At 42.8% G+C, this 144,179-nt stretch overlaps 3 long non-coding RNA genes across 5 annotated transcripts; 1 reads left to right on the top strand and 2 right to left on the bottom strand.

Moving 5' to 3' along the window:
• Positions 1-83,826: 83,826 nt before the first annotated feature.
• On the bottom strand, positions 83,827-86,332 carry LOC143657693 (uncharacterized). The gene is made up of 2 exons (XR_013162950.1): positions 86,227-86,332; positions 83,827-85,651 (listed from the first exon to the last, which is right to left on the bottom strand). It is a non-coding gene; the product is annotated as an uncharacterized LOC143657693 (long non-coding RNA).
• On the bottom strand, positions 86,328-117,346 carry LOC143657695 (uncharacterized). 3 transcript variants are annotated; one of them, XR_013162952.1, is made up of 4 exons: positions 113,094-114,266; positions 104,310-104,564; positions 87,620-87,722; positions 86,328-86,387 (listed from the first exon to the last, which is right to left on the bottom strand). It is a non-coding gene; the product is annotated as an uncharacterized LOC143657695 (long non-coding RNA). The 3 variants fall into 3 exon arrangements; XR_013162953.1 differs by lacking the exons at positions 104,310-104,564; positions 113,094-114,266 and adding an exon at positions 117,102-117,346; XR_013162954.1 differs by lacking the exon at positions 104,310-104,564.
• LOC143657694 (uncharacterized) lies at positions 113,595-136,401 on the top strand. The gene is made up of 3 exons (XR_013162951.1): positions 113,595-113,762; positions 135,948-136,082; positions 136,191-136,401. It is a non-coding gene; the product is annotated as an uncharacterized LOC143657694 (long non-coding RNA).
• Positions 136,402-144,179: the final 7,778 nt, after the last annotated feature.

The following is a 144,179-nucleotide window of genomic DNA, read 5'->3' as shown; positions in this document are numbered from 1 at the left end:
GTTCTGCTTGACGGTAATACTTCACAATTCAGATTTCTTCCCTGCGTGTAAAGAGGGTTGCAGTGTTGAACACAGCAATTCTTATAGCCTTCTACAGAATCAGTATATGAAACAACCGAATTGTAACAAAAAGCAACTCACTCACTGGCAAAGCATGGTTTTGAAAGAGTACAGACACTTTCTCTCCCTGTTTCTCAAGGATTTCATGGTGTGGACTGTAAATGAGCTTCCTGAAGAAATGCTCCCTGTTTCTTCAAGCCTTGTGGATTCCCATCTGCCTTTGCAAACTCAGTTTGCAATTTGCCAGCCAATGCCTTTGGACAGCAGAGACCTGCCCCGGACCACGCTAGGACCATCTGACCAGCCCGCATGCACAGGGCACCACGAGCCCGGCCTGCACACCTGTTTAATTAACACTTCTAAAGCACCTTTGCTTTCCACAGCCGCTTTGCACACTGGCTCCTGATGACCTCGTTTACGCTCAGGTGAATCTTCCAGGCCCTGTTAGCATGAATCACTGTTAAGCCAGTTAAATTTACTTTGATCTGCTTTAGGGAAACAAAGAGGTAGAAACTACCCATTGTCCGTCAGTGCTATCAGTGCTTTCAAAACCAGGCCACCCAGAGATCAAAGTGAGCAGGGAAGGCCCCAGTGTCGTCATCATGCGCGAATCGACTTGGGAGCTGCCGTGGCACTAGGCGTATGCCTGAGTGCCAATAATAAAATTAACTGTGATGCCGACAATAAACTGCTTTTAGAGAAGAAAGAACTTCCAAAGGAAGTTTCTGCCGCCTTTACACAGTGCACTACCTCAGGCACATAAATACACAGAGCACACAAAAGCCAAGATCTTTACCCTTTCTGCTTTTGTTCAGGAAAGTGATGGAAGGGAAAAGAAGAGAAGGGAGCCCTGGCATCTGAAGTGGAGGGGAAAAAGTCTGTTTTGTGTGTCAACACATTCAAAATTGAAAAAAAGGTAATAATTTCAAGATAACTATGTCACATTCACACAATGGAAGTGCCTTGATTTATCAGTGTGAATAGAAAGGGGCAAAGCATAAAATTTAAAGCACTGGAAAGAAGCAGGTAATCTGTATTCAACAGTCACATATTTAATTCACTCTGGATTTGGCTCATATCCTCTTAAGCTTTGTTTAGAAAAGTTGGGCAGAATTAAGTCTGGCCATATGCAATTATCAGTTATAATCTGGTGGTGAAAAAATTTAAGAGGACAAAATGTAATTGAGGCAAAGTAATTCAGATAAATCTTCTCTTTTCAATAAAAGAGAAAGTTATCTTTTCAATTACCAAGCCCAAATTAACAGTAATGATTTTCTGATGTGAATTTGAAATTGTGTTTGTTTTTATTTAATAGTCCATTTCTTCTTGCAAAGTAGATGAAAATCACTCAACTCAGCAAGTAAGGAGGCTATATTGCTTTGAAATGAAATATCTAGTATTTCATCTAGTCCCAAAGTTAAAGGACTTTCGTCATTTAAAGCTCTATGAATCTGTATCAAAGACACCTATATTCTGTATTATTTCTAAAGTTCTATAGCGCTAAGAATAAAATGGGCACAGCATTTTCTAATTAAAATTAGAATTAAATGAGAACAACAATGACAGAGTTAGGAAGCAAATCAAGCTCTCTTTACCTATGGAATTCAGTAAGCCACAAACCATTTGGTCAATAAATCTCATCTAATATTCTCTCGCAACACCTGGTGAAGCCCATTCTGATTAGTGTACTGGCAGCAACCTTCATGTACACACAGGCTCTGCTCCAAAGCCCAGTTATGCTTTAGGAACAATGTTGCAAATGGTTAGATTTCTTGGCTATCACACAAAACATGTTTACCAAATAGTTGCATTACTGCAGCTTTCAAATTTTGAAATAGGTTCACATACAGTTGCAGTGAAAAAAATCTGAGCAATACCAAACTAGACATGTCTAACAGTAATTTTCAAAATCTGTCTTCAAAGCTAGTACAGGCAGAGAGGTTTAATGAGACGAGGAGGTAAAAATGAGACATCTCCGGAGAGCCTAAACTGGCATCCAGAGACTTTTAAGGGTTTCAGAATATAATGATGCTGCTGTTTATTACACATAATTTCACTTCACATATTAAAATCCATCTCCAGTAATGTTGTTGCATTCTAAATATCATTAGGGCATTTTATTTTCAGTGATTTGGGAGAGAGTAGTCAAGGGGAAAAGGGGACTCAGCTAACAAATTCAGTGATCCAAAGAGAAACAATCCATAAAGGAAAAAAAAAACTTTAGTAAATGCAAAAAAAGAAAAAGAAGAGGAATGAAGAACACAATGAGGCAAATACCTGTACATAAATTTAACTGGTTCCTGAAGGACAGTGGCAGGTCCAGCTATCACAAATCGAACCCATTTTTGATCCTAAAGTTCCATGACATGAACTGAGGTTCAATTTGTGAAAACCACTGCATATCAAATACAAAGATACCCCAAATGATTACAAAACAAATGGAACAAAAATAAAAACAAATATTGTACAGTTATGCAATGTAATCACTTGGAACGTTGTAAAGCCTCTGTAGTGACTATTTTTTTCAATATGGACAGGACTACATGGGGCTTCTCAAAATATTTATTTGAGAGTTATTTAATTGGGCACTTGGGAAATAATAGGGAGCAAAAATGAGCTCTGTGCATAGATGCTCTTTTCCTCTTGGTGTACGAGCGGGTGCTGTTCCCTCTGATAAGGTACTCACTGCTAGGCTCACATTTACTCTCTAACCAGCATCCCTCTTTTACTTCCTGGGGAATGTGGTTTTTCCAGGTTACTGGCTTTCCCCAAAGTCCTGTTTTATCTACATTAAAAATAAATTGCAAATACTAGCCTTCCTCTTCAACGATATAAACACACTTTTCCGAACAAACTTTCCTCTAAATGCTGATTCTGGGCCAACAATTTTTCTTGTGGAAGTAGTCACATCATTCTCCCATAGTCTCAAACACCTTCCCTGAAACTCTCTGCATGACTTAGACACTGAACTTCAGATCGTGAGTGTTCTCTGGTCACGCGTCCGTGAGTGACCCGCTTCCAGCTCACTATTCAGCCGTCACATGTTCCTGCCACTGTTGACCGAATCATCTTGGCATTTTCTCTCCTTCAAACACTTTACCTTCTTCTAAAAAATTATACTCAGACCTAAACGACACAACCTGAACTCGGGAGTTAGCTCGTTCACTTTCATTCCCAACTCCTGTTGATTCAAAATGGAAAACTTCATTCTCCACTTTCCTGTTAATTTGACAGTCTGCACATCCCATTTCCTTTTCTATGCTGCAGAGTAGGAGTATCATATTTTTAAAATTAAAGCAAATGCAGAGGAAGTTCAGAACAGTAAAAAAGGGACAGATTCTAAGTGCCAGCAGCCAACTCACTGCGTCCCAGGGCTCACCGTGTCCCAGGGCTCCCACAAGGCATGGGCAGCCCAGCAGATCCAGGCCACTGGGGGTCACAGCCCGTGGGAGGGGTTGGGAGAGAAGCTGTTTAGAGGTTCTCTCATAATTCGAGGAGCACTTAAGTATAAAATGAAAGCGGGATTGCCTGCAGAGGAAACACACAGATGTGATAAACAGGGAGGTGGAGGTGGAGGTGACACGTGCAGTCTTGTGCCCCCCTGGCCTGAATGACTGACCGATTTCCTACACGTCTTTTTCAAGTAGGTGTAATTACCAGACACCATCAGTAGTAAGTCTCTAAAACATAAATGAGCCTAAAGTAATTATTAAGGGAGCAAGGCTGGAACCATGCCAGATTGGAATTGTCTAGACGTCCTACAGAACAAATGAAAGAGTGGTCACTGCAGACTCTGCAGACTCTTCTTGAAAGAGTTTGGAACTTCTTTAACTGCGGGTGATTCAAGTGTACAAAAGGGATGTATCAGTTAAAACATAACACTGTATTTTTTATTAGGATCAGGCATTGGATTTGCACTTAGAGATGGCATATTTAATGGTTTCCAAGTTACAGTAGTAAAGTCTGCTTCTTTCTTTCCACGCCCTATGTTTCTTCTTCTTTTATTTTTATTTCATTTCTTATACATGCCCTGATCTCTCAGAAGTGAGAGAATCATCAGCAATGCATACTGATGATTGGAGTTGCACAGGAATTTATATTTTTTGTTATTAAGTGTATTTTAACATACTAGCATTAGCTTGAAAATGGATGTCCAGATCTTTTCAAGATGATTGAAATGTGAACTTATCATCATTATCTCATCCCACACAAACCATTTATCTTACCTGGCAGGGGCCAGGGTATTAGAAATGTGCAAATTCTTAAGGAAAAAAGCTGACATGAGCTAAGTATTTCCAGGAATTCAATAAAAGATCAGGAAGCTTATACAGTTGAGAACATTCAGTAAAATCATTGCCCAAGATTAAAGAAACCTCTGTGTTATAATATAATGTTTCAAAGTGTAGAGTTATTTTCATCTGAAGTGTATAAAATCAGCTTGAATTGAAAAAAAATATTGTGTGGAAATGATTTTCCAGATTCCAGAAACTTGGGGACATTTGCATTATGTATAAATTACAAGTACTGGATCACTAATATTTTGCTCCACACACTTACGTCTGGCCGACCCACCTATTTTATCCCCTCTCCAAAAGTGACCCCAACAGACGAGTCTCAAATCTCACGTGGCACCGAAAGTGGCCACGTGAGGTCCCATCAACCATCTGCTTAGTGGCCACTTTAACCAGTTCTGGTTGCCTGGGTCCCAGTCTGGTGGGTTCCCACCCTGCAGTTGCCTCCACCTGCTTCTCCTTCCCTCCATCCGTAACTCCATCTGGCCTTGGGCGCTGTCGTGGCTCTCCCTAAGAACAGCGTCTGAAGTTACTACTTGAAACCATCCAAGCGGTGTAGCATCTGACCCAGGCGCCAGCCACCCTCCCAGGGCAGCCGCAGGCCCTGACACTGGTGCTTCCCGGCTCTGCCCCTCCATCCTGCCCCTTTGGGGGGCCCGACGGTCTCACCCCTGGCCTAGCGTCCACCGGTGACGGGCCAAGTCCCCCGGCGCTCTCAGACACGTGAACCTCGCGCCATGGCGAGGCCATCCCTGCCCCGACCAGCCTCGTTTGCTCCACAGCACAGAGAGGGGAGGTGGCGGCAGGGCCAGGAGACGAGGAGCCAAGGCCCAGACACGGTCTCCTTTGTTATCCGTCAGTCCTTTGCGGAAGCGGCTCCTGGACCGCGACTTTTCAATCTACAATCGCTTGTCACCCTCTGCCGTGTGGCTCTACGGTTTGCAATAAACGAAATGCCCAAAGCTGTCCTTGGTGGTTGAGGTGCCCAGTGGGACCCAGCGTGGGCAGCAAGCACGCACCCCAAAGCCCTCCTGTCGTTTTCTCCTGTTCTTTTCTGCAGCACAGATCTAATTCAAAATAATTTAGCATAATGCGTGTGATTGCTGATAAATCATGTATCAGAAACACATTCCATTTGGATTAAAGTAAAACTCAAACAAATAATTTATTCCATTAGCCATCGTGTTAAATTATTGAGAACGATTACATTTAGACTTAACAGAAAAGATAAATAAGGCCTTTCAACCTACTAGGAAGGAGAAAGGAAGAAAATTAACATTTGTTTAGTGAATTAGTTATGCCAGGAAGTAAAACAAGCAGCTAAATTATACATTGTCTCATTACATTTTCACACAAATGCTGCAGGTAGGTGTTGGGACTCCCTGGGTTTTATTCTGGGTTGCAGCCACAGGTTTCCTGCAGTGCAGTGTGCCACAAGCCAGAAAAATATCTGCTTTAGTTTAGATCTTTATTTTAGAGTTGAAAACACTGAGGTTCAGATTTGATAAACCTTAGTCAAGTTCTTTCAATCTGTAATTATTACTAATTTTATGGTATGTTTACTATATGCCAAGTACTTCACATGAACTGCCTCATTAATTTCCACATTATCAAGTAAGTTGATTACTCTAATTTTGTATGAAGGAATTGAGGCTCAGAGAGGGCAGGCAACGGCCCCAGTTTTGCACAGTGAGAAAACAGCAGAAGCCCAGACGGCACTGGTGCAGGCTAGGGGACGCGTGCACAACCTCTGGGCCATTCTCTTTCCCCAGCCAGGTGGGGAGAGGACACCAGGTGCGACCGGGCTTTGCTGTGACCCCACATCCAAGGTGAAGGTATCTCAACCTCTTAGTGGCCGCATCTCTGAAGCTGCCGTGCTTTGATTCACTAATCAGAATGCTCCATTTTCGAGGCAGAGGTAACATTTCTCAACCATCTTAGAAACAAATGAAGTAAACTTGAAATTTCCCCTCTCAAAAATTCACTTTAAAATTGATCTTCTTCATAAACATCTTTCTGCATATAGCTAAAAAAAAGTGAAAAGAGAGCAACAACTAAAACATGGAAATTTCATTTAAACAATGTGTTCAACGTCACGTAAATGATAATCAAACTTTATTTGACTCCTGAGTCGGACATGCCACCCAGTGGGCTCGACTCTTAGGTAGTAAGTGGGGTCGAAGCCGGGTACCTGCTGGGCCAGCGCTGCAGTGCCCAGGGCCCACGATGCCGTCCACAAAACATACTCTAATTCCTTTTAAGGTCAGAAGAACAAACGGACTTTCATAGGGTTGATGACTATATGCAGCGTTATATCAACAGATGCAACATAGAACTTTTAGTATTTCTCCCTATGGAGTAAGGGATCTACGAAGGTGTGCAGCAGCCGCGCTTCGAATGTGCGGGGTGAGGCTTCTGGGCAAAGGGACGGCACAGAGTGTTGCTGGCTTCCATCTGAGACTCTCCAGCAATACTGAGATTAAATGTGCCCTGAGGGCCTAAAGGCTGTGCTGGGTCCCCAGCTTGGCTGCTCTTCCAATAGCCAGAAACGTGCAAGGCATCTGTGCTCACCTGCAGTCATCTGCAGAGGAACTGTTCTAAGAGACCAGAAGAGCCTGTGTAAAATGCTTTCCAACCCTGCACTGTCCAGCGTGGGAGACACAGCCATGTGGCTATTTAATTTAAATTAGCTAATGTTAAATACGTTTTTAAAATGCAGTTCCTCATTGCACCAGCCATATTTCAAGTGCTTACTGGCTGCTCCATGAGCCTAGGGGTTCCTGTACTGGACACGGTAGATGAGTGACTATTTGCACCACTGTAGAACGTTCTACCAGACAGAGTTTCTCTAAAAGCTTTCACACCAGATTTTCTTCCCTCCCTCCTCCCAAAGCAGTACAATTAAGGCTCACCGATGTAAGAGAATACTGGGGATTCATTCTCTATGCAAATGATGTCGCTGAGATTCAAACCAGAGTTCCCGTATATATTTAATAATGTCTTTAAAGTCAGATCATAAAGGAAATCAGTGGTGCAGCCCGAGTATTATGGCCAATGATAACTGGGCCCATGAAGCCGGAAGAACCCAGGAGAACCACAGACAAAGGTCCATCAGGATGACCAGTGCATCATGCTGGGCCGCCTGCAGCGTCACTTCTCAGTGGGACTGGCAGGACACCCACCCTCGCTCCTCAGTCTCTTGGAAAATAGGGGCCACACTATGGCATCATCCCAGGAGTCCACCTTCTCCCCTCTCCAGATGGTGTGCCACCTTGTCTGGTCAAGCGACCCACTCATATTCCCTACATGTGGCCGGCGTGGACTTCCCTTCCACGTAGGAAGAGATTGCTCAGTCCTACCCAGCCTCAGGGTGAACCTTTTCAAGACAATCAGAATTCGCATTACCGATTTTGGCGGAGCATCAGTCCTCCTGTCTCCACGCTAAGGTTCTAGTCTGCCTCTTCCGTGCATTTTGATGCCCACTACACCAAGCCCCTCCTGTCTGACGGGTGTGGGGAGTGTTTGCCACGCCTACCTCTTCCTATTGAAAATGTGGTTTACTCATTTTTTCTGTAATACTCCGTAGAATTTTGATTCCCCAAAATAAAATTAAAACCTGTGAAGAAAATTTCAGTGTTGCCACTTCTTCTGTGTAATCTTGGTCAGATTGTTTATCCTCCCCAAACCCGTTTTTTCTCATGCACAAAATAACTAAAATTGCAGCTACTCCCAAAGGCTTTTGTATGTATTTTGGTCTGGGGATGCTACTTACAACTCCGCCTTTTATTTGTCTGACACTAGTCAGACAATGCTCGAAAGGATCTGTAGCCAATGATAAAGTGCAAGTACATATTCAAATTTATAATAGTAACGATTCAAATTCCTATAGATAAAAGACTGAAACAGGTCAAAACTATGTTTTAACATTATATAGATCATGAAACTAATGTAAATAAGATCACTATTTACATTAGCGTTAACTGTGTTGTAAAGTCATTAAAATAGGATCAATAATCTATAGTGATCTAATGTAAATAGTGATCCCAACAGCTATCTATTGACTTTCAGTTCTACTCTTGCCTCTGTACAAATGTCTGTATTTCGATGCTACTTAAATCATGGTCCATGGATTGGTACTGGTCAGAAAATGGTTCTGATTCTCCAATGAGGCAAGTTCAGTGATTGATAAGGAGGTTCTGTGTTGTGCCTGTAACAGTGACTTCCTTGCAATCCTTGGCTACCGAATAGAGAGGCCCTGCTTGGTTTTGAAGGTCAGTTCTCTCTGGCCTGCCTTGGGGATTCAAACATCACAGCTCTGGAGGAAGCTCTCGTCGTGAACAAGAAACATTTAACCTGCAGACAAGATCCAGATCCCATGACAACTTTAAGTCAAGAACAGGATCCAAAACACACCAAACTGGCTCAGCACAGCCGACTCCAGGAGGGGAGTCCTTTCAGCTCCAAGGTGCTGTGCTTAAAGGCAAGACTTCTGGTTCTGCAAATATCCAAAGAGCCCATTAAAGAAACAAAAAGAAATTTATTCCAACTATTAAAAATTGTTTTCTTTTTCTCTGAATTTTGCTACTTTATTAATGGGACCTTGGTTAACGCACTTAAGTTCTCCTCAAGTCAGTTTCCTCACCCTTATAAGTGCAGTTGAAGAAAAAAATCTATGCTTATTGCTGCTTCAAGAATTGATTATAAAAGTATACTCGTATAACTTTCTCAGGAAATGGTTTTTACTCATTATCACTAATTTTTGTACAAGATGGCATGACGTTCAAGAATTACTTTCAAGAATGGGAAGATAAGAGAAAACAGCGCTAAAACTGGATTATTTGAATAGTCTTCTCGGTGCACTGAAGAAGGCGCCATAGAATTGTCCATTTCTTCCCTCAACTCTCTCAGTTTTTGCTTCACATGTCTGGGGCTCTTCCGTTGGTTGCATTTATATCTATAATTGTTACATCTTCCTGACAGTCTTTGTCCCTTGTAACAGTGTTTGACTTAAAATCTATTTATCTGATATTAGTATAACTACCCCAACTCACTTTGGGTAGTACTTTCATGGTATATTTGCTTGCATCCTTTTATTTCCAACTTACCTATGACTGAATTTAAGATTAGTCTCTTACAAACAATATTTAATTGGGTCATCCTTTTTTTAAAGCCATTTTGCCAATCTCTGCCTTTTGGCTAGGAAGTTTAATCCATTTACGTTTAAGGTAGCTACTGCTATGGATGGTGGTGATGCTGGTATGACATTACTATGTCAATAATAGTAATAGTACTGAATTATATAATTTTTATAAAAAGGGAAACCTTAGGTGGCATATGTGTTACTAGAACAAATATTTGGAAAACAAAACATAGGACTTTACAGCACAATTAAAAATATTTACAGTTAGTAAATATTGATCCCTAAAGTAAATGATGGACCATAGTTAGTAGTGCAATTAAAACACGTTCATTAATGAATTGTAACAAATGTATCAAACTAATGCGAGGTGATAACAGATATTAAAAATACGGTATTATGGGTGGATAACGGTGGCTCAGTGGAAGAGTTCTCACCTGCCTTGCAGGAGACCCGGGTTCAATTCCTGGTGCCTGCCCATGAAAAAAACAATAGGGTATTATACAGTAACTCTATTTTATACACAAGCTTTCTGTAAACCTACAACTACTCTACTAACAGAAAACAAGGAAAGCATGGTAAAGCACGCTACTTATGAGAAGTAGCAGCATGAGCTCAATAAATGAGCTAATTAATACATATGGCTTCACCCTCATCATTTGTAAAATTAGGAAGCTGATTTCCCAAGTCTGTTTATCTCCAAAATCCAAGTTCAAAACTAGCTTCTGCAGCAAAGATAGTAATGGCAGCCAAATATTCCACATGCGCCCCCACATCTCTTTATCTTCTGCTTTAGGGGGAGCCACGGAAAAGTTCTGGTCCGCGTGCTGGGAGGGCCGTGTGCTGGGAGGGCGGGAGGGCCAAAGCACCGATGGTCAGGTGTGAGCTGCTTCTCAGTCACAGCAGCCGAGGAGACCAGTGTGAAGACAGCTGAGCCTTAAGGTTATAAAAGACTGGACTGGGGCGCAGGGGAAGGATGGACTGATGGCCTCTTCACAGGAGGAGTTGCTAAGCCCCTGTGATTCTGTGTGTGCCTGGTGCCAAGCATAACCTGTCTTAATCTGTCTGCTACATAAGGAAATCAAGAGTGAAACGGCTGTGAAATTCATAAGTCAAATGGGAAAACATACTTGGCCAAATGTAAAGCTTGCTAAAATGCCTAAGTTTTAGAGTTAACCAGATCTTTTGTTTTTTTTTCATTTTATTTATACATCACAAAACACAGCTTTATGTTCTTTGTAAAAGATTATAAATTCTCACCAAAAATTCTCTTGAGGTTTCCTGAACATCAGAAAGATCTTTAAACTGCATTTTGAAAAGTTAACTGCATATTAATTTTAAACACACTGCACTTAACTTCTTCTTTGAAAAGTGAGTTTAAACTTTAAATGAAAAAGTGCTGACAAAATGCATTTTAGAGGATTATAACAATATAAGTTAGAAACAATTGGAGGTTTTTAATGGGAACAATAAGATTCTGGGTGAAAATTGGCACACAAATGCATCTTTAAATGTATCATGTATTTTGTACTTCGAGAGTCTCTCTCCATTTTTCTTTTTTTTTTTTTTTTTAATTTGGACATGTCAATTCACCATCGAATATACTTGCGTATCAGAGATACATTAAAGGTGCTTTCTCTTATGTCAATTCCACTGAAGGCTGTACTGTTCATGTCTGTTGCGTCCTAATTTTTTTAATGTAAATATTCTTATTTTAGGAAAACCTGCTCTTTTTTAGTGAATTAAATATCATATTGCCAGTGTATTTTTCTCAGAAGTGGGCTACAAAGAACAGGCCTGTTTTAGTTCAGAGGTCATGACCCAGATGATGGAATGTCAGTTCTATCCCACGTGACATTTTGGAAAACAGAAAGCACCCTGAGCAAGGAGGAAAAATGGTATTTTAGAATAAAAACAAATAATACCTCATAATATTCAAGGTTGCCTAAACACATGTAATAATCTACTTTATGGACAAAACTTTATTGCTTATCTATACAAGAGCCAATTGGACCCTTTGTGTCTTCTCTTCCACACAGGACCTTAGTGGCCTCCATGGGAGATTAAAATTAAATTAAAACCTTCAAAGTTGAAGGTAAAAAGCTTAATACACACGTGCAGTTTCCTAGAGAGTAGAGCATAGCTTTAAATGGACTTTTTGTTCCAAGTTTGAGAGTCATGGAATTCAAATGGGGCGAGTTGTTACAGTGTGTCATCAGCTCCAGGAAGCTTGGGTGGATGAGGCCGGTAGGAGCCCCTCATCTGGAAGGGCTGGGGCCAGAGCCAGCAGGGTCCGGGGAGGGGCTCAGCGTGCTGCACCCCGGCCTCCCCAGATGGAGTCCCGCTGGCCTTCAGGCCCAAATCAAACAGCTCTATCTCTTCACCAAGTCCCTCTAAGGGTTCACAATTCAACAGGAGTAAGGCAAACAATAAAACAAAATAAAGTAGATATAACTATGAATTTTTCAGAAAAGGATGAGTTAACTCTATTTATGACCTGAAAGGGTATTCACGATGTATTATTGGGTAAAGCATGTCTATGGTTTAGTTTTTAAGGATATGCATTCTGTGCTTTGCAATTAAATTGTCCATCATTTTGCACATCATAATCTCATATTGCAAACAACCATCATGAGATGAATCGGGTATAATCATATACAAGAACCACACCAGATATCATTTTTAAAAGCATGTCCTCTTGACTTTTGCTCATTCTGGTTCTAAGAGAAGACTTTGAAAAAACTCCATATAAAAGCATTTATAATCCAGATGAAAACTATGGAATTTTTAGGAAAATATAAATTACTGTAATTGATCCCAAAAGATAAAAAAAGAGGGGGTCGATACTATGGAGGAAATTGAGAACCTTAACATAGTGCCCCCAAGTCAAGATGTGCTGTGAAGTCACAAAATTATCTAAAAAGGCAAGATAACATTCATGTAGAGAGATTCCAGCCACTAAGTATTTGAATGTTCCTTTTTTTAGTTGTGAGATGGTCATTGACGGGGAGAAAGGCGTTCATAAGCCTAAGAACATGTGGAGATGGAAAGGTAGCAGACACAGAGGAGCTGTAAACTTTAACCATCATGCCAGCTCTCCCAGCCGGGCTGGACAGAGTTACTGGCCAGCTGTCCACTGCACCCATGCTGCAAGATGAGCCCCAGACAGCCCCCCCCCATGTGTACTGAGATGTTTCCCTCCATGTGCTCTCCCATGACCTAGTGAACCAAGGAGAGATTGCTAGCCAAAGAACAGTCAGCATGTAATTTGGCTTATGGTCTATGAAATATTTTCGCCCAGTCACAAACTTTTTGGACATTGTACTAGGAGCGAATGGAAAGACAGTTGCTCGGTGGGTCACAGCTGCAGCGGCTGGTGAAAGTAGCTGAGTCATGTTAATGACTGTATCGTATCAATGGCATAGAGACACAAAGGGTTTACAAATTCAGTTTCTTGGGAGCAACAAGATAATCCATTCAGAGTGGCTTTGGATCTCAACCCCTTTCCGTAAGCATCTTCCAAACACTGGGTAGACTAGGACTCCTGATTTTCTGATGCAGCCCAGTGGATTGGGTTTCCTTACAAAGCCTCCTCGTTTCCACTTCGGCCCTGACAGTGAATTTCTCAACATTTAGCTGAGAAGTTTCTGTTCTGTGTTCCAGCCTAAGAGACAAGCCGTCCTCAGCAAACGTTTTCAATTTCCAGACTGGTAGCAAGAAGCAAGGCTTGACTTGGCACATGGGAAAGATGAAAGGAGATGCTCTTTCTCTAAGGTGGGAAGACTGGTGGAAATTTATCAACGGTGGTGAAGCACATGACGGATACCAACCCAGCTGGGTCTCGCCAGCTGCTCCCACTCTACCAAGAGTAGAGCAAAGGCAGTGGGTGGGGTTCAATTAAAAATTAGAGAGTTTGTTTTTTAATAAAGTAGCTGGTCCTCATCCTATTATCTCCCACTCTCTGTCCCAGTTGCAAACCTTTTCTGGCCAAGTTTTCATCAGTAGGCAGTTCATTTTCAATTCCGTTTATTCCTAAATAGGAAGGACCTCAGCAGCCCTGTTCTTTGATTTATGGAAATACAGTGTGCTGCAAAAGTCCTTCTCAAGTCTGCCTCAAGGGGTGAAGCATTGCTTGTCAGAGCACTATGCTGAGCTCAGAATGAGGACAAATGCTGACGCACTTTTCAATTCCGATCATCGTGAGCCTCTGATGCCAAACACTGAGCACACAATTTCTCGGCACTGCTTTGTCTATTTCCCTCCAAGCAGCATGGTCACAAAACACTTTGCTACTGCTTCTGGGGAGCCCTGGCAGCCCCGGATTTCGAGTATTGCAGAGAAGAATTTGATTCCAGGAGATGATGAACGTAATGAAAGCACACAGGCTTAGCAGAGTCAGGAGGTTGAGAAACAAACGGAGGAGAAACTGAGGGAATCTGACCATAGAAGATGGACAGTCTTAGCAGGGATGACAGTGTGGGTGAAAGGTAATTGACATTGACACCCTGGAAAATGCACTGAAGATTTAAACTCACCTCCCCAATAGCTGAGCCTCTAGATATCCAAAAAGCAGGTTTCTTTCAGGTTTGAGAGAGGTGTCTTCTGACATGCCCAAAGCAATCAAGCATGAAGAGCAGTGTTTTTCCACCCAATAGCAGAATGAGAATTTAAGAGCACACTAGAAACTTTTAAAAAAACAGGATGGGGTGGGGGCAGGGCTGAATGCAGAAAGAAAACTGCGTGACACATCCATTAACTGAAGACAAGGGGCACATCCTTACCCAGTGCATAATGACACCACACCACATCAAATTGCACAGAGACTCAGCTTCCACTCCCAGCAAACATTTGATTTTCTTAATTTGCTCCTGTGGGATAAATAAAACAGCTCCCAGTGAAGAGCCATCGCTCTTCCAGCGGCCCTAATGTGAGAGAGCCACCCACACATTGCTCAGAAGACAAAATGTTTGTGTCCCGTTACAAACACCACCAGCACCTCAGCACCACCCGCTGCATTTGGCTTTGAGTTGCCTTTTTCTCAGATTATTGAAAGCAAAGCATCCTATGGACTTGAGGCTGTGCAAGCTTCAGGATGAGAAGAAAACCATGAAAAAGGCAAGCTCATCTTTCTCTTGCTATTTATAATTATTTAATTAAGATTAAAAAGAGGAAACGACTGAAAATTTTTCTGTATTTAAACTCTAGTAGTCATTTCTTTGTGGTTATATGTAATACATAAAATATATATATTTGAAAAAGATCTTTGGTAGAGGATGGGGTGGAGCCCTGGTTTTAAAAGTTAAAATAAAAGCAGCAAAGTAATGGCTGATACCACAAAACAAACAGCTCATTCTTTCTCTTCCTAGGCATCATTTATTATCTGCTGTAGAAAATGGTAGTAGGAGAATAAAGGCATATGAAAGAGCTTCTTTGACCTCCAAGCTCTGAAATTCAGTTGGGAGACAGCTGGACCCACACCCAAGAATTCAACTCCAGTGCGTCCAGGCCAAGAGCTGCACACGGCATTTCTCACCTCGTCCTGAAACTGCTTCAGAGTCTTGGAGGAAAGTTCTCGTTAAGCTTGTCCATATTTTTAAATCACCCAAAAAATGTTTCAGGACTCATATAAGAAAACCCATGCTTTCTGGGCCATGCCACTGACATTGGCTTCAAGAGCTCATAAATTATTCCTCAGAGCCTCGAAGGGTGACAGGCTGTAAATTTGCTTACTTTGTCCTACACTCCCTCCAGCCTCATAGCAACTTTTTCAATTTGGCAAATCATCTTTTGCCAGCCTGAGAGCTGACAGATCAGCAAAGGGGGTGCAGAGCCCTGGTGGCCTAATTATCCCAGGGGCCGCGCTGCTGCCACTCTGGGGTCTGCTGAGAAAGGATGCGCATGCAAGCCGTTCTTGCTGATGCTGGGAAACGCCATTCTCCCCTCTAGAAGTGTACTTAATTAGATAGTTTCAAGACTTCGGAAAGAAAGGGGCTTGATTACTGCTACCGGTGACATAGTTAAAAGCTCATTTATTGTAGTTTTATGTATCCAAAATGCACTTTCCGTGCATAAAAATGGAAATATGCTGGCTGGTAAACTCTTTTAAAGGGAAGATTTTAGCATATACTTGAATCCATTTGAGGACACCAAAGTGCTCCATGTGATACCTATTATAATTACATGCATTTGTCAAGATGGTTTAAAACACTTTTACCAAGAAAAGCTTGTTAATATCAGTGGCTGATGCGGCTAGAAGCTCTCTCTGGTGATTGTGTAGAAAAGGCTTCCTGGTACATTTGTCAAATGGAAGGATGGTTTTTGTGTTAAAGGTTGAAAGTCCAAGAAAAGCTCCATTGTGATTCAGGCACCCCAGGGGGACAGGGGGCTTAGACCCGGGTTCTGAGGCCAGCCTGACCCCTCACTGCTGGGTCTCACAGGAGCCGTAACATGTCTGTGGCTTTGGAAAAGGAACCCGAGTTTGACCTGTTTCTGACTAGTGATGCACAAGTTTGGAGCCGTCTAGAGCAGCTCTACACATCTAGATGCTATTTCCATCATAATGTGGAGAATCAATCAGATGCTATAAATTATGTTTAAATAGCTTCACATTTATTTTCACCTTCAGTGACTCAGTAAACCAAATGAGTTTCTAGGTCAAGTTTCAAGTTCAATTGTTGCAATCACTCCGAGATCTTCCCTTATCTACTTGAATTCAGTTCCAAATCGCGATTGAAAACCCTTAAGAATCTATGGAAAGTTTCATGGAATGGGTGTGCTGGAAATATATTAAACAAGAGACCACTGCATTTGACTTCCAAATGCTTCCTAGGGTGAAAAAAGGAAAAGCAGCCAAACAATAGCAATGTATAGCTATTTGTTCATGTATTCAGGAACCCCAAAATAAAAAGCATAATGCTATTAGATATTCAAAGCAAATCTTTTGAAAGGAATAATGATTTTAACAGGCAAACACATGCTTTTAGGTGAAATGAAAGGACAGTTCTTTTTCTAAAAAGAATTGGAAGCTACTCAGAGAGCTCTAACTTATACTTTCAGAAGCAGAAGGGAGTAAACAATTGAAAGACTGAAGCATCATTTCAGGAAACACCCAAGCTCATCTAAATGAGCAGCTGCACCACCACCCCATGCCAACCTTCTCACCCAGAGGGGAAACGCTGCAGAGACAAGTCACTGCATTGCCATTCATTCTCTAGTCATCCATTAACTGATGAAATACGATTGAAGGTGCTTTATAACCCATTTTGCCTGGAAAAGTAATCATTACTGAAGAAACCAATGAGGAATTTTAAAGTTCAAATTCCAACGGAATTTGTAGGCATGAGGACCCCAGGAAATGGGGAAAAGGCCTCTTCCACGTTCATGGACAATGCTTGCTTTAAAAAACACCACCCAAACCATCTCTTCAGCACTTTTTTTGTGTTGTTACCTTATATTAGCTCATTACATCATTGCGTTATTACTGCCCATCATTATTGTTTTATTTATGTGTCTAATGTGTCCCCAAGGCTAATGATAGGCAAGGTTTCCACAAGCACCCGTGGAAAAGTACACACACCGCGGCTACCCTACAATCCTGCCACTTTTTCAGCCAGCGACCTGAGTGAACCTGGCCCCTTCCCTCTTCTGCCTGCACAACCAGCCACACACCAAACCCTGCCAGTTGTAATTGCCAACTTTCTCCCAGGATATCCATGTTTCTCATTTCCAGGGTCGTCAAACCACTTCAGGCTCCCATTATCCTCACTTAGACAATCCCCATAGTCTTCTAATCTCTGTCAAAGCAGCTGCTTCCCTTTCTCCATACGGTACCCTAAAAAAGCTTTCCAAAGTACAAATATGATCACAAACCTGCATTGATGGCTAATCAGTGTTCTCAGATTGGTGGTCCTGCCTGCTTTGGAACCTGCTGACATCTAAGCTGCCTCCTCTCTGTCCTCACTTATCTGCAGTCCTGCCAGTCTCTATTAGTTCCCCAAATGAGCCTTGCTGACTCCACCTCCAGACATCAATAAGCCCCTTTCACATTGACTGATCTACTCACCCACCCTTTCTAAACTTGTTAATTTCTAGTCACACTTTAAACTGCTATCAAAATAAAAAAATTAAGGGAAGTTTTGCAGACACTTATTACATTCCTAATGTGTCTCCTGCTGTGCCTTGGGCCCTGGGAGTACAAGAGTGGACATGATACATCGGGTGCCTATGCTCAGGTAGGACATTAGGCAAAGATTGCATTTGGCCACAAGGAACTAAAAGCCCTACTATAGTGACCGAAGCAAGTAATGAGTTCTTTTTCCTCAACTATAAGAAGTCCAGGAAAGGAAAGCTTTGGTCTGATATACAGCAGCCAAAACCTCTCACTGGTGGCTTACCCTTTTTCCATTTTATTTTTACTTTTTTACTTCCCAGTCTTCATTTAAGACTTTAGTGTATTCATCCCCATGGCTCTTGGTCATAAGAGGACTGTTCTTAATCTAGACCATAACGCAGGGCTGCAGGGAGGAAGGGCTGACATCACCAGGGAAACAGAATCTCTCTCAGACTTCTCCTGAGCACTCACTGGCCAGAAAAGTGCCACGTCACCCTCTGCATTGAAGCAGAAGCTGAGACATTGGATTCTCTAGCTGGGCCATTGGTGCACTGAATAAAACCAAGCTTTGATTTTAAGAATTCCACAGTCTCCCACATGGAATTTCCAGGCTCTGGAAGGACAATGGACACTGCAGTAGGATGGTGTCCACACGAGGCTGTCCACATCCCAGTCCATGAGGCTTGTGAATGCCTGTTATAGGCACATAACAAAGGAGAATTAAGGTAGAAGATGAAACTAAGGTTGCTAATCAGCTGACCTTAAAATACGGAGATTATCGTGGATTTTGCTACTGAGTCCAATGCCACATGCCACAAGCATCCTCAGATATAGAAGAGAGAAGGAAGAGTGAGAACTTAGCCCAACACTTGTGGCTTAGAAGATGGAGGGGGGAACGTGAGCCAAGGAAAGTGGGTGACTTACAGAATCTGGAAAGATCAAGGAAACCGATTTCACCCTGGAAATCCCATAATGGAACACAACCTCCTGACACCTTAATCTTAGCGACGGTAGATCCATGTTGGGCTTCTTTTTTTGTTTTTACATGGGCAGGCACCGGGAAACGAACCCGGGTCCTCTGGCATCGCAGGCAAGCATTCCTGCTTGCTGAGCCACCGTGACCCGCCGCATGTTGGGCTTCTTATGTACAGAACTATAAGATCATAATTTGGCTGGTTTTAAGCAACCAAGTTTGTGGCAGGTAGTCACAGCAGCAGTAGAAAACAAATACAGACCCCAAATAAAATAGCCACCCATTTACTAATTAGCTAAATTCTCATGAGTGTTGAGACTATGTAATTAGGTAAACCAAATCTGATTTGGGAATAAAGGTCCAAATGCCTACATTTAGCATTCCAGAGTCATAGATCCTGCTTTTTAGATCCCTTTTAGACAACCTGAGACATGGTAAGCTTTAAGGGATAGTTCCTAAATTAATTAATTTGTGAGCATCTAAATGGTTAATATTCAGATACATGAGTCTGAAGCATATGACACATGTCAGGGCTGGTGATGCAGATTTGTAAATTATAAAGGTTCAGGTGATTGGAAAAGGTGAGAAAGAAGAAGGATGCTATTTATAGTTTTTTTTTTTTTAAAGAAGATAGTCAAAGATAGAATTTTAGGAATCATCCACATTTAACAAGCAGGCAGAACAGATTATGCACATAGTGTTAATGGAAAGGTCTTAGGTATTAGGTGAAAAAATGAAGATTTAAAGATTTTAGATGATTTAATTGGTTTATTGCAAAGCATACCATCAAATTAAAAAACAAATCCAGACTTGGTAAGAAGAGACTTTATTCAAAAGGATTACTGCAAAGGGAGAAAAGGGGCTATTGCAATAGAAGGGAACTTTTGCAAATGGGAAAAATTCTCTTACCGTAAGATCTGCAAGTATTTCAAAACTTGGGCAAGCACAGCCCACCCCACTCGAGATGCTAGAATTAGACATTTCAGGCCTTCACCCTCCCAACCAAACACAGAACTTTTGAACAACCAGAAAAAAACAGGTGGAAACATTTTTCTCAAAGCTCAAGGAAACAGTTAAAGAGCTGCAGGGATAGGGTGACCACTGCAGAGATAAGGTGAGCACTGTGGGGATAGGGTGAGCACTGCGGTGGTGGGGTGAGCACTGCAGGCATAGGGTGAGCACTGCAGAGATAAGGTGAGCACTGTGGGATAGGGTGAGCACTGCAGAGATAGGGTGAGAACTGCAGGGATAGGTGAGCACTGCAGGCATAGGGTGAGCACTGCGGGGATAGGGTGAGCACTGCAGAGCCAGGGCGAGCGCTGCAGGCATAGGGTGAGCACTGCAGGGATAAGGTGAGCACTGCAGGGACAGGGTGAGCACTGCAGGCATAGGGTAAGCACTGCAGGGATAGGGTGAGCACTGCGGGGATAGGGTAAGCACTGCGGGGATAGGGTGAGCACTGCAGGGATAGGGTGAGCACTGCAGGCATAGGGTGAGCACTGCAGGGATAGGGTGAGAACTGCAGGCATAGGGTGAGCACTGCAGGGATAGGGTAAGCACTGCAGGCATAGGGTGAGCACTGCAGGCATAGGGTAAGCACTGCAGGGATAGGGTGAGCACTGCAGGGATAGGGTGAGCACTGCGGGGATAGGGTAAGCACTGAGGGGATAGGGTGAGCACTGCAGTGGTGGGGTGAGCACTGCAGGCATAGGGTGAGCACTGCGGGGATAGGGTAAGCACTGCGGGGATAGGGTGAACACTGCAGGCATAGGGTGAGCACTGCAGGGATAGGGTGAGAACTGCAGGGATAGGGTGAGCACTGTGGGATAGGGTGAGCACTGCAGAGATAGGGTGAGCACTGCAGAGCCAGGGTGAGCACTGCAGGCATAGGGTGAGCACTGCAGGGATAAGGTGAGCACTGCAGGGATAGGGTGAGCACTGCAGGCATAGGGTGAGCACTGCGGGGATAGGGTGAGCACTGCGGGGATAGGGTAAGCACTGAGGGGATAGGGTGAGCACTGCAGTGGTGGGGTGAGCACTGCAGGCATAGGGTGAGCACTGCAGCGATAGGGTAAGCACTGCAGGGATAGGGTGAACACTGCAGGCATAGGGTGAGCACTGCAGGCATAGGGTGAGCACTGCAGGGATAGGGTGAGCACTGCGGGGATAGGGTGAGCACTGCAGGCATAGGGTGAGCACTGTGGGGATAGGGTAAGCACTGCGGGGATAGGGTGAACACTGCAGGCATAGGGTGAGCACTGCAGGCATAGGGTGAGCACTGCAGGCATAGGGTGAGCACTGCAGGGATAGGGTGAGCACTGCAGGGATAGGGTGAGCACTGCAGGGATAGGGTGAGCACTGCAGGGATAGGGTGAGCACTGCAGGGATAGGGTGAGCACTGCAGGGATAGGGTGAGCACTGCGGGGATAGGGTAAGCACTGAGGGGATAGGGTGAGCACTGCAGAGATAGGGTGAGCACTGCAGAGCCAGGGTGAGCACTGCAGGCATAGGGTGAGCACTGCAGGGATAAGGTGAGCACTGCAGGGATAGGGTGAGCACTGCAGGCATAGGGTGAGCACTGCGGGGATAGGGTGAGCACTGCGGGGATAGGGTAAGCACTGAGGGGATAGGGTGAGCACTGCAGTGGTGGGGTGAGCACTGCAGGCATAGGGTGAGCACTGCAGCGATAGGGTAAGCACTGCAGGGATAGGGTGAACACTGCAGGCATAGGGTGAGCACTGCAGGCATAGGGTGAGCACTGCAGGGATAGGGTGAGCACTGCGGGGATAGGGTGAGCACTGCAGGCATAGGGTGAGCACTGTGGGGATAGGGTAAGCACTGCGGGGATAGGGTGAACACTGCAGGCATAGGGTGAGTACTGCAGGCATAGGGTGAGCACTGCAGGGATAGGGTGAGCACTGCAGGCATAGGGTGAGCACTGCAGGGATAGGGTGAGCACTGCAGGGATAGGGTGAGCACTGTGGGATAGGGTGAGCACTGCAGGGATAGGGTGAGCACTGCAGGGATAGGGTGAGCACTGCAGGGATAGGGTGAGCACTGCAGGGATAGGGTGAGCACTGCAGGCATAGGGTGAACACTGCAGGCATAGGGTGAGCACTGCAGGCATAGGGTGAGCACTGCAGGCATAGGGTGAGCACTGCGGGGATAGGGTGAGCACTGCAGGCATAGGGTGAGCACTGCCGGGATAGGGTGAGCACTGCGGGGATAGGGTGAGCACTGTGGGGATAGGGTGAGCACTGCAGGGATAGGGTGAACACTGCAGGCATAGGGTGAGCACTGCAGTGGTGGGGTGAGCACTGAATTGAGCAAAAGGCCACTTAACAACCATAGGATCCTGCAGCCCACTGGCCTCCCATCCCCACTGGCTCTGCCCAGCTCACCCATTTCCCTACTGCAAGACCCCTGGCCCCAGTTCTAGAAAGAAGAGAATAAACTTCATCAACCTGTAGGATGCCATGGAGCATAATGACACATGCGTCGTAAAGGTCCCAGAGGGAGAAGGAAGTGAGGAAAGGTCAGAGAGAATATTCAAAGAAATAGAGTCTGAAAACCTCCCAAATGCAATAAAAGGCCTGAATATAATCATCTAAGACACTTAATGAGCTCCAAACATGAAAACTCAAATAGACTAACTCACGACATATTATAAACAAACTGTCAAACACCAAAATAGAGAATTTCGAAAGCTGCAAGAGAAAAGCAGCTTTCTCTCCCGTGCCACATGCAAGGGAGCCGAGATAAGACTCAGGGTGGGCTTCTTATCAGAAAGCATGGAGGCAAGACGGAGGGATGACGAACTCAGTGTTGACAGCAAAAAAAAAAATGTCAACCAAGAATTCTGTACCTGGCAAAACTGTCTTTCAAAAATGAAGGAACGATGAAGACATTCCCAGATAAACGAAAACTGAGAGGTTCCTCACCACCAGCCCAGCCCTATAAGAGGCTAAAGAGAATTCTGAGAGGCTGAAAGGAAAGGAAACTGGATAATAGATCAAGGCTCATGAAGAAATAAAGGTTTCTGGGAAGGGTAATGGCAGGAGTAAATATTAATGTCAGAAGTGTTGTGTTTTGGTTTTATAACTCCATTTTACTTCCTGCAGAACCTAAAAGGTAAATGCATAAAATGTTGTGATAAATCAGTGGTCTGGGACTGAATGTGCAGACATGTAATTTGTGACCAGAACTACATAAAGGTGGGGTAGAGGAGTGTAGGAATATGAGTTATATACACTAATAAACTATGATGTTAAAGCAAAAACGATCACTACAGATGTAACTGTCCTTTGTAACCTCACCGTCCCCATGGAGAGGATAGGCAAGCTCATGGGATCAGAAGTGAGAGGAGAGGCTGACGAGGGCGGACCTCAGGGGACGCGGACGCTCATGCATACAGGGTGTGGGGCTCGCTTTGGGGAGAGGGAAAGGTTTGGAGGTGATGGCTCTGCAATGCCATGGCTGTGGTTAGCCCCAGTGAATGGTGTGCTGGGAAGGGAATGAGATGGGAAAGTTAACCTGCGATGTGTTCTGAAACAATAGAAGAAGAAAGAGCAACCAGACGCAGCTACATTAAATGCAGCAAATGATTCTGGAAGGCGCCTAACAGGAGAGGAGAAAAGTCTCAAAGGGACATTATTAGGACATATGAAAAAGTGGAATGTAGGCTGCAAGCTTCTCTCAGCATTAGCCCTTGAGCTTGATGGTTGTCCTTGAGCTGCCTTGCTCTTAGGAAAGGGGCATGGCAGGACCAAATGTTTGAGGAGCACAGCACACACACCCTACGCCCAAGCATGCAGAAAACGGATTGGTAGGTGCCTCCCTAGGCAGACACGGCAGATAGAGAGATACATAGACGGGTAGACAGGTAGGTAGGTAGATTGATAGATAGGTGAATGATAGGTAGAAAGAATGGTATGGCAAATGTGGCAAAATTTTAAAACTAGTGGACTGACGTGTCTGAGGGCAGTGGTATGTTGGGGTTATCTGCATGGGGTTTGTATTATTTCTGTTATAGTATTACAAAAGAACAGCCTTTCAAAATAAAAAGTTAAAAAAGAAAGAATTAGGTAAAAATAGTTTTTCTCTAGTGTACGGACATGGAAGTAAGTGTATTTTGCGCTGAATTAGCCTATTTGGGGAAGGCGTCCATAAAGTTCAGCCGTTTGGAGGAAGGCAAGAATCTTGACCAGTGTCTGGTTCCAAGCGTTTTGCTCCATTTGGTCAGAGACAAGCAGTCCAGCTGACCGTCATGGAGCAGAGCCCCGGAATGTGGGACTGTCCTTCTTGGCCTTGTCGAGGTAAATGGGGTGGGGGGTGGACTGTCCGTGGCCACCTGGGAAATGGGGTCGCTGCCTGAGTCTTATCTGAGCCCTGCAGGGAAGGGTGGTTCTTTTTTTTTTTTTTATTAACGGAAAGAAAGAAAAAAAAAAAGAAATTAACACAACATTTAGAAATCATACTGTTCTACATATGCACTCAGTAATTCTTAACATCATCACATAGATGCATGATCATCGTTTCTTAGTACATTTGCATCGATTTAGAGGAACTAGCAACACAACAGAAAAAGATATAAAATGTTAATATAGAGAAAAGAAATAAAAGTAGTAATAATAGTAAAAAACAAACAAACAAAAACCCTATAGCTCAGATGCAGCTTCATTCAGTGTTTTAGCATGATTACTTTACAATTAGGTATTATTGTGCTGTCCATTTTTTTTTTTAATTTTTTTTTTTATTAATTAAAAAAAATTAACTAACACAACATTAGAAATCAATCCATTCTACATATGCAATCAGTAATTCTTAATATCATCACATAGGTGTATGGTCATCATTTCTCAGTACATATGCATCGATTTAGAGAAAGAAATAGCACGACAACAGAAAAAGAAATAAAGTGATATCACAGAGAAAACACACATAAAAATAAAAAGTACAAAAATATATAAGAGAAAGAAAAAAAACAAAAAAAAACTATAGATCAGATGCAGCTTCATTCAGCGTTCCAACATAATTACATTACAATTAGGCAGTATTGTGCTGACCATTTTTTTTTAGACATCATACCATTCTATATATGCAATCAGTAATTCTTAACATCATCACATAGATGCATGATCATTGTTTCTTAGTACATTTGCATCGGTTTAGAAGAACTAGCAGTATAACAGAAAAAAATATAGAATGTTAATATAGAGAAAAAAATAAAAGTAATAATAATAAGAACAAAACAAACAAAACAAAACAAAACAAGAACCTATAGCTTGGATGCAGCTTCGTTCAGTATTTTAACATGATTACTTTACAATTAGGTATTATTGTGCTGTCCATTTTTGAGTTTTTGTATCTAGTCCTGTTGCACAGTCTGTATCCCTTCAGCTTCAATTACCCATTATCTTACCCTGTTTCTAACTACTGCTGGACTCTGTTACCAATGACATATTTCAAGTTTATTCTCGAATGTCTGTTCACATCAGTGGGACCATACAGTATTTGTCCTTTAGTTTTTGGCTGGACTCACTCAGCATAATATTCTCTAGATCCATCCATGTTATTACATGCTTCATAAGTTTATCTTGTCTTAAAGCTGCATAATATTCCATCGTATGTATATACCACAGTTTATTTAGTCATTCTTCTGTTGATGGACATTTTGGCTGTTTCCAACTCTTTGCAATTGTAAATAACACTACTATAAACATTGGTGTGCAAATGTCCATTTCTGACTTTGCCCTTAAGTCCTTTGAGTAGATACCTAGCAATGGTATTGCTGGGTCGTATGGCAATTCTATATTCAGCTTTTTGAGGAACTGCCAAACTGCCTTCCACAGTGGTTGCACCATTTGACATTCCCACCAACAGTGGATAAGTGTGCCTCTTTCTCTGCATCCTCTCCAGCACTTGTCATTTTCTGTTTTGTTGATAATGGCCATTCTGGTGGGTGTGAGATGATATCTCATTGTGGTTTTGATTTGCATTTCTCTAATGGCCAGGGACATTGAGCATCTCTTCATGTGCCTCTTGGCCATCCATATTTCCTCTTCTGGTAGGTGTCTGTTCAAGTCTTTTTCCCATTTTGTAATTGGGTTGCCTGTCTTTTTGTTGTTGAGTTGAACAATCTCTTTATAAATTCTGGATACTAGACCTTTATCTGATATGTCATTTCCAAATATTATCTCCCATTGTGTAGGTTTTCTTTCTACTTTCTTGATGAAGTTCTTTGATGCACAAAAGTGTTTAATTTTGAGGAGCTCCCATTTATTTCTTTCTTTCTTCAGTGCTCTTGCTTTAGGTTTAAGGTCCATAAAACCACCTCCAGTTGTAAGATTCATAAGATATCTCCCTACATTTTCCTCTAACTGTTTTATGGTCTTAGACCTAATGTTTAGATCTTTGATCCATTTTGAGTTAACTTTTGTATAAGGTGTGAGATGCGGGTCTTCTTTCATTCTTTTACATATGGATATCCAGTTCTCTAGGCACCATTTATTGAAGAGACTGTTCTGTCCCAGGTGAGTTGGCTTGACTGCCTTATCAAAGATCAAATGTCCATAGATGAGAGGGTCTATATCTGAGCACTCTATTCGATTCCATTGGTCGATATATCTATCTTTATGCCAATACCATGCTGTTTTGACCACTGTGGCTTCATAATATGCCTTAAAGTCAGGCAGCGCGAGACCTCCAGCTTCGTTTTTTTTCCTCAAGATGTTTTTAGCAATTCGGGGCACCCTGCCCTTCCAGATAAATTTGCTTATTGGTTTTTCTAATTCTGAAAAATAAGTTGTTGGGATTTTGATTGGTATTGCATTGAATCTGTAGATCAGTTTAGGTAGGATTGACATCTTAATTATATTTAGTCTTCCAATCCATGAACACGGTATGCCCTTCCATCTATTTAGGTCTTCCATGATTTCTTTTAGCAGTTTTTTGTAGTTTTCTTTATATAGGTTTTTTGTCTCTTTGGTTAAATTTATTCCTAGGTATTTCATTCTTTTAGTTGCGATTATAAATGGGATTAGTTTCTTGATTTCCCCCTCAGCTTGTTCATTACTAGTGTATAGAAAAGCTACAGATTTTTTAATGTTGATCTTGTAACCTGCTACTTTGCTGTACTCATTTATTAGCTCTAGTAGTTTTGTTGTGGATTTTTCCGGGTTTTCGACGTATAGTATCATATCGTCTGCAAACAGTGATAGTTTTACTTCTTCCTTTCCAATTTTCATGCCTTGTATTTCTTTTTCTTGTCTAATTGCTTTGGAACTTCCAACACAATGTTGAATAATAGTGGTGATACTGGACATCCTTGTCTTGTTCCTGATCTTAGGGGGAAAGTATTCAATTTTTCCCCATTGAGGATGATATTAGCTGTGGGTTTTTCATATATTCCCTCTATCATTTTAAGGAAGTTCCCTTGTATTCCTATCTTTTGAAGTGTTTTCAACAGGAAAGGATGTTGAATCTTGTCAAATGCCTTCTCTGCATCAATTGAGATGATCATGTGATTTTTCTGCTTTGATTTGTTGATGTGGTGTATTACATTAATTGATTTTCTTATGTTGAACCATCCTTGCATACCTGGGATGAATCCTACTTGGTCATGATGTATAATTCTTTTAATTTGTTGTTGGATACGATTTGCTAGAATTTTACTAAGGATTTTTGCATCTATATTCATTAGAGAGATTGGTCTGTAGTTTTCTTTTTTTGTAATATCTTTGGCTGGTTTTGGTATGAGGGTGATGTTGGCTTCATAGAATGAATTAGGTAGTTTCCCTCCACTTAGATTATTTTGAAGAGTTTGAGGAGAGTTGGTACTAATTCTTTCTGGAATGTTTGATAGAATTCACATGTGAAGCCGTCTGGTGCTGGACTTTTCTTTTTAGGGAGTTTTTGAATGACTAATTCAATCTCTTTACTTGTGATTGGTTTGTTGAGGTCATCTATTTCTTCTTGAGTCAAAGTTGGTTGTTCATGTCTTTCCAGGAACCTGTCCATTTCATCTAAGTTGTTGTATTTATTAGCGTAAAGTTGTTCATAGTATCCTGTTATTACCTCCTTTATTTCTGTGAGGTCAGTAGTTATGTCTCCTCTTCCATTTCTGATCTTATTTATTTGCATCCTCTCTCTTCTTCTTTTTGTCAATCTTGCTAAGGGCCCATCAATCTTACTGGTTTTCTCATAGAACCAATTTCTGGTCTTATTGATTTTCTCTATTGTTTTCATGTTTTCAATTTCATTTATTTCTGCTCTAATCTTTGTTATTTCTTTCCTTTTGCTTGCTTTGGGATTAGTTTGCTGTTCTTTCTCCAGTTCTTCCAAGTGGATAGTTAATTCCTGCATTTTTGCCTTTTCTTCTTTTCTGATAAAGGCATTTAGGGCAATAAATTTCCCTCTTAGCACTGCCTTTGCTGGGTCCCATAAGTTTTGATATGTTGTGTTTTCATTTTCATTCGCCTCTAGGTATTTACTAATTTCTCTTGCAATTTCTTCTTTGACCCACTTGTTGTTTAAGAGAGTGTTGTTGAGCCTCCATGTATTTGTGAATTTTCTGGGACTCCACCTATTATTGATTTCCAACTTCATTCCTTTATGATCCGAGAAAGTGTTGTGTATGATTTCAATCTTTTCAAATTTGTTAAGACTTGCTTTGTGACCCAGCATATGGTCTATCTTTGAGAATGATCCATGAGCACTTGAAAAAAAGGTGTATCCTGCTGTTGTGGGATGTAATGTCCTATAAATATCTGTTAAGTCTAGCTCATTTATAGTAATATTCAGTTTCTCTATTTCTTTATTGATCCTCTGTCTAGATGTTCTGTCCGTTGATGAGAGTGGTGAATTGAAGTCTCCAACTATTATGGTAAATGTGTTTATTTCCCTTTTCAGTGTTTGCAGTGTATTCCTCATGTATCTTGGGGCATTCTGGTTCGGTGCGTAAATATTTATGATTGTTATGTCTTCTTGTTTAATTGTTCCTTTTATTAGAATATAGTATCCTTCTTTGTCTCTTTTAACTGTTTTACATTTGAAGTCTAATTTGTTGGATATTAGTATAGGCACTCCTGCTCTTTTCTGGTTGTTATTTGCATGAAATATCTTTTCCCAAGCTTTCACTTTCAACCTATGTTTATCTTTGGGTCTAAGATGTGTTTCCTGTAGACAGCATATAGAAGGATCCTGTTTTTTAATCCATTATGCCAGTCTGTGTCTTTTGATTGGGGAATTCAGTCCATTAACATTTAGAGTTATTACTGTTTGGATAATATTTTCCTCTACCATTTTGCCTTTTGTATTATATATATCATATCTGACTTTCCTTCTTTCTACACTCTTCTCCATGTCTCTCTCTTCTGCCTTTTGTATCTGACTCTAGTGCTCCCGTTAGTATTTCTTGCAGAGCTGGTCTCTTGGTCACAAATTCTCTCAGTGACTTTTTGTCTGAGAATGTTTTAATTTCTCCCTCATTTTTGAAGGACAATTTTGCTGGATATAGGAGTCTTGGTTGGCAGTTTTTCTCTTTTAGTAACTTAAATATATCATCCCACTGTCTTCTAGCTTCCATGGTTTCTGCTGAGAAATCTACACATAGTCTTATTGGGTTTCCCTTGTATGTGATGGATTGCTTCTCTCTCGCTGCTTTCAAGATCCTCTCTTTCTCTTTGACCTCTGACATTCTAACTAATAAGTGTCTTGGGGAACGCCTATTTGGGTCTAATCTCTTTGGGGTGTGCTGCACTTCTTGGATCTGTAATTTTAGGTCTTTCATAAGAGTTGGGAAATTTTCAGTGATAATTTCTTCCATTAGTTTTTCTCCTCCTTTTCCCTTCTCTTCTCCTTCTGGGACACCCACAACACGTATATTTGTGCGGTTCATATTGTCCTTGAGTTCCCTGATACCCTGTTTGAATTTTTCCATTCTTTTCCGGATAGTTTCTGTTTCTTTTTGGAATTCAGATGTTCCATCCTCCAAATCACTAATTCTATCTTCTGTCTCTTTAAATCTATCATTGTAGGTATCCATTGTTTTTTCCATCTTTTCTACTTTATCCTTCACTTCCATAAGCTCTGTGATTTGTTTTTTCAGTTTTTCCATTTCTTCTTTTCAATCAGCCCATGTCTTCTTCATGTCCTCCCTCAATTTATCGATTTCGTTTTTGAAGAGGTTTTCCATTTCTGTTCGTATATTCAGCATTAGTTGTCTCAGCTCCTGTATCTCATTTGAACTATTGGTTTGTTCTTTTGACTGGGCCATATTTTCAATTTTCTGTGCATGATCCGTTATCTTCTGCTGGCGTCTGGGCATTTAGTCAGATTTCCCTGGGTGTTGGACCCAACAGGTTGAAAGATTTTTCTGTGAAATCTCCGGGTTCTGTTTTTCTTATCCTGCCCAGTAGGTGGCGCTCGTGGCACACGTTTGTCTGCGGGTCCCACCAGTAAAAGGTGCTGTGGGTCCTTTAACTTTGGAAAACTCTCGCCGTGGGGGAGGTTCGCCAGCCGAAGCATCTTGGAAGAGTGCCAGCCGGCCCGGGGGTCCGAATGCAGGGAGGGTCACCGGCCGCCGCAGCATGGGAGAGCGCCCGACCGAATTTCCTAGTCGGCCCGGGGCGCCAAGCGTGGCGGGAGGGTGCCAGCTGTCGCAGCCCAGGAGAGTGCACTGTTCCCAGCCGGACCGGGGAGTCACATGTTTGGAAGGAACCCCCCGGTCACCGTTCTCCGCAGTCTGGGGATTTCCGACCCAACTCTCTCAGATGGTCCGGGGGGCCTCGCGTGGTGGGGGCGCCAGCTGCCGTGGCCCAAGGGGACCGCCTGCCCAATTCTGCCAGCTGGCCTGGGAAGGAGGAAGGGAGGGACTCCGGCCGCTTGCCGTCCCGCCCAGGAAAGCCCGCGTTCCTCAGTGTTCTCACCAGATCTGGTTCTCCCAGACAGTCAGCCGTTCCAGGATGGGGTACGCCATCCCTTTGATCTCTGTCGTGGCTCCGGGAGCTGCTCTGTATTGTCTCCACTCCCCCAGTAGCTGTTCTGGAGGAGGAAAGGTGAGGGTGGCAAGGCTGTCGAGGCCAGTGGCGGAGGAGCCGGTGAAGGCGGCAGAGGGCACGGTGGTGGTTGGAGAGCCGCCGGAGCAGGAGGGGGAAGAGGGGAGAGGAGGGCGGGCGGGTCAGCTGCTGCGGGGCGTGGGCGCCGCGCGGTGGGCCGGCGGACAAAGAGGGGTGGTTCTTTGTAGTAGGAAATTTTCAGAGTTCAAGTGGGACACATTTTTAACCTTCATTGTTTTCCAGGATCAACAGGCTCAAGTGAAAATTCACGTTGTCAGTACATACACAAACAGAGGAACACGCACACAGCCTCAGAAGAGACTTACTAAAATATTAGCTAGTTGTGTCATGATACCGTGATCATTGGTTATTTGTTTTCTCTGTTCTACTCCCTAATTCTCTGGAATTGTAAAATGTAATCATGTTTTTAAAATTAGCAATAATTGTTCCTTCTTTGAAACCCTCATATAGTTTCTTCCTCATGTTTCCTCCTGTGAAAGTACAAAGGGTCATCTCAGGAACGGGCTCCTTCGTCCACTGGGGGCTGTTCCCTGCACTTCTCACTGTGAACACCCCTGCTTCCCACACCAGTTCCCAAATCTTCTAGACGAGACACAAATCTTACCCTGGGATCTAGTCCCCATAAATAGTGTCATAAATAATGACACAAGCTCCCTATTAGGTCAAATCAACTGGTTTTGTTATTGTTGGACAAGGAAAGCACAGCCCTTCTCCGTGGTATCGCCGTGCTGTAAAGACGTGGTGACCGGCTCCCACAGCTCTCCGACATGGCGACGCGAAGATTCTGCCATCTGCAGCCCTCCTAAGGCCAATGTCTCCTTACCGACTTGAAGCTCTCGCCATGCTTTGTTTTGTTTCTCACCTACATATAAAGCCTCCGAGGTCCTGTTCTTATTAGAGCAAAAACTTTCATGAATGAGTCACCCATCAAATAGTGATTCCTTGCCCTCTGTAAGCATCATGACATTTCCTAATTAAATCTAGAATTCTAGAGCTGCATGCAAATCATATCGCATTCAGTATTGCAGTCACTGTTCAGATCAAAGCTTCCTCCTTCTTAAAGGATATGTTCTTCTGGAGATGTCTTTTGTTCCTCTGCTCCTTTCTCTGGATCCCAATTCTTATTTGGAATGTCCATTTCGGAACATGTTTCAGTTCTTCTGGGACAGCAACCAGAGACCCAGGGTAGAGTCCTATGACTTGACACAAAGGTCAGTCTCTCCTCGAGCCTCAGCTTCCTCAACAGAGGCGACGAAATGAGGACTGAACAAGATGATACGTTTGAAAGTGTTAAAATTGCTCCTGATATTTCCGTTTCATTTATGACAGCCTCTCTGATGAGTCACGGAATTGAATTATCTGTTTTTGTCAACACAGTACTTCAGGTAGAGGCTTCCCAGGAGTAGAAGATGACGATTCTCCAATCTTTTATTCTGAGTCATCTCTGATGCTTGAGTCGTAATCACAGATAGACGTTTTATATTATTTTTCCTTACTCCACTACTTTCACGCACCCATAGTGAATTTCACCTTCCATACCCTGGCCTCACACACACTAGCATGAAAGATTTTTCTGCAGTTTATCCTTATCAGATTGACATTTAATTACCCAAAGGAGCTTACCGGCATCTGTGAACTTGAAGATTTTATGGGCACTTTATCTCCTAGATGACTTATAAAAACCTTAAACGAAATCAGTTCTAGAGATCATCCCCAAAGCAGAGCTTTCAACCCCGAAGAGCTGGGAAGTGGTTAGGCTTGTGCCAAGGTGCCATGAGGAGGGGGCACGTCCCCCTGGACAGGGGAAGCATTGCCATTTCCTGTGGATGTGTGGTTCAGTGAATGTTGGAAGTGATGTCTTAAATACATCATCTGTTAAAATCTCAATACCAAGTAGCAGTTGCTTGTGCCCTTGCCTTTTTCCCATCAAAAAGCCAGTGTTTAGCCCTGATGCCACACGCTCTTGACTCCCTGGGCCAAGGCGAATGTGTGAGTGTGCCTATGTTTATAGTTTGTTTGCTTTTGGCATGGGCAGGATCCAAGAATCAAACCCACGTCTCCAGCTTGGCAGGCAAGAATTCTTGCCACTGAGCCACTGTTGCACTGCCCTATAGTCTGTTTTTTAATATTTTTAAATTGTGAGATATAGCATATATACAAAAAAGCAATAAATTTCAAAATATATTTTAACAAGTAGTTATAGAACAGATTTTAAAGTTTTGGTGTGGTTCTGGTTTTTATTCCCAGCTGCTACAAGACACTGGAGGTCAAAAGAAATATCAACATAATGATTCAACAGTCATGTCCACTCCATTTTGAATGGACTTCAGTTTGGACTGTTTTCAGATGCGTTGTGCTCATGTGACTGAGAGTCATGGGAAAGACGAAATGCAGCAGGATGTGTAGAATCACTCTCACGAACAAATAAATAAAGCAGAAGCGAAGGTTGAAGAGTTCATTTGAAGTATGACTGCCAGATCTCAACAGACAAAAACATTTTATGTTCCTTATATGGAAAAGAATTTTTATGGAATCTATGTACATTGAGATGCCTACTAAATGTTGTGTTTGTTTTATATTTACTGGATGTTCTTTGGTGAGTTCCAAAAGGCGTCCTCAGTTAATGAGTATTTTGTTTTACCTAGGGCTGGACAAAGCAGAGCTTTCTGAAAATGGTAAGCAGTCCCTCTGGAGAGAGGGTCCCTGCCCTCGGGAGGTCCTGGTGGGTAAGGCAGGTGGGAGCAGAGGGGCACGGGGTGAGGCTGGGAGCAGAGGGGCACCGGGTGAGGCTGGGAGCAAGCCGGTGCCATCGGGGAGAAACTTGATGGCTATACAGAGGGGCGGCAGCCTAGGGCAGTGACCTGGAGCCCAAACCTCCCCACAGGGAGAGGCATCTAGTAAAGGGCTCAGCAAACAAATGGAAAGATAAGAGAGCAGCAGTGAGACAGAGAGAGAACAAGAGGGAGAGAAAGACTGGGAACAGGACAGAGATCAAAAGAAAGGGAATTGAGGCAAGTAAAACACATTCACATCTTACAGGAATGTCTATTGCTGTGTGAAGACAGTTTCTAGAGTCCAGTGGTGAAACTCTGTTTGAAATAAAATGTCTATTTTGTCTTGTTTTATTTGTTTGTTCATTTCAGAACATCCCCCACGCTCCAGGTAGATAATCCGTTCTGTGTGGAGAGAAAACTTGTGAGGGTTATTTGGAAAGCTAACTATCAATGTGCACTGTTTTGCGTTTTGCATTGTGTCACAAGTAACAAACTCAAGGCTGTGGCCTCTGGTGTAGAGTCCAAAGGGAGAGGAAAAGGAAGAGAAAAGGCTGTGGAGTAACTGAGTGATGTCTCCACTCTGAGACGGGTACATGTTCCAACCTGCTTTTCCACTCATAGCTTTTGGGGGGTCTGTCTGAGAGCCCCTTGCCACGGCCTCAGCTGCAATCCCCGTCGCGTGCAGAGAGCCCCACCGAGTCCCAGCCTCAGGACCTCCGGGGTCGTGTCAGCCCAGCATGGTTCCGGGCAGCTTTTCACGGTGGCTCCAGGCCCTCCAGGCTTTCCCACCTGCCTTATGGTGTGTTTGGATCATTCTCGCTTCCACTGCGGTGGGAGAGAGAACACACAGCTGCCCCATGACTCTTCTCAAGGAGTTGTCCTTCCGTCCTTTCATGGAGGCATGTGAGTGACCAACAATATGGCAGAAGGAGTTGCAGCGTCTCTTAGAACACCCCCATGAGGGGCTTGCACCTTGAACTGTGCTGCCTGCCCTTTCCCTGCCTTGGACGGCTTCAGCCAAAAACAAGACAAAAAGGGTTCTATTTACTAGGTTAGCCCATTTTAAATTGTCATCCTTGAGGTTAAATATCAACATCAGCAATTTCCTTTGGCTCAACATGAAGACTCTCATTGCACAGGGACCACACTTCTCCTACCGCCTTGCTTTACCAAAACGACCTTCGTAGGCAGCTCCTCTTTGTCAACTTGAACTGTAAGTACTAGAGAAAAAAAAGACTAAGTTGAGCTCTTTCCTATAACCTGAAATAGCAGTTCTTCAAACAAAACACACACCTCCCACGTTCTCAAACCACAAGCTCCCCACATCATGTTTGTTGTCAAACGACAGGAAGAATTACTGCTCCCTGCCCAGCGCAACAGCACCACCAGATATCCTGGGGAGAACCCACGAGGCCTCCTGTTTCCTGCGTGAGTTGCTCCCTTCCTGAGCTGAGCCCAGCGCCCTGGAGCTGAGTCAGAAGCAGTCCCACTGTCACGCCGTCACATCGGGATGACTCTCAGCTGGGGCCTCTGACCTCAGAGTGCCGTCACTCCTCTCATCTGCCGTAACTTTTATGTTTTGGGCATCTTATTTGTTAAACATGAGATGTATAAATATGCTGCTTGTGTCTTTTTTACTTGTTTTGCAATTGAGTTGTCGTGTTTACTCCTCGGGCCCTTGTGAGTGCACACCCATAGCCCACCGCAGGGGGCCTGGGCCCCTCTCTCTGTTCCGTGTCCATCACACAGTGTAGACATTCAGCCAGTCTGTGGTCAATGAGCTGGTGGCAGCTGCAGCTCTGAATGCGGCATTTCCATTGTTTGCACAATTCTATTTAGCTTTAATATCACTTTGAGATCATTCAAATCAATCTATTCCATAATAGCAGGAAAGGACTTCCCTTTTCCAACGCTGGGGAAGAATGGGCATTACGTTTAACTCTGAGAGCAATTCTTTGATTTATTGTTCTGACCTTTTAATTCCTTGCATAAAAATGAGATCCTTTCGGCACATTCATCTTGGCTAAAACCAGCAAGAGAATTTACTTAACGTTTATATTCAAAGAAAATGTGATTAACAGCACTGAATTGCATATATAATATTAATGTAGTTAAAAGGAGAATTTTAGTGTATGTATGTCTAGAATAAACATTTTTTTAAAATTCAGTCTACATGAAACAAAAATTCATGAAAAAAAATTCAGTAGAAGTCTAGGAAAAGGGAAAAGGAGAACAAAACAGATTGAAGTTTAACTTTGCAGTCCCCAAATGTCTCAATACTTTTAAAATTCTCCTTTCATTTCATCAGTTCTTAAAATTCAGTGGAAAAAAAAAAGCCAATTCTGTAAAAGAAAATGAAAAACTTTCAGATGAGAATGATCACAGTTGCATAGTTCACAAATGGAGCGAAATAAAGAAGGATAGAATTGAGGGAAGGTCCAAAAGCATTAGGAAGGCAGGCCTCCCAGTTTGGAGTATTTTTGTGAAGTTTCATTCAACTGTTTATGGAGCCAGTTGCAGTATATCAGACCCCTGTGTATAATTACATTTAGAGGATAATCCAGATTTTTGGATAAATAAGGTAACTTTTGGTTATTTTAGTGTCATAAATCTAAAAACTGTACCAGTTATTTTGTCTCTAGTTTTCCTGGAGACCGTCACCATGAGCCTCCTGCTGTCAAGATGCAGCATCGATGGAATGAGGACTGCTCGGGTAGAAAGTTCTGGAACAGAGTGCATGGGAGACATGACCCACCTTCCGACAGCAGCAGCAGCAGACCAGGAAATCGCCTGCGTCTCGCCAATCGGAGCAGCCTGTCTGTGGGCGGACGTGCCCTTGCACCAGGTCCTGGTGTTAGTGACCAGTCGCCAAAGCACTTTCTTTTGCTGTGTCTGCTCTTCCAGCTTCATCCGAAAGCCAGGTCTTTAAGGTCACAGGAGAAACTGGCATCCCTGGTGCACCTGGATGGGCCGAGGTCTGCATCTTGGCAGTTTTAATGCCGCCTTAGTGAGCTAAGTGGTGAGCGGGAGACTGAAGGCCAATTAGTGCGACGTGGGTGCAGTGGCTGGCACAGGACTTCTATCCTGGCACACCCGAGAAGGAGGCTCATATGCGGGAAGGGCCCAGCCCCGTGCCGGTGTAGACGGCTGGTGCGGGAGGGCCCGGTGCCGGTGTAGACGGCTGGTGCGGGAGGGCCCCGTGCCGGTGTAGACGGCTGGTGCGGGAGGGCCCCGTGCCGGTGTAGACGGCTGGTGCGGGAGGGCCCCGTGCCGGTGTAGACGGCTGCCTAGCAGCGAGCAGTGCCACGTTTTGCCCACTGTGCAGGTTGTGTGGGCGTGTGGGGGGACACGGTGGTCAATAATGTCAAAGGATCCTTTGCGCCTACTCCAGGCAAGTAAACAGAACTGAGATCTGAGGATTCCTGAGAAGGAATCTCAGAGGCCATATACTTTACTTGGATGTGGATTGATTCTTCTTATTTTTCTAAGACAATAAATACTCATAAAATAAATTGATAGCACGTGCTCGTGTTCCTTTTGACCCCATGCAATCCCACCACAATAACTAGCTGTTTTGTGCCCTTCCATGCATTTCTGCACAGATGCATAAATATCTGCAACTATAATCTCGTGTGCTGTTTAACACTAAATAAATGATGCCACACCATAAAAAAAGAAAGAAAATGGAAGATTTACATGGAGTTCAGTATGATCATCTAAAGATTCCTTTGTCACCTCAGTATATATAATAAATTAAATTACCATGTCAGAATGCCAAAAAAGTGTAAAATTTTTATTACAGTGTCGGCATGATAAATTATTCCAGGAATATGGAGCAGTCATTGTTTATTCTCTTCCTTTAGACTATATTATGAAGGGAGAAATTTAAAAAGGAAATAATACATTGCTAAATTCAAAAAAGTTTATATTGTGTCACTCTTAAAGTGAGTAATTTATCAGTTCATTTAGAACCAAACTACAAATTTTCACAAGTAAATAACCATAACATAGAAATAGAGGTAATCTTACAAGGAAGACTATATTTAAAACGAGATAGTTTACTCATGATGCACAGTTATTTTTTAAAGGATGCTCTTTTCATTTTTTCTGGAACTCAGAAGAGAGTTAGTGAAATTGCTTTAACTGCACGGTTCTATGGAAATTGGTGATTGAGCCGATGATGATGTGTTCAGGAATCAGTGGGCACTGGTGATGGAGAACTCAAATAGTGTCTTCTTCGAGCAAACTCCAGGACTCTTGTAATTCTTTCCAGCATCTCTGTGCTAAATGGAAGTAAATTATGGAGGGGAAAATGAAGAAACTTAAAACAAATATTCATGAAAGAACAGATTTTTATAATTGGCAAGTGCTTTGCAGGACTAGTAGAAATTTGTTTACACATGTAAAGAAATGTGCGATCAAGAAAAATGAACGTGTCTGTTATCAAGGCAACACCTGCTGATGTCAGTGAATGGATGCTTACATGAGACAAATCAGAAGAGTTTGGAAATAAGAGAACTAGATTGTATAGGGGAGTCCCATTATACAATTCACACAGGAGAGACAAGTAGAGAGAAGGGCTGTCACGTCAGAGGCAGGAATCCTTGCAGGCTTTCAGACCCTATTATAACCAAACTGAAGATGGGAGCCCATAAATAAGAATATGTCAATCAAAATGGAATGGGTAGCAGTACAAGGCATGGGAAATGAGAACTGTGAAGGCAAACATTATCCAAAGGAAAACTTCAGCCAACTGCCTTTGAGCATGCAAGGCCCACTGGCAAGAATATTTCTACCACTGTGGAATTGAATGACTTGGGATTAGCTTTAAGCCTTTACACATTTGAGTCATATGACTAGCTGTCTTTTTTCACAAATTATTTTGATTATCAGAAACATCTGGCTATCTATGTGCTCATAGTAGAGAAGCTGTAGGTTTGCAGAAAAATCAGCAGAAACTGAAAACTACAGGCTTCTCATACCTGTTCCCCAACAGCTTTCCCTATTGATAACACTTTGCATTACTGTGCTACCTTTGTTACAATTGTTGAAACAACCTTATTATAATTATACTATTCACTACAGTCCTTAGTTTACATGAGGGTTCCCTGGGTCGTGCAGTCTTATTTTTTATTAATTTTTATTCTCAAACACATACACAACCTAAAATTTCCCCTTTTAACCCTGTTGAAATACACAATTCAGTGGCGCTAATCACGTTCATGAGGCTGTGTGCCATCGCCTCCGTCCGCTAGCACAACTCTCCTGTCAGCCCAAACAGAAGCTGCACAGACACACCTTACCCCTGTATCACACCCACAGGCACACCTACCCCTGTATCACACCCACAGGCACACCTACACCTGTATCACACCCACACCCTGCCCTGGTCCCTGCTCTCCGTGGACAGGATAATCCTAACGATTTCACAGGGTGAGGGCAGACAGTATTTGTTCTTACTTCATTCAAGATGGCATCTTCATGGTTCATCCGTATCTCTGCATGTGCCAGAGTTTCATTTCTTTTTGTGGCTACCTAATGCTCTAGCATATGTGTAGACACATTCTATTTACCCAACCACATGCTGATGGACGCTGGGGCGGTTTCCATCTTTTGGAAATTGTGAATAAAGCAGCTATGAACATTGATGCGCAAATACCTGTCTGAGTCCCTGTCTTCAGTTCTTTGGGGAATATACCTCAAAAGCGGGGTTGTCGGGTTATCTGATAATCGCACACTTAACTTTCTGAGGAACCACCAAAATGGGTTCCACAGTGTCAGCACCATTTTATATTCCCCCCAAGAAGGAGCGAGTGTTCCTATTTCTCCATCCGACCCAACACTTGTGACTTTCTTTTTTAATAAGGCTGTTCTTATTAAAATGAATGTGAGTGTGAAATGTACCTCATCGTGATTTTGATTTGCCTTTCCTTAATAGCTAATCATGTTGAGCAACTTTTCATGTGCTTATTGGTCATTTAAATGACTTCTTTAGACAAGTGTCTATTGAAGTCCTTTGCCCATTTTTTAAATGGGTTGCTTGTGCTTTCATTGGTGAATTGCGGGATTTTTTTACATATTTCATATGTTAAACCTTGATTGCAAATGTGGTTTCCCACGTGTTTTCTCCCAGCCTGTAGGTTGTCTTTTTATTGTCATAATGCACACATTTATTATTGTTATGAAGTCCCATTTATCTATTTTTATTTTGGTGCTCAGGTTCTTGGTGTAAAGTATGAGAAATCACGGACTGACACACCATCACAGAGTTGCTGCTCTACATATTCTCCCAGCACATTCATAGTTCGGTTCTTACAGTTAAGCCTTTGACCCATTTTTGAGTAGTTTTTGAACTTGGTCTGAGGCAGGTCCACCTCGATTCTGTTGCATACAAAGACCTAGTTCTCAGCACTTTCCCAATAAGTGCACAAAGACCTAGTTCTCAGCACTTTCCCAAAAAGTGCACAAAGACCTAGTTCTCAGCACTTTCCCAATAAGTGCACTTGGCTCCCTGTCAAAAAACAATTGACTATAGATGTGAGGGTATATTTTTAACTCTTATTTCAGTTCCATTGGTCTATAAGTCTGTCCTTATTGTTTATAAGTCCAGTACCATGTTGTTTTGATCACTGTAGCTTTGTAATAAGTTTTAAAATAAATAAGTTATGAGAATTCTGACTTCATTTTTTTTAAACAGATGATTTTGGCTATCTGGGGCCCCTTGCTTTTCATAAATTTGATAATTGGCTTTTCCTTTTCTGCAAAGAAGACTTTTAATTATGATTGGAATTATGCTTGGAATTCCAATCCATTTATAATTGGATTGGAATTATGCTGAAATTGCACAGTGCTTTGGGTAGAATTGACAGACATCTTAATATATAGCCTTCCAATCCATGAACATGGAATGTCCTTCCATCTATTTAGATCTTTTTAAATTCATTTTACCGTTTCCCATGTACAAGTTCTATGCATCCTTGTCTAAATGTATGCTTATTTATATTTGCTTCATTTTGTTGCTATTCCACTTAATGTTTCTGTTTTCCAGAATGGGTTTGTTCGGCTATTGTCAGTGCTGTGACTCATGCAGCAGTTAATTTGCCCATTACAAATAAATTGATCGGCATTCTAGGCTTATATGCAGTTGCAAGTGTTTTGGGGAATCACCCATATAATGCAACCCCTTTAGAAGCCTTGTGAAAGCCAGGCAGCAGCTCCTGGCTTTTAGAAACACATGCCTTGTGTTACAGGAAAACAAGCCTGTTAGATATTTAAATTTCAACATCTGTATTTTAGCATAATCTATAAAATCTCATAATGGTTTGTCTCTCTAAAATAAGAGTAATCATAATAAATTGATCATATTTTCTATAAATTCAACTTAAGCATTATCGTACAGCTCTTTTGAGAAGAATCACGCACCATTTTTAGAGTTATCAAATGGCATCACATGGAAAAAATAAAGAGCTTTAAAATGCATTTGCTGATACATGGACATGTTTTCTGTGTGTACATGGAGGTGGTAAAAACACAAATGTCCAAAGTGGTTGGAATCAGGTGTCTTTTCACACTATCTGAGCCAGAGAAGCATGTTTGCTGACTCTATGTGTATGCTGAAACAAATCACGCCTAACAGTGAAATGTCATTAGTATTTACTATGTCTTATATTCTAAGAAATAATAATGATGCAAGAAAACCATCAGGTACGTCTTCCATTAAACCACTAGCTCATAAAAGATGTGTATGCAAAAGAAATTCATTATCTTGATTGAAGGCAAAACTTCGTACCTAAATAGAAACTTTGGAGAAAACATTACGTCCAATTTGCTATTACTTATTTGAATTGAAGCATAAGATGGCATAATTCTGTAGGTATGTAACACAGTGTAAGTAATGAAGTATTCAATAACATAATTGAAAAGTGAAAGCTGTCAAGCAGTTCATCATCTTAAGCCTCTGTTCCGTTCAAGCAAATTATATGTTTCAGAGCAGATTACTGAAGTCACGTGATGATTTTAGCAAGCTAGTGGAGCTTTAAAGCAGTTCTGACCCTTACATGTCAGGATCGGCGAGGTTACGCCTCAGTAACAAACAAGCTCGGAAATCCAGCACAGGTCTGCTTCTTACTGCACGCGCTCTCTGCACGCCAGCTCTGCCCCATGTCCCACGTCCTTCCTGTGGCCCAGACTGCTGGAACATCGCTGCCGGACGGCACCAGCGGCACCAGCTGCCCCATGACGAAGCAGAGCAGATGTGCCACGTGCCCAAGCAGGGGAAACCAGAGAAACAAACAGTATTTGCCAATGGCTCTTGTGGCTATGAAAGGTAATAATAACATGCACAAATGTATATAAAATGTTGGGAAAAGTCTTGAATTGAATGGGAAAAGCTCTGGAAAAGCAGAAAGGCACTAGTGTTCAATTAGAAATAAAATGTGAGTGGTTTCCTTCTTCCTGTCAGTCAACTATGGAGTTGTTTTGGTTTGCTAAAGCTGCCGAAATGCAGTGTACCTGAAATGGACTGGCTTTTACAATGGGGATTCAGTGAGTTAAAAGCTACAGTTCTAAGGCTGTGAAAATGTCCTGATCAAGGCCCCAACAAGAGAATGCCTTCTCTGCGGAGAGGCTCTGGCCTGCAGTTCCCTCTGCATGTCGGAAGGCGCACAGCGACGTCGGCTGCCCTCCTCTCCTGGTGGGTTTCAAAATGGCTCTCTGAGCTCCACTGGGTCCTTCTGGCTTCTGCTGGGTGCTTTCTTTCCTACCTTCTCTAAACCTTTTAGATTCCAGCAAGTGGCTCAAGACCCACCTTGAATGGGGGGCGGTTCACGTCTCTGTGGAAACAACCTAATCATAAGGTCTGCTCCCCCAAGGTCAAGAGAACATGGTTTTCCTGGGGTGCATAACAGCTTTACAGCAGCTCAGGAGTTAAAAATGTGAGCTAGGTCAAAGGAGAAAGAGGGAAAGGAACAAGGTATATCTGTGTCTCAGGGTCTCCCAATTTTAAGGCTATCTGTATTCTCTGGACAGGAATGACCCTTTCATTCTTTTAATGAAAATAAGGCAGGACTTCTAAAATATCAGGACATAGGAATCAGCTGTGTCTTTAATTCCCTAACACACTCCTCTCCACTGAAACCCTCATTTGCTCGACCCCAAGCCTGCGCCTCGCCCAGGGCTGGGGACAGGTACAGGCCATGACCTGAGGTCCTGAGACCATCTGCTGCCGGCTTTGACCTTTCACAGTGACCGGCAGCAGGTGCTCTGACCCTGGTCTTATTTCTGCCAGAGCAGGAAGTAGGACTGGCTCATACACGGCATCCACTCGTGTTTGGTTTTTGCCTGCCTTCATTTGAGATACGTGTGTCTTATCAAATTTATAGGAAAAAAAAGCAAGAAAGTGAGCATGATTAATAGACATAGGGACTCAGGAAAAAATTTGCAGTCATTATAAATCCTCTCTTATACAACCATGTAACCTACATTTGAGGGGTACACAAACTTTGACATACTTAGCTAGACTAATAGGTTATACTCAGAGTCCATATATTTCACCAGCTTTCTACAAAAAAATAATACAAAGTTGTTATATGATGGTTAAGAAATCTCTAATCTTGTTGATGAAATTTTTTCAAAACTATCCCTTAATGGATAAAGACCTCAGAAATGTTCAAAATGCTCAAAAAAAGGTCATAATTGTTTGTAAATCAAATGCAAGGTTCAGAAAATGGGACTTATTCTTGACTTTTCTATCAAAGACACTTATAGAAATGAGAGCGCCTCCCACCTCCTCTCCCAGGCACCCCGGGCTGTCAGACGGCAGGAGTTTGGGGTCAGCGCACCTCAGCAGTGCTGATCCCACATGCCTGTGCATTCCGAAGCTCCCTGGTCCCGTCCTGTGGACGGGACGGGCTGGGACTGGGCTTGGGCAGCCAGCACTCAGATTTGCCTCTTGTTGACAGGATCGCCCTGGGTGAGTTCAGATTCCATTGCTTTCTCCCCTTGGCTAACTGTGCTAATTGACCACCGGCTACCTGGAAGCCCGACCGCATCTCAATACCGTGCCTGAATCGAGGCATGAGAGTTTTCTGCGGTGATGATAATATTTTTCCTCAATCCAGGTGACAATTACTCAAGAGTGTTCACTTACAAAAATGCACCAAGCTGTACATCTGTGATTTGTGTGCACTTTTCCTTATTCATCTCATACTTCAATAAAAAGTTTTCTTAAAAAAGAGTCTGACACTGGGAATTAGGAGATACCCAGGCATATATAGGCCAGCTCTTTTCCAGGGTGATTCCAACTGATTCCAGCGCTCATTTAATTTCTAGCTACCGAGGAATTTTCTTACTCTGCTTCTAGTTCAGCCATACATTAAAGCATAATTATTTTTAAACCTACGTACTTGGTCCAACATTTTTGGGAGCACGCCACTAGGGAAGGTCAGTCCCGTAACTGGAGGACTGAATTCTGCCTACGACCTGAATGAGCGGCAGCCCCGCCTTCCCAGAGCCCCACCCCCCAGAAGAGGTCAGCCTGGGTGGCCCCTTCAGTTGGGCCTTGGGGTATCTGAAGGTGAGAAACCGCCCACAGCTGAACGCCTGAGCTGCCGAGTTGCGAGCTGCATGTGGGGACAAGGCACTTCGTGTTGTCACATCAGCAGTGACAGAGAGCTGGCACGCTGGGACCAGCCGGTCAGCACAGAACTAGCCGGTCCCTGCTCAGGAGATCGCGGATGCATGAACGCAATCCAACGTCCCATCCTTACCTTTACATGAAGCTAGAAATGGATATTTTTAGACTAAATTGCCCAATTAAGAAAATTGCAGCTAATTTAATTTTTTAAAAAGAGAAAAAAAAATCACTGTGCAGGCCAAATAAATCATAGCCGAGGCAGTGGGAACCTGGCTTAGACAGAGGTTACAGCCCTGCCCAAGCCGCAGGCCCCAGGACGCTACCAAACGAATGTGCTAGGGCTTTTCCTTTCTGTTTTTAATAATACATATTACAATGCTGTCACACTCCAAATGACTTCCGACTTTTCTTCCTGCTGAAAGTTGTATGATTGCAAATGCACCATTTTTTATTTCTCTGTGAAGTACCTTCCTTTTTGGAGAATGACAGGAATTGAAGCTCACATTGAAAGTTTGCTACTTTAAACCATCAGACAAATAATTCAAAATAAGAAATATTTACTTTGGTGTGTGACTTTTTTTCTTTCAATAGACGCATGCGAGTACTGTGTGTCAGGAAAGAATAGCCGTGCTCTGCTTCCCACTCACAGAGCCGGCCGGTAAGGACCGGCATCTGAGCTAGTAGCTGAGCGATCTGGCCAGACTGTTTAATCTCTCTGAGCCTACATTTTTTATTTGTAATGTGAGTTTATATAAAAAGCAACTAATAGGGCGTTTGGAAGGATTATATGAGTCACCACATCTGGCACGCTTAGAGGGCCACCTGGAAACAGTGTCAGCAGATATCAGCCACGTGCAAACAGAGGCAGGAGCCGTCCTTCCAGATCACAGAGAAGGTCAGGACTCGGCCTTGCCCTCGGCTCCCGGCTCCTTCACGTGGTTTTCGGTCAGCCCGAGCCCGTCGTCCCAGGTCCTGCCCGCGTTGTCCTCCTAGACTCAGAGTCCCCCGTCCTGTGGGTCAGGTTCCCTGAGGCTGTGCCGAGCATTCCCATCTCTCACTCTGGAATACCACGTCTGTTTCCCCTCCCTGGGCTGTCCAGTCTCAGAGCAAGCCCGCAATTTCTCCACAGAGGCTCCCCAGAATTTGTGCTTTCTGTTTAGCTGGTGTGTGTGTGTGTGTGTGTGTGTGTGTGTGTGTGTGTGTGTGTTACTCGAATACCACCTTTTCAGGGTTGAAGGCAAACTAGCGACTGGGATGAGAAGCCAATCAGGAACACAATCATTCCAAACAGTGTAAATATGCTCACAGCACCTTAGCTTTAGGAAAGTGTCCTCCTCTTCCGTAAGGTTTATTTCCCGCATGGTACTGTAGTCTAGAGTTCCATTTATAAAGTACACGTCTGGCTTCGATAACTGTAGGGACACGCAGGGAAAACTTCACAACAGCGAATGGAAAAACAAAGCACGCCCATTTATTGAAGAACACTGGACCCATCATCATGCAAACCTCTGCATTTATTGATAACAGAGCAAAGGAGGAAGGTTTTCTTTACCATGTAGATCGCTCTCTGGCTAGAATACAAAAAGCCGCTCCTTTTCTTTTAATAAAGAATTTAAGTGGAAATTTACTTTCTACCATTCCAAAAAGGGAATTCATCCATTTTCACTTCTCTTCTATTTGCCCAGCGGTGGCTGGGTCTGAGCAAAGCCAGTGCAGAGTCGCCTGAAAGCGGCGACACGGTGGCTCTCCCCAGGCTCCCCTCGCCGCCTCCCTGCTGGGAACGCCTGGAACACCTCATGCCCGCTCCCGGGCCTCCCTGCCGCGGGGAGGCTGGTCCAGGGAGCCCGCCCCGGCGGATGGGGTTTCTCGGAAGGTTTCCGTCCCTCACAGAAGGTAGCTTCCTGCCTTTGGTCTGGTTGCAGGAGGCCCTGCCTTTTGCCCGGAGGTTATTCTGTAGCAACCAGAGGATGCCTCTGAGGACGTGAAGTGAAAGCTCCAAGACTGGAAGATGGAAGGACAGGAAAGTGCCCCGGTTCTTCCTGGGCCTGCTTTGCCGAGTGGGGACAAGGCTGGGACAGGCCTGCTCTGGACGTTTAGGTCACACTAAGCCCGTCTCGCCAATGTCCCCTGGTTTGGGCGTTTCCCTGGCAGCCGAAAGCCTCCTAACCGACAGGCGCGTTTCTCCTTGTCGCGTAGGCCCGTGACGAGGACGCGAGATCTGCAGTGCGGGCTGAGTGCACAGCGCAGCGTAATCGGTGCAAACCAAAACGTATTTCTCAATTGGCCTTTTCTTTATAAAATCCCAGTTGGTAGCAGGATTCAGTTATAGTCAGATGGGGACTTACGGGAAACTACGTGGCCGTCTCCACGGGCTGCAATGCTCTCTGAGATGAAGCACACTGCCATCTCGTACAGTGAGGCGCTAATACCCCGCTAACCTTGGGCACTCCCAGTGCTTCTTCGCACTCACTGAAAACAGCTCATAAATATTCTAGGGAAATACACGGGTAGGGAGGGACTGGGTGGCTCACTTGCCAATAAAACAGCAGGGCCTGCGAGCTAGAAATCTTGCAATTATGTTAGGACAAAGAAATTGCAGAAGTTTCTGTTCTAAAACTCAGTGATGTGCGCTGCTCCGTTTGGGTTTGTTTGGCCTGAGGACATACCCCGTGAGTGCAGAAATATTTAGGTCACTTGCGCTGCCCAGAGTCGGGTTTGTGCAGCCCTGTGCATCTGTGCACCTGTGCTGGGTGAGAGCCTGTGACCTTGTCGCCCTCAAATCTCAGGCAGACACTTCCTGTCTGTCCCAATGCAAAGCACAGCACGAGGTGAAAAACAACAAGACGTGTACTTGCTTTAAATAAAAGATAACGGAAACCCTTTCAGATGTTTAACTAACAGTACCGGAGCGCGCGGTCTGTCCATCTTACCAATCAGTGGACTTGACCTTTTTATAATGAAAACTATCTAGTGGTAGAAAGGGAGCCAAAAGTGGCTAACTATACGTTTAACATGGGTGTAGTGAGTCAAGTTAAACTTTTGGTTTGGGAAGGACATTCAATGAGAAATGTCACCTCCTCCTTATCTGGGAACGGTGAGCCAGCACCCCTGTGGGCCCAGGGGATTGCACAGGCCCAGACGCAGCTGCTCCAGGCAGGTAGAAAACCACATTTCCCACCCCTGTGTCCTATGTACTGGCTGCGTACCCCTGAAAGGGGGGAAAGCGCCCCGCAGCTCAGTGCTCTCACCTGTGCAGGAGGGGTAGTCATGGCAGCAGCACCTGGCATCGGCGGGCACAGCGGCTGAGCTCCGGCCCAGAAAACACGGAACTGCTACACTCAGCGCTCACACATTGCCTGATTTTATGAGTTTTCTAAGAAGAGAAGGGGTTTGAGGGCTCCAAGAGTTGCAGATGTTATGGATGAAAGAGTTAGAGACCCAGGAGGGAAACTGACCTGAAGGCGGCAGACTGGGTTCTCTGCAGGTGCCACAACTGGCCGGTGGCACAAAAGAAAAGCTGACTGGAAAAGCCATGAAGGTGCTAATGTATTACAGGTCACACTTGTGAGTAGAAAACGGGGGACAGGACAAGGAAATGGCCTCTGGAAGGTAAAGGTGATGGCGTCGAAGGGGCGCAGGTGAGCCCTCCGGGGGACAGAGCAGGGACACGGGCCAGAAGAGGCCCAGGCCGCCGCCCGCGAGAGGCGGGGAAAGGAGACCTTCCGGGGAAGGAACAGAGAAGCGTCTGCACGAGAGGACTCTGTGACTGTGGGAATACGTCACTTAAATTATTTGAACTAAGCCTGAATATGTGTTTGTTGTTTTATCTCTCCACGAGCCTATACGATTCTGCAGTTAACTGGAAGGTTCAACAAGCAGGATTTTAATTCATAGAAAGCGCTCTGTGCTCCATGAACACTTTCCTTCACAATAAATCATGCAAATGCAATGTTCCTTAAGCACTGCATTGTACATAAGCATTTTAGAGGATTATAATACAATAATACATCATTTGAATTTGTTTACTTCTATATTTGGTGCCATTTGGTACCACAGCTTAAAACGGAATTCATTCTCATTGGAACCTACCAGTAATTCTGTAAAGTTTAGTAGGAAGCACTACATTTCGCCTAGTTTCTCAAGCCATACACCTAATCTTCCTTCTCACTCACCCCATCCAACACACACATGGACTCAAGCAACCACCAAAACCCTCAGCTTCAGTCATTTCATGGCCTCTCGCCACCATGCCCACTTCTCTGTCCCGCGGCCACGGCCCTAACCCAGCCCAGCTGCGCGTCCCCTCGCCAGGGCCTGGGCCGTAGCCTGCACGCCAGCCCCACGGCTCCCACTCGTGCATCTCTCCCACCCTTCTCTTAAAAGCACAATTAAATCCCCAACAATCCAACAATTGCTTCTTGTAGGCCTCAGTAAAATCAGTGTCTGTGGTGCCGGGCAGGCCCCGCTCTGGCCGTCGCCTCTCTCCGGACCCCTGTCCAGCCGCAGGCCTGCCCTCCATGGGTGCCCGCTGGCCCATCCCGCACCCCACAGCCCCTGCTGTGTCCCCTGGTCGTTCTTCCCTCACAGCCTTATCGCCTTCCTCCAGGGAGCACAGGCCCCTGACCAGCCCCAGTCTCGGCGCTTTCCATTTGATTGTCCTTTCTCTTCTTATGACATCTGTCGCACTCATAATTACTTCTTTATTGCATGTCTTTGTCACTATGTCGCATACTCACTGAAGGCTGGACAACTCCTACTTGATCTACAGCCATATTTCTAACGAATAATAGAAGCCAATAGATAGGAGGAACACAATAAATATCTACTGGATGAATTGAATTTTTGGAAGAATGCTATCAAAATAAGGTGTAGTAACCATGCAAATTACTGCTGAGTCATTCTGCTAATCATCCTTGTTATTTGTCTAGACAACCAATTTATATTATATAATATATTGCAAAATATAACCTAAAGGGGATTTCATACATGCATTTCAAACCAGATAATAAATATTTGTATCTTTAAAATGGAGCTGTATCTTTTTGAGATTGTGATTTCATCATCTATTGACTTTATCACTATTTAAGTGACTCTAGAAACATATGAAGCTGCTTTCCACCAATGTATCCTCTCTGATACTAACTTCTTGGCAGGATGGAAACTCGGTACATTTCTTCTGGAGTCTTCCCCACAAATGTCCCAATGATCTAAAAACTCTCTTCACGCTGAATTAATGTGATTTTTTTTCAATATAGAAGCAGTGCCTAAGAAGAGGGAAATACTGTGTGACTTGATGCATGGACATTTCCACTCTTGCTAATAAACAGGAATGCAGGAGAATGTCACAAACGCGTTCGTGTAAAATGTGAGCCTCTACTGTGCTGTGACAAGTATGAATGCTTGAAGCTTGGAGATGCAGGGATTTCCTAGAAAATACAGCATCGGAGAGTCAAAGGTCATCTCAATTCAATTCTAAAATAACTGAACCTAAATTATTAAACAGAACCTGTCTCAGACCTCCAGAATTAAACCAGAAGCCAATTAAGTGCCAATGCTATTGGGTGTCACGAAGTACTTCTCCCACACTCCAAGGGCAAGTTTCATTCTAACACAGCCCTGAAAATAAGAACCAGAGAACCATCTGGAAGCTTCGTTCTAAAGCAGTTTCAGAATATTTTATCTCATCTCAAGTTATCTGTCGACTGGAGTCTTGCCGTTGGGGTGGGGGTGGGGGCTGTGAGGACAGTAGGTCATTGTAGTGTGGGAAGGCACATGAAAATTAAAACTACAATTTTATATAGCAAACAGGAGGAAGGGATGTTTCCTTCTTAAGAAACTTTACCTGGGAAATAAAAGATTAGTACATTTTCTTGGTATTAAAAAAAGTGGAAACAGGATTCCACTCTAGTGAATCACCTGAGAGCACAGGCCAGGAGCTCAGACTTCCCGACGACGCAGACTTCGGGTCGGACAAGCCTTTCAGGTTTGAGCTAGAGCAGAATTTTCCTTTTTAACTCACGTCTACACCCAAACGCCCAGGATGGTGGCTGAAGTGGGTCAGCCTTTGAGAACTGGGGCCTGAACAGCCTCTATCTCCTAGTTTTAAGCTCATGTCAAGGAAAGGAAGAGGGCCACGGTGGGTCAGCGGCAAGAATGCTCGCCTGCCATGCCAGATGCCAGAGGACCCGGGTTCGTTTCCCGGTGCCTGCCCATGCAAAAAAGAAAAGAATTCAACAAGTGGTGCTATAATAGCAGGATGCTCACATGGGAAATAATGAAATGTGACCCTGCCATACAGCATACAAAAACAGAAAAAGAAAAAGATAGAACTCAGACCCTTGCTCAGAGTGAATAAGACGGACAAACTGACAGATGAAAGACCTGCCCTGCTCGCACTCTGGAGCCCTCTCTTTTGAGGTATGCAAGTGTCAGTCTCACTGCCACAGGCTCAGCATGCAGCTGCCAAGGCCTCTCATTTCTCCTCATCGTGACTCAACACGTGAGGTGTTTTCCTGTCTTATTTTGCTCTAATGTTAGCTCTCCTCACTGAGGAAGCCGGCTTTGCTCAATTCCTCATCTCTCTGGTATCTCCATTCCACTTTCCTCTGGCTAGGAGGCAATACATCTCTTCTCAGAAATATAAGCCATCTCTAGTTTACTTGTTTTAGCTGCCACTTGATATGAATGCTGAAGTCTTGGGCAAAAGCAGGAGAAAAAGTGACATCTTCTTCTGAAATGGGGAGACTAAGATTGAAGCAGGGATGAAAGAATTTAGAAAAACTATCCTTTCTCCGTTGCAGTCACTGCCAATGATGCTGTCTCAACCAGAAGGTCCTTCTGAGCCATTATCCGCCCATCTCTTGGCATGAGGGCCTGTACCTTCTCACTGAAAGTCTCTCTTCTTCTCATCTCCGTCGCCTCAACTGTCCTGGCTCTCCTGCTACCACACAGGAGAGTAGGTGATAAATTCTCAAAGTTGTAGGCTCTTCCTTTTCTGGTCGATCCATAAATGATCCTAAGATTTTAACACTGACTTACCTTCTCTCTTTATCCCTACCTGTGTTCTGCCAGTTTCCTACAATAGCTCAGTATTTCTGCACTGCTGCTTTTAGCCCAGCCCTCCTTCTGGAACACCAGGCTTTTACGTCTAATGGCCTTTTTGATGTTTCTGCTCAACTAGGTGCACGAGACTCAACCACAACTTTTCAGCAGCAGCATTGCTCTTCCATCTGCCCCTCCCTTCTTACGGACGGCGCTGCTTCCACCACCAAGTCAGCAAGGGTAGAGGGCTGATTCGGACTTTCTTTAAGCCTCAGAACCCAAGCTGATAACTTCCCATTATTAACCTGATACATTTCATGGTATTTGCTTGAGCAGCCTAGGAAATTAAAGCAGATTTTGGTACCAAGGGGGTTGGGTGCTGCTATTGTAAATATTGAAAATGTCGAAACATCTTTGGAATTGGGTAACGGGTAGAGTCTAGAGGAACTGTGAGGTGTTTGATAGAAAAATCCTGATGGCTTTGAAGAGAGTGTTGGCAGAAATATGGATGCTAAAGGTATTTCCAATGAGGCCTTAGAAGGAAGTAATGAATGTGTTGTTGGAAACTTGTTTTAAAGTGGCAGCAATCTTGGTGAAATAGAGTTCTGATATTGGATGGAAGGTAGAACTTGAAAATGGTGAACTTGGATATTTAACTGAGGAGATTTGCAAGCTAAATGTGGAAAGTGCAGCCTGGTTTGTCCTTGCACCTTACCGTGAGGAAAGGGATAAGCTGAGAACTGAACTCCTGGGCAAAAGAAACCAAACTGGTGGTTTAGAACATTCTGAGTTTCCAGAAAATGAGTCCCCAAAGACCAGTACTCCCTGTGAAGATTTAACTCAAGGACAGAACCACAGATGCTGAGATCTGGATAGGACACATTTTCTTAGGCCAAGGGAGAGGGTCCGACCATGTGTGTGGAAAGAGTGAGTCTGCCTTGCTGCCTGGAGAGGGCAAGATTTGTGCCTCATTTTCAGGAAGACTGCTGGTCCTGGTGCTCAGAGATGGAGCGCCTGTGCTCCAGGGATGGTGAAGGGTCTGGCTACTACCCAATGCCCAGATAAGGTGGATGTTTTCCCTGGCATCCTCGAGAGCCTGGACACCATCCCAAAGCTTGACGAGTGTGGCGCCTTCACCCCATGTTCACCGAGCATGGCCCCTGCCCAAGAACTTGGAAGGTGGGCTGTCACCTTCTTAGACCCAGAGGACAGAACAGTGATCTACAGATGAGTCTCAGACCTGGAGATCCAATAGGCGATGCCCTGCGGGGTTTGGGACCCATGACCCTTGTTTTCCTTCCTGTTTTGCCTTGTGCGATTGGGAATTTTATCCTGTGCCCGCCCCTTGGTTGTCTATCCGAAGCGGATAATCTGTTCTCTGGGTTTCTCTGGTCCACAGACAGAGAGCAGGTGTATCCCAGGACACAACACAGCAGTTTGTGATGGGACTTTGTGCTAAGCATTGTTTCTGAAATGACTTAAGGCTTTTGAGATGTTGTGAAAGAACGAACGCATTTTGCATGTAGAAGGAACATGACTTTTGGGGCTTCAGAGGTGAGAATGTGGGGGGTTGAAGCGTAATATGTACCCCAGAAAAACATGTCCTTACATTTAACCCGTTCGCAGAGGTAAGCTCATTGTCAGGAGGGCCTTTAGGTGAGGCTTCTTCAGTCAAGGTGGCCCCCCCCAACCAGGACAGGTCGTCGTCCTGTGACTGGAGTCCTTTATGAAAGAATGAATTCAGGCTGGGAGAGGGAAAGCCCCAGGAAGCCAAAAGTTACATCAACGGAATCTGGAAGAGAAGGGAGAGCCCAGGAGACGGCCTGTGTCCCTGCTCTCGGGGACGCAAGGCCACCAGCAGCCCCAGGGCGGCACACCTGGGGGAAGAGGGCATCACCTGCATGGCGCTTTGATTTGGACTTTTCACCAATCTCAACCGAGATTCCTATTATTTAATCTGACACATTCCCTGGTATTTCCTGGAGCCTCCTGGGAAGCTGGGACCCCCAGGATCTTTCAGGCTGCAGATTGTTCACGCAGGGTGCCCAGGCCATGCCTGTGCCCACCTCCCGCCCCTGACCGCTGGGGTCCACTGGCCCCAGAGCAGAAAGAGCCTCGCTGCAGCTTGCCTGTTTGCCTCTGCACAGCAGTTCCTGCTCCCTGCTCTTCCCTTTCTCTTTGCCTTCCTGTGTCACCCACTCACCTCTCAAGATCCAGCTAATTTCCTCACTGGGGTAATTCCTGACACTCTGTCCTCTACCCCAGCACACGTGTGCACATTCACGCACACACATGCACACATGCATGTGCACATACATACACACGTGCACACACACTCACATGCTGGCAAAACTGGATGCTCTTTCCTTGTGCTTCACTTATAAACTTAACTTCACTTATACACAGAACTTGTATCACTTTATTAAACTAACTGCCTCTCTCCTTCTTTATATTCTCAGGTCTAATGGACAGAAGCTCTTTTATATGTGTATAAATCCAAGACATGGAAGAGCACATTTATATTGTAGAAATCTAATGTTTGATAGTTGACTGAAAACAGATGAATATATGTTTATGTGTTAAGCAATTTAAAACCTTCTGCACCACTCCACAGCTACCACTGGATATCCTCGTGTAAGGGAAACATAAGCATCTGAAGAAATTATCCAAGGGTACTTGACCGCTGCAACAAGATAAAATGTAGAGAAGAGGAGAAAAGCAATTAAGCCTGATTCTTTCATTGACTGAATGAATATACATACTGAGAATAATTTGGATAATGGAATATTTGACTATATAGCTGACTACATAGTTACGCAACAAAAGTAAGGAAACTTGGCTAGTTCTGTTGTATTCTTGGCTCCCCTGAGTAAGCACTGGTTCATGGTTCATGCACCACGTTTAGATAAAAAGTATCTAGGACATATGTGCAGTGAAAGAGAGACAATTCATATAAGTAGGGTAGAGAAGATGTGGGTGGGTTTGCTCTGATTATAGAATATTGAATGGCCAACCAAACAAAACCTTCACATTTCTATTGGGCCATTTATATAGAGATAGAAATCCCTGTATGCTCTACAGCACATACCGAAATGCTTTCACCAGCTCATTTATTTATATATTTATTGGTTTTGAATGCAACACAAAATACAATAGCCATTGATTATAGTGTAAGATATTGTGCTAAGAATGGTGGGGGGGTTCAAAGAAGAGAGGCCTGTAAGGACGTAAAGGACATTGTACTTGGGCCTCGCTGTCCTGCCCGGCTTTGTCACAAGTCCTCTGCTGAGTGACCGGCCCAGTGAGTCCTGCCCTGGGCGTGGCTGCAACCAGCTGGGTCTGCAGCTGCACATGGGGGGCGGCAAAGCCGTTCTCAGCTCGTCCAAACAGCAGTGCTGCCCCTGGGTTTGCGCCCTGCCTAAGTCACTAGCAAGCCCAGGCCTCCTGGGCTGGATGGCAAGAGCTGCCCTCATCTCCTCCAAACGGCCTCGCCACTGCAGGTCTTATGCCAGAGTTGGAACGTGTCAGTCCTCAGCATCTCCAGGAAGACCCCAATCGTCCCCTCTGATTACAATACAGGCGAGAGCCAGGACCCATGCTTTTTCTTCTCCCTTCCTCTAGATGAGGTTGGGTAAGCCCTGGGCCCCACGCCACCCCCACATCCTCACTTTGCCCTCTCCCCTCTAGGCCCTTCAGTCTAACAGAGCTGTCCTTTCACATATCACAACTGACCAGTTCCCTATGTTTGCCTCTTATCACCCAAAGAACTTCCCTGTAACCTCCAAAGCAAGGCCACCATCATTTCTGCCTTGTATCTCAACAGGGCATACTTGCATGTTGAGTCAACAATCCCTTATTGTGTAGGGTGGGCTGATGCATTCCAGGTACTTAGCATCCCACTTCCATCCATTAAATATTTGCAGTGTTCCCTAGTTCCTTAGTTCCCTAGTTGCCTCGCTCCCTGGTTCCCTAGCTCCCTAGTTCCCTGACCCCCTAGTTCCCTGACCCCCTAGTTCCTTGACTCCTTAGCATCCCAGCTCCTTAGTTCCCTGGTTCCCTAGTTCCCTACCTCCCTAGTTCCCTGACTCCCTAGCACCCTAGCACCCTAGCACCCTAGCACCCTAGCTCCCTAGTTCCCTAGCTCCTTAGTTCCCTGACTCACTGGTTCCCTGACTCCCTAGCACTCTAGCACCCTAGCTCCCTAGTTCCCTAGTTCCTGGATCCCTAGTTCCCTAGCTCCTTAGCTCCCTAGGTCCCTAATTCCTTAGTTCCCTAGTTTCCTAGTTCCCTGGCTCCCTAGTTTCCTAGCTCCCTAGCTCCTTAACTCCCTAACTCCCTAATTCCCTAGTTCCCTAGCTCTCTAGTTCCCTAGTTCTCTAGTTCCCTGGTTCCCTAGTTCCTTAACCCCTACACATTCCCAAGCACTCCGTAGGGTCAATACTTACAATGGTTGAGCTTTGCTGGACTGCAGGCAACCTAATCCAAACCTTAATAAGGAAGCCCTCTGAAAAATGTTGTTACTCTCTCGCTCTGGCTATCCCACCCCATTTTGAGGGGAATAAGAGAGAAATGGAGATGGGATACTTCAAATGCGCAAATTTTCTTTCTTATAATAAACACTTGTTAATTATGTAACTCACCAATTAATACATTTATATTTGAACGGTAACATCTAGTAATTACTTATCAGATGATTCAAAATGTCTTGCACTGATGTCAGATTTTACAACCAAGACAGTAAATTATTATATGGTCCCTATATTTAGACCAAATACAAACAAGAAAGTGGTTAGTCCTGGAATGAGCCACAAGAAAAACTCTTTTTATTTTACTTCCTTGCTTGAATCCCATCAATGGCATTTATTGCTCTTAGAATAAAAGGTCTTCAGGATATTTTTGAGAAAATAAAAGCTGAAAGACTTAGTGGTCAGCAAACCAGGACTCTAAATACTTATAAAAGAAGTCCCCTGAGTGAAGAGAAATGATAATAAGTGAAAACTGGAAGCAACATGAAGAGACAAATGCTGAAAATTGTAAGTATGTGGATAAATGCACAGGTCTAACTATTTTGTTCTCTTTATGTCTTTATAAGATGCTGAATATTTAAAGCAAAATTAATAGCATTGCATTATAGGTTTTTTATAGCATATGTAGAAGTAAAATACAGCCCAGAAGGGATAGATGGAATATGCTTTTCTAAAGTTCTTAAATTCAGTGTAACATGGTATAATATTAACTTTAATTAATCTGTGAGTATTTATTTCCTAGTGTAGCCAATTCAAAATAAATAAATGAAAAGAAAAAAATTAAAAGCTGATAGAGAGATTGAACTGGGTAATGAAACAATATCTGAGTAATATTTGAGAAAGAAGGCACAAATTATCATCAAACAAACAAGCAAGCAAGTGAAACAAAGAGAAACCAAATAGCAAGACTATAGACTTAAATATAACCATATTTGTTCCAATATCAATGTAAGCAGTCTAAATAACTAAAACACAAAAAATGGTAAGACTGGAAAAAAAAGGAAAAGTCAACTCTACTGCAGTTTACCAGATACGAAGGCACAGATAAAGTGAAGGCAAAGGTTGAAAAAGATAAACATCCCAATGGTAAGTATAAGAGAGATAGTATGGCTATATCAATATCAAACAATGATGATTTCATGTAAGGGGTATTATGAAAGAACATGAGGGATATTTTATAATAAAGAACAGAAATATACAAAGACCATAAAAGTGATGCACTTAATAACAGAACTTCAAAATACATAAAGCAAACTCTGATCAAATTAAAGGTAGAAATAGACAAATCCAAACCAACAATCATAGTCAGAAATATAAAACCCCCTCTCATGAATTGATAGAACATGTATATAAGCAGCCAAAAATCAGTCAGTTGATCAACCAGACTACAGAAGAATTGGAGATCACCAACCCTGTGGCCCTCACATCTGTTAATGTGAAATAAATACTCTTCCAAGTGGGCATGGAGGATTCATCAGACGGATCATACATTGTGATATAAAATACCACAAAAAATTTCAAAAGGTAGAAATATTGGATAATATGCTCTCTGGTTAAAATGAAATTAAAAAGCAGTAAATAATAAGTATCTAAGATATCAAATATTTGAAAATTAAACCACACATTTATAATTTAAAAATATGTGGATTAGGGCAGGTCACACTGGCTCACCAGGAAGCATTTGCACCTGCCATGCTGGAGCCCTGGGTTCAATTCCCGGTGCCTGCCCATGCGAAAAAAAAACAAAAAACAAAAAAATGTGGATTAGAGATGAAACAGAACAAAAAATTACAAAGTATTTTGAATAATAATAAAAACAAACATACCAAATCTGTAGAAGGCAGTTAAAGCAGAGGAAATGTACAGCCTTTGTTCTAGTTTGCTAGCTGCCGGAATGCAACACACCAGAGACGGATTGGCTTTTAATAAAAGGGGATTTATTTTGTTGGTTCTTCAGAGGAAAGGCAGCTAACTTTCCACTGAGGCTCTTTTCTTACGTGGAAGGCACAGGATGGTCTCTGCTGGTCTTCTCTCCAGGCCCCTGGGTTCCAACAACTTTCCCCGGGGTGACTTCTCCAAAGGCCTGGGCTGAGCTGCAAGTGCTGTGATGAGGAATGCTGAGCTGCTAGACTGTGCTACATTGCGTTCTCTCATTTAAGCACAAGCCAATTAAGTTAAACGTCACTCATTGCAGCAGACACGCCTCCTAGCCGACTGCAGATGTAATTAGCAACAGATGAGATTCACCTACCATTGGCTCATGTCCACAGCAACAGAACTAGGTGTTTTCACCTGGCCAAGTTGACAACTGAATCTAACTACCACATGTCCACCCCTTGTCAACTTGGCAGCTACTCACATCACCTTAAACAGGTGCAAAATATTCTCTTCTGGCTGTGGACCTGTGAATCTCAAAATAAGTCCGGTGCCAATATGCAAAGGAGGATAGTCAAAGGATTTCCATAGGGAGAAATTGGAAGGAAGATCTGCAGGCAAACACCATTGGATTTCCAAGTCTGAAAGTCATTTATCCTTCGGCTGTAGAAAGCGGCAGTCCCACCCCTTCCAAGGGCCTATGCAGTGGCCGGCCTCTTTCCAAATCAACCTCGGGGAACATTGAGGAGACCACCTCTGGGCTCCACTCTCTCCAGGCATCAGGGCCACCCCTGGGCTCTCTGCCATTTCTGGGGCGCACGCTCAACCCCTCCACATGGTGGCAGCCAGGCTCTCCCAGTTCCCCAAGGAGCGTGCTACGCCTTTTCCAAGGCCCGAGGCTGCACAACTCTTCCACTGCAATGAGAGGGGAGACTCATCCTCACCCTTCAGGGTAAACTCACCCTCTCCACACATACAGGTGGGTCCACTCTCCTGGCCGAGGTTTCTTGGCTTCAGACCCGAACTTCCATGGTTCTCACTCTGCAAACTCCAATCTCTCCCTTTTGTGTCCTCCTTTGTCAAGGTTGGCGGTGGTTTCATTTACACCAACAGTCTCTTCAAGCCCTCCAGGACTTCTCCATCAATCTCTTCACAGTTCCTCCAAAGTCTTCCCCTTAGCCATCCAAAACACAGTTCCAACAGATCTGGCATTTGCAAACCGCAGCAGCACCCCACTCTCCGGTACCAACTCTGTTCTAGTTTGCTAGCTGCCGGAATGCAACACACCAGAGACGGATTGGCTTTTAATAAAAGGGGATTTATTTTGTTGGTTCTTCAGAGGAAAGGCAGCTAACTTTCCACTGAGGCTCTTTTCTTACGTGGAAGGCACAGGATGGTCTCTGCTGGTCTTCTCTCCAGGCCCCTGGGTTCCAACAACTTTCCCCGGGGTGACTTCTCCAAAGGCCTGGGCTGAGCTGCAAGTGCTGTGATGAGGAATGCTGAGCTGCTAGACTGTGCTACATTGCGTTCTCTCATTTAAGCACAAGCCAATTAAGTTAAACGTCACTCATTGCAGCAGACATGCCTCCTAGCCGACTGCAGATGTAATTAGCAACAGATGAGATTCACCTACCATTGGCTCATGTCCACAGCAACAGAACTAGGTGCTTTCACCTGGCCAAGTTGACAACTGAATCTAACTACCACAGCCTTAAACACCTATATTGAAGAAGATCAATTTAAAATCAATGATCTGGGAGCATGGGTGGCTCAGTGGTAGGATGCTCACCTTCCATGGGGGAGACCACGTTCAGTTCCAGGACTGCACCTAAAACGAAAAGGGGTGGTGTGATGGTGGCTCAGTGGCAGAGTTCTCGCCTGCCATGCCAGAGACCCGGATTTGATTCCTGGTGCTGCCCATGCCAAACAAACAAACAAACCAAAAATGCATTGAATAAAATCAATGGTCTAAGTTTCTATTTTAAGAAACTAATAAAAAAAAGTAAATTATTAGGAAAAGTAATAAAAATGTAGAAATCAGTGAAATAGAAAATCAACAACAGAGAAAATAACTGTAGTAGGTCGAATGGCCCAAAAAGGTGCCCAAGCAAGGAAGGAGGGGAGCGAATTCTGCCAACGACATGAATGAGCTGGGAAGGCGGTCGCTCCCCACATGCTCCACAGGGACTTGCGGCCCTGCCAAGACCCGGACCCTGGCCTTCCGAGTCCACGCTGAGACCCGGACACTGGCCTTCTGAGTCCATGCTGAGACCGGGACACTGGCCTTCTGAGTCCACGCTGAGACCCGGACACTGGCCTTCCGAGTCCACACTGACAGCTGGACACTGGCCTTCCGAGTCCACGCTGAGACCCGGACACTGGCCTTCCGAGTCCACACTGACAGCTGGACACTGGCCTTCCGAGTCCACGCTGAGACCCGGACACTGGCCTTCCGAGTCCACACTGAGACCTGGACCCTGGCCTTCTGAGTCCACGCCGAGACCCGGACACTGGTCTTCTGAGTCCACACTGAGAGCTGGACACTGGCCTTCTGAGTCCATGCTGAGACCCGGACACTGGCCTTCTGAGTCCATGCTGAGACCCGGACCCTGGCCTTCTGAGTCCATGCTGAGACCAGGACACTGGCCTTCTGAGTCCATGCTGAGACCGGGACACTGGCCTTCTGAGTCCACGCTGAGACCGGGACACTGGCCTTCCGAGTCCACACTGACAGCTGGACACTGGTCTTCTGAGTCCATGGTGAGACCGGGACACTGGCCTTCCGAGTCCACGCTGACAGCTGGACACTGGCCTTCTGAGTCCACGCTGAGACCCGGACACTGGCCTTCTGAGTCCATGCTGAGACCCGGACACTGGCCTTCTGAGTCCATGCTGAGACCCGGACACTGGCCTTCTGAATCACACCGAGACCCGGACCCTGGCCTTCTGAGTCCACGCTGAGACCCGGACACTGGCCTTCTGAGTCCACACTGAGACCCAGACACTGGCCTTCTGAGTCCACGCTGAGACCCGGACACTGGCCTTCTGAGTCCATGCTGAGACCCGGACACTGGCCTTCTGAGTCCATGCTGAGACCCGGACACTGGCCTTCTGAATCACACCGAGACCCGGACCCTGGCCTTCTGAGTCCACGCTGAGACCCGGACACTGGCCTTCTGAGTCCACGCTGAGACCAGGACACTGGCCTTCTGAGTCCACGCTGAGACCCGGACCCTGGCCTTCTGAGTCCACGCTGAGACCAGGACACTGGCCTTCTGAGTCCACGCTGAGACCCGGACACTGGCCTTCTGAGTCCACGCTGAGACCCGGACACTGGCCTTCTGAGTCCACGCTGAGACCCGGACACTGGCCTTCTGAGTCCACGCTGAGACCCGGACACTGGCCTTCTGAGTCCACGCCGAGACCTGGACCCTGGCTTTCTGAGTCCACGCTGAGACCTGGACCCTGGCCTTCTGAGTCCACGCCGAGACCTGGACACTGGCCTTCTGAGTCCACACCGAGACCTGGACCCTGGCTTTCTGAGTCCACACTGAGCGCTGGACCACACTGTGCCTGATCCCAGATCTATGGCAACAGTGAGAAAATAAATGGGTTGTGGTTAAGCTGATGTATATATAGTGATTTGTTATAGCAGCAGTAGAAAACTAATACGGTTAACAAAGATAAAAGTTGGTCTTTTGAAAAGATTAGTACAATTGACACAGTAAGTCAGATCAAAGAGAAAAGAAGAGAAAGCATGTATTGACAGTATTAAAAATAAAAGAAGAGGCATTACGACAGGTCCTACAAATGTGAAAGCATTAATGAGATAATTTTATGAAAATTCATGCCACGAAAATTTGAAACTGAGGTATACAATAGATGAATTCTTTGACATCTCAACTTGCCAAAATTGACAACTATAAATATACATAAATAAATAGCCCTATATTCATTAAAGAAATTGAATTTGTAATTTAAAGCATTCCAATAAAGAAACTTCAGGCCCTGATGGTTTCAGGGGTGAATTCTATCAAACAATTGAGAAAAGAATAACAGCAATCTCAATTGAATGCTTTCAGAAAATAGAAAAGAAACAGTCCCAATTCATTTTATGAGAAAGAATCAATCTGATTCCAAAACCCGACAAAAGGTAATTAAAGAAAAGAAATGTATTAACCCATAGCCCTCGTTAAATGAGATGGGAAAAATTCTTGATGAAATATTGGCAAATGAAATCCAGCATTATAAATAAATAATAGATGCCATAACCACATGGGGCTTCTCCCAGGAAGGCGAGGTGGTTTAACATTCAAAATTCAGCAAGTCAGTCACCATATTTGCAGGAGCTTTCCCTAGCTCCCGCCTGGGGTCTTCCTCGCAGCGAGACGGGGGAACTTGGTAGCCGACGGTCCCGGGGGCTCCAAGGTCTGGAGGGCGCGCGAGACAAAGAACTAGTCGCGGGAACTGGAGGAGCTGGCAAGGGGGCGCACCAGTTTATCAGAGGAAGTACAGAGCTTTATATAGTGGCGAGGCGGAAATAGGGAGGGGCCAGGGGAGGCACGCTGCGTGATTGGTGAGGAGGCTAAGGGGTGGCAGCGAGGGATTGGGTGAGCTGAGAGCAGAAAGGTCCAATGGGATAGCTTGAATATGTTGCTAGGCAGAGAGCTAGAGGAACGGGGCCGAAATTACATCCGGCACATATTAGCAGAGTAAAATAGAAAAGCCAGGCTATCATCTCCATAGAGCAGAAAGGACATTTAAAAAAATCAACACCGTTTCATGATAAATTCTCAAACAATCAGGGATAGAAGAGAACGCCTGCCAATGTAAAAGAACATCCTTGAATAACCTACATCAACATGGCAGCTAATGGGTAAAAGCTGAATGCTTCCCTCCTAAGGCTGGAACAAGGCAAGTGTCTACTCTCAGCACTAATATTCAACCTTGTAAGAAAGCTCCAGTGGGTCTGTATTCAGAAATGCCAAAATGATGTAACAACAAAACGAAAGAAACACACACAAAAGACAAAAGTAATCAACTGAAATAATCAGCATTAATAAGTAAATTTGGCAAGATTTTAGGATAAAAGGTCAATTTACAGAAGTCAGTTTTATTTTTATAAACTGACATCAAATAATTAGAAATGAAATTAAGCAAATAATGCCATTTAAAATTGCACTAAAAATATAAAATACAGAGAATACATTTAACACAGGACTGGTAAGATGCCTACACTAAAATCTACAAAACACTGCTGGGAGAAATGTAAAATTACCCAAATGCACAGAGAGCCCTGCTGAGTCCCCAGATGAGAGGAATTAACATTGGCGTGAGCACAGCCTCCTGCCTGGGCCCCTGTGGGCAGCAGGACAAGGAAGCTCGAGGTACAGTGTAGAAGGAGTAACTGTGCTTGCAAACTGTGAAAGCCTAGAGAAAGGGCTCTGCTCTCATATGTTTGAAAGAGGACACGGTGTTTACTCAGTAAAACATTAATCAGCAAGATTAACTGATCAGTAAAGGAGCCCCAGTGGGCTTCCAGGGGACACGAATCTCTTTGCTGATTGCGATTTTAACCTTTAGAATATGTGACATAAGTGCTGTTCATTTTGGAAGCCACTTGTTTCTTCAATGATTCTTCAAGCATAAATGACTACCAAAATTTTGTATATAATCTTCAAAATAGACTAACCCTGAGTAAGGGTTTCCCAGACTAGGGTAAAAAGAATATCTGATCATTATTTCAGTGGTTACTTGCAGTTTTCACATGGGTCCCTCAAGCAACCGTCAACTGATCTTTATAACTCCATGAAATAAGTGTTATTTAAAATGAGTTTTATCATTCCGATTTGGTGCCAGGAAGCCCCAAACTACAGAGAAATCCACAGGCGATTTCGGTTGACAACCTGTTGACATCAGATGACAGGCAAACCCCCTCCCTTCCTGGGTCCCAAAATGACAGTCTTCAAAAGACGCCATCCAAAGCCCTTCCCTTTCCAGAGGGGCCCCGGGCAACAGCTGTTCTTATGCTTCAGGTGACATCCTCTCCCCTCGCTCCGTTGAGATTTGGGAGATTCCCATTTCATGGAGAATTCCCACTTGTTAGAGCAGAACCTGGCTGGAACTGTCATGAACTTGGGGACTTCGCGATTTCTGTTTGGAATGTCGTTTGCCCCTCTGGGAAGAGGGAATGATGAGACTCCAGCTCCCAGGGCCACCAGCGCCTCACATAGGAAAGGCACGTCCAATGCGAGTTATCCTATCACTACCCCACACTCATTCTCTTAAACCATGTCCAGAATCCCAAATAACTGAAAAAATGGAGGTTTGATGGAGTCTGGGTTGGCCGCTGGGTCCCTGCTCCCGGCTCCTCGGTCCCCTAGCAGTGCACATGATCCACTCCTGGTCTCTTCCAGGTGTTTAGCTTTGGGCTGCTCCCTCTGTCTTTTCCTCCTTAAAAAGTTCCCAGTTACAGGATTGAAACCCATCCTGATCCGGCCACACCTCAGCTGAAGGAACCGCGTCCCTGGCCCCACTGCAGTGCACTCACCCCCAGGAGAGGGTGAAGCATCAGGGCGTGGTTCTAGGGTGCACACAGCGCAGCCCCCACAACAGCCCAGAGAGCAGCAATCGGTGTAGTGATGCCCACAGGTGTCCCCTTCCCTGCGGACACGGAAGCGGTCATTTTCACATTTATGCAGGCTCATCGTGCCTGTGGGGGGCAGAGGGCTATTCAAGGGACTCCCCTTTCTCACACGGAGAGGCCCTCAGGCAGTTTGGAAAGAAAGTAGCCAGTGCACAGGTGGAAGGCCAAACATTCACAGCAAGCCTTCAGGGAGGCCCAGGGGGATTTCATGGTCAAATTTTGAAAAATAAATGATGTTCCTTCATTTGACAAATATTTATGATCACTTTCAGAAGTGAAGGCATGTAGGAGATGTGCTGAGTCCACTTCAATTCCTCACCAGCTGCCAGTTCAGTGGGAAGGGGTCTCCCTGCGTCCCACGGTCAGGGCCTGGCCAGCATGACATGAGCAGCCAGGACAGGGGAGGGGACACGGGCGGGCAGGAGGGGACGCGGGCGTGGGCGGGAGGGGACGTGGAAGGTCTCCTCTACTGAATGCGCCAGGCGGTTAGTAGGTATCCTCTAAAACGGGGCTTGCCAACCCAAATGGAGTTTTGAAGAATGTGTCTGGGACAATCAACTTTTTATTAGAGGGACCCAAAAAAGTAAAACTCATGAATTGTGCATTACTCAGCAATGGGTGGCCAAAATTTCTTTATCTTCATAGATGTACATTGCACTTAGCTAAAAAATCCAACAAGATTTTCTCATAGGAAAACGAGGTGGGATGGCATTGCAAATTGGAAGCCAGAGAAGTGAAACTATCCACGTTATTTATGTTGTGTGTTTTGTTTTTTTTTTTTTTTGGTCAAAGCCAGTTCTGAAGTAAAAGTTTACCGTTGCTTCTTTTGAAGTTGGGCAGAAAGAGCATTCTCCAAAATCATGGGCAGCTTTGCATACGGGCAGCACACTCAGCGTTTCAGTTAATGTATGGTTTGTTTTGCAAAGACTTTTGAACATTTAAAAGGAATGATCACGAATTTCCAAATGCAGTGTTTTCTGTAGCAAGACACTCAGAGTAATTATTACCTCCAGCTGTGATTTCCACCTTCCCCTCTGCTGCCTCCTCACGCACTCCTTTCAAATTTGACAGACATTCTGCATTTTTAGCCTTCCTGACAATAATCACATAGTTGGTGTGCAGCAGCCATTAGCATTTATTCTTACTTAAGTCCAATTACATCATCATGAGGCACTTTAAGAGGTAGCATAAAGTGAAGCACTATGACAATAGGGAACCAAAAATTTAAATGAAAAAGAAAAAATATATTTTGAGCGAAGTAGAAAGTAAAGCACATATTTTTATTGAGAAGTTTGTTTTTAATATAACAAGTTGCTTTAGAACAAACTATTTGAAAATGATTTATGAAATCACCATCAGAAATACATGTTACAAAAAAATCTTCAAACAATTTTAACATCTTCTGAATTTTTCTTTCTTAGATTTTAAGACATTTTAATACTGTCCCAAAACAGAGCTATTTCTAGTAACTCCAAGGAGTCAGTTTTTTGTTTGTTTGCTTGCTTTAGGATCTCAGTGCATATTATCTCATTTTAAGACCCCATCCAACATGTTATTTAAAACAGTTTTGGTATTAAACACAATTAATGTAGAAATGCATTAAAATTATGTTATACTTGTAATGTTCAAATAAAGTCAGAAGCTTAATGTATTAAAACTGTACAGCCATGTCTTCAGCATTCATATTTTATGCACGGATGCATGCACAAGCATTTATCATATGTATCATACATGGCATATTTTATACACAACATTTAAACACACACACTTTTCATTTGTTTCCAAAAATATTAGACCCACCACTCAAGCATCAAAAGAGATGGAAGATAAATTATTTCTCAACCATCCTTAAGTTAAAAATTTAGAATGTGGTGAATTGAAAAATTACTACCTGTAGTTGTGTTAATGAATAATTTCCTTTAGAAGCATTTCTACAGAAATATTGCAATGAAAAATAAGGAAAGTAAGGGTTTCTGGTAGGAACACATTTGGTAACCATTAGCTTGTTTGAGGACTTTTGTGTTGACTCTTTAAAAGAAACTTAATTACAGTGATGTGGTTAATTGCTGGAGTGTTAAAGTCTTATTTTTATCTTATACTTTGCCAAGAAATACTTTTAAACTGTTAACAAAGGAATCTTTGTACCAACCTACCTTCTAGGGATAGAACCTCTTCACCCTTTCGAAAGACTGTTTCAAGTGCAAGTTTTATTGTAACCTAATGTATCAAGGGAAAAATACAACATTCTAATGTAGCGGTTTTTGAACTGTTTTTCCTTAGACCAGGCGTTCGCTCAGCAGTCATTAGAAATTAGAGCTCTCAGGCCCTACCCCATCCCTGCTTGACCTCGGTGGTCAGGCCCAGAAGTCTGTGTTATAACGAGCCCTCTGGGTGATGCTAATGCATCTCAAATCTAGGAACCACTGATTTAAATAAGGAGAGCAGGCAAAATATGGAGTAGCCCATATATTGTGACTTAATGGGAACACGAGAACCCATCCAAATTCTTCCCTACCGCCTGTTCCGTGGATGCTGATTGTGCTGGTTTGAAAGGATGTATGCCCCCTAGAAAAGCCATGGTTAAATCAAAATATCATTTCATAAAGGTAGAATAATCTCTATTCAATACTGTATGTTTGAAACTGTAATCATATCATCTCCCTGGATAATGTGATTTAGTCAAGAGTGGTTGTTAAACTAGATTAGGGGACAACATGTCTCCACCCATCTGGGTGGGTCTTGATTGGTTTATTGGAGTCCTATAAAAGAGGAAATATTTTGGAGAATGAGAGATTCAGAGAGAGCAGTGAATGCTGCAGCACCACAAAGCAGAGAGTCCACCACCCAGTGACCTTTGGAGATGAAGAAGGAAAATGCCTCCTGGGGAGCTTCATGAAACTGGAAGCCAGGAGAGAAAGCTAGCAGATGATGCCGTGTTCGCCATGTGCCCTTCCAGTCAAGAGAGAAGCCCTGACTGTGTTCACCATGTGCCTTCTCACTTGAGGAAGAAAGACTTCATCAGCCTATCTTTCCCCAGATGCCTTAAATTGGACATTTCTATAGACTTGTTTTGATTGGGACATTTTCTCGGCTATAAAACTGTAAACTAGCAACTTATTAAATTCCCCATTTTAAAAGTCATTCTGTCTCTGGTATATTGCATTCTGGCAGCTAGCAAACTAGAACACTGATATTCTGCTCGATGGGTTATTTCTTTTGGTTGAGGCGTTGTGTTGATGCAGCAAATAATTCAAAACAGCATCTGCACATGTTATACATTATGTATTAATGATTTCTAGTATCTAGCTACTGGTTTAGAAATGACACTGAAAATAAATAGAGAGAAAAGGAAGGTGGTGCTTAAGAGGCTACAGATATCGCTGACCAATCTCACCTACCTCATTATTTTGCAAAAAAAGGAAAGTAAGGAAAAAATCATTAATAGGATCAGCTATGTCTAGCTATCAAAAGGGTAAGCTCAAAATAAAAATGTTTGACTTTATTATATAGCATATAAATTATATATAATTCAAGTGTTAATCAGATAGAGTAAAAAAATCAAATCATATATGCATATTTTAGTCTGGATACTAGGATTATGAAGACAAACTTCAGAAATAAAAGGTGATAGAAAATGGAAAATAGTTTCCTGGAAGTTGAAAACTTGTGGGGAATTTCATAGGGAAAATATAATTTTGTATTTCTATTGTTAATATATTTTATATTATGTGAATTTGGGGATTAGGAGACAGTTCAGAACAAAAAGTGCAAAGACGAAAATCCCTTCGTCCTGTGGATACTATGTGCAAAGGACCTGGACTCAGAAGACAGAGTCTCTTTGTAGCAAAACAAAGTATGAAAATGTATTATCTGGTATCAACATTGCAAATATATGAGAAATATGGGGATTCTGTATCAAAACTCTCCTTGTTTACCAGACACCTTTTCAACTACAATAGGGTGGAATTTTCCTCTTCACAGTTCCTTCTCACAGGCAAAACAGAAAAAGAGTGGGAAAACCCAAAATCAGATCAGATCAGACCAAACATTTGACCATTTTCTAATAGGAGCTAATCTGTTATCCTTGATACCTTTATATTTAAAGATGACCTCGTTATACCACAATCTCTACCATCATTTAAAAGGCCTGTTATGGTTCTTTTTACATTTATACATATTGGCAACTCTTCAAGAATCTGTTTATGTTTCCAAGAAATATATGATAAAGAATAACCTACTCTACTAGTATAAGTTTGTTGTGTTATTCTGCTTTATTTTAATAGGTAATACATCCAGAAAGTAGCTCCATGTTGCCACTGCACAACTCTAGGGAGTGCCATTCCTCAAAGTCTACAGCCCCTGGAGTTGTGCAATAATGTCTCTGTCCTATGACACAAGATTTAAAAAGCACAAAAGAGGTTGCAATCAAGTTCCTCTCTCACTCTTGACCTGTAGTGACCAGTTACCCTACACTGAAACTTCTTGCATAAGCTTCTTATAAATCCTTCCAGAGACATTTAAAAAAAAAAAAAAAAAGAATCTGTTTATGGTGATCTATGATCCCCTTGAGATATGATGCATTCCATTTCTCTTTTGATTGTGATCCCATATTTCTGAGTAATTCCTTCATGGGGATAGTTACAGGGCAAAGCATTTGAGTCAAAATCTGATTTTGTAGTGATGGCAGAAGTTGGAGAGTTTACACTTACAAAGGTGACACCGAAAATACCAAAGCTGATTCCTAATATGAATAGACACCAAATACTTTACAAATGTAAGGTTGGTAGACATTTTTTTCAGGTACATAAAATCGGACAAACCCCAGTGAAATTTGGACTCAGAATGCTTTCCTTACACATCTCTCTAAAGTTACTGTCAGCATTCTTCCTTCCCCCCGCGCCCATTCGGTCCAGGGACAGCTGGGCTGAAACTTTCTGTGGCTGACCTCCGTGTGTGGAACCCCCAGAAGCTCAGGATGCGCCCCAAGTCCGCCCCGCGGGGGCCGGCGCAGATGGCGGGAGGGGTGGCGGGGCCTCGGCGCTGTGGACAGAGCCTGGGGCGAGGGGCTGCGTGGTCCAGACCCTCAGTAGGAGCCCCTAGCCGGCCCGTCTGCAGTCTGCGTGTGGCGCTAAAATGCACTTCAAGCTCAACTGGCTAATTTCAGAACCCTTCCGACCCCACGCCGGCAGGAACGTCAGTTTTCTCCAAAACGGGGGGCGCCCAAAGAGAGCCCTGTTCCGCGGACGTGAGTTGGGGGTCCCTGGGCACAGCCTCGGGAGCTGCACGAAGGGCGAGTCCCTGCGGAGGGACCACGGCTGCCAAACGTGCTCCAGCTGCTCCAGCAGGCGGGAGAAAGGGGGAGCCGAGTCAGGGCGGCCCCTGGGGCGCTGGGCGTTGTCCCCGGGCGTGGCCGCACAGGGGTCTATGTCCAGTTCTCATACTCAGTTACAGGCCCAGTCCTGCTCAGAACACTGCTGAGATGAACTGACAAATACTAGTACCAGTTTTTGAGGTTTGCAATGATTTTTGTCTGGTATGTGTTTTTTTTTAACTGTGCCATGGTATTTTATTAGAGGAACTTTAAAATGATCTGTTACTATAGAAAACAAGCAGCTATGCTGTTTAAATATAAACTTGCCTAAAAGGTCTTTATTTAAAGCTCAGTATTTAATAATCCAAATGGAGGGGGCATTAAGAACATACACATGTGGAAAATACATTTTGTTTCCTTCAGTTTCAGAATGGAAACTCTGACTTTTATTGAAGTACCATAAAACTGTGTAGCCGTATCTTGTGTTTAACTCTGAGAGCCAGGCTCCTGGAGAGCTCCTGGGTCTTATCAGCAAAGCACACTTCATGGCAAATCCAGAAAGGAACAGTGCATAGGGCAGCTGTGCTCTCTTTAAGGCTCCAATTTTAGTAATGTAATAATGTACTTTCTCTCTCTTTATAGTACTTGATCCTCCTTTTGCTGTGTGTAATACCGCAGTTAATTTCTTTACATGAAGATCCATTCCCAGGACAATCTTATTTGTGGCTGGAGTAAATCCTAAACTCTGGGGAAAAGGGGAAAAGCCATGAAGGATAACCATTTCTGCCTTTGAAATCGGAGTGGCTCTTTGCTTTTGCATTTAGTATGGAAAAGGAAGTAATAATGAAATGGGGAACTTTCAAAAGATTTATTGGGATTCTAAAGAAAAGACTAGAAAGAAGGCTAATCCCCTCAAGTAGATCAACCACACATAGGGTGGTGAAAGGGGACAATATGATTTATTTGAGCTGGATAAATACATTCTAGAAGTAAATATGGCAGTAGAGTCTCAAAGACCTTTCCAATCTAAGGCAGAAAGTTTATGAATTTAAGGGTAAATAGCACAATTATTTGTCAAAAGTTTTCAAATAATTTTATAGACCCCACTACCAATTCCAAGCATGTGTATATATTCACAGGACACAGATAAACTTTATTACAAAAAAGACTTTGTTAAAAGCAAGGGTAAGTATGGTTTTCTTATTCCCCGTTACCTCCCAAACCCAAAACTTCTAAGGAGAAAACAAAGACAAAACCATTCCTTGAAAACAGGGACCCGGGAGAAGCCTCACTCTGTGTGCCTCCACTTTTCCTTCAATCATTCATCCAATTATTACTTATTGATTGTATGCTCTGCAGCGGCAAGCTGCCGGGGCTGGAGTATAGCAGTGAGCCTAACACGGTCCTCCCTTCAAGGGAATCACCCAGGAGAGGGCAATTCTACAGGCTGTTACAGCACACTACATTCTCCCTTCTCAGTAGTGCATTTAGCAAAAGCAAATGAACTGTTGAGAGCACCTGCAATTAGAAAATGCACAAAAGGTCTGCCTATGAAAGGGGAGAGGGAATTGATAGAAGTTAATTTTGTATATCTTCAGATCAGAAAATGGAGCAAGATATTCCATAACCGCCCTTGAATCTGCATCTCCCCCACCACCTGCACCCCCTGATATCATTCCCTTGTTCCTTCAAATACAGGCCCCAGTGCAGTGGGGCTAATGTTTGGTGCTGTACAAATCATTATACAAAAATAAGTAGATAAAATGATTCTAGGAAAATTCGGCTGCAGACAACCTGCCTGCAAAGCCATGTCTCCCAGAGTCCCTTAAACCCAGTATCACAAGCTGTGCTGGTTTGCAAGCTGCCAGGATGCAGTATACCAGAACTGGAATGGCTTTTAAAAAGGGGAATTTAATAAATTACAAGTGTACAGTTCTAAGGAAGCAAAAGCATCCAAACTAAGGCATCCAGGGACAGATACTTTAACTCAAGGATGGCCAATGGGTCAGGAATGCCTCTGTCATGTGGGAAGTCATGTGGCTGGCATCTGCTGGTCCCCTGCTCCTGGGCTCTGTGGCTCTCAGCCTCTGTTCCTGTGGGGGCTCCTCACTTTGCTTCTCCAGGACTGGCTTTCATCCCTTGGCTTCCCCTGGCTCTCTTAAGGTTCTGGCTTGCTTCACATCTCATGGCAATGTCTGCTAGACTCTGAGCATCTGTGTCAGCTCTGTCTCCCTGTTGGCTCTGTCATTTCTGTCATTTCTGACTCTCTCCAAAATATTTCCTTTTTTAAAAGATTCCAGTAAATGAATCAAGACCCATCTGGAATGGGTGGAGTCACATCCCCACCTAATCAAAAGGTCACACCCACACCCACAGTTGAGTGTGTCACATCTCCATGGAGATAATGTAATCAAAAGACAGTAGTTTACAGTGTTGAATTAGGATTAAAATAAATGGCTGCTCCCAGAAGACTGGATCAGGATAAAAACATGGCTTTTTGGGGTACATAATACTTTCAAACTGGCACACAAGCCATAGGAAATTTCCAATTTGAGGTTTCACCTGACACATAGGATATATAGATATCTTACCGTCCTGAGATGTGAGACCAACAAATGAATTTTCAAAGGAAATTAGCAAGTAAAATGTAAGTTTGGAACTATGTTTTACCTACATCCACATTGAGGATTTAAAGGAGCCAAGAAGGATTTGTAAGAAAGATTTACATAGTGAGAAGAATGCGCTAAGAATCACCTACCCCTAAAGGGAGGAATGGAAGACCCTTCCTCTATTAATCAGAAGGGAGGAGGTTCAAAAGGACCAGTAGTGCAATGAGGACCCAATGGACTCCTGCCTGACCTCCATCCAGGAGCTTTAATGGGCATGAGAGATGGACTGGTGAGCTACTTTAATGGTGGAGAAAATGAAAATTTCTTCTCTGCTGGTGTTGGGAAGCACACCCAGAGCTTGTATGAGCAAAGAGTGCACCAGTATTTCCTGTTGACCAGAAAGAAATCCATCTTGGAGCCATTTAAAAATGGCCAAGAGGTTTTCCTTGAGGGACAACAGTCTGGATGGCCAACAGATTTCCAGCAGAGAGAATCTGGGTGGAGCCTTCTGGAACATTAGAACCTAGGGGTAAACAAGGAAAGGGGGGGAGGCAGCACACATAAGGGGAAGTAGGTTCCTATGTACCCAGTGAACACCAGTCTGTGACACTACCAAAACAAGAGGAATTTTCCTACCTCCTTCCTCTTCCTCATTCCTCAGCCTTCATGGTCAGAAGTCAACAGAGCAAAATGAGGGTAAGAGGGGTAAAGAGAAAGCCAGAAGAGAAAATAGGAAGATTTATTTAAAAGATGGGGAAAAAGTCAAAGGGATGACTGCATGTCCTTTCAAAGTCAAACTGGAGCATTGTCCAGCAGGCTGCCGAGGGGAATGGATCTTTGTCTGATTTACATTTCCCTACTGATTAAGACCAGATTCTGATATCAACTTGTGGATTTCCATCCAGGAGAAGGTACAACTCAGAAGAGTCTGACTTACGTTTCCCTACTGACTTAGACCCGGATCTACATTAACTTGTAGATCTCCATCCAGGAAAAGAAACCATTCAAAAGAGTACAGTTGTAGGAAACAAATAGTTAGGAAATTAGGAAGCTTATTACAGCTTTCTTTCTTTACTGTATCTATGCCTTAAATGTTCATATACCAGCTTTACTCTACTGCTGATTTATTCATTAATGAGGGACAGCCGTTTTTTTTATGTGTGCTCACTTTAAAGCTGCATGCGAGTCGTGGATTTAACTTTTTGAAATGTGTACTTTGATAGAGAGACAACCTTTCCCTGACTCTCATTGCCAACTAGCAGCAGAAACCCAGCCAAGGGAGGGAAGAGGATTTCACTCAGCTCTGAAGGGTGCATTGCTGCATACAGCTGCCTCTTCTGATTCCTGAATGACACCATGTCAGCAGTATACTTCGCTTTAAAAGTTCCTGTTAGTTGGGATCATACCCGGCATGGATCTGTCAAGGTTACTTTCCAGGGAACCAGGAAGCCTTCCTTTGATAAAATCTATTATACTGAATAAGGTGTTCATAAGAATATAGAAAGCAAGCTCCAGCAGTAATCATTTTCATCAAGACAATTTCATTTGAATTCTACCTTATCCAAATAATACCAATATTATATACTTTTTTCTAGAGAAATTACAAGTGCAAATGAAATCTTATTATAGTTTTTACTTCGCAACAGTAAGGTTAACTACAGCCTAGATTGAGATGGCCTGTAAAACTTGGCACAGTTGGTGTTTTACAAGATGTTAACATTTTAATACCCCAAACAGAAAATTTCAACTGAAATAAAATTCAGAACTCTAAAGAAATAAATGAAACTTGTTAAAATACCCTTTCATTAAATATAACCTTGGAGCATCATATAAAAAATTGACACTATCCAATAAGAAATAGTAATGCCTGAGAATCTATTACTGCACGTGATTCACGGTTCACAAAGGTGGAGTGTCATCCCTGAAGTCTGAAATGTGGGGTGAGAAATCTGTACCAATTCAGGTTCTAAATTCACTGCTCACTGGCTATGAAATTTGGGGGGGAATCATTTAAATTCTCTTAACCTCCATTTCATCATAATGCCTAATGCAAAATGTTTTGAGGACTAACACAATAATGCATGCGAAGACATGTATGGATTAATACAATAATCCATACATGTCTAAACCCCTGCCTATGTCAACTACTATTAAAAGTTTCTGTTTTATAATTTATTTTTCTTCTTGAGGAAGAAGTGTCAGAAAAAAGTGAAGCATTTTCCCAAACCCTGTAACATACAGTCCGGAGAAGTCCCGACATAACCATCTTTTAAAGCCGCCATCGGAGGAGCTGCGACTTCGGACTTGGGGAATGAGGAGGAAACGCAGCCCTCGGACGCGGGCCTCCCTGCTGCGGCCGGTCCTGCGGCGCCTCTGCCCGCCGGGGAGGGTCCGGAGGGGACCTAGGCCCGGGAGGAGGGAGGCGACGGCGGCCGGCCCGGGGAGGCGCCCCCCGTAGCTCCCGGCTCGGCTGAGCCGGCCGCGGGCACCGCCGTCTCCCCTCCCGTCGCTCCCTCGGACCCTCCAGACACCGGCGCGGGAGAAGCAGCGGTTCGGAGAGGCCGGGCAGCTGCGCCCAGGGCGCGTCCTGCTCTGCACCCGCGCAGCCCGGGAGGCCGCGGTCACCTCGGGAGGGGGAAGTGGAAGCCCAGAGCCGGGAAATGGGCGTGTGCAAGATTTCCCACATTCTAAGAAAAATAGCTTGTCCTTTGGAGACACATTTTAGAAAAAACAACTGTGATGGAGACAGCTGCCGCCTCCCTCCTCCCGGGCCAGCCGAGGTCCCCACCGGGTCTGCTCCTCCCCCTCCCCAGGTGGGCAGAGGTGCCCGCCCTCAGGGGGGGCTGCATTTCCTCTTCATTCCTCAAGTTGCAAAGACGATTTGAATGCAAATTATGCCATTGAATAAGAACTCATTCTCTAAGAACAAAAGCCAACAGGAAGGAGGGGCCGTGGTGAAGCTGTGGGCTGAGGCCCTCCCCGCCCGTTGCTCTCCTTCTGAGCCTTGTCTACGGGTGCCCCGGCCTGGTTCCCTGTCCTTCTCGTGGCCCTTCACACCCCAGAGCAGGGAACCCCCCTCCCACCTGAGATTGCAGGGAATCGGAAGCCTGACATCCTTCCACAAGGCAGGTTCGGCTGCGAGTCCACTCTAAGGACAGCCCCCAACTCAGCCACGGACTACGCCAAAGCAAAGCCCCCACTCCCGTCCCGCCGGCTCACCCCGGTCCCCAGGACCCTCCTTAATTCGCACTCCAGGGAGACTGATCTGCGTCTGGCTCCCCGGCTCCTTGCCGGTCAGCCTGGCCATGCAGCTTTCTATTCTCCACCCCGCAGGGTCGCAGGCCCGCTCCCTAGGAGTAGCTGGTGTGTCATCGAGGGTTTAGCTGGACCTTTACACACCCTCGACATTTAGGTTGGAGTTTCCTGTTACTGGAAGGCCTTTTGCTGCTCGTATGTGCCCCAGGCCAGTGGCCTGGCCCTACCAGAAAGGCCAAGTCGGGTGCTGTGAGCCACGTCACGCCACGCCGGTCTCTGGGAAAGGAAGGAGGGCTGGGGACCACGTTCAGCCACCAAGAGGCCACTGACTCCATCCACCGTGCCTCAACAATGAGGTGCCAATAAGTGCCGCCCCTAAAGCTCTGCGGAGCTTTCCTGGTGGATAACGCAGGTGGGTGTCGGGACAGCGTGTCCCCACCGCACAGGGGGAGGATGGCCCCCAGGCCTCACCCTCTGTGCCTCTTCTTATTTGTATACTTTTGTTATATAAAACTGTTCAAAGCGCAGTGCTTTCCTAGGTTCCATGAGTCACTCACAGTCTGGGGGGATGGCGGGGGTGGGGACTTGTGGCCGGCCATGGGAACTGCGCTGCAGCTGCGGGGCTGACCTGACTGCAGGCGGTGAGTGCACGTAGCATCAGAATTGCTTGCAGCTCCTACAGAAGCTACTGTACTAGCAAATGATAACTTTGGACTATTAAGTAACTTACTGTGTTAAACTATTTTTTCCTGCACTTTCTTGTGCAGTCCTGAGAAATCTAATATCTTGAAAGGTAAATTAAAAATTATGTATCAGATGATAAATGGGTTGCAGATTTATGACCACTCATTATAAATTTGGAAAACAGTGGCTGCTCCTATTTACTCTCAAATGCATGTCATAGTGTTCAAGGAGCCAGCTGCTTGAAAAGCCAGCCAGCTTTTCAGCTGTGGAGAATTTTAGAACACAGTTCATTTAAAGACAGCTAACTGACGATTGAAGAAAAAATGTGCACAAAGTATCTAGTGGTTTCTAATTTTTTATATCAAACAAGGTTACATAAAAGTGATAAATTCCAGCATGCAGCTGCTGTGGTAATAAAGTGACTCAGGTCCTATCTAAATGTATGCACATAGATTTCTATTACAATTACATTTGCCCACGCAGCATCTATTATCTTAAGAGTTAAAGGGCAATTCTTCACACCCGGATGGAAACTATACTTAACAACAAACTACAAAATCTATTCAAAATGCCCCAGGGTAGCGTTCATATTTCAGTCACTTAGAAAGTCAGGTTCCAAATTCTGACTTCATTGGGTCCTGCCGCCATGATGGAGAGGACAAAAGGTCTTGCTGTGCGAGAGTGTAAGCGTGGGGTGGCATCTCACAGCACTGTCGATCAGTTTGAACCCATCATGTGTTCATAGCTGCATTCACAAAACCAAGGCACACACAATTGTTTTCCTTGTTTTTAATTTAGAACAATAATAAGACTATGTCATCATAATGATGCTTTTCTTTTTTTTTTTTGTGGAGGAGACTGCAATTCAAGATGAAAAATATAGGACCCAGAAAGTTCTGGGACATTTCAGTTCACACTAGGATAATCTTGAACACCATCATAACAGACATAGCCTGAATCTGAGGGCGTGGTGTAGGACATGTCAAAAATAGTCTTAGTTCTAAAGTCCTATACCTGGATATAGAGGGTGTTAAGTTATCATTTACAGAAGTAACAACAGTCACACGCCCCAAAAGAAATCACAGCTTTTCCAATTAATTCCCCCTCTCCCAGTAACTGACCTGCAAGCATAGAAAGGCTGTTTATTTGAAAAAACAAAAGCTTTCTTTATATCTGAATTTATAATTTACACATGAGCATAATTTTAAAACTTCATTAATCCTATGACATTAATTTAATATCTATACATAAATAACTATACACTGTGAAAAACATCCTATTCTATCGGCACATATGTCCTTTTCTCCTACATATGACCCTAGAGTCAGATGTTGAGATTAAATATATATTGATAAATTGATAATAGATGGCTCCCAGTCATGTATTTCATGTTACAGAACATGAACTTAGTGACCCACCACTAGTTCAAAAATGTTTTCTATTCCAACATGGTATAAATATCTTCACTTGTTCCAAGAGACTTCCATCTGATTATGAGTTATATAAACTTGCAATATTTAATGTTCAAGCTGTCTGCATTTAAATAAATGCAAAGCACAATCAGAATAACTCAGTGTATCAACCATATTAATTTGCAGTCCTGGTAGAACTATAAATTCAGAGAAAAATAATCAATTCACCAGGGAAATAATGTGGATCTCTTGGCCTTATATCATATTCACCCGGGAATTATTCCACTTCCATCAATCAGAAAGAGAATATAGCATATGAAACAGCAGAAACCATCTACCACTCTTAAATAGAAGCAATCTTTGCATATGGTTTTCTAGAAATAGTACACTGAGGAACTGAAGAGAAAGGAAACGCTGAGTCACCACACTACAGGCGCCCCAGGGCAGGGAATGGATTTAAGTCCACCAGTGGTTTCCTCTGCCTCTGTAGGACAAGGAAAAGTAAGGGTTACCTGGGAACTTCCCTTTGCCCAGGAGATGGACTCAGGACCTTACCTGGGCCCATATCCACTCCTTGGCTGTGTCCACACTGATGATTGGAAGTCCCAGGTTCACAGTTTCTCACTTAGATGGACACTGTCTTAGGGCAGGTGGGGCATGCTGCTGAGGGCAGTTGGGAGTGCGGGAGGTGACCGTCCACTGGCGGGGTGAATCTGGCAGGCCCACTGCCCTCCCATGAGGAGCAGGAGAGGACTCGGCCCCCTCCCATCCCCTGCGCCCCAACCCTGGAAGGATTTCTCTGAAGGATGGCTTCCTAGGCCTTCTACATTCACACAATGTAAGCAGGAGTCTTGATATGTTAACCCTCAAAAAGTTACTACAGGCTGTGAAAAAACTCTATCAAGCTCCAAGAAAGTAAGATATGGACTATTTATTGAGAAGGAACAAAAACCAAGACGTGATGAAGGGAAATTTCTGAGCCTTTGACATGTCTTAAGAGTGAACAGGTAGAGGCCACATGATATAGAGAAAAAAAGGTCTCTGGAGTGGTGAAGGCAGCACAAAGGTTCTTAAATCCTTTAACCTTGACTGCATGGGGAATCGGTCATTTAATCTCATATGATGGAGATTTAAGAAGGTATAAGTGTGCATTTAATTGGGTTTTTACTAAATCAATTTCTATTTCCAATGTATGCAACTCAGTTAACATGTTAGAGACAGAGAAAGAGGAAATATCAATGTCAGCACAATATAGGTTCTTCCATTCAGTGGCTCTGTGGGCCAGGAGCTAGAAAGCTACCTACAATCACTGCTGATGAAGAAATATAATCCCTCAATATATACCTGAAAGAGAATCATCAAAGGGACTCTTCCTTCACCATAATTATCTATAGTTATCCAATCTATTAGTGAAAGGGTTGCCTAGAAGTAATTAGAGAATACAGTCAGTCTCCTTTGGCATAAGAATCAGGCTTTGTAAATTTTCTTTTCCATGTTTCAGTTGTCTCTTGTCTTCATTTATGAATAAAATTGGTTCAAGGGTTGGAATTAGGGTTGAGTTAGGCTTTGAATTAGACCCAGGATAGTGTTAAGTGACTTACCTTAAACTCATAGCAATTCCAATATCTACAAGGCCTAGAAGATGTATCCACCTGTTTTCTGACTGGTTGTTCAGCTTTCCCAAAACCTAACATATGATATCCCTAAAATATAGTCCCTCTTTCCAACTTGACATGAGATTCTCACCATTATCTTGTCTTCCAACTCAGAAATACTGGGGATTTCCTTTCTCCATAACTAGTCTGTGCCTAAGTCCTGTTGATAATTTTCCTGAAGCTGCTTCTTGATCCTGGTCCCACCACAATCATCCTTAGTTTTAAGGCCTTCCTTAGCTCATCCTCACAACACCCAATCATGGAGCCTCAATACCACAGCATGTGTTGGGTCAAAAGCTGCTAAATAAGCTTCTCTTTTGCTTGTCCAATTTATTATACATATAACCAAGAAACAAATATTAATATCACTTCCTTGTTACCTTAGAATTACAATGAAATTTCACTTGGTTTATCAAAGATCTCATAAGGACCCTAAATATATCCCTGGTAGGGAAGAAAAGTCTCATCATAGTGGAATCCTGGGGGCACCACAGCCTGCACTCTCATCAAATTACACCCTCCCCCCCGCCCCGGGAGACTTGCCCTTTTCCACCTCACCTCTCTAGACTCTGCTCATCTCCCCAGCATCAAACTTATACCACCATGTCCTCTCACACTGCCCAACCTCTCAGGGGCTGTCTTACTGCATCTACAGTTAACACCTCCCATGTAGCACTTTATAACTGGTGCCAATATATTGTAATCCTCACAGCACTGGTTCCACATGTGGAAGCTATTCAATATACATTATCTCCTTATCTATTGAAATCAAAATTAAGATACTCCAAGGTGGAAGTTCAATGAGTGGATAGAAATGGAGATTGCTTACCAAAATGAAGATATTTTAGAACTGCAACAAAGAAAACTGGCATTCTTCTGACTATACTTCAATCGAACTACTAGTATATGTAGGGAAAGCACTGAATACATGGTTTCCTATAAATAGTATATCTGTTTTAATCCTCACAACAACGTTTCTGGGGAGATAATTGACTATATCCATTTTACTGCAAAGAAACTAACTTCAGAAGAACCTATCACCTGATTTGCCCAAGACTGTCTGTCCATGAAATGGTAGAGCCAAGATGCACCTCCAGGTTTGTCTGACCCTACATGGAATGCTCTCCTTCTTGGCTTAAAGGTGTAAAATAGAGAAGACTGCAAACACAGAGAAAATACATTAAAATGAAGGCATGAAATACTAACTTCTGCTACCATTTTGTACATGAAAAAAAGATAGCCATGATCTTTCCCAGACACAAAGTTTTCCACCCTGTCACCTCCCACTCCAAGATTTATGTTAGAGAAAAGAGAATGTGGTTCCTCAGCTGCCAGCCAAAGATGCTCCTTCACAGCAATCAGCAGCAGCTGCGTGGAGAAGAGACCAACCTATATATTAAAATGACGTCTCTGGCATTTCCAAACTGGTGCCTCCTCCAAAGATGAATGTGGACAAGACTGCTTTCTCTTTCTTTACAAATTCTAAGAGAGGAAGTCCACATACGGGTTAAAGATGCCCCATACTTCACATTTTATTTTATCTGATTTGTATTCAGAGTGTTTATGTAAAGGGGAGGGTTGGTAAACATAAGACTGGAAGAGGAAAGGCAGAGAGGATTTGTGGTCATGTAAGTCCAGGCTAAGAACTCTGAAATTTGTTTAAAAGGCCGCGAGGAATCACTGAGTTTATTGGTGCAGGACAGTGACATTATCGTAAAGATATGCCGTAAAATTTTCCAGATAGCCTCAAATTTAAGGGGAAAAAACTATCCTTATTCCTAGCACCATAATACAGTTTAACACTAACAAATTACATAGCTTAGATGAAATGGACCATTTTCTAGAAACACACAAAATACCTACACTGACTCAAGAAGAAATAGAAAATCTCAACAAACAAATATCAATAAAGAGATTGTGTTAGTAATCCAAAACCTCCCAAAAAAGAAAAGCCCTGAACAGATGATGTCACGGGGCATTTTCTCAAACATTTCAAGAATTGAAATGCTCAAACTCTTCCAAAAAATTGAAAGGAAGGGAACACTCCCTAATTCATTTTATGAAGTCAGCAATACCACATGAAATGAAATTACAGACCAATATATCTTACGAATATAGATGCAAAAATCCTCATCAAATTACAAACAAACCAAATCCCACAGCATATTAAAAGAATTTTACACCATGAACTGAGATTTATATTGAGTATGCAAGGATGGTTTGACAAAAGAAAATCAATAAATGTAAAATATCCCATTGACAGAACAAGGAAAAAATGTACAAGGATCTCAATTGACTCAGAAAAGATATTTTCATAAATGTTCTTGATAAAAAATCACTTAGAAAATTAGGAACAGAAGAATCTTCCTCAAAATTATAAAAAGCACATATGAAAAACTCACAGCTAACCACATACTTACAGTAAAAGACTGAAAGCTTTCCTTTTAAGATCAAGAAAAATATCAGGATGCCCACTGTCATCACTGTTAAATAACAGTTCTAACCAGAGGAGTAATGCATGAAAAAAAAGTTATTTAAGCTGGAAAGGAAAAAAAAATGAAAGTTCCCTATTTGCAGATGATATGATCCTATAAACAATAAACCCTGAAAAATCCACCACAGAGTTCCTAAAGCTAATAAATAGAATCAGCAAAGTGGTAGGGTATCTCTGTAGAAACACCCCAAAATCAATAGTGTCTCTTTACACTAATAAAGAAAAATTGGGAAAAAAAAAAACTCAAGAAAAATTTCATTCACAATAGCAACTAAAGGAATCAAATATCTAGGAATAAACTGAATCAAGGATGTAAATGGACTTGTACACAGGAAACTACAAAACATTGCTAAAATAAGTCGAAGAAGACTTATATAAATGGAAAGACATTCCATGTTCATGGACTTGAAGTCTAAATATTAAGATGTCAATTCTACCCAAAGCAATTAACAGATTCAATTCAATCCCTATCAAAATTCCAAGGACTGTCTTTGCCAAAATAGAAAAGCCAGTCATCAAATTTCTATGAAAGGGTAAAGCAGCTATGAATAGTGAGAGCTATCTAAAAAAAGAAGAGAGAATGGAGCACTCACACTTTCTCATCTTAAAACCTGTTACAAAGCCAGTCAAAACAGTATGTTACTGGCACAAGGAGAGCATTACAGACCGATGTTCAGAAATCAATCCTCATATCCATGGCCAACTTATTTTTGGCAAGGGTCAAAGACCACTCAAATGGGAAAGAACAGTCTCTTCAACAAATAATACTGGAAAACTGGATATCCACATGCAAAAGAATGAAGGTGGACACCCACCGTATACAAAATTCAATTCATAATACAACGAAGAACTAAATTAAAGAATCAAATTGTGAGATTCCTAGAAGTTTCAGTTCCCCTTCATGACCTTGTGTTAGACACTGGTTTCTTAGACTTTACACCCAAAGCAAAAGCAAGAAAATAAAAAAATAGATAAATGTGATTTCCTCAAAATTAAAAATTTTAGTGCCTCAAAGTTTTTATCATGAAAGTAAACAAAAACATATGGAATGGGAAAAAATATTTGGAAACCACATATCTGTAAGGTTTTAATATTCAGAATTATATAAAGGAGTCCTTTAACTCAACAATAAAAATGATAAACAACTCAATTAAGTAATGCATGAAAGAGTTGAATAGACATTTCTCCATACAAGATATGCAAATGCCCAAAAAGCACATTAAAAAAAAGTTAAATGGCTAAATCATTAGCCATCAGGGAAATGCAAATCAAAACTATGAAATATCATTTCCCACCCACTAGAATGGCTACTATTAAAAACGTGGAAAATTGCAAGCGTTGAAGGGGATGCAGAGAAATTGAAACACTCATTCATTGCTAGTAGCAATGTAAAATGGTCCAGCCACTGTGGAGGACAGTTTGGTAGTTTCTCAGAAAGTTAAGTACAGGGTTATCATATCACTGAGCAATCCCACTGCTAGGCATACACCAAAAACTTGAAAACAGGGTTTCAAATAGATTTTTGCACACCAATGTCCTTAGCAGCATCATTCACGATTGCCAAAAGATGGAAATAGCCCAAGAGTCCATGAACTAATGAATGGATAAACAGAATGTGGTACACACAAAACAATGGAAAATTATTCAACCATAAAAAGGAATGTGAAGTGCTGGTACACAAAAGCACTAAGCACTAAGCAAATTCATCGAGTCAGAATCTAGGATATGGGTTACCAGGGGATGGGCCAGGGAAGGGAATAGTGAGGAAGGTTAAAATGTTCACAGTTTCTATCTGGGATGTCGGAAAAGTATTGGTAATGGATGGTAGTGATTGTAGCACTGTATTGTCAATGTAATTAACAGTACTGAATTATATTTTGAAATGTGGTTAAAAGGGGAAATTTTATGTTGTATATATGCGACTAGAATAAAAATTTTTTAAAGTTCCATGGAACCTGCACAACATAAATGGTTAACCCTAAGTTAAATCATTGACTATAGTTTTCATGTATTGTAATAAATATAACACACCGAGGCGACGTGTTAATAATAGAGTGGTATAAGGGAATCCTATATCATATTCACGATTTTTCTGTAAACCCATAACTTCCTCTATCTAAAAAAAACCATAAACATAACAAAACAAAAGCAACAAAAATAAATTATAAAGTCTTTCTCTTTCTAGGGAAGTTGTTGGAAAAGTGAAGCAATGTATTAAATATATATAAAACAAATTTTTAAGCAGTGAAACTCTACAGAAAGAAAAAATTGTACTCCAATTTTATTATGCATAAAAAGGAGAAACACAGTATCAAACCTGTGAAATGAAATTTCAAATATTTAGAAAGATCATGATTCACTATCCGTGACACTTAAAGACCTTCAGCGAAGGTTTATTTCTCATTTCTCACAGCTAGGATGGTCTTTATAGTCAGCCAGGCTCTTTCATCCTACAATTTTTATCCATTTTCTAGTGTTCTCCCCTCTTTAAAGTTGCAAAGTAAATGGTCATCATCTCTTATATAATTAGCTTTTACATTCTGGAATAATTTTATTAATAACCTTGTGCTTTGTAGTCCAGATTATTCTAGTTTCTTTAGTCTTTAGCCTCCTCCTTTGAGACTAAAAGCAATATTCCACTTCCTCTACAATTTGCTTAATCCAAAATTAGGAGGAAAAAAAATCCTTTCTAGTCTCTGACCAATATTAAAAAGTAAATGGAAAATTAGGTGATGTCTCTAAAGCATGTACCTTTGAATAAATAAAAATGAAAGATCCATTGTTAGCTCAGATTAATAATTTTATGTTAATGCCAACCATTTCAATATTCTGCTTGGGACTAAAGGATTTCGGGAGCAGAAGGATGGGCACGCACAGGACACAGTGCTGGGCTGACGCGCAGTGTCCCCGCCGTGGCCGCGTGCGCTGTCAGGGCCACCTCCTAAGCCACGCGAGGCAGCATGGACCCTGTCACAAGCTCCGTCTATTTTTTACCCAATTTTTATTTTGTTTGTGCCTAAGGGATAGCTTGTCTGATTTCTCTCTTTTAGTGTTTACTCTCTGTTTTGCTGTCCTTCTGCCCCTGAATTCTGCCTCCAGCATTAAAATTTATTTTCCTACATATGTGCCTGTGATTTTGTCCTAAATTTCTGTATTCCATGTGCTTTCCATTACACTTCACGTCTCTCTCCATGTTTAGCATCAGTGACTGATTTTGATTTTAAAATAAGAGCGTAGTGTCTTTTATTGCTGTCCAGAGTCAGAGACTCTGAGCTCAATCAAACCCGTGGAAATTATATCATAGAAAGATGCCCCATGGAATCCACTAGGATTCCAGGTCTCCACTCCTCTTTTCTTGGATTTACTGGTACACTCTCACCTTTTAAGGGTAACCTGAGAGGGGCAGGGCCTAGTCTTATGGCATGCAGGGTGGAATGTTGGTGAAAATGGCCCCAATCATTCCCCTGCCTTAACACAGCCCTTTGTGATGTGACTTTGTGGCACTTCCCAACAGGTGGCCTCTGTTTCCCATCACTTGATTCTGGGCTGGGATCCTGACCTGCTTTGGCCAATGAGTGTGGCTGAACTTACAGTGTGCTGAATTGGAATGGCCTTGGTGGGCTGGTGCACTCCCACCTCCTCCTTCTGACTCCTGGGACCACCATGAGGAGTGGCGTGGCCACTGGCAGGTGAGAGACCACGTGCAGGAGAGCTGCCTACCAACCAAGCACAAATACAGGAGGGAGTCCGACCGAACAACCACGCCAACCCATAGACACAGAAATGAATGGTTGTTGTTTAAACTACTAAATTTAGGGGAGGGGTGGTTTGTTATGCAGCATTGTTGCAGCAATAGCTAACTGATACAACTTGGATGGACATTGTGGTAGGCTGAATTATGCACCTAAGAAAAACAACTTCTCAATCTGGATCCACTCCTGTGGGTGTGAACTCCTTGTAAATAGGACCTTTGGAAGATGTTATTTTTAGTTCAAGTGTGGCCAGCTGATCAGAATAGCATTTAATTCTATCATTGGAGGCCCTGTAGAGAAGGTGACCAGGAGGAGAAGCTGGAAGGCGATGGAACCTGGAAGAGAAAGGAGAGGACACACTCACATGGCAGGGAAAAGCCAAGTAGCCCCAAGGAGCATCACCTTTGGGGAGAAAGCATTGCCTTGTTGACCCTTGATTTTGGGTTATTCCTCACCTGCAATCCCTGAGTCAGTAAATTCTGGTTGTTTAAGCCAACCCATTCTGTGACGTTTCTTTCAGCAGCTGGGAAATGAAGACAGGTGTCCTTCCTATGCTGGGAAGTCAGCAAATGAACAGCTGGATGCTGACAAGGGAAGCTTTTAATGAACACTAATGGTAATGAAATGGCATAGTCCCTGGGCTGCAGCTGTGGAAGGTATTACCTTGGTGAGGGTTAGAAAAGCCAAGGACATGTCTCAGGTCCAACCAGCTACTGAACATTTGAGCAAAGCTCCTGCAGTCTCTTCTCCCCAGAGCTCAACAAATGGTTCTCTGTCCCTTTCCTATCTTTCTTAGCCTCCCTCAGAAATAGCCTAACATCCCAGAACCCTCATAGTTAACCCCTCCTTCGCATTATTTCTTTTAGAAAATTGTTTCTCCTTCTCCCGAGAAAAAAATTCTTCCTTTTACCTTCTCAGGTTGATTCTCCCCTAGGTTTGTTCTTTCCCAGTAGAGTCAATGTTCCAGCAATCCCAGAAAGGGCAGGGAGGCTTGACCTTCAAATATGGGGATTCCAGCAATCCCAGAAAGGGCAGGGAGGCTTGACCTTCAAATATGGGGATTCCATCTCTCTAGTGCAGAAAATAAAAAAGAAAGGGAAACAAAAGAAATATAAAATGTTGATATTAAAAGAGTTAATGTTCATATCTTGTCATTTATCATTAAAAGTTGCCCCCCAGGAAATACATCAGATAATTCTAAAATGGCATCACCTATGCCAACCTTCTCAGCTTGGCTTGGCGTACGCACGCTTTCAGATTTAAATATTGCTCAGCACAGTCCTTCAGGGTGGAGCTGACCCACAGAGAGCACATCGGCTTTTCGCCATGACCCAGGGACACTTCAATTGTTCTCCTGTCACGCTCGCATCCTCCTGTCACGCTCGCATCCTCCTGCATCGTAATTCTATGCTGACGTGCATTTGTTCCTTGCTAGGTGTAAACAGGTCAGTTTTGATTCATATGTACCCGAGTACTTAGAACACAAATATGCACGTTACATTTTTGTTAAATGAATATGTGAATAAAAAAGTCTTTAGTTTACTGGCCGTGACCTTTGTCACGTTTGCACATGCTCTTATTTGCCCGTTTCTTTCGTGTGTTTGGATTCTCTCTCTCTCTCTCCACTATTCTCGCCTTACACACTACACCTTTTTTATTCACCATGTCTCATAATTGGATTATTTATTTTGTGTTTCCTTTGTATTTTCAACTAGACAATTTACCATCCCTTCTCTTATTTAATCATTCTTAGTAAGTCAGAAGTAAAGTTAGTCTAACTGAAAATATTTACTTTAGCATCTTATATCACTCCTGGATCCAAGAAACTCCAATTCTGGGGGACATTAATATATATTATGCTTTTAAAAAGCAATGGATTCAATGGTACTTTTTTGCAGGACTATCCAGAGCCTTTAGTTCAATTTTCATTGTGAATCTTCAAAAGAAGAACCTAACAGGTACCATTTCCCCAATGTGTTAGTAAGACAACCTCTGTTATGGAACATGTCATAACGTGTGTCTTCAGCATGCATGCTGAGTTGCAGGGCTCTAGACTATTTTTCTAGTTGTCCTAAAGTTAGATCCAGAACTCTCATAACAACGGCTGTGTTCCAGGAAGGCATAGGGAGCTTATTTCCTGGTGAAACAGGATAAAACAGGACAACTGGTTTCTTACCTAACTCCAAAGAACTGATGCGGAAACTTCAGCTGCAGACTTCCTGGGACAAAATTCCCCTTAAAGCCCTCAAACCTCCCCAGACCATAAAAGCTTAGAAAATTCTGGGCACAAAACAAATTCTTACTTGATGACAGGAACCATAGGGGCATGAAGATTGTGGGCCACCTTTCCAAAGACAAATTTTCGGTACGTGAAAGCAAACCACGACTTCTGCTAGCTGCCTCCTCCTGGGACAAAGAAGACACTTGACATTCAAGGGATACTGTGGAAACCTGCCACCCACAAGGCTTTCCTATGAATCAAGCTGGCCCACTCCAGGCAGTGACGCCCCTCCCTTGGGCACGGCCACACTAACCTCCCTAACGGGTGCTCTCTCTCCTTCCCTTTAATAAATGTTACTAGTCGTTCCTCCTGGTCCTCCGTCTCTAAATTCTTTCAGCGTCCAGCCTCAGGAACCTGGACTGGGCACCGCTCACACCTGCCTCTCTCCCACCTCCTTACAAAGCAATGGACTCTGCAGTTTCGGAGGCTGGGGGCCCGGTCAAGTCAGAGACAATAGCTCAGAAAGTTCGGAGAACATAGTTTGTAACCATTTTTTTACTCTTATTGAAGGCTTTTAATTCTTTCTAAAGTTACACTTTAAAAAATCAGAAACTGTAAGAGAAAGTTGATCATTGAACTTTTTAGAAACAGAGGTATCTGTGTACTTTCTTGCAGAGTGAATAAAGATTAGTACGTGGCATTTTTATCTCTTCACCCTTCATTACACAAGGCCATGGGGTTTGGTTTTAATTATTTGATTGAATGAATTAATACATACAAGCAATTTTTACTAACCACACAATTAAAGCAGAGACTGTACCTAAACTTGCCGACACAGTTGTATCAAAGTGAAAATATTAGTCTCTGAAATGCTTAATATCCATGATAGCAAATAACCAAGGAACTGCCCAGACTTCCAGGGAATTGTTTGGGCCCTTTGCCTTATCCTTAGATACTGATGAGAATATACAGCCCAGGAGGAGATTGCCAGTTTTAGACAAGGCTCTGTTACTAGCTGTGTGACACTGAGCAAGTTATTTAAAATGTCCAAGCCTCATGTCCTATCAGTAGGGGCCTGATAGGAATACTATTTCTTAGTGCAATCATGATGAATAAATGAGATGGTAGATGCAAAAGTGTTTTTTTAGCACAGGTCCCAGGTGCACATAGCTAGGATTCAATAATGTTGCCTATGATTATTATTGTTATTATATTAGTATGACTTTATAAAACTAGAAAATTCAATCTCCAATGCAAACCCATATCTACATAAGGTTTTTAAAATGCCAAATGGCAGGAGGTCCCCAGCCTTGGAGTGTTTGCGTCTTTCATTCTGAAAGTGAAGGAACATTTATTAAATATAATTTACAAAGATTTGGAACCCTTCTGGGAGGCAGGTGATTACAAGATGGTACGGCGACATTTCCCAAACCTTTTATTGAAGTTGACCTAAGATATCTGCCATCCAATAAATAGAGTTTGGAAGCGTCTGTGATCAAATAGCCTTGTAACATATTACACGCAGGCCCAGACTCCTGTCCTAAAGCCCGCAGCATCCTTCGGAGAAGCTCTGCAGGACCTCACTGCACACTTCCGACCTGCTAGTCTCAGCCATCAACGAAACAGGGTCACGCCTGCACTCTGGCTGAAACCTGAAGACCCAGTGGTCTGGAGGCAAGCACGGCGTCCCGGGAACGGAAGGTGGAGGAGGAAGTGAGAATTGCTCTTAGCAAAAGCTTTCCCTGGTATCCTGAATTCCAGGCAGGGCCTGTTTAGCGCGAGGCCGTTTGGGTTTCAAGCCAATGCTAAGGTTGATGTAAAAGAAGTGAACCAGCAACACAAGGGTCCGTAAATTTCAAGGATGTTCAGCATCACACATATTTAAAAAGGAGCTCTTACTGAATTTATTTTGGAGATATTGCTTGGCTCAGTGTTCATCAGTTCCTTAAAAACCCTTGTTTGTGATTACATTTCCTACCAGCCTTTCCCTCCTACCATTGAATCCCTAACTTGAATCTTGGAATTTGGATTCAAACCGCCTAGGTTCAAATACACCACTACCAGTGGGAAAATTATTTATTCCTCCCCAACCCTTTAGTGTACTCACCTATGAAATGGGTATAATAATTGTACTGCCTGTCACACAAATAGTAACCTTATATTGCCTCTTTTATGTTATGTACTGAGCTGACTGACTCGATAAAAGTATGTAACACAATTAGTATTACTGTAAACACATCATCACATCCAAGTCTCATCTCCAACCCTCTCCCTCACTCTGTCTTAGACACAGACAATCCTTTCCCTCAATGTATCTTTGACTCTTTCTAGCCTCTTGATTCCAATATGTGGTCTGATATCAGGAAGGAAATGCATAGTGACATGTGGCCATCGGGAGCCCTCGTTCATTTACAGCAGTGCTTAATGATGGAAGAATTTCAGTTAACCAGCAGCTGGTTAAACTAGAGGCAACATATACCACCCATAGCCAAATGATTAGAATTATTTTAAAAAATCAGACAGTCTAATTTCTACAGCCTGAATTCTGAAAATAGTTGAGACAATAAAGTAGAGAAAATCAGTTTGTTGCCCAAAGTGGAAAAAAAAATAGAGCTTTTTGAAAGTTAAGATTGCTTGCAACTAAGGCCATCTGTGTTTTTGATAGTTTGATATTTTTAATATTGTCATTCTTTTTGTGTCTTTTCCTGTTAAAATATTTTTTTCATTAGTGAATGATGATACAGTAGGAAAACATCAGCCTTGAGCTTTATGGTGTATAAAATGCATTTTTTAATCCTACTACTAATGGGCATGGTATGGTACAATCATCATTGTCAGATTCCACAGGGGACAACAGCAGCCATTTCTGAAGAATATTTATAATTTTCAGGAGACTCATGACAAATGTGTAAAAAGAGTGGCATTTTGCAAATAATGTATTTCTCCCTCTAATACAGAAATGGCCTTTAATAGCCAAGGGTCTCAGTTCTTCAAATAAGCTTCTCTCTATCCTTGGCATCTGGTCATTTTATCAAATTAACCAAGAAGTGGATTTATTCTGTGTTTGAACTGACCCAATTTTTAAAAAAAATTTCCAGTTTTGCTTTTATTTTTAAATGACTGGACAATCCCTTTAATTTCTTCCTTATCTCTTAGAAAAGAACTGATACTTCACAGTTCCTGTATGCTTAAAGCTACTTTTACATAACACATTTCTGAATTCCTCATCAAAACAGAAAAAAAATTTGTTGTATGCAGTTTGATCCCTGAAAAAGTCATAATTGACTATTTCAGTTTATATAATTTCATGTTTAAAATTTTCAGACAGCTCGTCTGCTGCTATCACATTCATTATAAAAGACTTTCATAATTTAAATCGATTTTTTTTGTGTTACTGTGTTGGCTTCGATGCCTGCCATTAACTGTCTGAATTTTTGTGTTATACCAATAATGCATGAACTACTTTATGATGACTTAATGGACTTCATTGATTTTTGAATCCTGACTTTGGGTTGCTTTAATAACCTTATTTAAGTATTTTATTTATTTTTTAAGTTGTGCCTTTGCAGTGGCTCTCTTCAACTTTAAAGTTCTTAGAAGTGATGTGGTAACAGCTACTAGTTTCCAGGGCAGTCCACGCCCATTACTGGGAAGTGAGGAGGGGCGGCGGTGGACACAGGACTGCCTGAGTGGACTTGTGCTGCCCGTGGTGGGAGGCCAGGCCAGTGGGGGACCAGGGGAGACCCGCCAGTCACCCACTTCCGAGGCTGTAGCCATGCCCAGACCCCCGGCTGGGAAAGCTTTGTGAGGGTGAAGGAATCTAATATCCAGAGTTCTTCTCCTCTTTCGGGTTTGATTTTGCAGAGAGATTTTAATAAAGTAAAGACTTAAATCTCTAGGCCACCACGCAGCCATCCTTAGCTACCTGGGAGGTGGCCTAAGAAGTGGCCCGGTTGTGTCTCAGTACAGAGATGAACACCTTCTTATGTGGGGTGTATGTTCCCATCTGCATGACTAGACTAACCTTATCAGAAATGCTGCACAGTCTAAAAGCATCCTAATAAAATTCAACAAAAGGCAAACTGATTTGGTAGCTGAGGCTGTCTTTTGTGACAGGTTGGGAGGTGGGGAGCTAGGAGGGGTTGCCTAGGAAACAGAACATACAATGCAAGGAAAAATAAGGATGCCTTCTGTAAAGCAATTGAAACAGGGAAAAAGAGAGCAGAGCACTTTAGCAAATGACGGCCCTTAGGCTGCTCAGTGAGACTGGCACTAGTGCTGGCCAGGCAATGTACGATGGCCCAGGAGATGGATGCCATTCAGATTATGAGGGTACACCCCTGCGGGCAGGCTTCTGCAACCCCCCTCTCCAAATGACAGGACTGGAAACACCTTCTAGAACAACAGGAGGAGAAAATCACAGGCCTGGTGGAACAGAAGTAGTGCCAGGAGGGAAACGGGCAAGGGCGTGCCCTGGGAGGGGCTACATTGGCTGAAGGAGACCTGACCCCTCCCCATCCCAGGCCGAGGGTGAGGCATATTCATGAGTGAGATTAGAAGTGTCTCTGCACGCCCTCCTGGCTTTTCTGTGTATGGATTAGCTAAATATAAAGCAGATTTTTTGGATAATGAGCCAGTCCTTTCTCCTCAATCCTGAGGGTGTGTAAATGCATTCCTTGCAGAATCAAGCCAAAACAACCTCAGGCTGACAATCGAAACTGAAAGAGTTTAGAACACCAGACCAACCTGAGCTCTGGTCCTGGGTCTCCTGCTCCCTGGGTCTCACTCTGAGCATCTTATCTAGTCCTCTCTTTCCCTTACACAGAATCACATGTGCCAATGCCAACCACACACTCCAATCCATGTTTCCACTCACATTTTGTGTGATATACAATGAGATGAAATAGCATTGCAGTGCGTTACTAAGGAAATTCTTTTATATTTTATTGCTGTGTAACAAGGCATCTGAAAACTTCATGATTAAAAACAACACTAGCCATTTATTATTTCTTATGATCCTGTGGGTTGAGTGGGTGGGCAAGTTTTCATTCCTTACATAACGCAGTTTGGGAAGCTGAGATGACTGGAACCCCAGAGGATTTATTCGTAGAGCTGGAAATTGGTGTTGGCCGCTGTGCCAGTTTGAAACTATCCTGTATACCAGAAAAGCCATGTTTTAACCCTGATCTAATCTTGTGGGGCCAGACCTAGTGTTTAGCGTGGGAAACTTTGACTGGATTGTCTCCACAGAGATGTGGCACGCCCAGCAGTGGGTGTGGTCTTTTGATTAGATGGTGATGTGGCTCCACCCATTCCAGGTGGGTCTTGATTAATTTACTTGAGTCCTTTAAAAGGGAAAACATTTTGGAGAAACCTCAGATGCAGATGCTTGGAGAACAGCTGCTCACACCTGAGAAAGACATGGATGTTTGGAGATGCTTGGAGCTGACAGAGCAGATGCTGAGACACGGGCAGAGCCCAGCAGACATCACCATGTGCCTTCCCATAAGATGCTAAACAAGCTAGAACCCACAGTCGTGTCCCAGAGGAGCTCAGTGAAGGCCCACAGATGCTTAGAGAGGAAACCATTGGCATCAGAAGCTGGAAGCCATGGAAATGGGAACAGGGACCAGCAGATTCCCACATGCCTTCCCATGTGACAGACATTGGCCTTTTTCAAGTTGAAGTTTCTTTCTCTGGATGCCTTAGTTTGAACATTTTTCTGGCCTTAGAACTGTAAGCTTGTAACATAATAAATTCCCTTTTCAAAATTTTCAAAATTCCATTTCTTGTATATTGCTTTCTGGCAGCATTAACAAACCAAAACAGACACCAGCTGGGAGCTTCGCTGTGGCTGTCGAATGGAGCCCTCAGTTCTCCACCACACACAGCTGGGGCTTCCTCATAGCATGGAGGCTGGCTTCCAAGAACGAGCCTTCCAAAAAGAAAAGAAATAAAAACAAAGCAAGATGTCCCCAGTTCTTTTATGAGCTGGACTCAGAGAACCTAGAATGCCACTTACGGCACCTTCTCCTGAAAGGAGCAGACAGGGGGCCAGCCCAGGTCTGCAGGCTCAGTGGGCAGGGCACTGACCTGCACGAGCGGAAGGGCCACCGGCAGCGATCTCTGGAAACCACCCACGAAGAATTCCCTTCTGTGTCTTAGCAAGAAAATAAAAGAAAGCAAGCTTTCAGAATCGCTCTACGCTATGATAATGCTTTGAATTCCTAATCAACATTATGGCAAAGCCTAATCTCTGTAAAATGTTTTACTTTTGTCTATTAAATAGTCCCTTCATTTAGCTCTTGGAATTAAAAAGCTTGGTGTATTTTCTTTGTTCTAATTGCTTTATTTTGAGGCAAATGAAGCATTTAAAACATTACTAAGTAAGATTATAATTACTATTCTTATTTTAAATGTTTCTATACATTGCAATAACACACAGTACTGAAATCATTTTTTAAGAATTTATCCTGGAAATAAAGTTAAAATTAAAAAAATGAATCTTTCTCAGGCAACAGAAGTGGTCTGAAAAGCTGTCTTTAAAAGAAAAATACACATTATTATAGTTAGTAAATTATTATCAAGAATAACAACTTAAGACTTAATATTTGTCACATTTTCAGATTTAAAGAAATGTCTCTTTGAACTCATAATGTAGCACCAAAAACAAGAAAAAACTATCAAGTAAAAGGCTAGCAGAAAAATTGTGAGGCCAAAATTGGTAAAATATGGCATTTCAGAGAGAATCTGGGTGTCAAAAAATAATTGAAGAATGTTTATTCACTAAGGATCACTGTTTTATTTACCCAAAATGAAATATGGATATAACATATGTCAACTCCCAAATCTGTTGAATTAAACATGCTCAAAAATCTACTTAAGAAAAAATAGATGCTGAACTATTTATCTGATGTATTAATGTTACAGTCTGACACTGCACATGTCCCACTGAAAGCAAACTAAAAACCTACCCTGAAGGTGCCAGACTTAGAAACATATGGCACATTCAAATAACTACAGCTCGGTTATTTGCAGGTAGTGAAAATCTATTTGAGAGTCTACTTATAGCTTGATAAGAAAAGCCACCATATGTTTACATTTAGGAGTTTACAGGAAAAAGAAAATTTAAATTTATTTACAGTATAGAGGAAGAGGTATTACCTGCATTTTTGAAATGTGGGGCTCTTACGGAGACTGGAGGGAATTCTTTTAATAGATTTCTTTAGAAAGGGTTGGCAGCAGAGGGGGAAAAACTTTGTGGAGTTTTTAAATATTTAATACCTACTGCTGCTCTGCAGCTTGAGGAAAACATGGGTTCTTTATTGGCAAATATTTCAGAGCTTATCTCAACTTGTGTAGAATTTAAAAAGTGTTTAATATTCCTAAACTGTAGAGCTAGATGAGAAAAACAACAGCTTGGGGCAATTAGGTAATTTTCTCTTTGCAAAATTAAAAAAACTAAAAATAAAAACACTAACATCGTGGATTTTCACAGCTAAGAAAATGTTCTTGTTTTTAGGGTTTTAATTCATTAGCTTTTAAGTAATATATTGGTTGTCCAATGTACACAGATTATTTGAATGAAGAAGTTTGGGTGAGTCAAATAATTATGTGTCCTCTGCTTTTAACAGTGAAAAATTTCAGTAGATAATCATAGCTGTTTCTCAAAAAATAAAGTGACAGATCTTTTTGTCTTAGAGTTAGATTCAGTATTATATGAGGATAGAAACAGAGGTGATTATAACAGGGTAATTGTAGATACGTTTAAAAAACATCTGCTGGAAAATCTCCCTTATACGCCTTGCTACAGATTTTGAGATTTTGAACCAATTGTATTATTAACCTCATTAAATTAGGTCACTAATAAAATAATGCACATTATCAGAAAAATGAAGCATATTATTTATTTTTGATCCTTTGAATGTGTATGTAAACTCAGATTATTTATAATGTAACTGATCAATCATCATAAGGGATTCAAAACAACAGGTAGTAGCAGGCACAAAGAGGAAATTTCTAAATTTAAGGCATTTTTTTAAAGTAGATATTCTGTTCCCTAAATCCAGTGGTGGCACTGGTCGGCAGCATGGGCTCTGGAGCTGGACGATGTGGGTGCAAATCCTTTTTCTACTACATAACATCTGTGTCTGAGTGGCGAGTCAATTAAACTCACCTTGGCCCAAGTTCTTCATCTTTAAAGTAGAGGGAAAACCACATTTTATCTAAGTGAGTCTGGTCCCTGGCTAGCTGCTATAAACAAAAAGGGACATAAATATCCTCGTCCCCAAGGACAGGATGTGCACAGCGGTCACTGACCGTGGTTTTTGATTAGCAAATTCGGATCACTGGGCCCTGGGTCTGAGGGCAGCTATTCTTTCAACCTGCTCTGGACAAAGGCGATGGCAGCCATTGCTTCAGCTGTCCCCAGACAGTGGTAGAGGCAGTGGGGAGTTAAAGGGCCAGAACTTCCTCAGGGCTGCCAAGGACAGCTAGCTGAAGGGCAGCATTTGAGGAAAGGCCAGGAAAGTTCAGCTCTGGGGAGCCATAGGAGATGTTTTTGTGCCTTTCCTTACCACCACTGGACACTTTGGTGCCAGTCAGTGCCTCCTTAGTGGGTCCCTGGCCCTGTTTTGGCTAAGAAAGACCAAATTAGGAAAGTCCTCCCCAGGATGACCATCCTCCTAGAATTTTCCCTCTAGGAAAAAGCAGCATGAGACAATGAAATGAGCGTACAAAACTTTAGTGGTAGACAGTCTGGGACAAAAACCTGATGGCTTCAGATACCCGGGAGAGGGTTTGTCCCAAGGAAACAGAAAGGATAACCAATGGGGGAGAAGAGAATGTGGACATACCGAAAAAAAGCCTTTATAAATTTATCTTAAAAATGCTTAGGAAATGAAGGAAAATACACAGAAAGAACTACAAGATATCAGAAAATCAATTAATGACCAGTAGAAGAGTCTAACTAGGTAGAGATGTTAAAAAGGAACAGAACAGAACTACTGGAGTTGAAGACCACAATATCTGAAATGAAAAATGACCAGGAAGTTTTCAAGAGCAGAATGGAGCTAGCAGAAGAAAGAATCAAGCTGAGGAGGAGAAATAAAAATGAAATATTAGAAGTGAAAATAGCCTAAGACACCTCTGGGGCATGATCAAGCTCACTAATCTTCATGCCATTGGAGTCTCAGAAGGAGAAAAGAGAAAGAGGCAGAAGGAATAGTCAAAGAAATAACGTCAGAGAACTTCCAAAACCTAGCAAAAGATGTGAATATGCACATCTAAGAAGCTCGGAGAACATCAAAACAGGATAAACATGAAAAATAACCCCCATCATAAACTGATTACACCATCAAATGCAAAGACAAGGAGAAAGTTCTGAAAGGTGCAAGAGAAAAACAGCATGTTGCATACAAGGGATGCCAGTAAGACTGAGTGCTGATTTCTCATTAGAAACCATGGAAGAAAGAAGCCATCAGGTTGAAATGCTTAAAGTGCTGAAGAAAAAAAAACTGCCATCCAAGAATTTGATATCCAGTGAAACTCCCTTTCAAGAATGAGGGAGAGATTAAGACATTCCTAGAAAAGCAAAAACTGGAGCACATCACCACTGGGTCTGCCCTACAAGCACCACTTAAGGAAGTCCTTCAGACTGAATTAAAAGTACACTAAACCATGCTTCAAAGAAATAAAGACCTGTAATAAAGGCAACCATTTGGGTAATTATAAATGCCAGAATTATTGTATTGTATTGCTTGGTATACAACCCTACTTCTTACTTATGTCAGGTGTTGAAATGCAAATGCAGAAAAAGTAATGATATATCTAGGTTTTTGGACATACAAAATACAAAGATATAAGTGGTGAAAGTAAAACAAAAAAGGTGGAGGAACAAAGGGGTATAGGAAAGTATACGTGCATGCTATGGAAGTTGTTGGATCAAACCAAATATAGTAGACACACACATACATGTACACACACACACACACACACACACACACACACACCCAGGACATTAGATTTTAACCCGATGGTAAGTACAAGAAATATAAATGAAAACTATATCCAGAGAGAAATGAAAAGCCACTCACGTGATAAAGCACAAGAAAACAATTAATATAAAAATAGACTTTAACATAAAAAAGGTATAATATAAAAGGTGTATTAAGTTGTTAAAACTGCTGGAGTACAATGTACTAGAAATGAACTAGCTTTTATAAAGAGAATTTATTAAGTTGCAAGTTTACAGTTCTAAAGCTATAAAAACATATAAACTAAGGCATCCAGGTAAAGATACCGTGATTCAAGAAAGGCTGATGGGTCCAAAACAACTCTGTCAGATTGGAAGGCACACGGCTGGCATCTGCTGGAGTCTTTGACTTCTTGTTTCAAACAAGTTTCCAGGGGGCATTTTCTTTCTTCATCTCCAAATGTCTCTGGCTTTGTGAGCTCTCTAGCTTATTCCAAAATGGTTCCCTCTGAAAGGACTCCAGTAAGCAACCACACCTTGAATGGGTGGAGACACATCTCCATGGAAACCATCTAATCAAAAGGTCTCACCCACAAATGGGTGGGTCACATCTCCATGGAAACAGCTTAATCAAAAAGATCCCACCCAACAATATTTAATCAGGATTAAAGAACATGGCTTTTCTGGGATGCACAATACTTTCAAACTGGCACAAAGGTCAAATAGCAAAATGACTGAAAAAGACCTAAATTATTAGCAGTGACTTTAAATGTGAATGGATTAAACTCTCCAGTCAAAAGGCAGGGATTGGCATAATGGATAGAAAACCATGATCCAACTGTATGCTATATGCAAGAAACTCACCATTTTAGTTTGCTAAAGCTGTCAGAATGCAATACACCAGATATTGATTGCCTTTTATAAAGGGGATTTATTTAGTTACAAATTTGCAGTTCTTCAGAGGAAATGAGCTAACTTTCATCTGGGCTCCTCTGTCACATGGGAAGGCACAGGGCTATGCCTGCTGGTCTTCTCTTCTGCCTTCTGGTTTCAAATGACTTTCCCTTGGGCGTTGTCTCTGTGCATCTCCAAACATCTAGGTCTACACTGGCTCTGAGCTCTGAGCTGTACTGTGCTGAGCTGCCTCTCTCTCTTCTGACTTCTCTTTTTAAGCCTCCAGCTGATCAAATTAAAATATCAATCATTGTAGAAGTCACTTCTCTTGGCCAACTGCAGATGTAATCAGCCATAGATAAATTTCACATCTGATGATTTAAGTCCACAGCAACAGAACAACTTGGAACCATCACCTGGCTGAGTTGACATCTGAACCTACTACTATAATCACCTTAATGTCAAAATTACAAGTAGGTTGAAAATGAGAAGATGGAAAAATATACCAAAAGAGAGCTGGGTGTCTATACTAATATCAGATAAAATAGACTCTAAGTAACAAACAGTTACAAGAGTCAAAGATTGTCATGATACGCTAATAAAGGGGAGAATTCAACAGCAAGATGTAACAATTATAAATATATATTCCCCTAACAGCAGAGCCTCAAAATATATGAAGCAAACACTGACAGATTTGAAAGGAGACATGAACAATTCTACATTAACAGTAGGATAATTTAACACACCACTCTCAAAACTGGATTGAGCATCTGGTCAGAAGATCAGCGAGGAGTAGAGGACTTGGATGATACACTAAAGCAACTAGACCTACTGACATGTACAGAACTCTGCACCCAATGAAGACAGAACATTTCTCAAGGGCACATGGATCATTCTTCAGGATAGACCAATGTAGGGTCATAAAACCAGTCTCAATAAATTCGGAGATACTAAAATCATACAATGTACAGTCTGACTGCAGTGGAATGAAGCTAGACATGAATAAGAGAGGGAGAAAGGGAAATTCACATATATGTGGAAATTAAACAATATACTCTCAACAACCAGTGGGTTAGGGAGGAAATCAGAAGCAAAATTAGTAAATAGCCTTGAATTTAATGAAAAGGAAAATATAACATACCAAAACTATGGGATTCAGTGAAGACAGTGCTGTGAAGGAAATTCATACGTCTAAATGCTTAGATGAAAAAAGATGAGACCTCAAATCAGAGCCCTCACCTGCTGAAGAAGAGGAGAGATGCCCTCACTAACTTTACAAGGTCAAAATCACCCACATACCAAAGCCAGATAAGGATACCACAAGAAAAGAGAACTAGAGACCGATATTTCCCATAATACAGATGCAAAAATCCTCAACAAAATACTAGCAAACCGAATTCAACAAACTGTTAGAAGAATTATGCACCATGGTCAAGTGGGGTTTATCCCAGGTATGCAAGGTAGCTTCAACATATCAAAATCAATTACTATAATACACATCAACAGAGTGAAGAAAATTAAAAACACACAATCATTTCAATCAATACAGAAAAGGCATTTGACAAAATATACATCCTATTTTTGAAAAAAAATTTTTATAATAAGGAGAGAAGAAAACTTTCTCAATATGGTAAAGGGCATATATGGAAAGTGCACAGCTTACATTCTATTTAATGGTGAAAAATGGAAAGACTGTTCCTCTAAGAACAGAAACAAGACAAGGATACCCGCTGTCACGATTGTTACTCAGCATTATACTGGATGTTCTTGCCAGATCAATTAGACAAGAAAAAGAAATAAAAGCCATCCAAATTAGAAAGAAAAATGTAAAACTTTCCCTATTTGCAGATGAAATGAGCTGATATACAGGAAACCCTGAAAAATCTTCAACAAAGCTCCTAAAGCTAATAAATGAATTCAGCCAAGGGGCAGAGTACAAGATCAAAACCCCCAAATCAGTAGTGTTTCTATATACAAGCAATGAACATTCAGAACAATAACTCAAGGCAGAAAATTCCATTCACAGTAGCAACTTAAAGAATAAAATATATAGGAATAAATCTAATCAATGATGTAAAGGATTTGTAGACAAAAAATTACAAAACACTAAAATAAATCAAAGAAGATATAAATAAATGGATGGATATTATGTTTTCATGGATTGGAAGACTAAATATCATTAAAATGCCAATACCAGAGCAATATACAGACTCAACACAATCCCAGTCCTAATTCTAACAGCCTTCTTTGTGGAAATGGAAAAGTCAATAATCAAGCTTGTGTGCAGGGGTGAGGAGCACTGCCCACCTGCAGCCATCATGAAAAAGGAGAATGAATTTGGAGGACTCACACTTCCGAATCTTAAAACTCATTACAAAGGCACAGTTTTCAAAATAGCATGGTACTGGCACAAGGACACATATATATAGACCAATAAAATACAATTGAGAGCTTAGAAATCAGCCCACACATGTATGGGCAAATGATTTGAAAAGGTGGCAAAGACTTTTCAATTGGGAAAGAAAAGTCTATTTTGCAAATGGTCCTGGGAAAACAGGGTTTCCATTAGCAAAATGGAAAAAGGACCCCTTCCTCATACCTTACACAAAAATCAACTTAAAATAAATCAGAGAGCAAAATGTAAGTGCTAGAACTCTCTCATTCCTAGAAGAATACATAAGGAAGCATCTTCAGGGCCTTGTGTGATGCAATGGTTTCTTATACTTTAAACCCAAAGCACAAGCAACAAAAGAAAAAAATAGATATATGAGACCTCATCAAAGTAAAAAATTTTGTTCCTGAAAACATTTTATAATGAAAGCAAAAAGATGATCTATGCAATGGGAGAACATAATTGGAAAGCATACGCTTATTTCCCTAATGCTGCCAGAATGCAGTATATCACAAATGAGTTGGCTTTTTCATAAGGGATTCATTACGTGATACGTTTACAATTCTGAGGCCAAAAACTATCCAAACTAAGGCTTCCAGGGAAAGATACCTTGACTCAGAAAGTCCGATGGTGTCCGGAATCCCCCTGGCATGTGCTGGTGTCAGCTGGTCCTCTGGCTTCTAGTTTCAGACAGCTTCCCCGGAGCGCTTTCTTCCTACATCCCCAGACATCTCTGTCTGGGTCAGCACTGAGCTCTTTCCCTCTTGTGAGCTCTCTTAAAGACTCCAATAAAGTAATTAAGACCCCCTTGAATAGACAGGGTCACATCTCCATCTAATCAAAGGGCCAGTACACAATTGGCTATATCACATCTCCATGGAAACAGTGTGATCAAAAGTTTCTACCCTAAATGACAGGTCTACCCCCAACCAGATTGGATTAGGAAAAAGAACATGGCTCTTCTGGGGTACATAACATCTTCAAACCAGCATAACACATATCTCATAAAGGATTAATATCCAGTACACAGAGAGAAATCCTTCAATTTAACAACAAAAAAACACAGAGCCAAATTGAAAAATGGGCAAAGATTTGGACAGAATTTCTACAGAGAAGGTATACAAATGGCCAGAAAGCACATGAAAAGGCATTCAACATCATTAACCATGAGGGAAATGCAAATCAAAACCACAACAATATATCATCTCACACCCACGAGAATGGCTGCTATTATAAAACTGGAAAATGGTAGTGTTGGAGAGGATGCAGAGAAATCTGAGACTCATTCCTTGTTGGTGGCAATGGAAAATGGTGTCGTTGCTCTGGAAAACAGTGTGGTGGTTCTTCAGAAAGCTCAGTATAGAATTATAATAGGACCTTGCAATCCCATCTCTTGGTACATAACCAAAGGAACTGAAAGCAGGGCTCAAACAGATATTTGCACATCAGTGTTCTCAGCAGCACTATTGACAATTGCCAAAAGATGGAAGCAACCCAAGTGTCTGTCAGTCAATAAATGGATAAATAAAATGTGGTATATACATACAATGGAATATTACTCAGCTATAAGAAGGAACGAAGTCCTCACACAGGATGAACCCTGAGGACATCATATTGAGTGAAATAAGCCGTATAGTACAGGACAAATATTGTATGATTTCTCTGATTTGGAACAATTAGAAAAGAAAGCTCATGGATCAGAATCCAGGATATAGTGTACCAAGGGGTAGGGTGGGGATGGCGAACGGGAAATTAAGGCTTAAAATGTGCAGGTTCCTATTTGAATGAGGGAAATGTTTTGGTAATGGGTGGTGGTGATGGTGGCACAGCATTATTAATACAATTAGCATCACTGAATATGAATATGATTGAATATGTTTAAAAGGGGAAAAGTTAGATGGTGTTTATAGTAACAGAATAAAAATTGAAAACCTAAAGCCGTGGCTCTCTACCATGCAAACAGCGAGCCCTACGTTAAACCACAGGCTTTCATGAATGGTGCAATTACAAAGATGTGCCCCCATCCACTGTAACAATGTGGGGAGTGGTGCATGGGAATCCTGAATTCTATGCATGATTGCTCTGTAAACCCAAACTTCTCTAATCAAGGAAAAAACAATATTTCAAAAATTAATAGATTAAATGCAAATGAACATGGTTTGTAAATATAAGGTACTAAATGAAATGTGACTACAATTATGACTATGCATAGACAACAGATAAAATACAATGACATTTATGTCCCAAGAGGTATAAGCATGTGTTGAGCCAATGCAAAAAAAAAAAGCAGTGATAAATTCTGAGAGATGCAGAGAAGGGTTTGTAAAGGAAGTGGCATTTGAACCAATCACTGAAGAATAGAAAGCATTCTGTAAGATGAAGTGTTCTTACAAAGCTGTGTGCAAATCCCAAAGATATGAAAGCATCTGGCACAAGCCAGTCTTGTCTAACTGTCTGATATGACCAGAGTTCACAGTAAAGGAGAAAGTGCCTGGACATGAGGCCAGAAAGTGGCTGAAAAGCTGGTCATGTTGCTGACTAAATAAAGACAGGCTTCCTCCTTTAAGAAATTGAATTTCACCAGAGGTTTCTAAGCAGGCTAGTGCTATGAGAGAATCTGAACAGTATTGTAGAAATACGCCCTGTGTGGCATATTGCATTATGTGCCTCAGGGCAAAGCATGTTCGTTCTCTCAACTTTATTCCTTTGGGTGTGAACCCCTGGTAAACAGGACTTCTTGGAGAAGTTATATCTAGATGAGATGTGGCCAACTGAATTAGGATGTATGAATCCTTTTTCTGGAGGCCTTATAAGAGAGAAGACAATGAGAAGGGGCAGGAAGACTTAGGTCAAGAGAACTTGGAAGCAAAAGGAGAGCACATCGCCCACGTGACTGGGGAAGCCACCGACCCCAGGACTGCTAGCCGGCCAGCATGCTGCGGACCTGGATGAGTGCAAGCCTCTCGCCTATGAGATTCAGCCAATAAATCCTCAGTTTTGAAGCCAACCTATTGTATGACATTTGTCATAGAAGCCGAGAAACTAAGACACTCAGGTAGTAATCTAGAGGAAAGATTGTAGGTAGAAAAGAAAACTCATCTGTCTAGGAGAGAAATGATCAAGTCCTGATGTGCCGTCTGTTGAAGTCAGAGAACTAGGGACAGGCTTGGAAAGCACATCAGAGCAGAACTACAATTTTAGGTGCCTTACTATGTAGCACAAATATTATTTCATGCAATTCTTCCAAATACATAAAAACACTCAGAGAGTACACTGTTTATGATAACACAGGTGGGGAATAAAACTTAGATCTTCTTGACTGCAAAGTCCAATAATTTTTGCTCTCCAATTTTTGTAGTTTGCTAGCTGCCAGAATGTGATATACTTGAAACATAACAGTTTTTAAAAAGGGGAATTTATTAAGTGCAAGTTTACAGTTCTAAAGCTATGAAAATGTCCCAGTTAAAATAAGGATATAAAAATGTCTAATCTAAGGCATCCAGGGAAAGATACCTTGGTTCAAGAAGGCCAGTGACATTCAGGGTTTCTCTCTCAACTGGAAAGGCACATGGCGAGCATGGTGACATCTGCTAGCTTCCTTTCCAGGCCTCCTGCTTTGTGAAGCTCCCCCGGGTGCATTTTCCTTCATCTCCAAAAGTCTCTGGCTGCGTGGGCTCCTGTGGTTCTCATGGCTCTCTCATCGTGTGGCTCTGTTGCTCTCTCAAAAATGCTTCCTCCTTTAAAGGATTCCAGTAAACTAATCAAGACCTGTGTGGAATGGGTGGAGCCACATCACCATCTAATCAAAAGTTAACACACAAAATTGGGTGAGTCACATTTCCATGGAGATAATCTAATAAAAAAATTTCAACCTACGTTATTGAATAGGTGTTAAAAGAAACTGTTGCTCCTACAAGATTGGATCAAGATTAAAGCATGGCTTTTCTAGAGTACATAACCCTCTGAAACCAGCACACCAGTCTTGCTTACCAATTTGCAAAATAAGGGAAACAAAAGCCAAGTTCACCAAAATGCAAAAGTAATATAATTTTTGTTATTGTTCATTCAGTTTACCTCTGGAAATCACGTGAATCTTTATCAAGCACAAATAATTTAATTAGAGTACATTTATTAAATTAGCAGAACTTTTTAAGAAACCGAGGATGGTTAGGTAAGGCTTTATTATGTGAGATAAAAATATCACTAGTCAGATGTGATGCCACGATGAGAATTCCCAAGTTAGCCCATGAATTATAGGAGTGGGCTGAGAAAGGAAAGTTCCGAAAGGAGAATGTTGGTAGAAGGATGACAAAGGGTGAGAGGCCAGGCTGTAGGATAATTCCTGAATAATTTTTAGCCCCAGAAAAGAAATAGCATGAAAATAATCTTCAAAGTATGAAAATTGCTGCCAGTTAGAGGAGGTAGCAGTAAAGAAGGGCAGCTTCTGACTCACAAAAAGAAAATATTCTCTATTATAGAGCTATCCAGCTATGAAATGGGTTCATTCATGGGGTAATGATCTCTAAATCTGGAATATTTCAACATTTTTCAAACATTGAAAAAATATTAATTCAGGGTGCACAGGTGGTTCAGTGGGAGAATGCTCACCTTCCATGCGGAGACCCAGGTTCGATTCCAGACTATGCACCACCCACAAAAAATATTAATTGAGCAACTAAAATGTTGCCAATCACTGTGCTAGGCATTCAGGAGCAACTGTGAACAAGGCAGGCCGTCAGGCACGATTATAGAAGGGGATTCTGCACGGTTCATTTTATTAGCCGACCAATGTGCTGGCTGGAATCTGTTGTGTACCCCAGGAAAGGCTCTTTTAACCCAATCTTGTGGGTACAGACCTATTGTAGGTAGGACCTTTTGATGAGGTTGTTTCCATGGAGATGGGACCCGCCCAATTCAAGGTAGGTTTTTTTTTTTTTTTTTTTTTTTGGCATGGGCAGGCACCGGGAACTGAACCCACAAGGTGGGTCTTAATCCTTTACTGGGGACTTTGAAGAGAGCTCATGGAGGGAGAGAGCTCAGGAGGAACCGCCTCCAGAGGCAAGACCCACAGGAGCTGAGAGAGCCACTGGGAAACCCACCCAGGAGAGGGGGTGACAGATGCCCCCACATGTCCACGTGACTGGGAAACCTGGACACCAATGCATTCCCTTCTACCTTTCCCCTGATGCCTTAATTTGGACATTTTCATGGCCATGGAACTGTGACTGTGCAGCTAACACACCCCATTGAAAAAGCCAACCGATTTGGGGTACAGTACTTTCTGGCAGCTTTAGCAAACGGCAACAGCCATTATACAGTGTTCAGTAAATTCCAGGCCCTGTGTGAAATGTTCAACAAATACTAATTCATGTAATACCAACAACAACCTAAAGATGTGGAAATTGAGGCCCAGAAAGGAAACTGGCCAAGGTCACACCCACCACTAGTGAGCATGAGCCTGGGACACAGAGGCAGGGTCTGTCTCCAGGGCCAGTGTCCCCCTGCCACTGCCTCAGGGCCTTCCCCCCAGCTGATCCCCAACACCGCCCCCTTGTCTCAGCCTGAAAGTGAGTTGACAGCAGAGCAGGGCATGCCGCGGAGCCCCAGGCTGCCCAGTCAACGTCAGGACGACTGGCCTCCACAAAGCCAGCAGACCCGGCACTGCTGCAAAGTGTTTCCTATTTTACTTACCCCTCGGATATAAAGATGTCTGATTGCCTATGGGAGACGAAGTTTGGACATCGATTTTGTAACACAAAAAAATATCTGAAAGGAACTGCACAAACTGAGTAGATTTATTTTTGGGTCCAGGAAGGGGAGAACGAGTGTGTGGTGGTGGGGAACAGGATTTTTACATTTTAGAGTGCTACGCTATTTGCTTTTTTATGAGCATACTTTACTTTCCTAATTAGAGTCCTGCAAGAGATTTATGGGAGTGAAACTCTGTTATAAAACAATGCAAGAATGTCTTTCATCTTCTGTCCATCCAGATACAAAGGCGGCAATTTGGAATTTTGTACAATATTCATGTATCCTCCTCTAATGTACATAATTTAAAGAATGTTAGAGCTAACAGAGCAAACATAACCTATCATCTCACCACCTTACTGTGCAGATGAGGAGACTGAAGACACGGAAGTTTGTGAAACTTAGTTTAGAAAGTAAACTGATTCCATTAAAATGCACACAGAAGTCATTGAAACCATAAAACCCTGCACAAATACAAGCTTTGCAATGATTCATGTCTGAACCAGCACTACAACTAAATTTCTCTCATTGACAGGTCATTGCTCCTGTTACCTTCTCATAAAACGCGTTTGGGGTCTCCTGATGTGCAATTCACCTGGATATTGGAGGTTGGGGGGCTGGGACCTGGCCAGCCTACTTTTTCTGAGTCTTGCTTGCCTCATCTTCAAATGGGCATAATAATACCTAGAACATAGTGTTATAGTGAAGAGGAAATGAGAGAAAAGTACACAAAGCACACAGCCTGGAATACAGTTAGCATACAAGAAGTGTTGCTCTAATTACTTTCATGATTATGAGTACCAAATCACGTAGGAATAACCACCCCTCAATTCTCATGGACACATTATTTTTCCCTCTCGTCAAAGAAGTTCTATCCTGATGGAGTTGAGAAGATGAGATTTAAAGGCTGACAAACCTGGGTGCGAACACCAAAAATGTCACTTACTAACTGGGGGAACTTAAGAAAGTTATTTAGATTGCTAAGTTTCACTCTTCTCTTGGTAAAAAAAAAAAATAGGACAGTGATAATTGTTTTGTGGCATTGTGAGGTTTAAGGCAAAAGTCATGGGAAAATATCAGTCTTCTCTTAGCACTTACTAAAATCCTCATAAACAACAGCTTTCATTAACATGCATCTTATAATATTGAGTCTTCTGAAGCCATCATGGCCCATGTGGAATTGCACAATGTGGAGAAAGAGCCCAAATGCCAGCAAGATTACTGCACCTGGGTGATAAGTTTGCTTAATTTTATTTCCCTATGTTTGTTTTGCTATCTAACTCCTTAACTGCAACCAACTGCATTCAAGTGTAGAAGCAGACAAAAAAGAAACAAAAGTGATGAATCTAGAAATCAATATCCCTCCTGTGGGAAAGGAGGATGGACAGCCCACCTCAGTTTGCCAGGGCCGCTGTAACAAAGTGCCACGGACTAGCTGGCTTAAGCAGCAGCAACCTGTCTCCTGGCGCTGGAGGGTGGAAGTCTGAGTCACAGGGTGCAGGGTATTGCTTCCTCTAAAGGGGACCATCCACTCCAAGCCTTCCCCCTCCTCTAGCAGGAGTTGGCAAGCCTAGTGTGTGTTGGCTCTGGCAGCCTAACTCAATCTCTGCCCCCATCACTCATGCCCACCTCTCTCTGCCTCTGTCTCCCTGTCTGTGTCCAAATGTTCTCTCCTTATAAGGACAATAGTAATCCACCTTAACTCTGTTTGGCCTCATCTTAACTAATATCTTCAAAAATACTATTTACAAATGAGTTCACATTCATAGGAGCAGTGGTTAGGATTTGAACACATCTTTTTTGGAGGATGCAATTCAATTCATAGCAAGCCCATTGCTCAGTTCCAATCTGTGTGCCCAGAGCAGGAGAGGAGAAATAGCCAGAGATCCCTTATTCACTGTCTTGTGTAAGGTGAAAGGATGGAAGCATTGTGTTTTGACCCTAAGGATAATATACAGGACAGTTATGCTCAAAGAAATCATCAGGAGGAGGAGCGCAGTGGAACCCCAAGTGTGGAGCCAAGTGGGGTCATGAATGCATGGTTAGGGATGGAGAGAGAATCTGGGAAGGGGAAAGGAGACAATGGCCTAGGGTTGGAGGCTTTTGATGTTCTCCAGATATGCATGGTCAAGGGTGCCAGGACCCATTTAAAGATATGGGATTGCATAGAAAAGTTTAAAAGCATGGAATAGAAAAGTAAGAAATCAACAGAAGAATCTCTTTTAGTACTCCTTTTGAGTTAATGCTGTGGTCCTCAAAGTGTGATCTCCAGATAAGCAATATCATCATTTCCTAGGAACTTATTAAAATGCAAATTCTCAGTACCACTCAGTACCACTCAGTATCACCCAGATGACAGAATCAGAAATTCTGGAGGAGTGCCCAGCAATCTGTGTTTGGACAGGCTCTCCAGGTCTTCTGTTGCATGCAATTTTAAGAACCACTGAAGGAAAAGAATATTTTCTCATCGTCATTTTTACTTTTTATTCCAATTTATAATGTCTTCATTCCTCTCTATCTGAACCACAAAGAAAGAATGATAAATGGCACACAGGCTAAGAGAGTAGGGACAGGCCCATTTTAATAATTCACAACTCTGGTATTAACTCATTTATGTTAAACATGAGCTTTTTAAAATCACGAACACTTTCATGTCATGCATGAGTTTCACAGAAGAATGGGCACATTGTAGTGGAATGAATGACACCTTCAGAACAGTATGGAACAGGGTGCTCTAAGTGGAGAGGGAATGGCACAATGAACGGGGAATGAGATGTCCTGACAGAGCCTTCCATCACCAGAAGCTCCTGCCAGCTGTCTGGCCCACATCACCGAAGGGCATTATTCGCCAAAGCCCACCTGATCCTGCACACACAGGGAAATGCTAAACACTGCGGAAGTTTTGCTGCAGCCCCACTTATTGCAAACCAGAAAAATACACCGTCAGGAAAACGTTCAGAGTAGAAGTAAATAGCAAACAAGCAAATGAACAGAAGGCTGGGTATTTACCTTGGAAGGACAGACATTCACCGTGGATAGGCACTGGGAAGAATTTTTCTGCATATTTTGCCTTACCCATCCCCTATCGGACAACTCTTCAACTGTAGTATGCTCTGCAAGTATTCCAGTGCTAAGAAGATTTACTTAAAATGTGTTCAGCTGAAAATGGGCATTTTTAACTAATCTCACGCTTTAGTGAGCCTCTTTCTCACAGAGTTACTGAGGCCCTTGGTAAGGTGCTAATGAGAAACACCAGCGTGGCCACCAAAATCTCAATCATGCCACATTCACTGTGCATTCCACGAAGGCCTGTGGATGGTCAGACTCAAAGGGATCTGAAAATATAAAGTTATTCCACTGCATTCTGAAGATATGTTGCCTCTCTTTCACCGTCATGGCCCTTTTAAAAGTTAGTCTATAAAGTTTTCATGGAGTCTTCAAAGCGTTAAAGTGTAGGGAATGGGATGGAATGGACTGAAATGAAAATATGTTATTGCAGTTATGCCAATGGCACAACTAAAATTTAAAGCAAAGAACTAAGAATCAGGGAGAGAAATATTGGGGAAAATACTTTTCAGAAGTGTTAAATACAAATTATTAAATACAGAGGAAGCAATTGGATGTTCTATTACCCACTGGACAGTCTTGGTAAGGAGGTAGACGGATAGTCAGGAGAAGGTGTGGGGCTCTGGGTGGGATAAGTAATTTTTGCAGGACCCCCTGTTTACAAATGGCACATTAGCTTCTTGGCTGGGACAAGGGCTCCTGGAGTTCCCAGTCTCTCCCAGTAAAGCTGGAGCTGAATGGCCACTGTTGGGCTGGGCAGATTTGGTGTTGGATGGGAAGAGGAGTAAGAGGTCAAGTGTAAGGCACCTGGAAAGGCAAAATTATATAGAGGGAAGGCAGCTGGCCACAGCGATACTAATACAGAAAAAGTCCAGTCACTTAGCTTGCAAACTCTCTCAGCCCCTACCTGAGTGGTAACCTCAGGAGCCTAAGCTTCAAACAAAAGTGTTCCCTTGATAGGAAGTAGAATCAGCTACATCAGAGCTGCCAAGTCTGCAGCTCCCAGATCCTGCCCAAAGCCCATGTTTTGTGGGTGTTGAGTACATGTTTTGAAAGAGAATAGCCTGGAAGGTCAATGAAAGGTCATGACATATTAGCATCACAACCTCTTTTTCAGACTCTTCTTTTTTTTCAAACCTGGTTTCCTTTGATGACAGGAAGACACTTCTGATTTCTCAGAAGATTCCTAACCACTCTTGTTTTAAAAACTCCCTCCAACAGTTCAGAGCAAGGAGAGAAAGTGCATGACTTTGAGTCCCCGTTTGGTCTTCAGGCGCTCATTTGTTTTGCTGTGTGGATGAACCTTTCTGGTTCAATTTCATAGCTTTAACAACAAGAAAAATGTCAAGCACACAGCCTTGTACATCTCTACTGACCTACAGGCCTGCATATGCAACTGTCTCTTAGGTATCCCCACTGCCAGAGTCCTCAGGTAGTCCAGACCAAACATTTTATTTGTATCTCTCACCATGCTGATGCTACCACCATTTTCCAGTCCTCCAATCCAGAAGATGAAATCTTCCTGGACTTCTCTTTTCACTCAGTTTAGGCCTCCTGCCCAGTTGATACTTCTGGAAAGGAACCCTCCACCCCTGCTATCCCTGGCTCCCCTCAGTCTCAGCACTTCTCATCTGGATTACGGGAGCCACAGTAGCTTCCCAGTGGGTCGCCCTGGCTCCAGTCTTGCAGTCTTCATCACCTCTGCCCAGGAGACTATTTTATCTTCTTACTCTCACTGGAAAGGAGGAACTGGAAAGGGGTGGAGAGATGGGTGGAGGTGATTTGATATTTGGAAATGGGAAAAGAAACAATTGGGGTTAACTGGGGTCCTTGTTCTTTCACTTTAAACCCATTCTTTCATTCTACTGATTACTTCACCCAGAATGTTATCAGAAGCCAGTCAAATCAATGTCGCCATTCTTTCCCAAAATGTCTAGTGGGTTATCTGTTAGGAACTATTGAGAACATCAGGGGAGTCATCTTTTTACTTTATTTTAGACCTACGTGTATTGCTGGGTATGCATAAAATTCTGCTCTAAGAGTTGCATGCCAGAGCAGGACATTTTTTTCTTTTTTTTTTGGGCCGCCACTGGGAGCCAGAGCAAAACTTTAAAAACAGCAAAAGCACTTTCTGTTTTGATAAATGCAGCCTCGCTCTCTTAGTTGATCCCAGCTGGCAGACATGGTGATCTCATAAATGAATGTGTGGCGATGTTGTTATGCAGGCCACTTGTGTCAGCAAACTAAGTTATGAACCCACGAGAAACAAGCTGGCTCAGAATGGGAGGCTCGGACTACCGAGTCGTCACCTAAAGCACTCGAGGTTTCCTAGAACAACCACAACACGGGGGCCAGCACTGGCCTAAGACTCCAAAAAATAAAAATGACCCATAACAGATGGGGTCTTGTTTCAACAAAGAACTGGAGGGTCCTGCAGGTGAGTATCTGGGGTGCACAGACCTGGCCTCGGAGTGGCCTCTCAAAGCTCGGGAGTCCGTGGTACGTGGGGAAAGCCACCTCCTGGGTCAGGCCCACGAGCGCCCTGAGCCCAGACGGCTGAAGGGACCTGCCTGCAGGACTTGGCCAAGAGGGGGGCAGATCCGACGCTAGAGTCCTGGCTCCCCGTGTCTGGACACTACCCGTCTGCTTCCTGGTTAAAGGCATAGCCCGTCATCCCCAAGGGTGCGTGTCTGTCGCTTCTTAAGGAATCCTGTGCGGGCATCGGAGGTGAGAAGCCTCACTTCTGAGTCTGAAGCAAGAACACAATCACAAAAGTAGCTTTCTTTCTTAAAAGATCCGTCATCAGCGCATTTAAGCAATAAGGGTTGTGAACCCCTCCGGGCCCTGAGCTGCGGCTACTTCGGACCCCAGTGGTTCCCGGAGTCACAGTTCCTGACACGGACTCACTGAGTCGGTGCTCAGCATTGCCGCAGCCACGCGTGGGGTGCTGGGTGCTGGAAAGCGTGGCACATGTGGGCTGTTCTTTCACGGGACTCTCAAAGCCACAGACATTTTTGGGACTTGCCTGCTGCTGCCCTCTCAGCTCTACTCAAAGGATGACAAATGCATTTACACGCCAGAAACTAGTCATAGACAGAAAAAGGCAAGACATTCAGCCAAATTACTTTCTCTCGGAAAATTACTTAATTATACGAAGCATGTGAGAAGTCCCCAAAGAACAACAGATATATTTTCTTAATCACCTATATATAAAAATAAAAGCAAATTAAGTTAGAAGAGAACAAATGCTTTTAGGTCACAGCACACAGCACGCTTAGCACAGGATAATGAGAAATTGTAGTAAAAGTATAGGTTTCTCTGCAGTTCTAAATCAGAGCTCAGGTTTGCAAATGACCCAGCTACCCTGTTTCTCATCTGTTGTGTCTTGCACCTTTGGTGTTTCAGCTTAATTAAATAGGCAATCTATTTCTCTGAGCTTTACTTCCCAACACCTAGTTTCTCAGGCCCCAGAAATCTGGTTACCTTTTTCATTGATTCACTGATCCAGTCAAGTGGCCAAATTCCAAGGTCCCTGCTAAGGTCTTAACAGTCTTACCGTTCGTGCTAAACGGGACACTTCTATTGCGGCATTTTCCTCCCAGAAATGCTTTCTCTCTTTCACTGTTTCCTGTTGTGAGCCGGTGACCCACCCAGAGCACACACCTCACACACCAGTCTGTCCTCACATCCGCGTTTTAGTTTAGGATTCTATCTCCTCTTCTTCCAAAAGCATTAAACTGCCTTACAACTTAAACATAATATAAAACGGAACAATTAGGATTAAAAGATACAAATGAAGCCAGAGGCAAGTGGATATTATTCCTTGCTGCAGGTGACAACGACAGCCAGGCATGGCGTTGAGCTCCAGGTTTTCTGCCAGCTAAAACACAAAGCAGGACATGTGGCGCCGCATTCTTCTCATTGTGTGACAAACAGAAGTGCACACGTTGTCTCTGCCATCTGCGCTACTTCCTGGAGCAAAACTCAAGCAGGCGTGTGTAAGATGAAACCTTGTATGTAGACGTGCACTAAGCAATGCATAACCTCAACTATGCGATTATAACGAACAAAGGGCCCCTTCCGACCAGGCTTTGTGAAAATACCAAGCAGGAGGCGGGAAGTCAAATCTAGCGACAGCCTTTTGGGAGGCAGGTAAGGCAAGGTGGTCCTCAGATCCCTGTTCCCAGCATCTAAATTAAGATGGGGATGACTTTAAATGCCAAGAGGGTGAACGAACATTTTTGTTAGAGGCTCTGCGTGCAGGGCTTCTCAGGTAACGCTGGCTGGGGCTGGTTAACCGTCCGCTGAGGATTTAACTAGCTTCCAAGAAGCCTGAGTCATGGGTCAGGCACCCGCGGAGGTGAGTCCGTCCTGTAGGACAGGCCTGCCAGGAAGGGTCCGTTCAGGCTCTCGAAAAGACGCGGTCATTCTTAACATGGAAAAGAACTTCCCCCTCACAGCTTTTTGTTTGTTTTACAAAGCCTAAATGATTTTTGGCTTTTTGTTTTGTTTTGCTTTGCTTTGTATTGTCATTGGTTATTCTCAACTATGGGAAAACCTCAATGTCATGCCTCTGGAAGATGAGATATTAAAAGCAAAACCAACCCAGAGTGAGTGAGCTGAAACATAACTACCTAAAGCCACTCTAACAGCTGGCTTAATCTTGACTTAAATATTGGTGAATACCCAAAAGATTATTTCATTTTATAATTAATGCTGATTGTTCCTTTATGCCCCAACCAGCTAATAGCCTACTTTTAAAGCTCATTTCTGACTGAAGTGGTAAAATGATCAATATAGAACCATGATGATGCTTCTCCTCTTATGTAGAATATGCACTCAGGTTTCCTCACTGTAGTTTCAAATTGAGTAGCTATCCATCAAAAAGGAGCAAATATTTGTATTGAGCCATCTGACTCTTTGTGTTTTGCTCTAAGATTTCATCTGTTAGATTTCTACTTCTGGCCACAATGCAGTAATTGGAACAAACTTGCTTTCCCATCATAAACAAGTAAAAATTCAGACAAAAGGTAGGTGTGCTGGGTTGAAGCTATTATGTGCCCCAGAAAAGCCATGTTCTTTAATCCTCTTTCAGTATTGCTGGATGGGAGCTTTTTATTATTTCCATGGAGATGTGACCCACCTAATCATGGGTGGTAACTTTTGATTAGACGGTTTCCATGGAGATGTGTCTCCACCCATTCAAGGTGGGGTTGCTTACTTGAGCCCTTTAAGAGGAAACCACTTCGGAAAAAGCCTCAGAACCAACTGAGCCCACACAGCCAGAGACCTTTGGAGATGAAGAAGGAAAATGAACCCAGGGGAGCTTCATGAAACAAGAAGCCTAGAGAGAAAGCTAGCAGATGTCACTATGTGTCCTCCCAGCTAAGAAAGAAACTCTGAACTACATTGGCCTTCTTGAACCAAGGTATCTTTCCTTATATGTCTTAAATTGAACATTTTTATAGGCTTGCCTTAATTTGGGCATTTTCATGGCCTTAGGAAGAGTAAACTTGCAACTTAATAAATTCCTCTTTTCTGGTATATTTTATTCCAGCAGCTTTGAAACTAGAACAGTAGGAAATATCTAATATTGGACAACTTGCAAGGAAGGGCCTTCATCCCCTGAGAGAGGAAAAAAAGGAGGAGCTCTAGGTCTCTTCTTTTGGACCACAGTGCAGAAAGGGAGACCCCAAACAGAGTTCAGTCCCGTCTCCCCAGTTCACAGTAAACATGAATTCTAGTGTCTGTACTCACTGTTTTATCCTGATAGCTAGATTTTCCCCATCACAAATGGTACTTAACGGGACTCTATATTCTTCAGATGGTGTGCCATGGTAGCGGAATTTAAACTTAATAAGGCTTTTAAATACAAGTAGGTATGAAATTGGAAAATCTATTAGTAATAGATCATTTTTTAAAAATAAAGCATTTAACCAGTTGAGCAGATACAAAAACAATGTTTTAAAAATCCTGCAAAAAAACCTTTTTTTTTAACAAACAAGGTGTCAAAACTTAGGAGAGTAGAAGTGAGAAGTAATCATGGTCCGTCATAGAGACCTTCTCAAACCACTGGTCAACAGCAACTGAACAATGAAGGTCTAGAGTCTTCCCATTAGAAGCAGAAGCAAGATGCAAATGCTCCCACTGTCTTTGCTACTTTGCATTATTCTAGGATCAACATGAAATACCCCACAGTAGGGGATTCATTAAGACATATATATATCTATAGCACTACATAACATAGCCATTAAAGTTGTGTTGCATGTAATTAAAGCAGAAACACCTGCATCATTATTTTTAAGGGCTTTACAGTATTAAATTTTAACGATGTACTATAATTTTTCCTATTAGTCTGCTATTGTTAGACATTTCTAAGACATGAAAAGCTACTGACAAACGAAAGAAAATACAGCACATTTTAACGATGGTTATTTCTTAGCGTAGTGCTCTGTAACTAAAATAAGCATGGATTACATTTATGATTATGATACCATTTAAGAACAGAGACAAATATATATGTGTTTATATGTCTCTGTAAACAGAGATAACTGTCAAATATTAATCAAGCTGGTACTATTACTTACCTCCTGGATTGGTGTCTGGGGAGAAGCTGGAGTGTTCTGTATTATTTGACTTGTTAGGGGCTCATGTGTTATTTTTGTAATCTTAAAAAAATCTACGAAAATAAATTCATTTACAGAACTACCATAAATAAAGTAAAAGAAGAACATTGACATATAGGGATAACCCTTAGCCAAATATGTTATATTGACATTTTAGAAGTATTAATAGCACAGATGACTTAATCATAAAAACACAAACACATCACTGGAAAATGGCAAAATAACATTAAAAGAAAGCAAAAGACACACAAGGCATTTGAAGAAGAAACACATATACCAAAAGCATATAAAATTGATCCATTACACAAATAATTAAAAAAATACAAATCAAAAGAATCTATTAACTTTTGCCAAAATGAGAATGATTTCACAAAAGATACATGTTGCTGAAATTGTTAATTTGAGAACAATGGTCTTAAAAACTACTATGAAAAAATACATTGGAACATTTTTCATGAAACCAACTTTTCATGAAACTATACATCGAACCTTTAATATTGTCCTACTATTGAAACAGAAATCCCACTCATAGGAACATATGCTAAAGAAGTTATGAGATGGCAACACAAATGTGCACGAAAACTAACACTCACAGCCTTGTGTGTAACGGAAATAACGTGCAGTCAACAGCGGGGCCCGGCCTGGTGGGGAAAACTGTACCGAAGTTGCAGCGTCCATGGGCGGCTTATACTAATGGTCATTTCTGGTGTTTCCTGAAATCTTGACTCTGTGGGATGTGCTTGCTACAAGTCCCATTTGTTCTCAGTTGTTCACAATTTCTGCTTTTCTAGGCAAGGCCAAGCGTGGCTGTTTTTTTTGTTTTGCTTTTTGTTTTGTTTCAGAGCTAATACTGGCGGCGCCTTACCGTGCGCCACGCTCGGGGCTGAGGGTTTCGCGTTCACGCTGCTGTTCCGGCATTGCCGGGCCTGTCCGGGGAGCTGACATCCGAACCTGGGGCTGCTGGGCCCGTCTCCTGTGTGGACTGGTCCTGGTTGGACGGCGGGCTTACGTGAGCCACCCCTTTTCTAGAAAAATCACGTTGTGGTAACATATATGGCACGAAATTTCGCACTGGAACCATCTTGAAGTGCATCTAAAGCTCAGCGCGTGGATAATACTCTCACGGTTGTGTGCACGCGCCAACGCCCACCTCCTAAACTGTTAACAGCTCAGGCAGACACTCCCCACCTTCCCTCCCCCAGGCCGCTTGGGCTCTAATCTACTTTCTGACTCTAGGAATTTGCTTATTACAGACAGTTCCTATGAATGGAAACCTACAATATTTGTTCTCCGTGTCCGGCTTATTTCAGTCATCGTGAGGACCCCAGCCAGGTGAGCATCAGTCAGGGCTGCTTTCCTTCGTAGGGCTGAACAGTATTGTGTTGAACGCACGTACCAGGTTGTGTACCCCTCCTTCTGCTGGTGGACACCTTTTGGCTATTGTGACCCATATATTGGTGTACACGCATCTGTTTGAGTTCCTGTTTCAGTCCTTTTGAGTTTATTCTTAGAAATAGGATTGTCAGGTCATAAGGGCCCTATGTTTAACTTCTTGAGAAACAGCCAAACTGCTTTCCCAAGTATGCTTTTCTTGCAGCTTATCTAATCTCTGCTAAAAATGGAATTTTCTCTCATATGAAGAGTGATGGCAGCTTCTCCAGCATTCGGGGCTTCTCCAGCATTCAGTGCTTCTCCAGCCTTGTCTGCTTGGCGTCCACCTGACCTGGCCCCCCAGCCTTAGTACAGGTGGGGTTAGGCTCTGACTCTGGTGAGAGTGAATGGTTTATTATTTCTGAACAATAGCCACTGTAAGATTTACAAATTAGATTAAGATGCAATACCATAAGAAAGGAAACATGGTTTTGATGGTGCGAATAGCAAACCGTACAAAGGCTTACTCATAAAATGAAATAAAAAGAGAATCATCGTGTTAACAGATCACCATGCCATACAAACTCTATCTAAATCTGTCTAAACTCTATCTAAAAAAGTTTTGGGGCCTCCAGCCCAAACAAACATGGCTTTCAGATCTGACAATTGGACAAGCCTTCATTAATCATGACTCAGAGAGTAAATATAAGTTACTACACAGAACACGCTTAAGGAGGAGTTCTCCTTGCATGTGCAAGATTGTGCAGTATTCACTAGAAGTGTGAGCTGCGCTGACTGAGACACTATTCCTGTACAAGAATGTGGTACTTACGTGAATCAGTGATTGACTCAGTGCTACCTTGGTCATCACCAACAAAATACGTGGTAACAGCCAACAGATTCAATTCTCTGGCATTTGAAAATATTTCTATTGACTATTATTCTAGTTTGCGAGCTGCTGGAATGCAATATACCAGAAACAGAATGGCTTTTAAAAAGGGGAATTTAATAAATTGCTAGTTTACAGGTCTAAGGCCAAGAAAATGTTCCAATTAAAACAAATCTATAGAAATGTCCAATCAAGGGTATCCAGGGAAAGATACCTTGGTTCAAGAAGGCCGATGAAGTTCAGGGTTTCTCTCTCAAGTGAGAAGCCACATGGCAAACACAGTCAGGGTTTCGCTCTTATCTGGAAAGGCACATGGCAAACATGGCATCATCTGCTAGCTTTCTCTCCTGGCTTCCTGTCTCATGAAGCTCCCTGGGAGGCATTTTCCTTCTTTATCTCTAAAGGTCGCTGGACTCTCTGCTTCTCGTAGCTATGTCATTCTCTGCTCTCTCAGAATCTCCTGGCTTGCTTTCTTGTTCTCTTTTATAGGGTTCCAGTAAACTAATCAAGACCTACCCAAGTGGGTGGAGATATGCCCCACCTAATCCAGCTTAACAACCACTCTTAATTAAATCGCATCTCCAGGGAGATGATCTGATTAGTTTAAAATATACAGTATTGAATAGGGATTATTCTGCCTTTATGAAATGGGATTTTGATTAAAACATGGCTTTTCTAGGGTCCGTACATCATTTCAAACCAGCACAACTGTTATTTGTTGTGCTGGAACCTAAACAGAATTCTACCACCTAACTAGAGTGCCCGTTCATTTCACATCAATCCTCCCTGCTCTGGGTTAGCCCCAGACAGACAGACAGGCTTGTTTCTCCTGCACTAATTTCTTTCATTAAACATCATGGCACCACTTCCCTCTCCAGTTGCTGCCCGTGTCTCTCTTCTGGTCACAGTTGCCAGCTCTTGCTGGCTGCATGTTCTAATTTGCTAGCTGCAGGAATGCAATACATGAAAAACAGAATAGCTTTTAAAAAAAAGAATTTAATAAGTTGCTAGTTTACAGTTCTAAGGCCAAGAAAATGTTCCAATTAAATCAAGTCTATAGAAATGTCCAATCTAAGGCATCCAGGGAAAGATACCTTGGTTCAAGAAGGCCGATGAAGTTCAGAGTTTCTCTCTCAAGTGGAAAGGCACATGGCAAACACAGAATTTCTCTGTCATTCTGGAAGGGGACCTGGTAAACACGGCGTTATCTGCTAGCTTCTTCTCCTGGCTTCCTGTTTCATGAAGCTCCCTAGGAGGCGTTTTCCTTCTTCATCTCCAAAGGTCGCTGGCTGGTGGACTCTCTGCTTATCATGGCTGTGTCATTCTCTGCTCTCTCTGAATCTCTCCTATTCTCTAAAATGTTTCCTGTTTTATAGGTTTCCAGTAAACAAATCCAGACCCACCTGAATGGGCAGAGACAGGTCTCCACCTAATCCAGTTTAACAACTACTCTTGATCACTCAAGGTTACAGCAAATCACATCAAGGTCACATCAAGATCACACCAAGATCACACCAAGATCACATCAAGGTCACATCAAGATCACACCAAGATTTGACTCTCTAAGTCACATCTCCAGGGAGATGATCTAATTACGACGTGGGTCACTTCCAGGGAGCCACTCAGAAGGCCAGGGGCGTTTGAAATTTGTGAGTTAGACCAGGGAAACTATTATTCATGTTACTAGGGAAATGTTAGCTATGCCTGGCTGCAGTATGTGCAATTTCAAATGATCTCCAGATTTCATTGGCGGCAGTGGAGGTGGGTGGGCGTTTCCCGGTGACTCTCACCTTAGGACTGGGGCCCACGGGGCAGCCGCTGCTGGGAACGGTACCCATGGCTCTGAGGGAGGGAGATGCTAGTCAAATGCCCCTGGCTTTCAGAGCAGCTCCCTGGAAGTGCCACACATTGTCCCTTCACATGCCCAACGCAAAACTCACTACGTGTCCACACCAGCCCCAACGGCCGCATGGCCCTAGCTCAGGCTTGGACAGCAGAAAACTGGGATATTGTGAACAGCACTTATAAGTACCACCCTTAAGTTCAGTACCCAAAGTTTGGTGCCCAGTGCTTTTGGACTCCTTGGATGGAGAGAATCTCTTAACCCTCAATAGTCCTGCTTATAAAACAGGCAGTGAGAAGTGCCTTGAGAATTGCAGGGCTCAGCATACATTCACTAGGAAAAGCTTTCCTTTAAGGAAGCAAGACGTGTTGATACAAGTACTAAGCTAGGAGTTGGTGTTTCTGTCTCAGCTTTAAGGTGATGCTGCTGTGGCCTCAGGCATGTTGTTTAACAAAACCGTCCCTCAAGAAGATAAGGAGACTTAATGGCTGATGGATGAAGGGGCACTTCTGAGCAGAGGAAGGAGGTGGCTGAGACAATGGTGGATTCTCCCCATTAGATGGAAGTCTGACCTGCTCTGTGACTGACACTAAAGGAGCAAAACCCTGCCATGCAAAGTGATTCCAATCCCATGTGACAGACTGCTTATGCCATAAAGAGTTATTGCATGTGAGCATGCTGTCATCTTTCTCTGCTGCGCACTGGTGGAAAAGAAGACCCACACGTTCAAATCAGGCTCTAAGTCTTCCCTGTGGTAGCAAAAGCATTATCGGGAAGTAGCTGCGTAATATTATATTTATCATGTATCCCCATGTGAATGTCTACATTTCCTAGTAAGAGTCTCAGGAGAGGAGAACTGTAGATACACTTCTACAGAGAGATTCTCACAGGCTGTGCTAGTGGGATGCTGGCAGAAGGCCTGGCCAGTAATAAGTTGCCGAGCTTTAAGCCAGCACAACTCCCAGATTCCCAGACCATAGCTGGGAATAGTTGAACAACTGTAAATTTTTAGTAAAGCATATAAAAATACAGGAATTATGTAGCATAAGGCCTTATACAATATATTTTCTGTTCTTTTTAAAAAACTATATAAGTAATTTATAAAGACTTTTTCCATGTAAAAATTTGAGCAATCAAGAAATATGCAGAATAAAACCTCAGCACATTTACCCCACCCCCACAGGTGGTAGTAACCACTAATTAAGTTCAGCAAGCATCATTTTATACACACACATATGTACAACTTTCTAAAAACTTTTTATTTACGCAGGTTAGATGAAAATCTAAATGTTAAATACAATACATATGTTCCCCTAGCCATGCGGCATGCAGAGGCATCCTCTGAAATGTGTCGAGCTTTACCAGGAAGAAATGCATCACCTCTGCTCTCATTCCAAAGTGCAAACCACCACATGACTCCATTTAGAGAAAAGAAAGGAAGGAAGGACTTCCTGGGCTAGAGGACATTCCTTTTCCCAAAAAAACCTCTTTATTCTGGACTAAGAAGTGTATGCTGAACATAATTAAAATTAGAACGGACATAAATGAAATAGAAAAACAGTTGGGAGAATGAACAACGCTAAAACTTCCTTTCTGAAAAAAAGTCCATAAAATTGACAAACCTTTGTCTAGTGTGGCAAAAATGTAAAAGACTAAAATCAGAAGTGAAAATGGTGATTATAATATCATGAACAATTGTACACTAACAAATTAGACAATATAGGTGAAATGTATAAATTCCTAGAAATTCACAAATTGCCTAAACTTATTCAAGAAGAAAAAGAAATCCTCAGTGTATCATAACAAATACAGATATTGTGTCGATAATCAAAATCATCTACCAAAAAAAAGTCTAGGACCAGAAGCCTTGCTGATGAATTCCACCAGGCATTTAAAGAATCAACACCATCCTTCTCAAACTCTTCCAAAGAATTCAAGACAAGGAAACACTTCCCAGTTCATTCTATGAGGCCAGCTACCAAAGCCGAGTAAAGAGAACACAAGAAAACTATAGACCAATTTCCCTTACGAATATAGATGCAAAAATCCTTAACAGAATACTAGCAAACCGAATCTAATAACACATGAAAAGATTATACACCATGACCAAGTGACTCCTGTCCCAGAAATGCAATGGGAGTGCAATATAAGAAAATAAATCAATGTAACAGACTACATAAATAGAACAAAAAAAAATCATTTGACCAATTTCATAATTATAGCACCCAGAAAACTAGGGATATATGGGAAATTCCACAAATGATAAAGGCCGTTTATGAAAAACCCACAGATCACATCATAGTCAATGATGAAAGACTGAAAGCTTTTCCCCTAAGATCAGAAACGCGACAAGCATGCCAGCTTTTACCAATGCTTTTCAATATTGTACTAGATGTTCTAGCCAGAGCAATTAGGCAAGAAAGAGAAATAAAAGGCATCCAAATTGGAATGAAAAAAGTAAAAATACTTCTATTTGAAAATGACAGGATCTTTTACATAGAAAATCCAAAGGAATTCACAAGGAACCTACTACATTCAGAAATGTGACGGAGTATAAGATCACTGCAAAAAAGTCCATTGTGTTTCTATATATTAGCAATGAACAATCTGAAAAGAAATAAGGAAGCAATTCCATTTACAATAGCATCTAAGAAAAACTAAAACATATAGGAAAAATGTTAACGAAGAAAGTGAAAAAACAAAACCCATTGAAAACTACAAAACATTACATGAAGAAGTAAAAGAGGATCTAAGTAAATGACACTCCACCCATTTTCATGGATTGAAAAACTCAATATTGCTAGAGGTCAACACTACCCAAAGTCATCTACAGATTTAATGCAATCCCAGTCAAAATTCCAGCAGCTTTTTCTTTTTCTTTCTTTCTTTCCTTCCTTCCTTCCTTCTCTCTCCCTCTCTTCCTCTCTCTCTCTCTTCCCAGCACCGGAATAGCCAATTATCATGTCCATGTGGAACTCCAAGGATTCCAGAATAGGCAAAATAATTTTGCAAAAGAAGAACAAAGGTGGAGGACTCAAATTTCCTGATTTCAAAATGTATACAAAACAGCGTGGTACTGCCATAAGGATAAACATGTAGATCAATGGACAGAACTGAAATTCCAGAATTTCACATCTATGACCAGTTGACTTTCCACAAGGGTGCTAAGTGTCTATATAATGAGGAGAAAATAGTGTCTTCACCATATATGTTGGGAAAACTAGATATCTAACTGCAAAAGAATGAAGTTGGACCCCTACTTCACACCATATACAAGAAAGAAATTATGAATGGATGGATTATGTATCTAAATATAAGAGATAAAACCATAATACTCTTAGAAGAGAAGAGAGGAGCAAATCCTCATGACCTGGAATTCAGCAACGGATTCTTAGATCACATCAGAAGCATGACAACCAAAGACTCAGTAGATAAATTTGACTTCATAACAATTACATTTTTTGTGCATCAAAGGACATTATCAAGAAAGTGAAAAAACAACCTACATAATGGGAATAAATAGTTGCCAACAATATGTCTGATAAGGGCTTATCTAGAATAAATAAAGAGATTTTACAATGCAGGACCAAAAAGACAAACTATCCAATTAAAAAATAGGCAAAGGGTCTGAACGGATGTTTTCCCAAAGAGGACATGCAAATGATCAACACACATATGAAAAGATGCTCAACATCATTGGCCATTAAGGAAATGCAAAGCAAAACCACACACCCATAGCATGGCTCATATTTGAAAAACAGAAAATAATAAGTGTAGGAGAGGATACTGAGAAGTTGGGACTCTCGTGCATCGTGGCAATGTAAACTGGTATAGCCCGTCTGAAAAGCAGTACGGTTGTTCCTCAAAAAGTGAGATATAATCTTACCATATGTCCCAGCACGTCCACTCCTAGGGACCAAAGAAACTGCAAACAGGGCCAGCCAGATACCTGCACACCAGTGTTCATAACAGCAGTGTTCACGATAGCCCAAAACATGGAAACCACCAAGTGTCTACCAACAGATGCAGAATAAACAAAATGTGTGCACAGACACAACGGACTATTATTTGACCATAAGAAGGAATGAGGGTTTGAGAACTGCCGCAAGTTGGATGAAACTTGAAAACAATTTGCTGAGTGAAAAAAGGAGGGCACATAAGGACAAATATGGTATGATGTCACTTACATGAAACAGCATGTAAGACAGAAAGATTAGAGGTTTCTGGGGATGAGGGGAGGGGAGGAGGGGGAGTTTCTGCTTGGTGGGGGCAGTGTTTGTAAATAACAATTCTAAAACAAAACTTTTCTTAAAAAAAAGAAAAAAATGCAAATGTTTAGTGACATTTAGCCATTTCTGTCATCATTTGCCCCACTGGCACCAGATATCCCATGCCTACCTTTTTCTTAGTCCTACACTCCATTTACCCACTCCCCAAAGAAAAAAGCCCCATGAGTCAATGCTTGACTCACCATTCTTTCCAGGAAGTCCACAATTGTATGCTCACAAACATCGAACCCAAAGTTTTATGCCAACTGCCCCCATGCACACTCCATATTTATGATAGAACAGTGTATAAAGCAAGATTCCTGCTGAGACGAGGTTGGGAGGGAAGACACATAAGGAGGCTGTTGGCACAGGTGGGACCCAGCAAGGCGGCGGTCTGAAATCCCTGGCCCTGGTACTGAGGATGTGCTGGTTTGGAGTCATGTGCCCTAGAAACAAACAAACAAACATGTCCTTAAACTTACCCACTCCTGTGAGTGGGATTCTTGTAGATGGGACCTGTGGATAAAGTTACTTCAGCTAAGGCACGGCCCAGGATGGGTCTTCATCCTAACACCAGGTCTTCCGGGGAAGGTCACAGGTAGGGGAGTAGCCAGGGTGGGCAGAGAGAGGCCAACAGCCAGCGGAACCCGGAAGAGAATGGAGAGGCCAGGAGGGGCTGCCATGTGCACTGCCACAAAATGGGGAGCCAGCCGGAACCCCAGCCTTTGGGAAGAAAGCAGCACCCCCACGACACCTTTATTTGGACTTCTAGACTGAAAACTGTGAACTGACAAATTTCCGCTGTTTGAGCCAACCCCTTGCATGCTCTTTGCGTTGGCAATAAGGAAACTAAAGCAGAGGTGTTTCCTTGGTTAGAACCTGATTCATCTTCAGCCCATTACTGGGCATAGCTTCTAGCTGCATCTCTCACTGCTTTATGTTTTCACTGCTCCTACTGTTACAAGGTCATCCATTCATTTTGAATATTATTTTAAAGGTTTCATTTTGTCTGTTTAATGAAAAAGATTCTTTCTGACAAAATGTGTGTGTTTATTGTAAACTCTGCTTTGTTGTATTAACTTCGTTTCCTTGGATATTCGTTCTCCTTTGGCTGGATTTGATTCCCTCCTTCCCACTGGCAGTTTTGCACAAGTAAGCAGTGATTTTGTGATGGATAAATACTTCTCGTCTGTGCAAGTGTTTTAGCGCATCCCGCTCTCCGGAGGGGCTCCAGGCAGGTCCGGCCAGAACTGCGACCATCGGCTTCCAGAGGGTCCGCAGGCCCGCGAGCCCCCGCACCCAGTCCCACCCTCTGCTCTCCGGAGCTGCGTGCCTGCTGCGGGCGGCAAACCCCATCTTCAACCATGGCGGAACGTGGGGCCGTCCACACGCTCTAAACTTGGAGCGATATTTCATTCATTTTCCTAAGAAGTGCATCAAAGACTCTAGTCTGAAAAGAACTGCCCCACGGTCCTGCCTACTTTTTTCTCTTTTTGGCACGGACAGGCACCGGGAATCGAACCCGGGCCTCCGGCATAGCAGGCGAGAGCTCTGCGCTGAGCCACCGTCGCACCCCACACCCCCTGCCTGCTTTTATATCCAGTTATTCTTGGTTTATAGCTCCTAGGAACTATTCTACTGCCATAGCAATATTCTCCTATGTATTTTTGGCTGCGGTTTCATGTTATTTATTTTTATCCATAGATCCAATCCTGTTTTCTCTTTCAGAAACTTGCTTGCTTGTGGCTTATGTTCCATCAGGCTTTTATAGATTAAAAACTAATCTTTCCTGCAATTTCATGGAATGTACTTGCTCAGTCTAGCACTTTGGAATCCTTGCTCACTGTCACCACCCCTCCTCACTTGTTAGTTTTTATTAGAAACCTTGTTTGTAAATCAGGTATATTTTGGAAAGGTATGCACATAAAGTTTTTGTAAACTGAATCATACTTTAAATATACTAGGGAAACTTAACTTTTAGATCTTGCAAACTGTACAATTAGGAGTCAAGTATAGATTCAATTTTTTTTAAATACAATTTCAATACCCATAGTATCCTTCTATGTTAATTTAGTTAAGTTTTGGTGTCAGGACAACTCTAACCTTATTGGTTTGACTTTGGAAATTTTCCATATTTGTTTTTCATTTCTGGAAACTTTTATCACATATAAGAAATTCATGGTCCTTGTAGATTCATTAGACCTTCACAGAAAAATTGATTTCACCGGATCTCATAATAGAAGATTTTGGCCATCATTTCAAGTTTTTCTATGTATTTATCTATCCAGACAAATGCTGATTTTTTGGCTTTTTCAAGTTAATATTAACTTTAAATGCAATTATTTCATCTAGCCATTCAAATTTCTTGCATAAAGCTGTTCATCATATTCTTTTATAAATTTTAATTGCTTCATTTTCTATAGTTATAGTGTCTTTGCTCATGTTCTCTAATTTTTCAATCAAACTCATAAAAAGAGGTCTTTTAATAATTATTTTCAGAGCACCAAGTTTAGGTTTTCAACACCTTCTTTTAAAGTTTTCTATCGCTGTAATTTCAACTTTTATATTTCATCATTTCTTTCTACTTTCCTTGAATTTATTTTAGTACAATTTGTCTGGAGTTGAAGATATTTTCCTAAGAAGTGCATCTAAGACTCAAAATTTTCAGTATTTCTCTTTGACCATTTCCCACAGGTTTTATGCTTTTTTATTGTCACCCAGTTTTAAACCATTAGAGAGCAGCTTGAAGGGAGCAGGGCTTGTGGTGCTGTGGTTGGTGTATTTGAATGTGCCTGGCCTGTGTTCCAGGCCCCCACAATGGTTATTATTTCATCTTTATCAGAGAAGTGTACATGGCTTCTGCTGTGCTTTTTAAATTGAGATTTTCTTTGGAATTTATTCACATTTTTATGACAACATCTTAGGTATTTAAAAATAAGGTGTGTGTTGGAAACAAACGATTCCTAAGAGTTTAGGAAAAAGTTATTGCGTGCTAATAATGGGCAGGAATCACAGAAATGAACCTTTATGTACATGCTCACGTCTAAAAGATTAAGATGACCCCATGGGAAATAATCTTAATTATTATGCTGTTAATACATTCCTATTATTAAGCATAATAGGAAGTCAGAGAGAAGACCTGAAAAGCTCTTTATTTTTGGTGATGTCATCATTTTAACCTCTATCTTCTTCAAAAAGATGTATAAAGGGTTATTGTGGCTTTTAATTTCACTTTTTAGTTGTTGTTATCGCATCTCAGGATGTGAAAGCATTCCTGTTCTTATTTATTACCATATCTCCTAGGTCAGGTGAGACAGGTGAGACAGGTGAGACAGGAGATATCAAAAAAGTGGATACTTTTGACAAAGGAGACAGAATTGATCCAAATTTAGGAGATCAAATATAATTTATGTGATCAAGTGACATCTCTTCAAAAACTATTTGCAGCATTTGATAGCACATAACTTATAGTCAAACATTTCCCAAAAAATGGAATAAAAAAGACGTTACAATGGGTAGGCGATAATATTTCACCCAAAAATATAGTCATATCGACAGGTAAAGATCCAATAAAAGGGGAAGTCACTTGCATTAAAGAACCCAGAGGAGTTGCCCCATTTCCTGAGGCTGCAGGGGTCCTGGGCAGAAATGGGGTCTCCCAATTAACGCCACATCCCCAGCCTCGCGAGGTGACATTCCAGCCTCAAAGTCACTCTCACCTAGTTCCCAATCACTAGGGAACAGCTGTGTGGGTTGCAGCCCCTTCTCCAGGCAGCCGTTCATCCCAGGTCCGGCGCTGGACACAGCATTACCTGGACGGGCCTCACCCAGGCCTGCCGTCCAGGCACCAGGCGGGCAGGACGACGGCCACCCTGTGAAAGGTCCCTGGCACCGAGCGCCATGTCCCGGCTGCAGCCAGCCCTGGGGCAGCCTCGGGGCACCTCGTCTGGTTTACGGGGGCAGAAGGTTCCCTGGGGGAAGCTTTCCGCCCCCGTTAGGTCTGCTGTTCTGACCCCAGAGCCTGCGCTCCCAACATGCCACAGGGGTTTTGCGAATGAGGATGACCTTTCTCTTTGTGCTGCTGGGTTCCTCCAGAACCCAGCAGGGCCGCCAGACCCGCCGGCGCACAGTCCGGACCTCCAGCCGCTGGCACCCACCCGGCTCCGTAGACCAAGTCCCTGCACCCACAACCTGAGGTTTTCTGGAAGACCCCCCAACTCCTGACTCAGAGAGACTCCTGGCCGCCACCCCGTTATTCCGCCCGATGTGTCTGAACCCGAATGGACACGAATCTGAGACCCACTGAGGCCTTCCTTACAAAACATGGACTGTATTTAATCTCCTGGAAAATTAGCAAAGAAAACACGCAGTAAGTAACAACCCTATTTGATAAGCATCAGTGGAAATGTACACAGAGCGGGGAGCTGAGAGCATACAAAGCAGGGATTCATCTGTGGAACGGGCGGATGCCATAAACCAGGGGAGGCGGGGCTGAGTTTACAGGCAGTAGCACGTCCCCCTGAGTAAGTTACAGCTGTGTATTCATTCTGGAACTTTTACTACTTTCACCCATAAATACAATTAATGGGCTGAATTTATTTTCAAGGCACAAAGCAGAGTTATAACTTATCTTAAAAGTTTTTCAGCAGAGAAGCACATAAAACAGCTTCAAAGGAAATTCTTTGGGGCTGGCTTATTCGAGAATTTAACCAACATCTTCACTTTTCTTTTGGCGATTGTGGCGCACAAGCAGAGTTTCCTCTCAGGATGTGGCCCATTTTCAAAGCAATAGACAGAAACCAAACGTCCAATTACTGTTCTCCTTTACTTTATCATTCCTGTCTTTTCCCCAAAATCTGAATTTGACTTACACACAGAGCTTTTTTAAAGCAGCTTGCCATCATGAATAAAACATACTTATCAGTAACCATAGGCCGTGGAAAGTTACTTAAATTGGTTTTTAATTATCTTAAAGTATATCATTAAAAGGAAACATTCACAGAAGTGTACTCGAAGTCCATGGAATTTTCCAAGTCCATTTAAAACCCGGGACTCAACAAGGTGTCTAACTGGCAATGACTTTATATTCCAGTGGATTTCCTTTTAAATGAGAGAAAACAGTGATTTATTTTTTCAGTGATTGGAAAGCTAAGAATACATGGGAAGGCATTTCGTCCCCACTCAGTCTCTCTTTCCCAGCACACGTTCCCTTCCTCTCAGTCACACACCCTCAGGTCCACTCCTTGTCCCGTCAGGAGGGGATAGCGCGGGTGGGCGGGGGTCGTTGGGGGAGGGGGTAGGAGCGTGCACGCAGGTGCGCACCCGGGGCTGACACACCCACACAAAGCCACACGGCCGTGAGTTACTGTCACCACCTCCTGAAAGCTTCCTGCGCTGGGCAGGGTGGCCCAAGCACTCCTAATTACAGAGCAAGCGGTAGTGATCACGAAACAATTCTGCAACTTCTGCAGCCTTAAGGAACATGCATGTTTTCCTATCTGATGCTCATGTAGAGAATGAACACACCAGCGGGATGGGATAGCTCACACCTGGGCCTCACGGAGAGAGTGGAAACACCGGCAGGGTGGGGTAGGTCACACCTGGGCCCAGGATCAAGGCCGCTCAGCGTGGACCGTCACTCTTCCCGGCAGCGTCCACGCGCACATGCTCACATTTCACCAAACTGTTGGAACAAGAAAGTAATCAAGGTATTTTGGGGACCATCTAATGATAAAATTCTGAGTCCAGAGCGTGGAGTTTGCTAACAGGCGCTGCCTAGAAGATGAGGTCGTTCCGTGGCCCCACGCTTAGAGAGGACGCGTTACCTTCTGGGTTTTCATGGGAGGAAAGTTTAATTTGGAAAGTGACACTGACAGACGCTTATCACATGACAGCGTACAACTCTTCTTTCATATGTTACCTCCTTTAAATCTTCACAACAACTCTATGAAACAGCTTCACAAGTCCATCCTCCAGAGGAACAGAGCTCAGAGTGGGGCAGTTTTTTACCATCTTTTGTACCTGGCTCACGTCAGCGCCAGAACCGCTCATTCGGGGGCAGCCTCCTTCCACTGCCCTTTGTAGGCGACAGGGAAGTCGGAAGAGGGATGAAGGTAAATAAAATACCACCCTGCCTGGTTTTGTTTTGCATTACAGCTGGGACAGTTCACAGATACAATAAAACTACAACTGTTATCACAAACAAAAGACAATAAATTCAGCCAATACTTGGAGGAACCAGGTCCATCACAGGTAAAAGCGAAACTTAACTCTATACATGTCATTCATTTCGGTACCTTTTTCGAGCACTGATTTGCATAGCACTCTGTTAAATGTTGGTGAAATAAAGGCGAACAGTGCACGGTCCCCATGCTCACTGAACTCACGGGCGGTCAGGAAGTAACGTAAATGCAAAAGACCCGCCGCACGGGAAAACCCACACGTGCTGCAAGCTCTCTGTGACCTGAGAAAGAGGAAGACCTCTCCCGTGGCTCAGCCCTCGCGTGGCCCCTGCCCTGGACCCACCCATGGCTAGCAGACAGTAGGGCCTCATGGCAGATCCTGTGGTCAGAGGGGGTGACAACCTCCTCTCCAAGCTTGTGGATGGATCTGAGGTCTGGAGAACAGGGAAGGATGGACAAGAGAGGCCGGCGATGAGCTCCGCCTTCATAAACTCAACCTTGGGTGTCAGTCTGCAGTGAGATGGAGAATGCACTGGGATCAAATCCGGATTTACTCTACCCCAGTCTAACCCAGGAAGCGCGATACTCCCAGATCCACACTGCAGAGAAACCCCAGAGACTCCGTGCCCCACATCCAAGTGTTGGGGAATAACATTTGGTTTCCTTGAAATATAAACGTGGCAGCTTCTCGCTCATGCATAAACCCTGGCAGCTTCATGATGTGACTCCTGGCAAACGCCCCCCCTTCACTAGCCTCTGCGTACCCCAGAGCATCACGAAGATAAGGGTTTATGCTGAAAGCTGCCACATTTATGTTTCAAGAAAACCAAGTGTAGTGCTGGACACCGTAGCTCTAGGAGGGCACCTGGCTGCCATGTGGTCTGCGTGCCTCCCGGCCCCTCCTCTCCGTGCCGCCCCGACCAACCGTTCCTTTCCTGTCCCGGTGGTCTCCATGCAGCCCAGGCATCCGCAGCTTCAGTAAGCCTGTCCTGACTCCTTCAAAGGTACAGCTGTGTCTACATGATTTCACCCACTTCTTACTCAGAATATATTAATGACATTGAGGAATCCGTAATGGACAAGACAAACAACTACTGCCCATTTTGTTGTATTATACTAGAAATAAACAATATAATTGAAAGTGCACTTGCTCTAAAGGAGGAGGATACACGGCTTTCCCCAGCCAGGGCCCTCTGTCAGAGGGACGTGGAGGCTTCTCAGGTGAAGCTCTGCACACCTGCAGAGACAGGTGAGGGTGGGGCTGTGCATGGGAGCTGAGACTGCCACCTCGCTGGACTGTTTTTTCTGGGACCAACTCCCAGGGGCGGTGAATCCTGAAAGCACAGCACGGAGGAAGGACACGTTGAGCTGTGTTCATCAACTGCCCTGGGCGCAATGGAGTGTGGGGACCCCCGGTAGCCGCCGGGGCCCAAGTGCAGCATGGGCACAGTGGACACTGCACCATGGCCTGGGAGACAGCGGCTGACGCCACAGCAAACAACTTCATCACACGGTGAAGACACAGGCGAGTCTCCTAAAGAATCCCAGAAACTGTGGGAGGAAACGGTGGAAGCAGTTGATTGTTACATCCAAGTCTATGGAAATGTATGAATACTGAGGATGCTGTTTAATCACTGAGCATATGTGTTTCTAGATGTACATACATGCAAAATGTTTCTTGTGGTCTTGCTCCATGTAGAGTTGCAATTCTGAGCCTCATGAGCTACATGATTAGTAGTTATTAAACGTATAATACTCAGCGGCTGGCAAGAGGATCGAGATAAATCTAAATAACCTGGGGAGGTTTGTCACACCTTCCCTAGCCCCTCCCAGCAGTGCCCACCCCGGGATTCCAATGGGCTCTCTCCCTGCCCCTCGAGAACGTGGGAGGGGTATGACTGATTCTGTAAAGCCCCCGGATGGTTCCCATCATGCCTTCCAACTCGCTGAATTAAGACCTGCCCTAATTGCCCTCTGATGTCATTCACAGGCTTTGGCTAAAGCCACAGAGTAACTTAGAATTGATGCCATCAGTGAGCACCTAAAGGAAAGGGGACTTGAGTGTGATGTTTCCAATTTCAAGTTAACAGAAAATCCAATTTAAAATGCCTTGAAATAAAAGGGTATTTACTGCCAGACATAAAAGTAAACTATAAGATGGGGGCTCCGCCCCGCCGCCATCCGGGGCACAGGTGCCCATCCTCTTGGGCTGGGCCCCGCATGGTTTCCAGGTGGCCGTGACATCTCCAGGCACCACATGCAAACCTGAAGTCATCTAGAGGAAGAAAGTGTTTCTTCTTGTACTCTTCTTCTTAAAAGTAGTGAGAAAAGCTTTCAACAAACCCTCAGTTCACCTTAACGCTTCATTGCAGACTTGTACCCCAAGCCCAGCCCCACCACCGCAAAGGAGAGGGTCCCCCATGTCTGGCACAACCAGTATGTGCATGGGGCCACTGGGGAGCCACTGCCTGGGACACTGGCCTAATTTCTGCAGGGTAGCCCTGAGCCCTGGACATTTTGTGTTCCCTGCGTGGTCCTGTGTGCATCAGAGCTATGCGAAATCACGATTTCCCTCCGGGACCGAGGACTGGAAGGTGCCAAGCACCTGCCCTCACAGAGGAAGTGATTAGAGAAATCAGGGTTGTGTTAAGAAAGAAGAAGAAAATTATACCACAAAAAGCCAGCAGGATTCTGTGCTGTTCCTGCAAAGAGATGTGACAGAGAGATAATCAATTGCTGTTTTTTTTTTTCAAAGGATAATAGGATCTTTTTCATTTAGACATAAGTTTTTACCATTTTTCACACCTGAAAGAACAAACATCTTAAAATGACCAGCCTCCTCTATGAAGCCACCTTCCAATGTAAAATATTGTACTCATCCCTCCTCCAAAATAAAATCAGACTGAAATCTTTGAGATAACTTTGATATCTGCTTCTGGCAATTCTAGTGATGACATCATGGCGAACATTTTGTTGACTCCTTGAGAAGACCAAGTTTTCTTTTCACTCTGTCATTCCAAGGAAGACAGATGCGATAAAGGATGCCAAGCGGAAGGAGAGGAGAAGGGCCTTGACCTCCCAGGACTAGAGGGGGAAGGTTTAAACTCTAGATTGAGCGAAGGTAGTTTATCTCCCTTTGGAAACTTCCCCAGAACTATTTCTTCAAATGTTTCTTTTCCTGTACAAGCAGTATGGAAAGTTGAGTCTGCATAAGGCATTGGATTTTCTCTCCACACCTCAGTGTACTTTCCCTTCTCTCTGCCTTTTCTTACATTACAGTGAAAAGCTCGGGATATGTGAGCTCTGGGGGATGGCTTGGAGGACATGGGTGAAGAGACTGTCTCCCACCCGATTTCAGAAGCAGTGCTGACGCCGCCGACACAAGCTGAAACGTCCTCCCGGCTCCGTGTGATTTAGTCGGCTACTAGAGCTAAGGCTTGGCAATGGAGTGTGGAGCCCGAGTCACCATTCCATGGCCGGCCCGGAGCTCTGAGCGCACTTCTCACACGACAGGCACTCGCAGGAAGAGGGGAAGTGAAGTGGCAGTCAGGGCAGAAATGTGTTCCAGCCATTTTGGAGTCTCTTCTATCCAACAAAATTCATGCCCCTACTTAGGTTAGAGGCTAAAGAAGAGAATAAAAGAGGGGTGTTCTAGTCTGCTAGCTGCCAGAATGCAATACACCAGAAACAGAATGGCTTTTAAAAGGGGAATTTAATAAGTTGCTAGTTTACAGTTCCAAGGCCGAGAAAATGTCCCAATTAAACAAGTCTATAGAAATGTCCAATTTAAGGCATCCAGGGAAAGATACCTTGGTTGAAGAAGGCCGATGAAGTTCAGGGTTCCTCTCTCGAGTGAGAAGGCACATGGCGAACACAGTCAGGTTCTGACTGGAAGGGCACATGGAGAGCACGGCATCATCTGCTAGCTTTCTCTCCTGGCTTCTGGATTCATGAAGACCCACCCAAATGGGTAGAGAGATGTCATCACCTAATCCAGCTTAACAACCACTCTTGATTAAATCACATCTCCAGGGAGATGATCTGATTACAGTTTCAAACATACAGTATTGAATAGGGATTATTCTTCCTTTATGAAATGCGATTTAGATTAAAACATGGCTTTTCTAAGGGACATACATCCTTTCCAACCAGCACAATGGGGAAGGAGAGCAATACATTTTTCAGGATAAATATTGGAGTGCTCGCTGGCTTTGGAAGCAGGGAGACATGATTTCAGGTCTTGGATCTAGCAGAGTCAGTATGTGATCTTGGGCCAGTTGCTTAAAATTTCTAAGCTTTAGCTGCCTAAACCATAAAATAGGGACCGTATGAGTAACCTTGTGGGGTTCAAATGGGGATTAATGTAGATCAGTGGTTCTCAAGCTCATCAGAGCCAACTGCAGGCGTTGTTGAAACACTGATTGTCGGGCACCTCCATTAGAGTTGTGGGGCGGGCAGGACGTGTGCGCTGCCCGAGTGCCCAGGACGCGTGGGTGCTGCCGGCCTGGAGTGACACCTGGAGAACCCTGATGAAGACTGCAAGGAAGTTATGGAACACACTCTTTGGGAAATTGTAAGCCGGCAGCAATGCATTTTAGCTGTGTTTAAAGTACATATTTTTTTTACTTATTCTCAATGCAAAAAAGTATGTTTATAGAGTTTTTAAAATGAAGCAGCTATTACATCATCTCCAGTTCTGACTGAGAGCTTTCCCTGGCATTAGCCAATTATCTTTCGTAATGCAATTAGACTCCGTGTCAGGACGTGTAAGAGGCTCCAGTGGTATGAGCATTCTCCTCTTACTGTTTATCTGCCCGGGTATGAGTGGGATGCTTAACTCGTACCTAGAAGATCCTTAACCTGTTTCCACACACAAATTCTTTTTGTATGAGAAATCTGAGCTTTCACTAAGTTCTCAGGCCGCGGTAGGCTGTTAAACAGCTGTGCCCTGCAGAGCCTCCCTCGCGAGACACCTGGTCACTGGGAAGGATCCGGGAAGCCTTAGCTTTGCCCAAACTGGACTGTGAAAGAACCGTCTCACCTTGGCTGCTCAGGCGTAACACATCCTCCTCTTCATCAGGGCCGAGTGAATTGCTCCTCTAGGTTACTAAGTTCCGAAGGCACGTAGAACCACTTTCATCTCATGTGCTCCCCATAGCTTTGCTGCAGCCAGTTCACAGACGCAGAGATGAAGGCTGGACAAAGTCTCATTCACTGGTCAGTTACACAGCCGAGGCTAGAACGCGGTTCTCCTGAAGCCAAGGTCTGCATTCAGTGTGTGCTCAGAGCCAAGGTATTTAAAGCTTTAAAAATCAGAACTAAGATTTGGGCTCTAAGAGCCTTTTTGTTTTTCACTTAACAGTTTCATTAAAATTGAAAAAATAATATATATCTATTCCAGGGAATCAGAATTACAGAAAAACAAGAAAAAAAGTAAAATTCTTCCCAAGCCAACCCACCCACAGATGACCACTACGACATCTTGCTGCACAAACCCTCCATGCCCCTCCCTACATGCTTTGGGCAAACCAAAACCCTCACACCTTTGATGCCAGTTCCACTTATCAATGTATCATGACCATCTTTCTATGTTAATAAATGCCCTTTTTTTTATAACTGCATAGTGGTTCATTGTTTGAAAACACTATAATTTGCTTCACCAACTGTTAGGTGATTTCCAACTTTTGCTTTTTCAAAGATCACTTCAGTGAACATTCTTGGAGCTCAATCCTTCCCACATCCTTAGTTTTGTCCTTGGCAAAAATTCCCCAAGGTGGAATTTCTACATTAAAGAGCATGAGCATTTTAAGGCTTTAAATATATATTTCCAAGTTGACCTCTAGAAAGGTTGTACTAACTTTATGCTGAACTTCAACTTCCCATTATTATTATTACTTCCCATTATTTATTTGGGTACTGGTGAATTTTCCCTGACCAAAGTACGTTGTGTTCTGCACCCCCACAAAAGAAGCCTTATGTAACTCAGTAACAGTGCCTCAGCTTATATTCCCAGAAACAAAATGTGAGGACCATGGGAACTAAATTGGTAGAGTTCTTTCCTTTAACCCTGTTAGGTCTCAAAGATCCCCCAATACCTTCTACTCCCCATTTCCTTCGATAACAACCAAGCATTAAAATGGGCCATGCATTCTTCTAAGCCCCATAATAACCCTCTAAGGGGGAATGCTATCGTCATCCCCTTTGTACAGATGAGGAAATGAAGGTCCACCTTTGCCCAGCATCTCATGGGAAATGGCAGAGTGGAGATATGAACTCAGATGGTCTCCCCAGAAAGAAAAAAGGAGCGATGGAGACACAATGGGGAGGAGGCAGGATATGGGGGACAAGAGGTGGTTCTGGCCTGCAGAATGGACAATGCTGATGACTTCAGAGGAGATAATAAAATACTATTGTTCTGTGTTTGTTATTAATCCTACTAAGATAAAAGGGAAATTAAACTAATGTGATCCAAAGGGGAACTAGAAACACTGCTCAGATATCTAAAGCACTGTGTTAGTCAGGGCTCTCTACAGAAACAGAACCAGGAGGAGAGAGCTGTAAATGTGAGATGTATGAAGTGTCTCACGCAACTGTGGGGATGGAAGAGTCCAGAATGTGCAGGGCAGACTGTGAGGCTGGCGGCTCCAAGGAAGGATCTGGACGGACTCTGCAGGAGAGGCTCTCGCTGGCTGGAGAAGCCGTGAATGGTCTCTACTCCCTTAAAAGCTGACTGGGTTATCTCATTGTGGGAGGCATGCCTTAGTTGACCACAGATGGAATCGGCCACAGATGGAATCGACCATAGGTGCAATCAATCGGCTGATGAGCTGTCCTAACGCACCGGCCTTCAGGGTTATCAAACCGCCACTAAGTAGCCTTGCAGCCAGGGTCAAGCTCATGCTAGCCTGAGCACCTAACTGGGCACCATCCCTTGGCCCATCCCTTGGCCCAGGTGACACCAGAACCCACGGTCACAAACACCACGTGTGGACCGTGTCAGGAAGAAGGGGCCTCTCAGAGCTCAGGGCCTCTGCTGTCAGAACGAATCATTCCAGGAGTCTCGGCCTGTAAGTAGGTTATTTCATCTCTCTTCTTCCACCAATTTATGGTTCAAAGTGAATGAATTAAATCTTTAAAAGCTCTGATGGATAAAATCTATTTTCTTGACCAGTTGTTTGTTTCCCAGTTCAGGAAATAGAACAAAATAAGGCATGATATATATATTTTTTTAAATCAGACTGAGCTATTATGTATACATCAAAATTGCTGAAGGAGATTACACAAAACTGCTCATGAATTCCGGTTGTACAGCTTTTGCTAAGCCAAATGTAGCTAACCTTTGGGAACTTGCATGCCTTCCTGAATAGAAACACTTCTTGAAAGAAAGTAAATAAATAATAAGTGTCTCCATGTTGATATTTTATTGAGTTGAGTGCTGCTTAAGATTTGGCATAAAATAATCATCTGATTCATTAAAGCAGCCTGCAAGCTAGAGCATTATGGGTACTTTGCAAAGAGAGATGTTTGTTCCGAAACAGCAGATGCTGTATGCCTTCCCCTAACACAGTTTGATTTTTCTAGCCCTCAGTCAGTCACAACACATTTTTTCCCTCTAAAATCCTGAATCCCATTGACTCATTTGTTTTTCAGAACCATTCATTCTCAAACTGTTAATTCTATTTTGTACGAACTCCTAATAACTCAACAATTGCAACAATATAATTAGCTAGATTTGGGGAAGTTCAGCAAGGTAAGGAGGTCTGTATTGTTCTTTGGATCATTTATTTTCTAACTTAAAAATGCTTCAGGTTTTCCAGAGCCTTCTCCCTCCCCCTTGGAGTTGGCTGTAGGATGGCGACTAGAGGACAGCGCTCCAGACAGGGTGGTAAAGGGCAACGGGAGGCTCTTGTCCAAATGGCTTAACTGTGATCCCAGAGGAGCAAACGGGGCCCATGCCCTTTGGGGGCCCGTGCCTGGTGTGTGTGTGTGTGTGTGCGGGTGCGTGTGTGTTTGCGTGTGTGATGGCAGTGGAGTGGTATGTAAGGTCTTCTTGACTCTTGAAGAATGTGGGTAAATCTATTTTCTGTTCTTTGTGTGACCTCGTTCTTCTTCCTCAGTCTAATTCTGAGCAGCTTTTGCATTTTTTTATAATTCATGGTTTCATTTTCCTATCATGTTTTCAAGAGCCAGTAAAATCCTGAAGCAGACAGAAAATGTAAGCCAGATGTCTATTTAAGGCCACAGGCAATAGCCTACAACAGACACAATTTTGTTGTAATTTCTCTTTGTGGAAGGAATGTGGAGAGAGGGAGATGGAACAAGTCATAGACGAATAACCAACTCAAGCAGCCACAGAACGTCAGAGCAGAGGATGGGACAGTGTGTTCCAAGGCAGCATCTTTCATTTCTTTCTTTCAGTTCAGAAATGATTCCACCTGGTTCTACCATGAAACTTTGCCCCAAATTAAAGTTGAAACCTCGAGTAAATCTTTCTCGTCGGTAAATGGCTGACTCCGACACTTTAAATTGTCGAGGTGTTGTGAAGTAGTGTATGCCATGATAAGTGCTCCGAAGCGATTACACCCTGTTCCATAGAGGCCTGTCATTTCTCAGCATTACATTATCTGTTTGTTGTTTTAACCCGACACCTAAATAAAAATAAAATGTTCTGTTGTTCCCATCTATCCAGGAAAACATTTCAGGGATGGTCCCTCCCAGCAACCTCTGTAATTGAGGAATCATGTCCCACCTACAGGCAACTCGGCCCTGACAATAAGTTTCATGAGTCTCTTTGAAAACTCCTAAGTTCTTACTTATTATTTGTGAGCAAGGGTAACATGTCTAAATTATAAAGACTTCATCGAAATTCAGTTTTTTCAGCATGAGACGATACGTCTTACTAGCTATGGCTATGTAAAAGCACTGTTAGACTCTCCAAGGCCCATATTCAATTATACAGTTATTTCCTGGACACAGTTTGAGTTCTTCCTGACTTAGGTTTTACCTTCATTCAAAGACTAAAATCTGGGCTTTAAGCTGAGATTGAACATATAGTCATCACTTTAATGGTAGACTATTAAAAAATGAAAATGCAATAATAAATTTATATATGATAAATAAATTTTCATACTCAGGACTTAAATACCAATAATCATCACAAACCATGTTTGAGCCAAACGTGATTTCTTTTCGAGCATGTGATGTAAGCCATCTTTCTCGGCACAGCACCTCAGGCACAGATGGACCTACAATTTGCACATCTATTTTTTGGAGCTAAAGGGGCTGCTTGAAACCAAAGATACTTCAGAATAAATGAAAAATAAGCCTAGTGAGGTTCTTCAAGTCAGTTAGCACAACAGGTGATCCATAATGGAGGATAAACTATTGCCAGTCCCAAAATCTAGGTGGTTGCTTACAGCCTGGAGGAGACCTCAACACCGGCAGCTCTGGCTACACGGACCCCTTTGCAGTGGGCCTGTCACGGGAACATCTGAGCTCCACATTTAGGGCTCGGCTGGGGGCACTTCAGGCTTCCCGAGCTGATCTAAGCTTCTGTGGCAGGAGACTCGTTCAGCAGTTCTTTCCATGCAGTGTCTTTCTGTTTAACAAGTAGAGGTTTAAGACAGCAGGGAATTGTGGAACAACAGTATGCTCCCCTGAGCACAAATGGAAGTTCTGCTTATTACCTACCATATTAAAACCACATGAAGCAAAAGTACATACTCTTGAAAGAAAAGAGAGGCTGGATCACATTTTTTAGAAAATGCATTCATGCACTAAGCAGGGAAAACTGAAAGCAACACCAGTAAATATGCTCATGGCAGGAATCAAGGGAAACTGGCTAATGTCTTCAGAGAAACCTTGCCCTTTCAAAAAGGACCAGCCAGTTCTGACAGAGCCAGGCTCCACTGCCAGGAAGGGATTTGCATTCTGGGATAACCAAAAATTAATTATGTTCTGGAATAATTTTATAACAAAATGAGACTTTTTCAACCCTGATATCCATTATCTGTGCTCATTGCTTTAACTTCATTTTTCCTATGTCATTGGCAAAGGTCAATCACTCATTGCCTCCAGGAGAATTTGCTACATGCAACTGAGATCCACATTTGGAAAAGAAATTGCATGTGCAAGGGAATTAAGAGAAAAGTAAAAGACAAAATTCTCAACAATTTGGTTACATGCAAACATATAATTGGCTCTGCTCTAAAGCAAAATCTACCTTACCAAATGTACACCCCACAAAAATTATTTTAAAGTTTATAGCTATAGAAAATGGGAATAAAATGTTGTAAAAGGAATGAATTGGATATAAAATGTATATAGCTTCTATCCTGGGAAATATGGTTTATGAAGAAACAGAAAGGAGTACATTTATATAACGAAGCTTTAATTACTCTGCATTACCAGGTAATCTGTCATGTTTCTCATAAAAGAATCCTATCTCATAAGCACCAAAGCTTGTTCCCCATTCAGAAATACTGCAGACTTTTCAGTCTTCTTAAATTTGTATTTCGGTTTGTTTTGCTGTTTTGTTTTTCAAGATCCTTGGCGTCAATTGCTCAACAGTGATATACCTAGAAGCATGTGCATCTGTGTGTAGACATATGAAGAGTGGAAGGTCATTTACCCTTACACCAAATGTCCCCAGAATGTAATGTTGCCATTTTAGAGATCTGTGCCTGTCCCTAGTAGTTCTTTCACCACCCTATCAGCCACACTGTCTTCTTTCCCTTGCCTTCCTCAAGTTGTCGGCTTCTAACTACCCTATTTCTAGTTGGTTACTTCTGATCTGCTGGAAGCTTGGAAACCAGATACCCAGGCTTGCTACAGGTAAATCTAAACCAAGAACAAACAGATCCTAGCTGAGGAGTTTCCTTGTTGGCAAAAGGCATAAAATGTTGGCTGTTCAGCAGCCTCCCAGCTTCTTGGCTGCTTCCTGGTAGAATATGCCACTTAACCTTCACACAAGCAGGGTGCTGTGTGCTGCGTGCTTGTTCGTGGGTTGGGTTATTAGTGAAAACAAATTTGACCATTCCTGTAATTTTTCTGTCTTAAACAATTTTAGCAGCAGGTCTTTCCAGCCTTGCTGCACATGTATTTTGGACTTCAATGACCTTTAAATTAACAGAAAACAGAACGTATATAATAGGGATGAAGGGAATGATCTCAGGCAGACACAATGATGAGCCAAGGTCAATATTTGGCTTCAGGTCATATTCTGAATTGAGGGGTGGGGAATCCTGTGCCAGTGGAGTGCACGGACACACACACATGCTACACACACACGCACTGACCCTCAGAGCTCTACACAGCTGTCACCCCAGCAACCAGCTTGATTCTGCTCATGACCTCAGTTCCTGTGAGGCCGCCTCTTGCTCTCCAGGGTCTACGTGTGGTGGGTCACACAGATGGAGTCTGTCCTTGAGTGTCAGCATGAAAAGCAAAATGCCCCTGGGACCAACTAACAGGTGATGCCCTAAAGCATTTTGGCAAAATGAAGAAAACTAAACAGAGCAGGGTTTTATACATAACTAAGCTCCATGGTTCTCTTGAAGACAAGTCAAAATCTCAAAATCTTATTTTGTCAATTTATCCATTTTTATTTCACTCCTATAAATGTTTCCTTTTTCACATTTTCCCTTCTCCCCTGCCCCATCCCCATTTTTTGTAAATTTGAAACACGAGAGCCTCCTGCTCCCCTCTAGCCAATAACAAAAGTAATTTCAGGCAAAGGGATGATAAGATTTTGCATCATTATAGAGGGAAAATGAAAAGCATTATGCTGGCTGTCATCATCACGCCAAAAGCAGAGAAAACATACTTAAATAACTGTTGAGTTAAGCCGTAACCCTCATTGACTACACGTTTGCTGTCCAAGCAGATTCTCTCATCTACTTATCTTCCAATATATATATTTACAGCTTGGTTTCACTTTCAGTTCTGAAGATTATACAACCACTGACTGTCTTGGAGCAGAGAGGAGAGGTCCGTGCCCCTTACTGCTTCTCATCAGGCTGGGGAAGGCTTCAGCTGTCCCGACCCAGTGCTGCTGAAATGAACGCGAGACCCGAGTTCCACCAGTGAGGAGATGAATTGATTTTAAAACTTCAAAAATAAGCTGGTCTTATTGTGGGCCATTGATTGTATATTGTAGACGGACTGTAGGGTGTGTGAAGATATCACAATAAAAATATTTTTTTAAAAAATTCCCTTTGGGGGCCAAGATGTTGGCTTAGCAATGTCTGGGATTTAGTTCGTCCTCCAGAGCAGCTAGTAAATAGCCAGGACCAGGACAGGACAACTGCTGGGGCCACATCAGTGACCGAACACACAGCGGACCCCAGTCTGGTCCAGGGGAAGCGGTTGAGACCCCACACAGCACCCGATACAAATGTTTTAAACAATGATCGTAGCGATGAATACACAACTATGTGATGATATCGTGAGCCACTGATTATACACCATGAAAAAAAAAAATAAGTTGGGGCATTTAGGTTGACTCTGGCTTATTTAGAGGCATTTTGATGTTATTATAGATTGCAACTTGTGAGGTGCCCTAAGCATATGACATGGGAAACTGCAGACCCTGCAACGTTCTTGGTTTCCTTCCCTCCTTCACTCTCCCCATTTCTATCCCTTCAGTCACCTGCAAAGTTGACTAATACTTAGCTGCCAAATTTGAGGGCTTAAATTTTAGACCTTAAATGAGAGAATATCAATTTTTCCTAGTGCTCCACTCATTCATCAAACATGTATTAAGTACAAAGCCCACAGACTCAAAGAAATGGTTTGGTGAGGGTACATTTTTCAGTAGAATGAACAAATAATCCAAAAATAGGGGCGGCTTTTGGAAGAGTGTTAAAATAGGCTATTCGCTTTTGCAATCTCCTCTTCTCACCTCATTTCTTCATGTTGCCATGCATTCTCTAAACACTCTGAGGAGAACCATGTGCTTTTCCAAAAGTTTTTGTCCCATATTTGATTTCTCTGGGCTCAAATGCTGCGCTCATCACCAGCTGAATTGCCTCTTCTCTTGCCTCCTGCTGCTCCTTGTTTGCATTCCCCACCTCTTTTTCCTTCGTTTTCTTTCCCTTTCTTCTACCCTCAGTATCTCCTTCTGTTTCACACTCTTTGTGTATCTTTATTTTATTTTACTTCTTTGATAGCAAGAGAGATTATCAGCACATGGCAAAAAAAAAAAAAAAAACATTGAGGGAACAAGGAAGAAAGGAAAGGAGAGCAGAAGAAAGAAAATCAGTTCAAGGTCAATTTGGATTTCCCATCCCAGAATGGTTTAGTTCCTAGAGCATTTGCTTCTGACACAGCTGCATGACATAAAGAGTAAAATAATAATAACATAGTAGGAAAGTTAAGGTATTGAGAAAAC

Source organism: Tamandua tetradactyla, chromosome 15 (genome assembly GCF_023851605.1).
Source record: "Tamandua tetradactyla isolate mTamTet1 chromosome 15, mTamTet1.pri, whole genome shotgun sequence".
NCBI classification, from domain to species: domain Eukaryota; kingdom Metazoa; phylum Chordata; class Mammalia; order Pilosa; family Myrmecophagidae; genus Tamandua; species Tamandua tetradactyla.
This window is presented reverse-complemented; position numbering and strand designations above follow the sequence as displayed.